This window comes from Rhinopithecus roxellana, chromosome 12, assembly GCF_007565055.1.
Source record: "Rhinopithecus roxellana isolate Shanxi Qingling chromosome 12, ASM756505v1, whole genome shotgun sequence".
Taxonomy (NCBI): Eukaryota; Metazoa; Chordata; class Mammalia; order Primates; family Cercopithecidae; genus Rhinopithecus; species Rhinopithecus roxellana.
Window position 1 is genome coordinate 112,798,923 of NC_044560.1, and position 133,139 is coordinate 112,932,061.

A 133,139-nucleotide genomic window follows, 5' to 3' on the forward strand; every position below is an offset into this window, starting at 1 on the left:
TTCGAGGGGAGGTCCTGGAACCGGCGGAGCCATGGGGGCCACATAGGTGGGGAATTGAGAGGTGACTAGGGCTTCGTGCCCAAGGACGCAGCTAGTATCCCTTGTACAAGTCACACGGCTGTAGGGAAGAAAACCAAACCGTTATCTGTCAGGGCCTGATGGATACAGGAAAAGTGTTGCGTGAAAGAGTACTGTTTCCAAGCCTCTGCTCAGAGATTTTCGGAAAGGCGCTTACAGCGGCTCAGCGTGCAGGGAGCCCGCACCGGGAACTGTCCCAGCCAGAGGGCCCCCAGGGCAGTGTGGCCTCAACACAACTGAGCACCCGCTGGGGCTGCTGACCCCAGCACCTTCCCATAGCCTACGGAGTTCCAGCCCCTGCCCCACCTGGGTATGGGAAGTGGAAGCAAGCATTTCGTGTGCGCGGAGGGCGGGGTAGTTGCACTGTTGGTTTTTTTTTTTTTTTTTTTTTTTTTTTTTTTTTTTTTTTTTTTTTTTTTTTTTTTGAGACAAGGTGTCGCTCTGTCTCCCAGGCTGGAGTACAGTGGTGTGATCACAGCTCACAGTGATCCCACACACCCCACAGTTTCGATCCTGGGCTCAAGCAATCCTCCCACCTCAGCCTCCTAAGTACTTAGGAGTACAGGCGCACACCACCACACAAAATGCTGAGATTACAGGCATGAACCTCCATGCGGGGTCTAGAAGCCAGCATTTGGGAGAGTAAATACCCAGGGAAGCCACGACGTGAAAAATGGTCTACCTTTCTAATGAGAAAGGAAAAGCCAGTTCATATCCCATTTCACGGATTGCATTATCTACTATTTAAAAAGGACAATATTGGCAGGACTGTGGTGAAACAATTGCACATATGCTACTGGTATGAGTGCAAATTGGGATATCCTTTTGGGGAGAGCAGTTTGGTGGTGTCAACACCCGCACAAACGAACACGAACACTTAGAAGCAGTAATACTGCTTCTAAAAATATGTCCAAGGGAAGTTATCCAAAATGCAGACAATAATCCAATCACAACCGTGTCGTATAATCCCAACATCATTTAGGTAATCTACAGAGGTCCCTAACCTTTTTGGCACCAAGGACTAGTTTTGTGGAAGACAATTTTTCCACAGACAGGGATGGGTAGGGTGGGAATGGTTTCAGGATGATTCAAGGACATTATATTTATTGTGCACTTTATTTATATTATTATTACATTGTAATATATAATGAAATAATTATACAACTCACCATACCATAGGAACAGTGGGAGCCCTGAGCTTGTTTTCCTACAACTAGATGGGGGTGATGGGAGACAGTGACAAATCATCAGGCATTAGATTCTCATAAGGAGTGCACAGCCTAGATCCCTCACATGCGCAGTTCACAATAGGCTTCGTGCTCCTGTGAGAAGAGAGGTGAAACCCAGGTGGTAATGCTCCCGCGCCCTCTGCTCACCTCCTGCTGTGTGGCCCAGTTCCTAACAGGCCGTGGTATACCAGTCTGTGGCCCAGGGATTGGGCCCCTGATCTATTCTGTCCTAGGATCTCCAGCCTTCTGAAAAGACGCTCAAAGGGAGCTCTCTGCATTTAAAGGCAGCTGTTGAGCTGAGTGTGATGTAATCCCAGTGCTTTGAGAGGCCAGTATAGGAGGATCACTTAAGGCCAAGAGTTCAAGACCAGCCTGGGCAACATAATGAGATTCCATCTCTACAAAACATTAAAAATTAGCTGCTAATGGTGGCACATGCCTGTAGTCCCAGGTAGTTTGGGAGGCTGAGGTGAGAGGATGCTTGAGCCCAGGAGGTCAAGGCTACAGTGAGCAGTGATGGCATCACTGCACTTCAGCCTAGACGACAGCACGAGATTCATCTCTACAATAAAAAATAAAAAATTAAACTGGTGCGGTGATGGGCACTTGTAGTTCAGCTATTCGGGAGACAGAGGCGGGAGGATTACTTGAAACCAGGAGTCTGAGGTTACAGTTAGCTATAACTGTGCCACCACACTCCGGCCTGGGTGACAGAGCAAGACCCTGTCTCTACAAAAACAGTAAACAAAGGCAGTTTAATAACTGTTCTGGCTGGGCACAGTGGCTCACTCCTATAATCCCAGCACATTGGGAGGCTGGGAAGGGCGGATCACTTGAGCTCAGGAGTTCAAGACCAGCCTGGCCAACATAACGAAACCCTGTCTCTATTAAAATAAAAATACAAAAATTAGCCGGGTGTAGTGGTGCACACCTGTAATCCTAGCTACTTGGGAGGCTGAGGCACAAGAATTGCTTGAACCCAGGAGGCAGAGGTTGCAGTGAGCCAGGATCACACCACTGCACTCCAGTCTAAGCGACAGAGCAATACCCTGCTCCAAAAATAATAATAATAATAATAAAATAGGCCGGGTGCGGTGGCTTACGCCTGTAATCCCAGCACTTTGGGAGGCCGAGGCGGGCGGATCACGAGGTCAGGAGATAGAGACCATCCTGGCTAACACGGTGAAACCTTGTCTCTGCTAAAAATACAAAACATTAGCCGGGCGTGGTGGTGGGCGCCTGTAGTCCCAGCTACTCGGGAGGCTGAGACAGGAGAATGGCATGAACCCGGGAGGCGGAGCTTGCAGTAAGCCGAGATCCCGCCACTGCACTCCAGCCTGGGTGATGAGCAAGACTCCATCTCAAAAATAATAATAATAATAATAATAATAATAAAATAGGTAACTGTTCTTTCCCCACCTGCCCACTTAGAGCTTTCAAGATTTAAACTGTATTCACATCCAGGGTCAGCTAAAACCTGTTACTTGCTCTACTAGTAATAAATGACAACAACAAAACCCAGAAACAACCTAAAATGTTCTATATTCACCATTAGAATAGTTTAAGTACTTCCTTGAAGTGGGAAATATATTAAGCTGTTAGTTATATTCAAAAAATTTAATGAATGACTTGGGAATCAGACTATTGCGATGTTAGGTGAATTTGGAGTAGTCTGCAGAATTGTGGGGTCTCACCTCTATATTACCTAAATGTCCCCCTGACCCCATCTTCTGTCTCTTCACTCCAGGGGTATTGAGTAATCTCAACAGACTGGCTCCTTCTGACTGAGATGCACAGTCTGGGAGAAGGAAGGGGATGGGGCTCTCTCAAGGGATTTAAGGCACTGTTCGTGGACTCAATGTCCAGCCCCCACTGATGCCCCCTCTGTCCTCCCCTGTTGCAGGAATGTTCTTTGTGTTCACCTCTCTCTGGGCATTTTCCTCCTGAGTCCAGTGGTGTGCTGGTAAATGTCTAACCAGTTCTCTGGGGAGGAATTTGTATAAATCAAGAGCCCTGATGTGTAGCATTTACCAATTACCATGGTGTAAATACTCCCAGCATGGCCAATTTCAAGCTATAAATATGGGGCCACTGAACTGAGCTGGAAAGAAATGGGTATAACCAGTTCTTGCAAACTGGGATAAGCCGGCTCTACACACCACTGCCTGAGTCCCACTGTTCCAAAGGAGGGGTTTCACTACGCTGTGACTTCTAGTTTATCATCCTCTCAAGTTAACTGGTCTTCCCTTTGTTTAAGCAGAGACACACTTGGAGGCCGGAACACGACATGTTCAATCTAGTCTTGTACCATGTCCTGAACCACCATCGTCATCATCTTCCCAGAACCCAGGAGCTGACCCTACCTGGACTCTGTCCACACCATGGTGATTTTTTCTTTTCTTTTTTTTTTTTTTTTTTTTTTTTTTTAGACGGAGTTTCGCTCTGTCGCCCAGGCTGGAGTGCAGTGGCCGGATCTCAGCTCACTGCAAGCTCCGCCTCCCGGGTTGACGCCATTCTCCTGCCTCAGCCTCCCGAGTAGCTGGGACTACAGGCGCCCGCCACCTCGCCCGGCTAGTTTTTGTATTTTTAGTAGAGACGGGGTTTCACCGTGTTAGCCAGGATGGTCTCGATCTCCTGACCTCGTGATCTGCCCGTCTCGGCCTCCCAAAGTGCTGGGATTACAGGCTTGAGCCACCGCGCCCGGCTCTTTTTTTTTTTTGAGACAGAGTTTCACTCTTGTTGCCCAGGCTGGAGTGCAATGGCATGATCTCAGCTCACCACTGCAACCTCCACAGGAGGCTACGCAACTACCGCAACCTCTGCCTCCCGGATTCAAGCAATTCTGCCTCAGCCTCCCAAGTAGCTGGAATTACAGGCATCCACCATGACACCTGGCTAACGTGTGTGTGTGTGTGTGTGTGTGTGTGTGTGTACATCTCAGCCTCCCAAGTAGCTGGAATTACAGGTATCCACCACCACGCCTGGCTAACTTGTGTGTGTGTGTATATATATTTTTGTTATTATTGTTGTTGTTTTTTAGTAGAGACAGGGTTTCACCATGTTGGCCAGGCTGATCTCGAACTCCTGACCTCAGGTGATCCACCCACCTCGGCCTCCCAGAGTGCTGGGATTACAGGCGTGAGCCACCCTGCCTGGCTACCGTGGTGGTGGGTTTTTTTTTTTTTTTTTTTTTTTTTTTTTGAGACGGAGTCTCGCTCTGTCGCCCAGGCTGGAGTGCAGTGGCCAGATCTCAGCTCACTGCAAGCTCCGCCTCCCGGGTTTACGCCATTCTCCTGCCTCAGCCTCCCGAGTGGCTGGGACTACAGGCGCCCGCCACCTCGCCCGGCTAGTTTTTTGTATTTTTTAGTAGAGACGGGGTTTCACCGTATTAGCCAGGATGGTCTCGATCTCCTGACCTCATGATCCGCCCGTCTCGGCCTCCCAAAGTGCTGAGATTACAGGCTGGAGCCACCGCGCCCGGCCTCCGTGGTGATTTTTTAAGGAGCCCCCCATGCCCCTCATAATGTAGCTTCCATCAGACCTCCTTAATTGTCTGTACTGTATGGACCCCAGGTATTGACAGAATTCAGGGGTTTTCCCATGGAGTCCTGGGCCACTTGTCAATCAGCTATGACTGGATAACGGGTTATAAGGGAAGGGGGATGGCAGCCAAACTCCACATGAAGTTTCTGGGACCCACACTTCTTTCTCGTTAGCCTATGACAGTTTTTACCCTTGTCTAATTTCCAGCACCAGTCTCTCACCCGAAGCACACACACTTTCCAGCTCAGCTCCTGGGGGCCACTCCTCCCACACACAGCACCAGGTTCAAGGTGCATGTTCTATCCTATCCACTGGGAGGGCTTTTCCATCCCCTCTTCTCTGAGCACCCACCCCGTGTGCTGCTACGCTGAGAGGCAGCTTCCAGGAGCTCTAAGAGTATATAGACACCAACCTCATACTAAAAAATGTAGTATCAGGCTGGGCACCCAAGGGGATTTTTTCATCCCTTCTTCTCTGAGGCCCCACTCTTTCTACCAGATTGAGTCTAACTTCAATCTCTCCTGGTCCTGTTATCCCCTTTAGGCCTCTCTGAGGATGCAAGAAGATTCAAAGCATTGACCACTGAAACCATGGATAGATTGGTTCCCTAATCTAAGAGGGCTAAGACATGATACTTGCAGCTTGCTTCCTTCCTGTTTCCGTGGGGGTTTTTGTTTGTTGTTGTGGTGGTGTGTGTGTGTGTGTGCGTGTGTGTGTCTGTAACATGGTCCCACTCTGTCATCCAGGCTGGAGTGCAGCGATGCAATCATGGCTCAGCTCACTGCAGCTTCGACCTCCTGGTCTCCAGTGAGCCTCCCACCTCAGCCTCCAGGTTAGCTGGGACTACAGGCACATGCCACCATGCCAAACTAATTTTTTTTTTTTTTTTTTTTTGTAGAGGTGAGGTTTCACCATGTTGCCCAAATTCCTGGAATCAAGCAATCCTCCTGCCTTGGCCTCCCCAAGTGCTGGGATTACAGGTGCAAACCACTGAATCCGGCAAAGGCCCTCTTTTCTTGTCTGGAAACCTTACCATGCACGCAGGAATGCGAATTTCTGCCCAAACTTTGTACCATGGTAAAAAACCCCAGCCAATCTACAGCTCAATGGGAAGGACCTATTAGCTTCTGGTATTATTATTTTTTGAAACAGGGTCTCACTCTCTTGGCCAGGCTGCAGTGCTGTGATCATACCTCAGCCTCAACTTCTTGGCTCAAGTGATCCTCCCACCTGAGCCTGTCAAGTAGCTGGGACCACAGACACATGCCACCATGCCTGGCTAACTTTTTATTTTTTGTAGTGATAGGGTCTCCCTATGTTGCCCAGGCTGGTCTTGAACTCCTGGGGTCAGATGATCCTCCTGCCTCAGCCTCCCAAGGTGCTAGGATTACAGGCATGAACCACCATGCCCAACCTGGCATTAGGCTTTTCAGTATGAGGTTGGTGTTTATGACTTCCAAACCTCCTAGAAGCTGCTGCTGTAACCACCTGGGACATCTGCCTCTCAGTGTGGCAGCACACAGGGTGTACGGGTACTCAGATCCCTAACTCACCACCTACTGCTGTCAAAATGACATGAGGAGTTGGGTTTTCATGCACACCAGTCCTTAGTTCATTGTGCTTTCAAAGGTTTCTACCCAGGCTGGCAACAGTGGTAATGTTTTCCACCGAGTGCAGCACTGCACAGGGCAGGGATGCAATTCGTGTTGACAGAATGGCTGAATGACATTGTGTGCACAGTGCCTAAATTTCCTGAGATTGATCTACGAATCAGAGTAAACCATTGAAAGATTCTAAAGTGCAAAAGCTGAGGACCTTCTTAGACGCTGTACGTTCTGGTAAAGCTTTTGTTCAGAATCTTCCCCGATCTGTGAGTCATCACTTGTTGCTAGACTTAAAATTTTTTAAACCGGCATGAGTCAGAGACATTTAGCAAAACTTCCTAAAATGTTACTTTACCAGGAGATAATTGTCTTCAAAACATAGCCAAACTACACAGTGGTGTTGTAGCCCTGTGTTTCAACTGTTGATTTTTTATTTTTTTAGTTTGAGTTCTAAAATTTCTCAAATAAGCTTTTGGGTGGAATGTGTTTTGAATTGGATGCAGGAAAAAGAAAATGTTCCTTCTGTGAGCAGAATGCAAATAATGTGTTCCCAGTGTGAAATAAAAATACGACTCTAAATATATCCTCCCTCAAAACGGTCAGTGGACCTCAGGAATACTGCTGTAAAATGCAAAGAAACGGGACGGCCTCCTTACCTCTGCACATCACAATGACTAGAAACATCTGCTGACATTTTTTCTTCTCTGATCTTTTTGGGTTTTCTTTTGACATTTTTATTGCTTATTTATTTATTCATGTATTTTTTTTTTTTTGAGACAGTCTCACTCTGTCACCCAGGGTGGGGCGCAATGGACACCATCTCAGCTCACTGCAACCTCTGCCTCCCGGGTTCAAGCAACTCGCACGCCTCAGCCTCCCAAGTAGCTGGGATTACAGGTGTGCACCACCACGCCCAGCTAATTTAGATGGGGTTTCACCATGTTGGCCAGGCTGGTCTCCAACTCCTGGCCGTAAGTGTCTATCTGCCTCGGCCTCCCGAAGTGCTGGGATTACAGATATGGGCCACCTCACCTGGCCCACATTTTTGTTTTTTGTATATTACAAAAGGCTGGTAAATGGCTTACATTTGCCCATGTTCCTTGGGCGTAGGCCAAGTCCACATCAGACATGTATGCCACTGATGGACAATTTTCAGGAACATCTATTATCAACCAAATGCTCTCTGGCAGCCTCTGAGTGGGCCATTCATCTAGTGGGAACCACCTGGCTTAGTTCTCTGGAGGCTCAAATGAAAGAGAATCCTTCCTAAGTCACAGCCTAGCAACAAGGATGGGTAAAGCTGACTTCAACAGTGTTGAACCCGGAATCCCACTAGCACTTTCTCTTTCCACCTTATATGTTTAATAACCTTTATTGCCTTTCTGACTTTAATCATAGGACATACTCGATATAAAACTTGGAAAAGTCAAACAAGCACAAAAGGAAAATAGACTGCCTGTGTATGTATATATGTATTTGTGTGTGTATGTATATATTCACTTTTATTTATTTATTTATTTTTTTTTTTTTGAGGCGGAGTCTCGCTCTGTCGCCCAGACTGGAGTGCAGTGGCGCAATCTCGGCTCACTGCAAGCTCCGCCTCCCGGGTTCACGCCATTCTCCTGCCTCAGCCTCCCAAGTAGCTGGGACTACAGGCGCCCGCCACCTCGCCCGGCTAGTTTTTTGTATTTTTTTTTTTTTAGTAGAGACGAGGTTTCACCATGTTAGCCAGGATGGTCTCGATCTCCTGACCTCGTGATCCGCCCGTCTCGGCCTCCCAAAGTGCTGGGATTACAGGCTTGAGCCACCGCGCCCGGCCTATATTCACTTTTATTATGAAAGTTTTCAAAGCTGAATGGTACAATGAAACACACACACACACACACACACACACACACACACACACACACACACACACACACACACACACACAGAGTACCTAGGTTCAATAAATGTTAATTTTGCTGTTTTCCTCTCCATATAGTTTGAGCCAGGTGCAGTGGCTCTCAACTGTAATCCCAGCCCTTTGGGGGAGGCCAAGGAGGGAAGATCGCGTGAGCCCAGGACTTTTGAGACCAGCCTGGGCAACACAGCAAAACCCCCTCTACAAAAAATTGAAAAGATTAGCCAGGCGTGGTGGCATAACACCTGCAGTCCCAGCTACGTGGGAGGCTGAGAGGAAGATCGCATGAGCCCAGGAGTTTGAGGCTGCACTGAGCTATGATTATACCACTCTACTCCAGACTGGGCACCAGAGCGAGTCCATCTCAAAACAAAAAAAAGTTGCTAGTATTGAAGCTTTGCCCATAAAACACTAAAAAGAAGAACATAATTACAGTCACATTACCGTACTGAAGGAAACAATTCTATATTACCTATATTCATTCCATTTTCAAATTTCCAATTGTCACAAGAATTGTTATAATCATTTATTTTGTTGAACTAGGATGCAAAAAAATGATTCGTACATTGTATTGGGTTCTCTCTTAAATGCCTTTTAACCCAGAATACCTACTCCTTCCTTTTTTGAAATGACAATGACTTACTGAAGAGCCCTGGCAGTTGTGGAATATCACACATATTCTGCTCATCTGATTGTTTCTGAATGTCAACTTGTTCCTCTACCCCCTCTCCATTTCCTGTCAGCTGGAGGTCTAGATGCTTGGTTAGATTCCAGTCAACAATTTCTTGGTGAGATACTGCTGTGTTCTTGATACCATCTTAGGAAGCACAGTAACATCAAGCTACCCCATAAGTGATACTAGGTTTGATCACTTGATTATACTGGCAGCAGTCAGATCTGTCCATTGTGAAGATTGGTGTTTTCCAAATTAGCCAGGCGTGGTGGCTCACACTGGTAGTCCCAGCCACTGGGGGGGCGGGTGAGGTGGGAAGATCACTTGAGCCTGAGAAGTCGAGGCTGCAGTGAACTGTGATCACATCACTGCACTCCGGCCTGTGAGATAGAGCAAGACCCCGTCTCTAAAATAAATAAAGACTGATGTTTTCCTTTTGCAAGTGACCTGTGAAGCAACATTTGAGTACTGTGCTAAAATTCTGTTCCTCAGCAGCCTTTTACCTGAAAGGTTTTGGCATCCAGTGATCTTTGCCTGATCAGTTACCTCATTAATGGGTTGGGCTCTATGTTAAAATGTTGGAACCGCTCATGGTTCATGCTGAGTAGCCAGTAGTCTTTAGGACAATGGATTCCCCAGGTAATCTTGTCACCACACTGTTCCCAGTGAGGCTGGAAGATGGTTTGTCAACACCGTATTTCAGGCTGGAGGTGAAAAGAAGCTGTTGAGGAAATTCCCTTTGCAAGCCCTACTCCCAGCTCCCAGTTGGTGAGACAATTTACATGGAAAAACCATGAATACAACACAAGTTCTGAAGTGTCTCCACCCTCTAGGAATCTGGGAGAAACTTGGATAGGCTTTGGTTCACTGTCTAGTTGTACAGGATCCCTGCAACTAGTAGTCAGACCTGCCTTCCTAACAAACCTGCTGAAAAAGGTAGTAATAGTTAATGCAAAGATGAAAACCACTGGTCTGCCAGATTAGAAACACCTCCGCAGAACTAACTGGCACTTATCATGTACTATACATTCAAATGGGAGAGAACAAAAGAACATACACAAAATACCAGAAACACATTGTTGATAATTGTGTCTATAAGGCAGGGTGGGGACAGGGCATGCGGCTCAGGGCCTGTAATCCCAGTACTTGGCAAAGCCAAGGTGGGAGGATCACTTGAGGCCAGGAGTTGGAGACAAGCTGGGCAACATGAGACCCTGTCTCCACAAAAATAGTTTTAAAAATTAGCTGTGCATGGTGGTGAGCTCCTGTAGTTCCAGGGACTTAGGAGGCTGGGGCGGGAGAACTGCTTGAACCCAGGTGGTCAAGGCTGCAGTGACCTGTGACGACGCCATTGCAAAAATAAAGGCAGGCAGGATGATGTGTAAAGAATGGACAGAATTTCAAAATGCTAATCTCTAGAGAGCTTTTCAGAATAGAAAGTTTCAAAAGTGAGATGGCATCCTAAGATATTTCATTTTATATTACATAGTTCTGTTAAGTTTCAAATTATTTTCTGGAGGAAAATTTAAACACCTTCTAAAAACCTAAAGGCAGATGAAGCTCACAGGTGAAGTCACTCCACTCTGGAGCTCCAGAAGGCTGAGTCTTAGTCAACATTATTTTTCTTTTTTCTTTTCAGAGACAGGGTCTCATTCTGTCACCCAGGCTGAAGTACAGTGGCACAATCTTGGCTCACTGCAAAACCCGCCTCCCAGGCTCAAGTGATCCTCCTCCATCAGCCTCCTGAGTAGCTGAGGCTATAGGCAAGTGCCACCACGCTCAGCTAAATTTTGTATTTTTTGTAGAGACGAGGTTTTGCCACATTGCTAGGCTGTCTCCACAAACTCCTGGGCTCAAGCAATCCTCCTGCCTCAGCCTCTCAAAGTGCTAGGCTCATGGGTATGAGCCACCACACCGTGTTCAACATGGCTTTTCTGAAAGCTCTGATTACATGCTGAATTTACAAATGGTGGAAAACAAGGAGTAATGATCAATAAGCTGAATGGTACAGTAAGAATTACACAAAGTAGAACAATATATGAATTAGCAATGTAAAATTTAGTTGAAATATAAAAGAAATATTGCCAGAAACACAAAGCGCAGATGAATACAATAGGGGAAACAGCTTAATGGGTTTCTGTTCTCTGAAAACCCAAGGCACATCTCTGAGTGGTAAGAGTACCCTAAGAGGCAAAGCCCTCTGAGGTCCAGGACCAGAAAGACAGTGCTACTCTACCTACTGCCAGTCTGGCACTATCTGTAGGCTGGAGTTGGGTTGGGGATGATACATTCAAAATGGACTTTGGTAAACTAGGGGACGACACAGACAAACACTGCAGAAAGGAGTAAGGACTCCCTCTCCAGCATCTCAAATCCAAGGCTCCAACTTACCAGGCTTGGGAAAAAGTCACATACTTTCTCAACACAGGCCAACTGCCAACAATCCAAATTTAAAAAATACTGCCATTAGGCCAGGCACAGTGGCTCACGCCCGTAATCCCAGCACTTTGGGAGGCTGAGGCAGGCAGATCACGAGTTCAGGAGTTCGAGACCAGCCTGGCCAACATAGTGAAACCTCATCTCTACTAAAAATACAAAAAATTAGCCGAGCATGGTGGTGGGAGCCTGTAATCCCAGCTACGGGGGAGGCAGAGGTTGAAACCGGGAGGAAGAGGTTGCAGTGAGCCGGGATTGCGTCATTGCACTCCAGCCAGGCGAAAGTGAGAGGCTTCATATCAAAAACAACCCACAGCCAAGGCCGGGCGCGGTGGCTCACACCTGTAATCCCAACACTTTGGGAGGCCAAGGCGGGAGGATCACAAGGTCAGGAGATCGAGACCATCCTGGCTAACATGGTGAAACCCCGTCTCTACTAAAAATACAAAAAAATTAGCTGGGCATGGTGGCGGGCGCCTGTAGTCCCAGCTACTCAGGAGGCTGAGGCAGGAGAATGGCATGAACCTGGGAGGCGGAGCTTGCAGTGAGTCGAGACTGCGCCACTACACTCCAGCCTGGGCCACAGAAGGAGACTCCGTCTCAAAAAAAAAAAAAAAAAAAAAAAAAAAAAATACACCCACTGCCATTAGCAGCTTTCTTTTATTTACTTATTTTTTGGAGACAGGCTCTTGGTATGTTACCCAGGCTGGCCTTGAACTTCTGTGCTCAAGCCATCCTCCTGCCTCAGCCTCCTGAGTAGCTGGAACACCTATGTGCACCACCACCACCACACGCAGGAAGAGATTTATTTTAGAAAGTACTCTTCCTACCTGTGAAGTCTCCAAGAAAAAAGAAAAGAAAGTACTCATCTATGACAAACAGTGATCTGAACCTTTTTTGAGATGGAGTTTTGCTCATCGCCCAGGCTGGAGTGCAATGGCACAATCTTGGTTCACTGTAACCTCTGCCTCCCGGGTTCAAGCAATTCTCCTGCCTCAGCCTCCTGAGTAGCTGGAATTACAGGTGCCTGCCACTACACCCGGCTAATTTTTTTTTAAGTAGAGATGGGGTTTCACCATGTTGGCCAGGTTGGTCTTGAACTACTGACCTCAGGTGATCCACCTGCCTCAGCCTTCCAAAGTGCTGGGATTACAAGCGTGAGCCACTGTGCCCGGCCAAGTTCTTTTTTTAATGGAAAGAATTTGGCATTCCTGCAGTAGATATAAGGCAGCAGAAACAGAAACTGTGCAGGCATGTGTAACAAGAATGCAGATGCCATTTATTTGGTCCATAAGTATAGTCGTTATTTGAGTTTTACAAAACATCGAATATAAATAACCTGAAACTGTAACAATACACAAAAACTGGCTTCTTACACAGACATACCAGGCAGTACAAACTGAAAACTTGAGTAAATTAACATTGTTTTACATTAATATACATAGTGCCATTTAACATTTAAAAACAAGTTTCAATGCATAGCACTTGATACTTCTTTGAATCTGTTTCAATCAGTTAAGAGTATGAAAATGATTAGATCTAGGCTAAAAATAATTCTTCTTCTAGCCAAAAATAAAGGCATAATATTTATAACCAGGTATCAACTTTACTAAACCACAATATTTTGAAACTATTAATGATACCTAAGGGTATTTACATTAAAAAGGCAACATGCATTGTGTTGTTTTATCTCATGACTGGTTATGCATACACTTTGTTCAAAGGGTTTTTAAAACTATATTCCTACTTTCAATACAGCATACTGCAATGTGTCTAACAGTTCTAGCAATGCTTTCAAAGGGAGCAGAGTAATTTTCAAGTCACTGGTGTCAATTTTTTCCCTTTGGAACAAAGGACGTAACAATCTGGTTCTGCCCAGATAAACTAAACAGTAAGAGGGTTCTGTTTAGAGGCATTTCTGTTCAATCTAATGCTATGACATCATCAAGCTCTTCCTTCTGTTCTATACGTGACCTCTTTGCACTGAGATTCTCTTTCTCATCTAATTTCCTCTTGCGGCTTCTCTCTTCTTCACTGACGTCAGCATTATTTGAAGAATCTTCTTCATCCGAATCAACTATGAGAACGTCATCTTGCTCTTGAGCTTATTTCAGAAAAAAGGAAAAAAAAATGGGTAAAAGCGTGGGAGTTACTTGTGCTCACCAGTATTTTCTATAATTGAAAGGTGACTCTTCTAATATACACCAAACTTAAGAATGGCTGCATTTTGACTTTACACATTATGTATTTCCATACTGTTTTAAATCTTTTACATAATAAGCACCTATTTATTTTCTAATCAAAACAAAAAATTGTGACAAGAATTATGTAACTCAAAGGACTCATTACACATCCTTGATTCTACCTCTACTTTCTCCAATAGAAGAGCAGAGGGAACATATTCTAATAATGGTAGTAGTGGCAACAACAATACAGCACTTACAATGTGCCAGGAACTGTTCTGAGCACTGTGCATATGACAACTCATTTAATCATCACAACCCTATAAAGAAGATCACATGATTATCCGCTTTCCAGGAAAGGAAACTCAGTGAATGACTTCCCAAGCTTACACAGTAGCAGAGGATGAAGCCAGGAACCATCCCCAATGCAGAAATGATACTAAAGGTGGTTTTATCTCCTCCTCCAACAAAATCAAAGGCAGAATACCTACCTTACTCATGGCTGTAACCCTGGAAACCTACCCACAGTAGAGAATCAATAAATGTACATTTCAAATTATGATTCTGGAAAATCTACCATATAGTCTCTTCCTCAAAGGAGGATGATGGACCTTTCTAATTTCAGTGAGGGGAAAAAAAACAGGTTATGAACCAATGACCCAGGCCATAATCTGAATGTTCATCTCCAAAAATCTCAAGAGAACATTAGAGCCAAGAGTAAACATATTCCAAAGAATGCCACAGACAGGGTCAAAGAAATGAAAACAAGTAAAAATTTGGTAACCTTTAGTTCCCTAACTAAAGGAAGAGAGGGAGCGGAGTAAATATTCAAATCAGAACACAGTAAAGAATCAGTTATTTGGAAAAATACCAAGCACCAGCACTGGAAATCCAGGGGAAAGGACTATACGCAAGGCATATTGGTGACGAGGAAACTCTAACATGCCTAAATTCCATACTTACCAAGCACCTGTTCACTCAAAATAGTCAGATGCATGGATTTATTGCTCCTAAATAAAACAAGCATACAAAACCCCAACCTGCTACTATATAGGCTGACTGCGCACTAGTAAACTATCATTTCAAACTGTAAAAATCAATTAACAAAAAATAACAAAGTGTTGCTATTTTCTGTAAGAAATTTCCGTAAGAATTTCCCCCAGTCTTAAATGACTGTTTGTTTTGAGATGGAGTCTCACTCTGTAAACCAGGCCGGAGTGCAGTGGCGCAATCCCAGCTCACTGCAACCTCCGCCTCCCGGGTTCCAGTGATTCTCCTGCCTCAGCCTCCCGAGTAGCTGGGGCTACAAGAGTATGCTGCCACGCCTGGCTAATTTTTTGTATTTTTAGTACAGATGGGGTTTCACCGTGTTGCCCAGGTTGGTGTCGAACTCCTGGGCTCAGGCAATCTGCCCGCCTTGGCCTCCCAAAGTGTTGGGATTACAGGCATGAGCCACTGTGCCCCACCTTAAGTGACTTTTTTTTTTTTTTTTTGGAGACACGGTCTTGCTGTTGCCCAGTCTGGAGTGCAGTGGTGCGATCATGGCTCACTGCAGTGTTGAACTCCTGGGTTCAAGTGAACCACTTTAGCCTCCTGAGTAGCTGAGACTACAGGTATGCGCTACCATGCCTGGCTAATTTTTTTTTTTTTTTGTACAGACGAGGGTCTCACTGTGTTGCCCAGGCTGTTCTCCAACTCCTGGCCTCAAGTAATACCCCCATCTTGGCCTCTCAAAGCGCTGGGATTACAGGTGTGAGCCACCACACCCAGCCCTTAAATGTCTTCATGGTTCATAAATTCAGAGCTCCATTACAACAATCAATACCAAACCAATACACACCTCTAGTAGTTTTACAGATTTATGGTCAATGTTCCTAAACAATCAGTTTGCTTTTACTCTTGCTTGGTGGGTGTTTAACAACCTGCTGGCTGGGGCCATACTTACCTGTGGAGGTAGAGGGCTGAGCTCCATCATCACTGCCATTGGTTATGCTTTTGGCAGCATCTTCAGCTTGTTTGGGTCCCACTTTTTCCAGGGCATCACCAACAACCTCAAATTCAACATCCTTTCCTAGGTCTTCACTGTAGGAGAATCACACAGGTCACTGCTATGACTATTTACAAAGCAAAGGAGCATCAGAGAAATCCTGTTGTTCCTCAAAGCATACACTATGTACACACCAAATATGTGGATTCTAATTTTTTTTTTTTAATTTTTATTAAAAAAAAAATTAGAGATAGGGTCTCGTAATGTTGCCCAGGCTGGTCTTGAAATCCTGGGCTCAAGCCATCCTCCTACCTTGGTCTCCTAAAGTGCTGGGATTACAGGCGTGAGCCAACCATACCCACCTTGGATTCTAATTTTCAAAGAGCTAAACTTACAATAAAAAAGATGGTGGCCGGGCGCGGTGGCTCAAGCCTGTAATCCCAGCACTTTGGGAGGCCGAGACGGGCGGATCATGAGGTCAGGAGATCGAGACCATCCTGGCTAATACGGTGAAACCCCGTCTCTACTAAAAAATACAAAAAACTAGCCGGGCGACGAGGCGGGCGCCTGTAGTCCCAGCTACTCGGGAGGCTGAGACAGGAGAATGGCGTGAACCCGGGAGGCGGAGCTTGCAGTGAGCTGAGAGCCGGCCACTGCACTCCAGCCTGGGCAGCAGAGCAAGACTCCGTCTCAAAAAAAAAAAAAAAAAGATGGTACACACCAAATTTCTGTGATAATCTACACGCACTTTCAAATCAGGGCAAGGTTTTGGTTTTTTGTTTCTTTAAAACAGTAAATTAACTTTTATTGCCAAAGCAGAAAACTGAGTCCAAAACTCAGTGGCCTCAAGTAGTAACTCTTAGACATTATTTCTTCAGCCACTATGGAGTGCAGTAGCGTGATCTTGGCTCACTGCAACCTCTGCCTCCCAGGTTCAAGCTATTCTTCTGCCTCAGCCTCCCGAGCAGCTGGGACTATAGGCATGACACCATGCCCGGCTAATTTTTTTTGTATTTTTAGTAGAGACAGGGTTTCACCATATTGGCTAGGCTGGTCTTGACCCCCTGAGCCCATGATCCGCCTCAGACTCCCAAAAGTGCTGGGATTACAGGTGTGAGCTGCCACGCCTGGCCTACAATATGATCTTAACTATAGTAATGTGGTGTTTTTTATGGGCAGAACTACATGATTTCTGGGTCCCCCCATCTTTACAAGCTACATCATGCTTCTGTACATGAACTCTCAAAAACATGTAAGTCAAACAAAAGACATACAGAAGGGGTGGGGTTCTGTTCCCAGAGAGCTAAAAAATATGATTAAAAACCCTAATTATACCTCCTCTTTTAGATACCATGTGGTATTTCCACTTTATTGTACATGTCCTTCCACTGTCTTTTCTTTCACAACTGAAAACAAGCATGCCACTTACATCTAACTAGTGTCCAACTGAAGCAGGACCACTTTGATTCCATTATATAACTGTGAAATACACTACTTACTAGTAACTCTCATTCAGTCCTTCCTGTCATTTTTTTTTTTTTTTTTTTTTTTTGAGACGGAGTCTCGCTCTGTCACCCAGGCTGGAGTGCAATGGCGCAATCTTGGCTCGCTGCAACCTCGGCTCCCAGGTTCAAACGATTCTCCTGCCTCAGCCTCCTGAGTAGCTGGGATTACAGGCACACGCCACCACACCCAGCTAATTTTTGTATTTTTAGTAGAGATGGGGTTTCACCATGTTGTTCAGGATGGTCTCAAACTCCTGACCTCGTGATCCACCACTTCAGCCTCCCAAAGTGCTGGGATCACAGACATGAGCCATCACACCTGGCCCCTTCCTGTCATTTTATGCATTTTATAAACAAAGTATGAAATGCAGTTCTCTCCAAATAGCCACACAAACACTATGCATGTTTGTATACTCATGAAAATACTGACAAAATAACTGGACGCAGGTGGCAGCACCACTAAACCCTTATTTGTTAGATGCTACCCAAAAACCCCAAGTCAGGCACAGTTCCACCACGTCAATGAGCATGAACAAAAATGCAACCTGGTCAACACATGAATATATAAGCAGACATGGTAAGATACCATGTGTATCTTAACTGTGCTATAGACTCAGGAATCTGTACAATTTTTTTTTTTTTCTGAGATGGAGTTTTGCTCTTGTCACCCAGCCTGGAGTGCAATGGCGCAATCTTGGCTCACTGCAACCTCTGCCTCCCAGGTTCAAGTGATTCTCCTGCCTCAGCCTCCTAAGTTTTTGGGATTACAGGCGTGTGCCACCACCAGCCTTTGGGCAGGCTGGTCTCAAACTCCTGACCTCAGGTGACCCGCCCACCTTGACCTCCCAAAGTACTGGGATTACAGGTGTGAGCCACCGTGCCCGGCCAGTACAGACAATTCCCAATATTCTTTTGCTATTGTCACAAAATCACAAACGAAATGATTTATTTTATGGCAGAAATACTTCTTTTTTCTAGAGAACCTTGAAAAACAATTAATAATTTTATTCCAGTTTAATTACTATAATGAATTCGCCTCTGTTTAAACTGTTCAAACACCTGGACTCTAGCTCTTCCTGATCAGCCACCACTGATGACAGTTACTCTTAAACATTTTTTGCTTATTTCTTTTATTTCTGGGTTTTTTTTTTTTTTTTAGTTGGAGTCTCACTCTGTTGCCCAGGTTGGAGTGCAATGGCATAATCCCGGTTCACTGCAACCTCCACCTCCCGGGTTCAAGGGATTCTCCTACCTTAGCCTCCCAAGTAGCTGGGACTACAGGTGCCTGCCACTATGCCTGGTTAATTTTCGCATTTTTAGCAGAGATGGGGTTTCACCACGTTGGCCTCAAACTCCTGACCTCAGGTGATCCACCTGCCTCAGCCTACCAAAGTGCTGGGATTACAGGCGTGAGCCACCACACCCTACCAATTTCTGAATCCCCAAATTTTTCTGTTGGTCAAACATCACGGAACTCAGTGACCAACTCGACCAAATATACGATACAGTTTCAAATGAACAGCAGGGTTTAAGGATAAGAAAACACTTTTCCTCCATTTCCTCTAAAGTTTATATATTCAAATAATTTCTTACAATTAAAATATTAGTAGCTCTTACCTATGAAGGATGTTGATCAATAAAGTATAGTCCTGGAGGAAGTCATCTGCTTGAAGCCGGCTGCCATTTCTAATTCCAAATTCTGACAACTTCTTGTGATTATTAGCTAGGAAATGTGAAAATAACTTAGATACTTCAGTTACATCTTCATAGAGCAGTCAGGTTCATTTTTTAAAAAGCTAAACCTGTTATGGGGCTGAATTGTGTCCCGTCCATCAAAATCCAAAGCTTGAAACACTAATCCCTAGTATCTCAGAATGTGATTGTATTTGGAGATAGGACTTTTTAAAGGAATGATTAAATTTAAATGGGGCCAGTAGGGTGGGCTGTAATCTGATCTGACTGATGTCCTTATAGAAGGAGGAAGGCAGGCACAGTGGCTCACATCTATAATCTCAGCACTTTGGGAGGCCAAAGCAGGATTGATTCCTGAAGCCCAAGAGTTGCAGTGACTGCACCACTGCACTCCAGCCTGCTGGGCAACAGAGCAACAAAATTTTTTTTTTAAGACTCTGTCTCCAATGAATTAATCAATCCCAAAATTTGGACAGAGACATCAGGGATGTGCACCCCTAGAGGAAAGGCTATGTGACACAACAGAAAGGCAGCTATCTGCAAGCAAAGGAGAGAGGCTTTAAAATAAACCAAACCTGCCAGCATCTTCATCTTGGTCTTCCAGCCTCCAGAACTGTGAGAATGTATTGTTTAAGCCACCTGGGCTGTGGTATTTGTTATGAAGGCCCTAGCACCCTAAAACATTAAAATACTGGGAATTCAGTCTTAAAACACTTAACTACCGAAACTACTTCAAGGGGACCAGACTGAGAAATTCTGAAAACTTTTCCCCATTCAAATCAATTTTTTTTAAGACAGGGTCTCACTGTGTTACAGCAAGCTGGAGTGCATCCCAGGCTTGAGAGGTCTTCCTACCTCAGCCTCCAGAGTAGCTGGGACTGCAAGGTGTGCACCACCATGCCTAGCTAATTTTTTTTTTTTTTTTTTTTTGAGACAGAGTCTCGCTCTGTTGCCCAAGCTGGAGTGCAGTGGCACCATCTTGGCTCACTGCAACCTCGACCTCCCAGGTTCAAGTGATTCTCCCACCTTAGCCTCCCGAGTAGCTGGGATTACATGCACCCACCACCATGCCTGGCTAATTTTTGTATTGTTAGTAGAGACGGGGTTTTGCGATATTGGCCAAGCTGGTCTCAAACTCCTGATCTCAGGTGACCCACCCACCTCGGTCTCCCAAAGTGCTGGGATTATAGCCACAACGCCCAGCCTAATTTTTGCATTTTTACAAGAGATGAGGTTTTGCCATGTTGGCCAGGCTGGTCTCAAACTCCTGGCCTCAAGTGATCTGCCCGCTTCAGCCCCTCAAAGTACTAGGATTAGAGGTGTGAGCCACCGCACCAAGCCCAATTTTCTATATAACCTCAATTTTCAATCCCCTTCTTTTTTGTCTGGTTTTTTTTTTTAACATTTATTTCATCATTTATAAGGAAAACACTTAGAAAGGTTTTCCCTACACTGATACCCAGAACATACTAACGGTTTCTCCTAGTTCTTTTCCAGATCTGTTGCTTGCTTTACCATTTTTATCTACCAGGAATGCCCTTGGCATTCTTACCCAGATTTCCACCTCCAAGCCCTTTCAGACATCTCCACTGACTGTAAACCTCTTGGAACCATCACATTCAAAAGGAAAACCAATTAATATGGGTTCTTTCTTTGGTGATTTAGCATCACCTGTGAAGTCTTGTGCTGACCTAACAACACTGATAACATTGTAAGGCTATTCCTCAACTGGGCTGCAAGTTCTGACTTCACGAATCTCAAATCTATTACCTGCCTCTGCCTTAGTAAAAATCCCTCAATCCCCTCCTCCCTAACTAGCTCCCTGCTACTCCCCTGTTTAAACCCTGGTGGCAGGTGGCAGTGAAATATTGCCCCTTCCTCTGGAGGGTAGGGGTCAAGGAAGAGGAGGAAGACACACAGTGCACGTATGACAAGAAAGACTCCAACCTCATCACTGCTGCCAACCCCTCAGCATCCCAGCTTCCAGTGAAACCAAATAATGGGCCACTCCCAAGGCAGTTTAGGTTGTTTCACAAGCTCACACCTTTGCATACAGATGTTCATTCTGTCTAAATGCTCTCTTCTTCGTCCAGTGAGTCCCTACTATTTCTTCAAAAAATGACCCAAATGCCCTCCCTGTCCTATTACTCCCCCTCCCTTTCACAAAGCGGAGTATACTTTCCTTAGATTTGTACTGTGTACACACTCCTTCTACAGTTTTCCTTGGACTATGCTGAATTCAGCTGTTGACAACCTCCCTTCTCCTTCCAGGCTGCAAGGCACTTCAAGCTAAGATCTGTTGTCTTATTCATCCTTGACTTATGAATACCCAAAACGATGCCTGTCATACAGGACTCCACACACATTCTGATAAGTGCTGTCTCACCCTCCAAACCACATGTATTTCTGTACAGAACGGTCACACTGAAGCCACTGAGATTCCTAACCAGTTTCCTTTTTTTTTTTTTTTTTTTTTTTTTTTGAGACGGAGTCTCACTCTGTTGCCCAGGCTGGAGTGCAGTGGCCGGATCTCAGCTCACTGCAAGCTCCACCTCCCAGGTTTATACCATTCTCCTGCCTCAGCCTCCCGAGTAGCTGGGACTACAGGCGCCCGCCACCTCGCCCGGCTAGTTTTTTGTATTTTTTAGTAGACACGGGGTTTCACCGTGTTAGCCAGGATGGTCTCCATCTCCTGACCTCGTGATCCGCCCGTCTCGGCCTCCCAAAGTGCTGGGATTACAGGCTTGAGCCACCGCGCCCAGCCCAGTTTCCATTTTTAAGCTAGTGTTTGAAAGTGCTGGCTACAACTAAGGGACAGCATATAATCACAAACAGACATTTTTTTAAAAGTCAGCTGGCTAGAATGAGGCTTGAATACTCAAGTAGACTCCTAAAATAGAGCACCACACAGCCAAAACATGGCCTCCAATTACACATGACCTAATAGCCCAATTTCTCAACAAGCAACTACAACCAAGAAGAACCCTGATGCTGAACCTGCATTTAAAGAAGCCTTAACATCTGGATCCCAAAGTATGAATAAATGACCAATGGACAAATAGGTATGAATTAACTCAATATACAGGGAAAACACAGGGCCTAGAACCTTTGAAAATAACAGTACACTGGCAAAAACTGGGATATGGAAAAACAAGAACAGCAACTTAACAAATGAGCTGCAAAAGTGACCGAGGAGGTATGGGATCAACGAGTACAGTCTGAAGGAGGAATAACTACAATGCAATTCTTACTATGAAAGCTTCAACAGAATCAAATATATTCTACCTTGTATAGCAAATACATCAGCAAAAGGGATGACCTGCTTGAACTTTTGAAAGGAAGGATCAGAAAGCCAAAACTGGGCACTGAATTTCAATAATCTTTCTGCTATATAGAAGGGACAGGCTACCAAGGCTTGCCCACTCTTGGAGAAAAATCTCCAAATGCCTTAGAACCCTCCCCACTGTGATTTGACAGACACAACAGTCTTCTCATCACAAGGTTAGCTCCCAGGATCCATGATACCAGCAAGGAGGTTCCTTGGAAGTGCACAAGAGCACTGCAGTCACTGAAAATGTCTGAAATGGAGCTCCCAAACATGGAAGTGTGATGACCCCCAGCAATGTCACCTTGAAAGAGCACCTCCATGACCAAACACTGCCACTCTCTGTAATAATGAGTATCATATACAGTAAATGAATCAACTAATGTGCACTCTTTCCTTTAAGCAGTCTCCTCAATGAGAGGAGTGAATAAATGCAATGTATGATACCTTCCGTCTCTCCCTCTTCGGAAGATATTAGGATTGTTCCTTTCCCATCTTCAATTTGGACATCTGGTGCTACCATAGCAAATTTTTCTTTCACTATCTACAAAAAAAAAAGATTCAAAATATTAACGTAGGTAATTAAAGATCATAAGAAATCCTAGACTTCTATAAAGGCTCTTACTTTCCCCTTCGATTTATTGGAAACAGGCCAAGTCACTCTTCAAGATCCCTTAGAGCAAGCAGGAAAGCCGTGATGATTCACCTGAGTTCCATCCCCACATCTGACCACTGATGCAGATCAGATCCAACTTCATCCCAACAGGGGACTAGGAACTCCCTGGCTGGCTATTGCTACTTTGTCTTTCCCTGCAGATTAGGTAGTGAGCTACAAACACTTGACATATTTCATTTCAGTCTCTGTGCCAACCCTGTAATGGCAGGGGTTTGATAGATGGAATCATTTCTCATTAACCTGACTCTCAGATAAGCCTCCCTGTTCCATGCATTTAGAGAAGTGATAATATTCTGTTAAATCCTACCAGCTCCTAAAAAAGGAAAAAAGGAGGAACTCTCTATAGGTCCTATAGGTCTAAGTATCCTACAAATAGAGGAATTACCTTTAAGCTCAAGAATCAGGAGATACCAAAGATAATTATTTTCTAGAAAAGAAACTGGGGCAACCACCCTCTGTTGTACCTGCCACTTCCCTGACCAAAACATAAGCTCAAATCAATCCGTCCTGCATAACCAGTTTCTGGAAGAAAGGCCATTCCCTATCAGGCAGCACTGCTATTTGAGAAGGGCCGCTTCCTGCTCTCTCAAGAGGCATGTAAATATGTAGCATTATGATGGTCACAACCAGAGGACAACAGGAAGTGATCTCAAAGTGGAAAGTGACACTTTTGAGTCATAAAAAAAAGAAAACCTCCCCAATACACAAATATAGCCAATTTAACAGGAACTTAAGGACCAGACCATGTCCTTAATCCCCATTTCTTCCCTCACTTCAGCTCCAGAGGTGAACCCAGGTGTGCAAATGCTCTACGTCCTCAGGGACTAACTTACCACACCAGAATCAGGTCGTATTAGGTAAGTGTGTACCACCACCAAGCCTCAACTCAGACCTCAGAAATAACAAAAGCCCCCTAATTTGCTGGGAGTGGGCACTGTCCAACATGCAGAGAACCCAAAACTCTGCAAATTACTTATACCCTTTAATACAAAGCTGGTAACTTGGGCTTTGCTCTACTGGAAATGCAAACTTTGCACTGCATGCAAATACTTATCTGCTCACTGCGACAGTGAGGACCATTCAAGGATACCTGTTATTTGTCAAAAAATATAGAATTTACCCACTGTCTGGGAAGCAAAGAGCAAAGAAGTCCTCTGCTTGCAGTGATACTGTGCCACCACTGTGCTGTAGATTCCAGTCAAATACTCCCACTCTGTTCTGGAATGTGAGGCACTTATTCTGGAACCACAGAAAGAAAAGCCTGCAGGTATCCAGAAGGCAAAATAACCCAGGAAATCACAGCAACACATCTCTGCAGTCGGACCTTTTCAGAGTCACTAGCTAGTGTCTGCTTGTTATCACAGTAATACTGTAAAAGCAAAAGGAAAAGAGACCCAGGCCTTGCACTGACCTTGTCTTGTAAGGTGAGAACAGTCACTTTATGGACATTCAGCCGCACAGTCACCTCTGGCTTGCTGGCACATACGTAACAATTGGGGTTGGGAGGATCCAGTGCACAAGGCACAAGAAGCTTCTTTCTTGGGTTTGGTTGTTTATTCAAAAAAATCTTTGGAGGAGAAATAACAGGCAGAAATCAGAAACGTGTGCTATAATTTTATACACCATACAATCTAAAATTGCGTTTACCAGATATCCAATAAAAAATGACTTAAAAATTCCCTTCCAGATGGCAAAATGGATCAGGAAAATCATGAGCTTTTTAGGAGTCTGGTTTTTCAACCTGCTTTTCTAATCAGCTAAAGGCTAGCCTTGCTGAAAAGACATCTCCTTGTATTATTACATAACACTCCGTGTTCTTCTGCGACCTAATTTAGCAAGAGTAAGGGCAAAGGCATGCTCATCTGTGGTGCCTTCATTGTATCAGCTGCTGGTGTCCCTCCCTGAGGCTATTCTTATCAACCAAGTAATCTCATGACAAGACCAACACATTCATTTCTCCAGTTAACAATAATGCCTTTCACAGATGTCTAGAATCAATGTCACTGCCTTCCCAAATTTTCTGATTATAATAACATTTATATAATGAGGGAAAAAAATAATGTATTTCTGGCAGTATATGTACCTATTTACCGTTCCTCTAATACTAAACAAAAAAAATAAGAACCAAGGAAGATATAAAAATTACATTGAAATTAAGAAAAGCTCCAAGTTCCTGCTACTACTAAAGTTTGGAAAACACTAGCAAGATCCAACACAAACAACAAATGTCAGAAGACAAGAAGTTGAGACACGAACCTTTATCTTGTGACTACAATGTAGTGTTAAGTCTGCTAAGACGAATGAATTCTAAAGGAGTACTCTATGGATTCCCCCGAGCATACAGAACTAAATCCTTCAAGAGACACTAAAGCCCTCCTCTGTAAAATAGCTTCTCCTACAATGAATACTGTTAGGTGGAAGGGCTATAAGCAAACTGCCCAGGCCAAGCAGGCTACAGAGGCAGAAAGATTTGTTTGATTTTGGGCTTCACTGGGAAGGTAAGTGTGCTAAGGGAAATTGACAATAATAAAAGCAATTGCTGGCCGGGCGCGGTGGCTCAAGCCTGTAATCCCAGCACTTTGGGAGGCCGAGACGGGCGGATCACGAGGTCAGGAGATCGAGACCATCCTGGCTAACACGGTGAAACCCCGTCTCTACTAAAAATACAAAAACTAGCCGGGCGAGGTGGCGGGGCGCCTGTAGTCCCAGCTACTCGGGAGGCTGAGGCAGGAGAACGGCGTAAACCCAGGAGGCAGAGCTTGCAGTGAGCTGAGATCCGGCCACTGCACTCCAGTCCGGGCGACAGAGCGAGACTCTGCCTCAAAAAACAATTGCTACCACGATTAATACCTGGGCTAACATTAATCCATGCTGGAATTCATTTACAAATGTAAACAAATGAAATCCAGATATATTACTATTACTATTTTTTCTTTTTCTTTGAGACAGAGTTTTACTCTTGTTGCCCAGGCTGGAGTGCAATGGTGCGATCTCGGCTCACTGCAACTTCCACCTCCTGAGTTAAAGTGATTCTCCTGCCTCAGCCTCCCGAGGAGCTGGAATTACAAACTTGCGCCACCATGCCCGGCTAATTTTATATATATATAATATGTATTTTTTTTTTTTAGTAGAGACCGGGTTTCTCCACATTAGTCAGGCTGGTCTCGAACTTCCGACCTCAGGTGATCCACCCACCTTGGCCTCCCAAAGAGCTGGGCTTACAGGCGTGAGCCATTGTGCCTGGCCAGATATATTAATATTAATAGTCCAAGAGTGACATGGAGCTAAGCAGGCAAAGAAACCAGAAGGATGTGATGAGAAATAACAGACATTTTTAAAAGTTCAGTAGTTTGTACACGCCTGTAATTCTATCACTTTGGGAGGCCAATGCGGGCAGATCACCCAAGGTCAGGAGTTCGAGACCAGCCTGGCTAACATGGTAAAACCCTGTCTCTCCTAAAACTACAAAAAGTAGCCAGGCATGGTGGCGCCCGCCCGTAGTCCAAGCTACTGGGGAGGCTGAGGCAGGAGAATCGCTTGAACTTGGGAGGTGGAGGTTGCAGTGAGCTGAGACTGCGCCACTGCACTCCAGCCTGGGTGACGGAGCAAGACTCCATCTCAAAAAAAGATACCCAAAAATAAAATTATTAGAAATTAAAAATATATACAATAGCCGGGCGCGGTGGCTCAAGCCTGTAATCCCAGCACTTTGGGAGGCTGAGACGGGCGGATCACGAGGTCAGGAGATCGAGACCATCGTGGCTAACACGGTGAAACCCCGTCTCTACTAAAAATACAAAAAACTAGCCGGGCGAGGTGGCGGGCGCCTGCAGTCCCAGCTACTAGGGAGGCTGAGGCAGGAGAATGGCTAAACCCGGGAGGCAGAGCTTGCAGTGAGCTGAGATTCTGCCACTGCACTCCAGCCTGGGCGACAGAACAAGACTCTGTCTCAAAAAAAAAAAAAAAAAAAAAAAAAAAAATATATATATATATATATATACACACACACACACACAATAAAACTTTAAGTAGAAACGACAGACTGGGCAATTTGTTTCTGTTCCTTCAAACTAAAATTCCATGAAAATAAAATATTTTAAGAGTGCATCGAGGCTGCACGTAGTACCTCACACCTGTAATCCCATCACTTTGGGAGGCTAAGGAGGGTAGATCATTTGAGGCTAGGAGTTTGAGAACAACCTGGGCAACATGCTGAAACACCGTCTCTACTTAAAATACAAAACTTAGCCATGTGCGGTGGCATGTGCCAGTAATCCCAGCTACTCGGGAGGCTGAGGCACCAGAACTGCTGGAACCCAGGAGGTGGAGGTTGCAGTGAGCCAAGATCACACCACTGTACTCCAGCCTGGGTGACAGTGACATTCTGTCTCAAAAAAAAAAAAAAAAAAAAAAAACAACAAAAAAAAAAAACAGGAAGGAAGGAAGGAAGGAAGGAAGGAAGGAAGGAAGGAGGGAAGGAGTGAGGGAGGGAGGGAGGGAGGGAGGGAGGGAGGGAGGGAGGGAGGGAAGGAAGGAAGGAAGGAAGGAAGGAAGGAAGGAAGGAAGGAAGGAAGGAAGGAAGGAAGGAAGGAAGGAAAGAGTGCATCAGGCCAGGTGCAGTGGCTCACACTTGTAATCCCAGCACTTTGGGAGGCCAAGCTGGGAGGACTGCTTGAGCTCAGGAGTTCAGGACCAACCTGGACAACATAGCAAGACCCCATCTCGTAAAAAAAAAAAAAAACAAAACACGGCCAGGCGCAGTGGCTCACGCCTGTATTCCTGTAATCCCAGCCCTTCGGGAGGCCGAGGTGGAAGGATCAGGATGTCAGGAGTTCGAGACCAGCCTGACCAACACGGTGAAACCCCATCTCTACTGAAAATACAAAAATTAGCCAGGCATGGTGGCGTACGTCTGTAATCCCAGCAACTCAGGAGGCTGAGACAGGAGAATCGCTTGAATCCGGGAGGCAGAGGTTGCAGTGAGCTGAGATCGCGCCACTGCATGCCAGCCTGGGCGACAGAGCGAGACTCCATCTCAAAAAAAAAAAAAAAAAAAAAAAAAAAAAAAAAAAAAAAAAAAGTGTGTATCAATGACACTGCAAAATAAGAGTACCACTGCAAACTAGATATTTTTGAAATTTCTGAAGGTAAATGAGTCATTTTATTTCAACAAAAAGAAGAACCTAAACAACAGTAAAAGTATTGGCTAATATTTCCTAGGAAGCCTTCTTGAGCTGGTAAGAAAGTGAAGTGTTTGCAGACACAACATCGAAGGAAGGAATCCAAAGAGAACATCCAAGTAGTGTTAGTCTTAAGAGATACACCTACCCCACCCACCACTAAGGTAGGAACTCTTAAAATAGGAGATCCTTACACAAAGCAAGGACCTGAAAGGAGAGGAGAAAAATACTTTCTCCATAAAAATGATCTTAAACTTGGTGCTTAGTGGAGGGGCAGGAGTATCTTCCCATATAATTCATGACAATAACACAGGGCTCGTTCAGGTTTGTGGTGTGAATACGTAAGTATTGAAAACCCTACAATTAAGAATTGAAAAGTGGTCCTCTATTGGCAGTGCCTCAAGCACCCACATATAATAGCCAGAAATGCTCTTTGAAGAAATACATCTACAATGGGTTCCTAAAGAATTACCAGACACAATTCTAATACACATTCAGTTTTAAAAAAATCATAAACCATACAAGCGAAGCACTATGAGAAATAGTAGAAATGACAGCAGATTCACCCATGAAGATCTCAGACATTAACATGATCAAAAACTATAAAATAAAATTGAAAAGAATGACTCAACAGGATAATGACTGAAGAGGGGACTATAAAATGACCAAGCGGCCAGGCGTGGTGGCTCATGCCTGTAATCCCAGCACTTTGGGAGGCCAAGGCGGGCAGATCATGAGGTCAGGAGATCGAGACCATCCTGGCTAACATGGTGAAACCCGGTCTCTACTAAAAATAAAAAAATCAGCGGGCGTGGTAGCGGGCATGGTGGTGGGCGCCTGTAGTCCCAGCTACTTGGACTGAGGCAGGGGAATGGCATGAACCCGGGAGGTGGAGCTTGCTGTCAGAGGAGATCATCCCACTGCACTCCAGCCTGGGCGACAGAGCGAGACTCCGTCTCGAAAAAATAAAAAAATAAATAAAAATTTTAAAAATAATATGACCAAGCATATTTTAAAACCCAGATAGCACTCTCAGAATTGAAAAACAATTGAAACATCTTCTTTGTATAAGGACCGCACAACGAATTCTTCCAAGAATTCAGCAAAATTGGAAATGTTAGAAGCAAAAGCAACTTTTTTTTTTTTTGAGACAGAGTCTCGCTCTGTCACCCAGGCTGGAGTGCAGTGTCGCCATCTCAGCTCACTGCAAGCTACACCTCCTGGGTTCATGCCATTCTCCTGCCTCAGCCTCCCGAGTAGCTGGGACTACAGGTACCTGCCACCACACCCGGCTAATGCTAATTTTTTTGTATTTTTAGTAGAGATGCGGTTTCACCGTGTTAGCCAGGATGGTCTCGATCTCCTGACCTCGTGATCTGCCCGCCTCAGCCTCCCAAAGTGCTGGGATTACAGGCGTGAGCCACCGCGCCCGGCCGCAACTTCTTAATTTTTCATTTTTGTTGCAATTTCCAGGAAGCTTAAACACACTCACTTGGTAACTAGAAAAATTAATTTTCCAGTGCTTTAAACCAATTTTATTGTTTTCATTTTTTTTTTTTTTTTCTGAGACAGAGTCTCACTCTGTCGCCCAGGCTGGAGTGCAGTGGCTGGATCTCAGCTCACTGCAAGCTCCGCCTCCCGGGTTTACGCCATTCTCCTGCCTCAGCCTCCCGAGTAGCTGGGACTACAGGCGCCCGCCACCTCGCCCGGCTAGTTTTTGTTGTTGTTGTTGTATTTTTAGTAGAGATGGGGTTTCACCGTGTTAGCCAGGATGGTCTTGATCTCCTGACCTCGTGATCCGCCCGTCTCAGCCTCCCAAAGTGCTGGGATTACAGGCTTGAGCCACCACGCCCGGCCTATTGTTTTCATTTTAAAAATTATCTGTTTAATGTACTTTTTATTAATGATTTTTTAAAGGGGGTTGAATATAAATGCAAACAGAAATACTCACTGTTCTGCACTGGTCTATTTTTCCTGATAAAATCTTCAATCCTTCCAATACTATCAACCCAGCAATCACTGCATTAGTAGTAGCAATAGCAGGAATAATGTTCCCTGCCATTGCTGGAAAAAAAAAAAAGGATGAGTATGTTTTGCTGCTTAAAAAAACAACTTCAAGGTTTTAGTGATACAACTTTAGTACAAATAACTTACACTTGATATCAAATCTACTCTTCATATTCATACTGAAAATATGCATCCTGAGGTTTGCAGCAGAGGTGACAAAATCCATTGCAGATGGGTCATCCTGCCAATAATTTAAACAATTTAACAAGTTTCTCCACAAATTTACTATTTTGAAGCATTACTTTCAGAACCAATACTTTCATGTGTTTGTAACACTGTAGACTTTCAACTAGAACAAGAGGGTGCTGATGAGCTAGGACCTCACAGTAGCATGGAGGTGGGCTAAATAGGGGGCGGGGTCTCATCATCAGCTCCTCTGGTTCAATAATGAGTCTGATAAGAACACCAAAAACCATCAGCTTCTAGGAACTCACTCCAGCCTAAACAAAGGCACCGGAGACTCAGGTTGTACACCAGAACCTCAATCTACTCACTGACAATGGCAACCCTTTCCTGGGTCCATTCATTAGTAATGAGAAGGTTGCTGGACACACACAGAATCTGGGCCAAAAGATGGGTCATTTAAGAAAACTGTTTCAGGCTGGGCATGGTGGCTAACACCTGTAGTCTCAAGCAATTTAGTAGGTTGAGGCAAGCAGATTGCCTGAGCTCAGGAATTTGTGACCAGCCCAGGCAACACGGCAAAACACCATCTCCACCAAAAATACAAAAAATTAGCCAGGCATTGTGGCGCACAGCTAAAGTCGTCCCAGGTACTCGGGAGCCTGAGGTGGCGGGATCGCCTGAACCCGGGACACAGAGGCTGCAGTGAGCCAAGATAGTGTCACTGCACTCCAGCCTAGGTGACAGAGTGAGACCCTGTCTCAATTTAAAAAAGCTGTTTCGGCCGGGCGCGGTGGCTCAAGCCTGTAATCCCAGCACTTTGGGAGGCCAAAACGGGCGGATCACGAGGTCAGGAGATCGAGACCATCCTGGCTAACACGGTGAAACCACGTCTCTACTAAAAAATACAAAAACATTAGCTGGGCAAGGTGGCGGGCGCCTGTAGTCCCAGCTACTCGGGAGGCTGAGGCAGGAGAATGGCGTGAACCCGGGAGGCAGAGCTTGCAGTGAGCTGAGATCCGGCCACTGCACTCCAGCCTGGGGGGCAGAGCGAGACTCCCTCTCAAAAAAAAAAAAAAAAAAAAAAGCTGTTTCATTAACACTTCAGAAAAACCTGGATGACTCTTTTTAGCTCCCCTTTGCCAAACTTTCTTCATATGCACCTCTCTCTCATATATGCTGTTTCTTCAGATAAGGCAATACAAGTTTTTCCCGTTAACGATTTATATTTTTTCTGAGACTATATCCTAGTCTCTAGATTTCAGCAAGGCTTCCTGCTTTGAACTGAGAAGATACTACCCTGGTCTAAAATTCAGAGGCATCACAGAACAGAAGAAAAAACACTGATAGCATAGTTCTTTACGTACTTATTGGTTCGCTGTGAATCCTCAGGCAAGTCAAATTCCCTGACTCAAAATCCCTTAATCTATTAAATATGAGAAATTATATCCATATGTCATAAGGTGTGGTGAGGACTAAGAATACTGAATACTCAACACAGTGTCTTCCCTAGGCAGCTGTCTTATCACACCCATTCCATGTGGACTTTACTCAAGAGGATAACAATTCCTATTCCGAGGGCTCTTTATTTAGCCTCTGCGCACTAACGAAAACTTCCCAAATCACTAGCATAACAATAACAATGAAAATATGAAAAGTTACTCTTTAAATATCACAAAACCCAAGAGACTAATGTTTATAAGAATCCCAAGAATCTAAATATACTAGCTTCATTTTAGTGTATTTAGATGTCCGATTCAACCAGTTTCAAAATCTGTACACACAAATTTTTCTCAGGTTTCTAAAATTGGCCTTTATGCCTTAAGACCCATGACTAATCTTTACCATCATAGGAACATACAAACTTTTATGAGATAAAACACTTTTAGCCATAGATAATACTGATCACAAGTAAGATTAGTTCATAATATCAAATCTCAAAATATATAACTGCAGAGTACTATTAAATATGATTTTAACATCTAAGAATAATTACATCTCATTTTTATAGCAAGAGCTCTTTCAGACCTCTGAAACAGTTACAACTATTTCAATTCAAAGACAATCTTACTACTTTCAAGGGCAAATCAGGCCAATGAGATGTTTTCTCCAAATGATTTTATGACTTCTATGAACACATCTACACTACACAAGAAACATTTCACTTTAATATATTCACATTATTTTTCTACTCAACATAATTATAAACCCTGAATACATCACTAGAATCCCAAATGAAGTTTTATGATACTGCTTGAATTCATGTACAGAAAATTCAGCTCCATACAGCAATTAGAGCTGAAAATATCCAAGCCAAATTCAATATATTTCCTCAAAATCTAGTAAATATTCAAAAAATGACTAGCTTGTATTACACCTCAAGAACTAAAACACACTTTTGATATGTAAGTACTTGCCACACATTGTCAAAACGAACCTTATCCCATATGAGCTCAGCTCCATCCCCCTTTTCTGCTAAATGAACTCTCAAAGTCTCAATGCTTTTTGAAAAAAGACGCGCATAGCTCTTTACATCTAGAACCTGCTGGTCTTTCAGGCCTAACTGGGGTTCATTCTGTTGATCTGATGCATTCGTTTCTTCTCCTAAAAAAAAAAAAAAAAATATATATATATATATATATATATATATATATTAGAAATTTCACTGATAAACATCATTCCTCTACTGTGCTCTATTTAACAAGTTCAATCCCCAACCATTAAGAAATCAAATATGAAATAAATTCCATTAAAGTAATTATCATGGGGCCGGGCACAGTGGCTCATGCCTGTAATCCCAGCACTTTGGGAGGCCGAGGCGGGTGGATCATGAGGTCAGGAGATCGAGACCATCCTGGCTAACACAGAAAAACCCCGTCTGTACTAAAAATACTAAAAATTAGTCGGGCGTGGTGGCAGGAGCCTGTAGTCCCAGCTACTCAGGAGGCTGAGGCAAGAGAATGGCGGGAATCTGGGAGGCAGAGCTTGCAGTGAGCCGAGATGGCTCCACTGCACTCCAGCCTGGGCGACAGAGCGAGACTCCTTCTCAAAAACAAAACAAAACAAAAAACAAAACAAAACAAAAAACTGTTAAAGCTGAGATAGGAAAGGTACAAGACCACCTCAGAACCTCATAGGATTACTGGGAGATTCAAAGATATAATGTTGATAAAATGATAAATAAGCATTATGCCCAGCACCCAGTGAGAACTCAGTAAGCGGACACTACTACAGTCATAATTAAATCTGTTTGATAACTATCTCCAGATTGTTGAGAACTGCTCTAAAATGATATCCCAAGTCTCCTGCGATCTTTTAAGTTTCAATGGGTGCTATATTGCTGTGCATAAATTAATCCTAATATAGTTCAGATAAAGGAGAGACAAGAAGTGTTGAAGGTGAGTGGGATAAGAAAGCAGCCACAACAATTGTTCTCCTGCATTTAAAATTTTAAAATGTGCTGGAGCACAGTGGCATACAGTCCCAGCTACTCAGGAGGCTGAAGCAGGAGGATGGCTTGAGCCCAGAGTCCAGGGATGCCTTGCGCTATGACAGCCTGTGAACAGCCATTGCACTCAAATCTGGGCAACACAGCAAGACTACGCCTCAAAAAAAAACTTTTCATTTCTAAAAATTAAAACAAATTTAAATTAAAAATGTGTTTCTAGATTAAATCTTAAAGAGATAATCACAAGGACACAATGGTGTACATAAATAGGCCAGGTGCAGTGGCTCACGCCTGCTATCCCAGCTACTCAGGAGGCTGAGGCAGGAGAATCGGTTGAACCCAGGTTGCAGTGAGCTGAGATCATGCCACTGCACTCCAGCCTGGGCAACAGAGTGAGACTCAGTCTCAAAATGAAACACAAAGATGTACATAAATATACAGTGATCTCAAAACTTTATTTCAGGGAAAATATGAAAACACTACGTGTTAATCAATAACAGACTAGTTAATTATACTGACAAAAGCAAGTCAGAGTTTATCAATAGTATGATTCCATTACGCAGTGTATACACGACTGCCTGTGTCTGTGTGCACAGGGCGGACCACCAGAACACTCCTGAAAATGTTATTAGTGGCTATTTCTCTAACTGTGGGACTTCAGTGACTTTTGTTCTTCATACTTTTTTGCATCGTTTGAATGTATGAAGACATACCATTTTCAACCAACAACAGGGCTATACAAAGACTTTAGGCAAGGACATTTCCAGCTTATGTGTTCCACGACTAAAATGTATTCTTTACCTTGACTTTGTACTTCAGCCCAGTCCAACGGAACTGGAGGTTTCCTTTTCCGCCAGAGTTTGTCCATTGTCAACAGATACCTGATGTCATCTTTAAAAAGCTTAAAAAAGAAAGATAGATCCCATGAACCCTACAATCCCTAACTGGTAAGATACAAGAACATTCCATTGCTGATCTATTATATTACACTATGAAATCTGATTTAAAGATACATGCCATATACCAGCAGCATAACGATTTTCAAAAGAGAAAACATTTGTAAAAGGAAGTTCTAACAGAATCCCTACATTGAAAACAGTGAAATGCAGAAGTGCTCTGAGGAACGCAGAGTAAAGGAGCCCTGAACTGCTGACTGCCCCTGCCTTCCTAAGTCACTTCTCCAAAAGCTCCCCTAAAGCTCCAACGATCAGTCTGAAGCACAATCATACAAATAAATGTACACCAGCTCCGTGGGAACTACAATCACTGAGCCTAGAGATGCCAGTCAGAAATGCCTCCAAGCTCATGGGGACATGCCAATAAAGTATACAGATTTTTAAACTAAAGTGCTTCACAACAGAACTTCTGAACTGCGGTATCTTTAAAATGTGGTCTCCCCTCGAAATATAACCCACAGAAACAAGAGCAAAAATAAAATAAAAAACCCCCACACAATTATTACAAAAACAGAAACACAAGTAGACAGAAAAACCAACCTATGAAAAGATGTGCTAGAACTTCAAGTGATTTTAATATTTTTTTCTTTTTCCTTATCTGCATTTTCTATTGTTAATTTATTCATCACATTTATTGCTGGTACCAGGCAAGAACAGAAATTTCGCTATATTTAAAAACCACAGCCATTTCTATCAAAATATACTTCATCCATCAATACTAACTGAGCATCCTTAATCTTTAGAGAATAAGCCAAATATACAAATAATCAGAATACAATTTAGTGCGAATAGCACAAAGCCCTGGGTAATATAAGGATTTCTGGTCGAGCGTGGTGGCTCACGCCTGTAATCCCAGCACTTTGGGAGGCCAAGGTGGGTGGATCACGAAGTCAAGAAATGGAGACCACCCTGGCCAACATGGTGAAACACCATCTCTACTAAAAATACAAAAATCAGCTGGGCGTGGTGGCACGTGCCTGTAAGCCTAGCTACTAGGGAGGCTGAGGCAGGAGAATTGCTTGAACCCAGGAGGCAGAGATTGCAGTGAGCTGAGATCGCACCACTGCACTCCAGCCTGGCGACAGTGAGACTCCATCTCAGAAAAAAAAAAAAAAAAATTTCTATTTTATCTAAGAAATACGGAAAGAGTCTCTTTGTGACAGCAACATGTGAAATGGGTACAAAGGCAAGGCGATGAATCCACTATGACTTGGGTAACAAATGTGGCTGAAAACATTTTGTAGAGGATCGTGAAGGCTTGAACCAACAGTTTTCTAAGCCTAAGCTCCACCTCTTTCTCTTTTACGCAACTATTACTAAATATTAGGAGTCCCTCAGATTTCTGTACTGAACCATCTTTTCATTCTATCCTCCATGGTATATCTTGTCCACTTCCAGTAGTTAACCACATCTATAAACCTAGGAATCCCAAACATATCCCCAGTTGAAACCTCTCTACTCATCTACAAAAACACTTCTCTAATGTTCCAGAAGAATCTCAAATGAGTTCAAAATTGCTGTATCACCTTCTCCTACCCTCCCCCAACCCCTATACACACATCTGCTTCCCACCTCACTTACATCAGAGAACAGCACCTCTGTTCTTTGACCTGCCCAGGCTGAAGTGCAGTGGTGTGACCATAGCTCACTGAAGTCTCTACCTCTTGGGCTCAAGTGATATTCCTGTCCCAGCCTCCTAAGTAGGTAGGGACCGCAGGCTCAGGCCACCAAGCCTGGCTATTTTTTTTTTTTTTTTTTAGTGATGGGGTCTCACTATACTGCCCAGGCTGGTCTTGTGCTCCTGGCCTCAAGTGATCCTCCCGCCTCGGCCTTCCAAAGTGCTGGGATTACAGGTGTAAGCCACAGTGCCCAGCCAGGTACCATTTTTTGTTCCACTGACCTTCACCATATACATCCAAAATCCTGTTGAGTCTACTCCTCCATGCTCCACTGGGAGTACAGATGGCTGTACTCCAGATTATTCCGGCACTGCACAACTCCAGGGGCACTGTCCCAGATTGGTTATGATCAAATATCAGATCCTAGGGTAGTGTGTGCATCCCTTCTATCCCCTTATAGTGATCCTGTAAGACTACCTTTCAATGGACTGCCACTGTCTTGCTGTAACATCCTTAACAAGGCCTAGAAAGTCTGCCTGATCTGACATCAACTTATCTCTCCAGTCATCTTTTTCCACTCTCCCCCTTAATGGGATTTATGTCAGTTTTCCAACCGAGAGTTTCCTCCCACATACTGTACCATATTCTGACTCTTATTCCTTCAAGCCTCGGGCTTAAATGTTACCTCCTCTAGAAAGCCTCTTCTGAAGCCTCTCCCTAGCAACATCTGAAATGGGTTCGCAGGCCAAGGGATGAGTCCATTAGATGAAACTTTAGTAAGGGCTGCAAAGCCTCTGAATTTAATGTCATTAAGACTTTGAAGCCGAAATTTATTGTTCAATGTTTGACTTCTCGGCCGGGCGCGGTGGCTCAAGCCTGTAATCCCAGCACTTTGGGAGGCCGAGACGGGCAGATCATGAGGTCAGGAGATCGAAACCATCCTGGCTAACACGGTGAAACCCCGTCTCTACTAAAAAATATGAAAAACTAGGAGAAATCGAAACTACGAGGGAAAGGGAGGGCCCACTGAGAACCATCCCACTAACCCGACCACCGCTGGCCTTCGCAGGACACCATGAACCACACGGTCCAAACCATCTTCTCTCCTGTCAATAGCGGCCAGCCTCCCAGCTATGAGATGCTGAAGGAAGAGCACGAGGTGGCTGTGCTGGGGGCTCCCTACAACCCTGCTCCCCCGATGTCCACCGTAATCCACATCCGCAGCGAGACCTCCGTGCCCGACCATGTCGTCTGGTCCCTGTTCAACACCCTCTTCATGAACCCCTGCTGCCTGGGCTTCATAGCATTCGCCTACTCCGTGAAGTCTAGGGACAGGAAGATGGTTGGCGACCTGACTGGGGCCCAGGCCTATGCCTCCACCGCCAAGTGCCTGAACATCTGGGCCCTGATTTTGGGCATCCTCATGACCATTCTGCTCATTGTCATCCCAGTATTGATCTACCAAGCCCATCGATAGATCAGGAGACATCATTCAGGCCAGCAGCTCCGCCCATAACCTGTGTCCCACGTGCTCCACCTTCCTTCCATTCCTCGCCCTGCCCCGGAGCGAGTCCTGTATCAGCCCTTTATCCTCACACTTTTCTACAATGGCATTCAATAAAGTGTACATGTTAAAAAAAAAAAAAAAATATGAAAAACTAGCTGGGTGAGGTGGCGGGCGCCTGTAGTCCCAGCTACTCGGGAGGCTGAGGCAGGAGAACGGCGTGAACCCGGGAGGCGGAGCTTGCAGTGAGCCCAGATCGCGCCACTGCACTCCAGCCTGGGCGACAGAGCGAGACTCTGTCTCTCTGTCTCCAAAAAAAAAAAAAAAAAAAAAAAAAGCAAGGACTCTATCTTCTGTCTTGTTCACAACTAAATCCCCTGTACTTAAAGAAATGTCTGGCACACAGATGTTTAAAATTATCTGCTAAACAACAGATTGGGGATGCACTTCAGATTTTTCTGGCATTCAAGTGTTGCTCAGATTGGAATGGAAATAAGAACACCAGTTTGGAAGATACTGCTGATGCCCATATCAGAGTTTACTGCATCTTAAGTATAATAAAAATAAAAACTATTATGATGCTTAATACTGAGTGTCAACTTGATTGGTTTGAAGGATGCAAAGTACTGGTCCTGGGTGTGTCTGTGAGGGTGTTGCCAAAAGAGATTAACATTTGAGTCAGTGGACTGGAAAAGGCAAACCCACTCTTAATCTGGGTGGGCACCATCTAATCAGCTGCCACTGAGGCTAGAATACACAGAAGGCAGCAAAACATGAAAAGACTAGACTGGCCTAGCCTCCCAGGCTACATCTTTCTCCCATGTTGGATGCTTCCTGCCCTCAAACATTGGACTCCAGTTCTTCACTTTTGAGACTCAGACTGGCTCTCCTTGCTCCTTGGCTTGCAGACGGCCCTATTGTGGGGCCTTGCGATCGTGTGAATTAATACTTAATCAACTCCCCTTTATATATATCTATCCTATTAGCTCTGTCCCTCTAGAGAACTCTAATACAACCATGTTTTAGAAAAGGGCTGTAGTGAGAAAATAAATGCAATAGGGATAAGAAAGTCAATCTGGGTCGGGCGCGGTGGCTCAAGCCTGTAATCCCAGCACTTTGGGAGGCCGAGACGGGTGGATCACGAGGTCAGGAGATCGAGACCATCCTGGCTAACACGGTGAAACCCCGTCTCTACTAAAAAATACAAAAAACTAGCCGGGCGAGGTGGCGGGCGCCTGTAGTCCCAGCTACTCGGAGGCTGAGGCAGGAGAATGGCATAAACCCGGGAGGCGGAGCTTGCACTGAGCTGAGAACCGGCCACTGCACTCCAGCCCGGGCGACAGAGCAAGACTCCGTCTCAAAAAAAAAAAAAAAAAAAAAAAAAAAAAAAAAAAAAAAAAAAAAGAAAGTCAATCTGTGGGCTGGGCACGGTGGCTCACACCTGTAATCCCAGCACTTTGGGAGGTTGAGGCGGGCAGATCACCTGAGGTCAGGAATTTAAGGCCAGTCTGGCCACTATGGCGAAATCCTGTATCTACTAAAAATACAAAAATTAGCCAGGCATGGTGGCGGGCAACTGTAATCCCAGCTACTCAGGAGGCTGAGGCAGGAGAATAGCTTGACCCGGGAGGCAGAGGCTGCAGCAAGCTGAGATCGTGCCACTGCACTCCAGCCTGGGCAACAGAGCAGGATTCTCTCTCTCAAGAAAAAAAAAAAAAGTCAACATGTGACTTTCTTCCTCTGTTACCACTGAGGAAATGAGACGAAATACAAGCTGGGGAGAGCAGTATGTCATTTAAGACAGCAGAACCTGTGCATGCTGGAAAGCAGACAAAAGAAACCAAGAAAAAAAAGATCCAAGACACAAGGTAGATATGAAAATCCTGTCTGAATAATGGTACAAAAGAAAAGTAAAAAGCCACACGCAAGAGTTAGCCTTTACTGAAAGTGGTTTCTCTCCAGTAGAAAGAAAAAGGTTAAGAGTTTTCGGTGATGCAGATCATTCTCTCAACAGGTAAATCATGTACAATGGCTTCAAACCTGTTATTATATCCTTAAGGTCATCTGCTTAGTGAGAGTTGCAAGAATACTGACTCAGTTTGATAAGAGCTGAGAAAGTTTTAAGCTCTGTGATAAGCTTTGCTAGCGGCTAGGCTCAGTGGTTCATGTCTGTAATCCTAGCACTTAGGGAGGCAGAGGCTGGAGGACAGCTTGAACCCAGGAGTTTGAGACCTGAAATCAGGAGTTTGAGATCTGCCTGGGTAACATGGTGAGACCTCATTCTCCACAAAGAGGGAAAAAAGAGTCAAAAAAACCCACACATGTACAACTTGTTAGGGAGTCAAGACAGAACAAAAAACTTTTCAAACATGGACCTGAGGGTCTAGATGAACAATAATTATGTAGACCCAATAAAAACAATCTCATAGATTTCTCCAGAAATATTCAACAGGCAAATAATATATGCTGATGAAGAAGGATTTCACCAAGAACAAGGGGCCTACAGGGTTCAAGGGTAATTTAGGACACGTCAGTCAAATTGCTAATAAAATATATGAGCAGAAAATATAGGTGAATATGAAGCCAGGAGGGGTGGCTCATGCCTATAATCCCAGCACTTTGGGAGGCCAAGGTGGGCAGATCACTTGAGGTCAGGAGTTCATGACCAGCCTTGGCCAACATGGTGAAACTCCGCTTCTACTAAAAATACAAAATTAGCCAGGCATGATGGTGCACACCTGTAATCCCAGCTATCAGGAGGCTAAGGCAGGAGAATTGCTTGAACCCAGGAGGCAGAGGTTACAGTGAGCTGGAATCGTGCCATTGTACTCCAGCCTGGGCAACAAGAGCGAGACTCCGTGTCAAAACAAAAAAAAAACTGAAAATAAGAAGCAGCAGAAAAACGAAGAAGTTCTATAAAAAGTGAGGGAAGGAAAGACAACCAAGAAGGTATACAAGCCGCCTCTAATTTTACCTCCTATTTAGATGTTATACAGATAAATTTAGTGTAGATGGTAACATTTTAAAACTTGCATATCCTGACTGCATCAATCATTTTATCAGGACATCATAAGGCATATACATTATAAGCTTAATTCAATTTTATGGACTATTTTAAAACAAGCAGAACTACAACAATACATCTATGCACAACAATACATCTATCCATGATTATAAAGAAAGTAAATCTAACCTTCGTAAAAAGTTTAACCGGATCATATCCAGTTGATTTAGCCCATTCCTTAGTAGAAATACGTTTAATGTCACCATCTTCATTAGATGCTCTAGCTCTGGCTTCAGCTTCTGTTGGTTCCCCTATAAAACAATCATCATTTTATTTTCAGCTGTAATAAATGTAGAACTGAACTCTTTCACTCACCTTTGGGAATAAAAAGAGTCACTCATGGAAATCCCCAAATGCAACACATTCTGAGTTCAAGGAAAAAGAAAAATAACATATTCATCAGCATCTTTTTGTATCCCAGTTTTCTTTCTTGTTTTTGGAGACAAAGCCTCGCTCTGTCACCCAGGTTGGAGTGCACTATTAAGATCTCGGCTCACTGCAGCTTCTACCTCTTGGACTCAAGCCATCTTCCTGTCTTAGCCTCAGGAATAGTTGAGACTACAGGTGCGCACCATCACACCTGGCTAATTTTTGGATTTTTTGTAGAGATGGGGTTTTGCCATGTTGGCCAGGCTGGTCTCGAACTCCTGACCTCAAGTAATCCACCTGCTTCAGCCTCCCAAAATGCTGGGACTACTGGCATGAGCCACCTTGCCTGGCCTATTGTACCCCAGTTTCTGAAAGCTACACAAATCAGTTAAAAGCACAGACCAGTCACGAGATCTAGGAATAGCTCTATTTACTAGACTTGTGAAATTTCTCTTAACCTTGATTCTCTCATCAGTAAAATGGAATCACATTTTTTTTGTAAAACATTGTTTTGGCCAACGATTGACAGCTTACGCCTATAATCCCAGCACTTTGGGAGGCCGAGGTGGGTGGGTCGCCTGAGGTCAGGAGTTTGAGACCAACCTGGCCAACATGGTGAAACCCTGTCTCTACTAAAAATACAAAAATTAGCTGGGCGCAGTGGCAGGTGCCTGTAATCCCAGCTACTCAGGAGCCTGAGGCAGGAGAATTGCTTGAACCCAAGAGGCGGAGGTTGCAGTGAGCCGAGATTGCACTACTGTACTCCAGCCTGGGCAATAAGAGTGAAACTCCATCTCTGAGAAAAAAAAAAAATTAAATAACACATGTTAAACACACAGTACCTAGCACATATAGCAATTATTTTTTTTTCCCTTAAGCTACCAACATTAAATCAACAAAATAAAGATAATAGTCTCTAATAAAATATATGCCAAATAATTTACTCACAGGCAGCTTCAGGGTCAGCTCTGTCAGGAGATACTTCTTGATCAGCATCTTCTTCCCCAAACAACTGGCTATAATTTAAGAATAGTAAATACTTACGTACAACAAAGTATTCTGAACAAACATGTAATTTATAGTATTTCAAATATTTAGCAGAGATAAAGACTCAACAACCGGTTGGGCGCAGTGGCTCACACCTTTAATCCCAACACTTTGGGAGGCCGAGGCAGACAGATCACAAAGTCAGGAGTTCGAAACCAGCCTGACCAACACGGTAAAATCTCGTCTCTACAAAAAATACAAAAATTAGCCACGCGGCCGGGTGCGGTGGCTCAAGCCTGTAATCCCAGCACTTTGGGAGGCCGAGACGGGTGGATCACGAGGTCAGGAGATCGAGACCATCCTGGCTAACACGGTGAAACCCGTCTCTACTAAAAAAATACAAAAAACTAGCCGGCCGAGGTGGCGGGCACCTGTAGTCCCAGCTACTCCGGAGGCTGGGGCAGGAGAATGGCGTAAACCCGGGAGGCAGAGCTTGCAGTGAGCTGAGATCCGGCCACTGCACTCCAGCCCGGGCGACAGAGCGAGACTCCGTCTCAAAAAAAAAATAAAAAATAAAAAAAAAAATTAGCCACACATGGTAGTGCATGCCTGTAATCCCAGCTACTCGGGAAGCTGAGGCAGGAGAATCACTTGAACCCAGGAGGCAAAGACTGCAGTGAGCCGAGATCCCGCAACTGCACTCAGCCGAGATCCCGCAACTGCACTCCAGCCTGGGCGACAGAGCGAGACTCCATTTCAAAAAAAAAAAAAAAAAAAAAAGAAAGTGTGAACAACTGATAAATGACTATAAACAAAATTTTAACACAATGTGCTTGGACAGCTTGCATCCCAATTTCAACAGCAGTGCAAGCAAGGTTAAATTTAAGCAGATGTACATCCATTCCTATCAGCAAGGCTCTGCGCATTTCAACGTTAAAACCTCTGCTCAAGAAACAGGTGAGTGGTTTTCACTTACAACCTGGATAACATTGTAACACCAGAATAATGTTTGTGAAGTACACTTGCAGCTACCTGTTCAACGAACATTATTATATACTTTCAGGTGCAGATTCCTGATCTAGGGGATAGAAATTCAGCAATGAACAAGATTAACTTTTTTTCATGGTAGAATGGCTCTTTACTGCTGAACAGAGTCTTAACAAACAATTTGAAGGTATTAAGCGGAGATTCTCTTTTATTAATAAAGTTATCCTAAAAACTATTTAATAACTCATGGGTATAAAAGTTTCCAGTAAGGCCGGGTGCGGTGGCTCACGCCTGTAATCCCAGCACTTTGGGAGGCCGAGGCGGGTGAATCACGAAGTCAGGAGATCGAGACCATCCCGGCTGACACGGTGAAACCATCTCTCTACTAAAAATACGAAAAATTAGCCAGGCGTGGTGGCAGGTACCTGTGGTCCCAGCTACTCGGGAGGCTGAGGCAGAAGAATGGCGTGAACCCGGGAGGTGGAGGTTGCAGTGAGATGAGATTGCGCCACTGCACTCCAGCCTGGGTGACAGAGCGAGACTCCATCTCAAAAAAAAAAAAAAAAAAAAAGTTTCCAGTATTTCCTCAAGTATATGACTAATGAAAGTTACCTTACAGAAATCCTTTGTACAACTCCCCCACCCAACTATAATTTCAAAGCTCTAACAGTCACTCCCAACAATGGCATGTTAACACTTCCTAAAATTAATGCTTTGCCAACTAGTGAGTGCAAAAAAAGTAGACAGCCCCTAACTTAAAAAGGTTCCACCTATGATTTTTCAACTTTGCAACAGGTTTATTGAGGTTATATTAAAATGCATTTTTGTCTGGGCGTGGAGGCTCACACATGACCTACACTTTGGGAGGCCGAGGCAGGTGGATCACCCAAAGTCAGGAGTTCGAGACCAGCCTGGCCAACATGGTGAAACCCTGTATCTACTAACATACAAATATTAGCTGGGCGTGGTGGCAGGCGCCTGTAATCCCAGCCATTCGAGAGGCTGAGCAGGAGAATCGCTTGAACCCAGGAGGCAGAGGTTGCAGTTGCACTGCATTCCAGTCTGGGCAACAAGAGTGAAACTCCACCTCAAAAAAAAAAAAAAAAAAAGCATTTTTGACTTAACGGTATTTTTTATTTATGATGAGTTTATCGGGAAGTACACTGAGAAGCACCTGTATCTCACTGTGGCCTTATACTTAATTTTCCAAGTAAGTCTTATGATTAAAACATAACTTAATTTGCTTATTGCCTATTTAGGTTTCCCTTTGAGTGAAAAATGCTGCTCATATTAATTTTGCCAGATTATCTTTTTTTGTGTGTGACAGTCTCACTGTCCCTTAAGGCTGGAGTGCAGTGGTGTGATCACAGCTCACTGCAGCCTCAACCTCCCTAGGCTCAAGTGATCCTCTCACCTCAGCCTCCCAAGTAGCTGGGACCACAGGCATGTGCCACCATGCATGGCTAATTTTTAAATTTTTTGTAGTGATGGGGTCTCACTATGTTGCCCACACTGCTCCCCAACTGCTGGGCTCAAGCAATCCTCCTGCCTTGGCCTCCTAAAGGGCTGGGATTACAGGTGTGTGTGTCACTGCACCCAGCCACATTTTTTTTTTTTTTTTGTCTTTTTCTGAGACACAGTCTCCCTCTGTTCCCCAGGCTGGAGTGCAGTAGCACGATCTCCACTCACTTCAACCTCCACCTCCCAGGTTCAAGTGGCTCTCACGGCTCAGCCTCCCGAGTAGCTGGGACTACACGTGTGTGCCACCACAACCCGCTAAGTTTTGTATTTTTAGTAGAGACAGGGTTTCGCCATGTTGCCCAGGTGGTTCTTGAACTCCTGGCCTCAAGTGATCCACCCACCTCAGCCTCCCAAAGAAAAAAAAGTTTGCTAAATAAATAAAGTTTCCAAGTGTGGTTTTTGTGAACACACATCAAGCTGACACTGTTACGTATACTTTTCTGAGTGCAAAAATTAAAGACAATGTTTGCTGAAAGTTTCTAAAAAATACTTCCCTTTATCAGGTTGAGGACATTCTCATTTTAGTAAGAAGGTTTTACTTCTGTTTTAGTAGAAACTTTCCTCATGAAAGGCTGTTTGCTAAATGTTACCAAATGTTTTTTCTACATCTATGAAAACTATATAGTTTCTCTTTAATTTCCTAATGAGTGAATGACATTTACAGATTTTCTAATTGAAACCATGCTTGTATTCCTGAATAAACACATTTGGTCAAGATATACGTTTTATTTTATATGATCCTAGATCCATATACTTTTTTTTTTTTTTTTGAGATGGAGTCTCACTCTGTTGCCCAGGCTGGAGTGCAGTGGGGTGATCTTGGCTCACTGCAGTCTCCACCTCCCAGCTTCAAGCGATTCAGCCTCCCAAGCAGCTGGGATTACAGGTGCCCACCACCACGCCCAGCTAATTTTGTATTTTTAATAGAGATGGGATTTTGCCATGTTGGCCAAGTTGGTCTTGAACTCCTGACCTCAGGTGATTCAAGTGCTGAGATTACAGGCATAATCCACTGCGCCCATCCCCAGGATATGCTAATATTTTACATAGGGTTTTTGTATCTATTATTTATGTGTGAGACTAACAATTTTTTCTTATGCCATAATAGCCTTGACAGGTTTTGCTATCAAAGACATTGCTAGCCTCATAACATGAGCTAAGTAGTATTCTCTTTTAAAGACTTCTCAAGGAGAGTTTAGCTAATATTGTAATACATTCCTTGCAAGTTTGGTGAAATGAATCTGTAAAAATAACATATGTTTGGCGCATTATTTAGAAGAATTTAAACTACTTATGTTTCTCTAAGGTATAGTGCTAAATTCAGGCATTCTATTTTCTTTTTAGTCAGTTGTTTTCTTTGAAACATCGTCTCACACTGTCCCCCAGGCTGGAGTGCAGTGGCCCAATTTCCACCCACTGGGTTCAAGTGGTTCTCATGGTTCAGTCTCCCAAGTAGCTGGGACTACAGGTGCCCACCACCACGCCTGGCTAATGTTTGTATTTATAGTAGAGACGGGGTTTCGCCATGTTGGCCAGGCTGTTCTTGAACTCCTGGCCTCAAGTGACCCACCTACCTCAGCCTCCCAAAGTGCTGGGATTGCAGGCCTGAGCCACCGCACCGCACACTTAGTACATTTCTAAAAATATATTTACCCAGACCATTTAAATTTTTTATGTACTAGCATGGTCTTATTATCATCCTTTTTTTTTTTCTCGTAACTTACTTAATCTGTGCTATGTTCCCTGTTTAGTTCTCACTTACTCCTCTTCTATGTTGTAATCAAGAATGTGCTCTTACTTCAATTAACATTCTTCCTTCTCATTCCTTTTATCTTTCTTTCTTCATTTTATTTATTTTTTTTTTTTTTGAGACGGAGTCTTGCTCTGTCGCCCAGGCTAGAGTGCAGTGGCGGGATCTCAGCTCACTGCAAGCTCCGCCTCCCGGGTTCACGACATTCTCCTGCCTCAGCCTCCCGAGTAGCTGGGACTACAGGCGCCGCCACCTCGCCCGGCTAGTTTTTGTATTTTTTGTAGAGACGGGGTTTCACCGTGTTCACCAGGATGGTCTCGAACTCCTGACCTCGTGATCCGCCCGTCTCGGCCTCCCAAAGTGCTGGGATTACAGGCTTGAGCCACCGCGCCCGGCCTCTTTCTTCATTTTAAGACAGGATCTCACTATAATCCGGGCTGCAGTGCACTGGCACAATCTTGGCTCACTGCAGCCTAACCTCCCAGGCTCAACTGATCCTCCTACCTCGGCCTCCCACAGTGCTGGGATTAGAGGCATGAGCCACCATGCTCGCACCCTTCTCATTTCTTAAAGTGTATTCTGTGGTTCACTTTCCAACTTAAGATTCTTAGTAAAGATTTACTAATTAACGTTCAGCCTTTCTTCATGTATGTAAATCCGTAACTTTTTGCCAACCACCACATTCAAGTATGTGGGAGTACAGGCATGCTTGGCTCATTTTTCTACCTTTTTGTAAAGACGGGGTTTTGCCATGTTTCCCAGGCTGGTCTCAAACTCCTGGGCTCAAGGGATCCTCCCATCTCAGCTTCCCACAGTGCTGGGATTAGAGGCATGAGCCACCATGCCCGCATCCTTCTCATTTCTTAAAGTGTATTCTGTAGTTCACTTTCCAACTTAAGATTCTTAGTAAAGATATACTAATTAACTCGTTCAGCCTTTCTTCATGTATGTAAATCTGTAACTTTTTGCCAACCACCACATTCAATACATTCTACAAGTTTCAGGTATAGCATTTTCATCATTATCAGTAGAGTATTTTTAACTTCCATTGTGATTTCTTTTATAACCAATGGGTTATTTTTAAGTATGTGTTCACATTTCCAAATACATAGATATTTATCGCTTAGTTACATGGCTGTCTCCAATACAAGACAAGACTAAGCTTCCTGAACAGGCATGGCCAAATTTAGTGTTTTTTTTTTTTTTTGAGACAAATTCTCACTCTGTTGCCAAGCTGGAGTGCAGTGGCGTGATCTCGGCTCATTCCAACCTCTACCTCCCGGGTTCAAGCAAGGTTCCTGCCTCAGCCTCCCGAGCAGCTGGGATTACAGACACCCGCCATCACGTCCAACTAATTTTTGTATTTTTAGTAGAGATGGGGTTTCCCCGTGTTGGTCACACTGGTCTTTATTTATTTATTTATTTATTTATTTATTTTTTTTTGAGACGGAGTCTCGCTCTGCCGCCCAGGCTGGAGTGCAGTGGCCGGATCTCCGCTCACTGCAAGCTCCGCCTCCCGGGTTTACGCCATTCTCCTGCCTCAGCCTCCCGAGTAGCTGGGACTACAGGTGCCCGCCACCTCGGCCGGCTAGTTTTTTGTATTTTTTAGTAGAGACGGGGGTTTCACCGTGTTAGCCAGGATGGTCTCGATCTCCTGACCTCGTGATCCGCCCGTCTCGGCCTCCCAAAGTGCTGGGATTACAGGCTTGAGCCACCGCGCCCGGCCCCACACTGGTCTTTAAATCCTGAGCTCAGGTGATCCGATCACCTCGGTCTCCCAAAGTGTTGGGATTACAGGTGTGAGCCACTGCACCCAGCCAGCTGAATTTTACCTAAGAAATACCGCAAGAAAGCTACTAAAGCATTCCTTCACCATATTTAAACATTGTAAGTTCAATCTCTTCAAGGTAATTAAATAAAAATGACTCCATTTTCCATCCTCAGTACCGAAAAGCATGCCAAGAAATAGATACACTCTTACTTGAACAAGTACTTTGCCCAAACGATGCAATGTATAGGTTCTGAAGGTGTGTTACGAATTGTACAGCCAGGAAAGGTTCTCTGGGTTGGCTTAGGATGACATTCATAACACTCGGTCACACCCTACAAAGTCAGGATATGAGAAAAATCTTTATTCCATGATAGCAGTTTCTCAACATTATAAGGTAATAGAAACACTTCATTCATCTATATTCCAACTAGGTTTTATCTTGTCAAGTAAATTTTGAAATATTAGTGACTCCAAAACCCTTACTTTATGATAAACTAACACAGAAGTTAACTGAATCTATCAGTCACAGCTAAGGCTATGCTTGGACTCCCAACTCCTGGCTCAGTGAACATGACTTACAAGCCAAAATAAAAATTACTACACCTGAGTGTCAAATATGAGTTTACCTTGATCGCACTAAACAGAAAAACTACTGGAAAGACAAACAGCAGCTTTTCAACAAATTGTTTCTTAAAGTTGTAAATGTTATTTCAGTATTATTCACAGCCATTTCCTTTTTTTTTTTTTTTTGAGATGGAGTCTTGCTCTGTCACCCAGGCTGCAGTGCAGTGGCATGATCTAGGCTCACTGCAAGCTCTGCCTTCCAGGTTCACGCCACTCTCCTGCCTCAGCCTCCCCAGCAGCTGGGACAACAGGCGCATGCTGCCACACCCGGCTAATTTTTTTGTATTTTTAGTAGAGACGGGGTTTCACTGTGTTAGTCAGGATGGTCTCAATCTCCTGACCTCGTGTGATCCACCCGCCTCTGCGTCCCAAAGTGCTGGGATTACAGGTGTGAGCCATCGTGCCCAGCAGCCATTTTCCTTATATTTTTCTTTTTTTTTCTTTTTTTGAGCAAAACTAAGTGGGACTGGGGAATATAGCCACATCCTTATCATTTCCTGTAAATTAAGTAAACAAAAGTATTAATTTTGAGATATATCTACCTACATAGAAAAATCTTAGGTATTACTAAACCAAATACTCTTCATTTTATTGATATACATGAGGAGGAGACGGAGTCTCGCTGTCACCCAGGCTGTAGTACAGTGGCGTAATCTAGGCTCACTGCAACCTGCAGCTCCCAGGTTCAAGTGATTCTCCTGCCTTAGGCTCCCAAAGAGCTGGGATTACAGGAATCTATCATCACCCCCAGCTAATTTTCATATTTTTAGTAGAGACGGGGTTTTTCCATATTGGCCAGGTTGGTCTTGAACTCCTGACTTCATGTGATTCGCCCGCCTCAGTCTCCCAAAGTGCTGGGATTACAGGCGTGAACCACTGAGCCCAGCCCATTTTATTGATATACATTCAAGTTTAAAATTACAATTTAAGGAATTTATGCCTTGGAAGAAGTACATGACACCTGAGACAACTATCAAATGAATCATCTTTCATCATCTCAGATATTCCTAACGTCAGTCTTTTCTTTTTTCTTTTTGTTTGAGACGGAGTTTCGCTCTTGTTGCCCAGGCTGGAGTGTAACTGTGTGGTCTTGGCTCACCAAAACCTCCGCCTCCTGGGTTCAAGTGATTCTCGTGCCTCAGCCTCCCGAGTAGCTGGGATTACAGGCGCACACCACCACACCCGGCTAATTTTGTATTTTTAGCAGAGATGAGGTTTCACCATGTTAGCCAGGTTGGCTCGAACTCCTTACCTCAGGTAATCCACCTGTCTTGGCCTCCCAAAGTGCTGGGATTACAGGCGTGAGCCACCACGCCTGGCTAACTTTGTATTTTTAGTAGAGATGGGGTTTCTCTATATTGGTCAGGCTGGTCTCGAACTCCCGACCTTAGGTTATCCGCCTGCCTCTGCCTCCCAAAGTGCTGGGATTACAGGTATGAGCCACCGTCCCCAGCCATCTTCAGTCTTAATACATAGTGGTGTGTGGGAATCACAGTAACAAGGATATAAAAAGCAATGTCTGGCCGGGCGTGGTGGCTCAAACCTGTAATCCCAGCACTTTGGGAGGCCAAGGCAGGAGGATCACCTGAGGTCAGGAGTTTGAGACCAGCCTGGCTAACATGGCAAAACGTTGTCTCTACCAAAAATGCAAAAATTAGCCAGACTAACTGTTCAAGAACCAAAACTCTCAAACCCTGTTTTAATATAAATTGCAGCCGGGTGCGGTGCCTCACGCCTGTAATCCCAGCACTTTGGGAGGCCGAGATGGGCGGATCAGGAGGTCAGGAGATCAAGACCATCCTGGCTAACACGGTGAAACCCCGTCTCCACTAAAAAATAGAAAAAACTAGCCGGGAGAGGTGGCGGGCGCCTGTAGTCCCAGCTACTCGGGAGGCTGAGGCAGGAGAATGGTGTAAACGCAGGAGGCAGAGCGTGCAGTGAGCTGAGATCCGGCCACTGCACTCCAGCCTGGGCGACAGAGAGAGACTCCGTCTCAAATAAATAAATAAATAAATAAATAAATTGCAGCAGATTTAGAGTTTTCTCCGTAACACCATTTCTGATGCCCTGTCTTCCACCATGCTTTCTTGAGGGCAGCCAAATGGCAAGCAGTCATGAGATTCATATTGCAATGCAGAGAACTTCCGTCTTGATCTGTCAACAGACACTGAAGGCCTCCACTTATTCAACAACTTAATACACACTGACATACACAAGTCTTTTGTAGAATGGTATTGAATAAGGTTCCAAGAATGACATTTAACAGTTAAAACAAATAAAGACAATTTCTAACATGAATAAGCTGCCAAAAAATATTAGACACCACTAGCAAATGTTAAGTACATAACTCTCTTTCTATAGTTTCAAAACGTGGAAAACAACTCTTCAAATGTATCTACAGTATTTGATTTCTTAAAAGAACTGGAAGACAAAATATCTGGACAGCAAATGAAGCTGTGTTGAGGTTTTAAAAACTGAGGTATGCACTGGGCACTGCGGCTCACACCTGTAAACCCAGCACTTTGGGAGGCGGAGGTGGGCAGATCACCTGAGGTCGGGAGTTCAAGAGCAGCCTGACCAACATAGAGAAACCCCATCTCTACTAAAAATACAAAATTAGCCGGGCGTGGTGGTGCATGCCTGTAATCCCAGCTACTTGGGAAACTGAAGCAGAAGAATCGCTTGAACCTGGGAGACGGAGGTTGCAGCGAGCCGAGATTGCGCCACTGCACTCCAGCCTAGGCGACAAGAGTGAAACTCCGTCTCAAAACAAACAAACAAAATCAATAAATAAATGAACCAAAACTGAGGTATGAGCACACAGGTATTTTGTTCTACTATTCTCTAGTTGTATTTAAATGTTTGAAATACTTCACAAATACACCACTAAAAAGTTTTCAAAGTTCCCTTCCACTCTATAAGCCCAGACTCTTTTAGACAAGAGAATTTTTTTTTTTTGAGATGCAGTTTCGCTCTTGTTGCCCGGGCTGGAGTGCAATGGCGTGATCACAGCTCACTGCAATCTCCGCCTCCTCAATTCAAGTGATTCTCCTGCCTCAGCCTCCCAAGTAGCTGGGATTACAGGTGCATGCCACCACGCCCGGCCGATTTTTGTAATTTTAGTAGAGACAGGGTTTCACCATGTTAGGCAGGCTGATTTCATCGGGTGATTCGCCCGCCTTGGGTTCCCAAAGTGCTGGGATTACAGGCATGAGCCATTGCGCCTGCCCTTTTTTTTTTTCTTTTTTTGAGACGGAGTCTCACACTCTGTCGCCCAGGCTGGAGTGCAGTGGTGCCATCTTGGCTCACTGTAACCTCCACCTCCCAGGTTCGAGTGATTCTCGTGTTTCATCCTCTCAACTAGCTGGATTAAAGGTGCATGTCTCCACATGCAGCTAATTTTTGTATTTTTTGTAGAGACGTGGTTTCACTACATTGGCCAGGCTGGTCTCAAGCTCCTGACCTCAAGTGATCTGCCCGCCTCAGCCTCCCAAAGGGCGGGGATTACAGGCGTGAGCCACCACACCCAGTCGACAAAAAGAAATTTTTGATGCCTCGTATATCATGCTTATCAGTCTAAGGATTTTATTTTATTATTATTATTATTTTTTTTTTTTTTTTTTTGAGACGGAGTCTCGCTGTCACCCAGGCTGGAGTGCAGTGGCCGGATCTCAGCTCACTGCAAGCTCTGCCTCCCGGGTTCACGCCATTCTCCTGCCTCAGCCTCCCGAGTAGCTGGGACTACAGGCGCCTGCCACCTCACCCGGCTAGTTTTTTGTATTTTTTAGTAGAGACGGGGTTTCACCATGTTAGCCAGGATGGTCTTGATCTCCTGACCTCGTGATCCGCCCGTCTCGGCCTCCCAAAGTGCTGGGATTACAGGCTTGAGCCACCGCGCCCAGCCTCAGTCTAAGGATTTTAATACACAAGTTAAATGAAGCAAACTGGCAGAGCCGAAAGATTTCCTCACCCCTAGTCTTTTGGGCACCTTTATAGCATTTTAAGTTTGTTTTCTGAGACAGAGTCTTGATCTGTAGCCCAGGCTGGAGGGCAGTGGTGCAATCTCAGCTCACTGCAACCTCCGCCTCTCAGTTCAAGTGATTCGCTTGGCTCAGCCTCCCAAGTAGCTGGGATTACAGGCGCCTGCCACCATGTCCCGTTAATTTTTGTGTTTTTAGTAGAGATGGGGTTTTACCATGTTTGCCAGGCTGGTCTCAAACTCCTGACCTCAGGTGATCCACCCACCTTGGCCTCCCAAAGTGCTGGGATTACAGGTGTGAGCCACCGCACCCGGCCGCATCTTAAGTTTTACATGGGCATAAAAGCCCTTACATTTTGGATGTTCACCTGCTCATTTTATATAAATACGAAGTTTATTTTCTACTGCTCCAAGTTCTCAAATAAACATTTGCGAAGTTAAAAAAATAAAACTTTTCTTTACCTTTTTGATAGTAGTTACTTGTCCAAGATACCCAGCAGTTCCACTTTCAATAAGAGGAACATCAGCTGCCAGGCACATTCTATTAACATGGTTTCGGGCAGCTGGAAGTAAAAAAACAGTATGAGTTTTTGGGGAAAAAAAAATTAGTTATCTTTAATTAGGATTATACAGACCCAAAACTATCTTACTGGCTTCATTTTTTGTACAATTTTCTTATAGCTATGGCCAGAAAAATACAACTGTTAATTACAGACATTTAAGAGACATTCACTTAACAAAATATCAAATAGAATTTGTATCACAAATTTTTTCCAGAAGTACCGACAGAAACACATAATTTTAAAAATCCAAACTGCCATCTTTCTCTTCTATCGTTGTACCTTACACAAAATACTGTTTCAAGGTGTTCCTTAACTCACCACTATTCTAATATAATTATCAGATAATAAATGATAGAAACGAAGGCAGAATGTGGAATATCAACTTGGAACTATTAAAGTAGTTTAAGGCTAGGAAAAAAAGATGAGTCAGGTTAAAAGAGTAATTTCAGGCCAGGAGCAGTGGCTCATGCCCATAATCTCAGCATTTTGGGAGGCTGAAGTGGGAGGACTGCTTGAAGCCAGGACTTCAAGGCCAGCCTGGGCAACAAAGCAAGACTTCATCTCTACAAAAATAAACAGAAAAAAATTAGCCAGGTGTGGTGGCACATGCCTGCAGAGTAGCTACTGCAGAGGCTGAGGTAAGAGTATCACTTGAGCCCATTTGAAGGCTTCAGTGAGTTACGATTACACCACTGCACTCTAGCCTGGGCAACAGAGAGACCCCCAAGCCTTAAATAATATATAAACATAATTTTGACTTTTCCTTGTTTTTTATTTAGGTATTTCTGGCCCAATTTGTTGCAAATTCACTTGATAGATACACTTTTACATGTGGAAGTAACTACAGGCAAAGAATATCACCGAAGCATTCCATACCCCACCCTCTAGTCATATTTGTTCTTTCCTTTTTTTTTTTTTGAGACAGGGTTACACTCCGTCACCAAGGCTGGAGTGCAGGGGTGTGATCTAGGCTCACTGCAACCTCTGCCTCCTGGGTTCAAGCGATTCTCCCACCTCAGCCTCTGGAGAAGCTGGGACTACAGGCATATGCCACCACACCAATTTTTGTGTTTTTTGGTAGAGACGGGGTTTCACCATGTTGGCCAGGTTGGTTTCAAACTCCTGACCTCAAGTGATCCTCCTGACTTGATCTCTCAAAGTGCTGGGATTACAGGCGTTAGCTACTGTGCTGAGCCCCAGTCACACTTTTTGAGAGCTTTTCACTTCACTTCTATTTATACCTTTTGGTAGAAATGCAAAGAATATGAAAGCTAAATTCCCACCTGGAATAAGTCATTTCTATATAAAACTGCAATCAATGGGCAAGCTTTAAACTCCATCATTTATCTCTTTTTTTTTTTTTGAGACGGAGTCTCGCTTTGTTGCCCAGACTGGAGTGCAGTGGCCAGATCTCAGCTCACTGCAAGCTCCACCTCCCGGGTTTACACCATTCTCCTGCCTCAGCCTCCCGAGTAGCTGGGGACTACAGGCGCCCGCCACCTCGCCCGGCTAGTTTTTTGTATTTTTAGTAGAGACGGGGTTTCACCATGTTAGCCAGGATGGTTTCGATCTCCTGACCTCGTGATCCGCCCGTCTCGGCCTCCCAAAGTGCTGGGATTACAGGCTTGAGCCACCGCACCCGGCCACCATCATTTATCTTATGTCTTTTAAGTTCTAAATCACAAGTAAATAGTCTAATAAATATTAAATTTGTAAACAAATTTGATATGTGAGAGAAAATACTGAGAAATTAAAAGTATTAAAATAATCTCACCTCTGTTATCTAAAGCATTCATAACCAGTATAAACTGTCGAAAAAATTCCACATTATAGTCAGGGCTACAAAACAAAATAAAAAAAGTCACCAAAATAACTAGCCTTCCACATGATCTTTGCAGTAGAATAAACAGTTCTGAAAAAAACATAGTAAGTGTAAACAAAACTGATATTAGGATTATATGCCATATAGATACTAAGGTTTGACTCTTCCCAAACATAAGCAGATTTTAAAGAAAGTATTTCCCTCAAATTCCTATCCATTTTGGCCAGCTACCTAGGGCACAAGAAAAGGATCTCAAACTGGCAGAAAGATGGCATGACTTCACTAGTCCCACTAGGCCTTCTTTGGGCAGCAAGTGCCTGGGAACACATAAAGAACACATTCCCAGGATCTGCCTGGCCTCTGACTTCACCTCACATGGTCAGGATCAGGCAGGGTTCAGGTCCCTAGGGTCTCTGCTTTTAGCAGCACTGGGAAAGCAACACAGGGTAAGTAAGTTATAGGACTATAGGCAGGTTCACAGAGTAAAAAACTAAAAAACAAGCCAGATACAGGCTGGGTGCAGTGGCTCACGCCTGTAATCGCCGCACTTTGGGAGGTCAAGGTGGGCGGATCACCTGAGGTTGGGAGTCTGAGACCAGCCTGGCCAACATGGTGAAACCCGGCCGACTAAAAATACAAAAAACTGGCTGAGTGTGGTGGCGTGCGCCTGTAATCCCAACTACTCAGGAGATTGAGACAGGAGAATCGCTTGAACCCGGGAGGCGGACGTTACAGTGAGCCGAGATCATGCCAGTATACTCCAGCCTGGGCAGTAAGAGCAAAACTCCGTCACACATATACAAAAAAAATCCGGAGATACAACTGCCCTGAGAAAGTGTTAAGTACCTCAATTCCAGTACCTCAAACAAGGACTATTTTTAATACTATTTGCTTGTGAGCTAAACAACCACAGATAAAGGACAATTTCAGCCCACAGTTCCTTTACTCCAATACCTCCAAAATTATGTTTATCTTTACTGAGATAAATATATTTACGTACTGTCAATATTACTGCCCTACCAGAATTCCAAGTGTTATATTACAGAAGTCACAGTCATAATAAACAGATTTTGGGAGAGAACCTTTTAAACAGAAAAAGGCAAATGTTTTAGAAGAGTCTGAGTCATCATAAATAAGGATATTTCATAGTTTAAAATATCTTCTTACTTAAGGCAAGCATATAAGGTCTTTATAAATTTCCAAGTAACTTACTTATTAAAAGTATTAAAATATCTCACCACTTATCTAAATCATTCAAACCATGTATTTATGAACTGGTAAAAAGAATGCCACTTTGTGAGCGGAAACTACCACTGTTTAATAATTCTAGAAAAATCATTTTTTTAAAAAAAACTGAATGACTTTGAGCTCACGTATTTGGCTTACAAAACCCTTATTCTTTACACAACTCTGCAACGTAATCATTAAAGCATACTTCATGATGCTGTCATGGTAGGCAACGATATTAGCTTTCGGGTAAAACTGTAGCACACTTTCCTTGGCAACCTGGAAAAACAAACAACACCGAATTACTACAGTATTTCTGTTCCTATCTGAAATCTGCTTCTGGAAGCCACAATGCTGTTGTTATCTACTTACATAGTACCTTACTTATATTAAACACCAAAGAAATCCAAAATTGTGAGCAAATTGCATTAGGATTAAGCTACACTTATAAAATTATATTTTTATACTTCTAAAATAACCGGAGAGCCCCCCTCGACCCATGTACCACCAAACACATTTCTACATGAATGACAAGCTTCAGCAAAAATACAACATGACGTAACCAAGTGTCATTCATTCATTCACTTAACAAGTATTTACTGAGCATCTTGCATGTACCAGGAACTATACAATGTACATGTCAAGCAAGAGAGACATTAATCATATAGTAATCCAGATTAAGTTCAACTACAAAATCTGATAAATGCCATGAAAATGACAGGAAAACGCCAGGCATGGTGGCTCATGCCTGTAATCCCATCATTTGGGAGGCCAATGTGGGAGCATCCCTTGAAGTCAGGAATTCTAGGATGCAGCGAGCCACGACCGCATCACTGCACTCCAGCTCGGGGCGACAGAGTGAGACCCTATCTCAAAGAAAAAGAAAAGAAAATGATAGGAAAAGTAAAGGTTGTTATGAGAGAAAAACCAAGCTGACTTAGTCTAAAAGGTTTAGGAAAGTACTCCTGGAGAAGGAAGCCAAAATATGAAAGAAGAAAAAGAGAAACGAGTGGGGGTTTGCCAAACAGGTTGGGAGACAGGCAAAAGGAAGAGATGTTTTAAGACTCTGAATCACCAAGGAACATTAAAAAAAAAAAACTAAACAAAGATCAGGGGGAACTGTCTTGTTTCAACTAGGACAGCAGCATAAGGCTACTCTAGCCCCCAAACACAGCAGTAGTCAACCTCTAGGGGGTGTAGGAATATAAGGTGCATCCTAAGTAAACCATCAGCAACTTAAATATAAAGAGGCCATGAGTGTTACACCATTCACAGGATTATTTCCTTTTTAGAACAAAAAATGAGGGCTTAGGGGGAGGGGGGAGGAGGGAGGGATTGCATTGGGGAGTTATACATGATATAAATGATGAATTGATGGGTGCTGACGAGTTGATGGGTGCAGCACACCAACATGGCATAAGTATACATATGTAACAAACCTGCACGTTATGCACATGTACCCTAGAACTTAAAGTATAATAAAAAAAAAAAAAAAAAAAGAGGGCTTAATCTTTTTTTTTTTTTTTTTTTTTTGAGGCGGAGTCCACCCGGCCGAGGGCTTAATCTTTAGTCCTTTACTTCATATATCTTTATCCTTCACAATCTCTCAGCTGAAATGAGAGCTTCACCCATTTTTTCCCTTCTATAGGACAGGCAGGATTAATCTGGTATCACAAATAGATGTTCCATCAAATAATTATAGAAATGGTATGAGAAATATAGTTACCTGTGCCTTTGATCTTCCAACATGTTTCTTTTGAAACAAAAACTGTCTGTTGAGGTTGCTGACATCAATAGTATCCAGATCAATCTACAAATGCATAAACCTCAGATAAATGACAAATGTTTAAGTATGTTTGAGCTGTATTACTACTCTCTGCATCTATAATCCAGAACTTTTGATATTTGCTACATTAGTGGAGAAAACGTTTTTCGAATCCGCCATACTAAAACTGTTAAACTGATAAAGAATAATTTAATGCATGTAAGAATCTAGATTTAATGTCAGAGATAACCTTCAAAAATACTTTGAAAGAATGGCGGCCGGGCGCGGTGGCTCAAGCCTGTAATCCCAGCACTTTGGGAGGCCGAGACGGGTGGATCACGAGGTCAGGAGATTGAGACCATCCTGGTCTACACGGTGAAACCCCGTCTCTACTAAAAAATACAAAAAACTAGCCGGGCGACGAGGCGGGCGCCTGTAGTCCCAGCTACTCGGGAGGCTGAGGCAGGAGAATGGCGTAAACCCGGGAGGCGGAGCTTGCAGTGAGCCGAGATCGCGCCACTGCACTCCAGCCTGGGCAACTCCGTCTCAAAAAAAAAAAAAAAAAAAAAGAATGGCTTATTTTGTTTGTTTAATCATCCTGGCAAATGTTTCAGGAAATTCCTTGGATGCCATAAAAATATGTGAATTTATTAAAACTATATGTGCTGTTGAGGTAAACACTAAATATATTAATATATTTCTCTATGCCTGGAGTGGTGGCTCACACCTGTAATCCCAACACTTTGGTAGGATGAAGCGAGAGAATCGCTTGAGCCCAGGCGTTCAAGACCAGCCTAAGCAAAATAGTAAGACCCTGGTGGCTACAAGAAATACACGAATTAAAATTATCTGGGCATACCTATAGTCACAGCTACTCCGAGGCTGAGGTAGGAGGATCACTGGAGCCTGGGAGGCGGAGGTTGCAGTAAGCCGAGATCAGGCCACTGCATTCCAGTCTGGGTGACAGGGCGAGACCGTGTCTCAAAAAACAAAAAAAAATTCAAGTATTTCTTTCAATCGAATTACTCTTTCAAATACAAAATATTAAATTTAACCGCGTCCTGTTCTTTTTCTTTTTTGAGACAGGGTCTCGCTCTGTTGCCCAGGCTGGAGTGCAGTGGTGCAAACACAGCTCACTGCAGCCTTGACCTCCCAGGCTCAAGCGATCCTCCTGACACAGCCTCCTAGGGAGCTGGGACCACAGGCGCACACCACCACACCCCGCTAATTTTCTTTTCTTGTAGAGACAGCGTTTCTCTATGTTGCCCAGGTTGTGTTCTTTTTCTTAAATGATACATGGCAAACGTTTATTGAATTTTTGCTCCCTCCCTTGATTCAAGCCTTCATCCATACACAATTTCATTTACTATTAATTAACCTGAGAAATGTGAAAGGAAACTTTTTCACATGGTTAAAAAAGTGTCATAAGTTTTATCTAATTTTTGGTTAAATACATAATATATAAAGGAAAGAAACAATGATTCAGTCGGCCATCTGTACTTTTTTGTTCATTCCATGTTTCTACTAGCCCTTAAGACGCTTTAACACACCCAAGGGCCAGTAACACCTCCAAACTCTAAAAAGTTTGCATTAGTAGAAATAACTTGATTCAAAATAGCACTGGCTTGTCAATGTACACCAATGCAAAGGGCACAATCCTAATGTCTTTAATGAAACAAGCCAGTGTACCGTCTACTGTGAGAGCAATGACAGTCACGCAGCCCGCGGGAGCCCTGCCACTCGCTCCCTGACCCAGGGTAAGTTACTCAACCCCAATGCGTCTCCCTTTCCTCATCTGTTAAAAATAAAGCGGGGTGGAAATAGCGTTTGCACTCCTCGGGTGGTGTGAAGATGGAGCGCGTTCCGTGTGTAAACCTTCTCGTAACCAGCGCTCGGGACGCGTTGGTCGCTATCATCGCCATCCTCCGCCCTGGGTCGTTACTTCGGAGTTAGGAGGGGGACCTCCAAATTAAAGTCACAACATCCGCGAGGGACTCAGTCCTCTCCCGCATCTCCTAACAGCCATGGATTTGTTTTTAAGGGAAGATACGAGGCAGCTTCACGCCCTCGAAGCGCCACACATTGGCGATGCTGGGGAGGCGGGGGCCCGCGGCCTTCTCTGCGTCCGGAGCCGGCCCATCGAGCGGAGGCCTGCCCCGTGCCCAAAGAACAGTCCCCTCCCGCGGGGGGCCACAACCCGGGCCTCTCAGCCTGCCCCCGCCCCGTAACTCCGGTCCTGGACTCCGGGCCCTGAGCCTCTGAGCCCCTCGAGCCCCGGAACCCCCGAACTCCAGCCCCCGCACCACAGCCCGCCATTCACCCGCGCGTGCCCGGCCCTCACCAGGTCGATGTGGGAGAAACCGGTGAGCACTAGGTTCTTGAGGAGCTCGCAGCCGATGCCGCCCGCCCCCACCACCAGCACCCGGCCCCCGGCCACCGCCTCAGCCAGCTCCCGGGGCAGCCCCCGCGACAGTGCCATGGCGGGACAACCACGAGCCGCGGCGGAGGCGGAGGCGGGAGAACCAAGCCGCGGCCGGAAGCGGGTGGGGGAAGGGCGGCCCGCTTTCCGCTCCTGCGCACTACGGCCTCCAGCAGACAGGCGGGGCCCAGCGCGCGGGGATGTGCGGCAGCCCGCGGGGACGGGCCGGCTCTTGCTAAGGGCTGGCGACCTCCCGCTGAGACCGGCAGTGTTATTCCCACACCAGCATAGGCCCGCCATGAGACCTAAAAAGTCCAAGGGTCGCCTTCTAGCCTGGGGTTTCAACTCCCAGCCAAGACTTCCTTACAGGTTAGAAAACTGATGTCACTATATGTAAGGAGCTCTTACAAATTAACAAGTGTCAACCTCCAAAAAACATAGGCAAAGGATGTGAACAGGAAACTCACAAAAAATTGGACAATATGATCAATAAGCGTATTAAAATGTAAACCACAAAAGAATCGCTTGAACCCTGGAGGTGGAGGTTGCAGTGAACCAAGATCTTGCCACTGCACTCCAGCCTGGGTAACAGAGCAAGACTCCGTCTCAAAAAACTAAACAAAAAAAAAATGTAAACCATGCAAAATGGTAAAATTTTCACCCGCCGGGCACGGTGGCTCACGCCTGTAATCCCAGCACTTTGGGAGGCTGAGGCGGGCGGATCACGAGGTCAGGAGTTCGAAGCTGCGAGGTCAGGAGTTCAAAACCAGCCTGACATGGTGAAACCCCAGTCTCTATTAAAAATACAAAAATTAGCCAGGCGTGGTGGTGTGGGCCTGTAATCCCAGTTACTCGGGAGGCTGAGGTAGAGGCAGGTGAATTGTTTGAACCCAGGAGGCGGAGGTTGCAGTGAGCCGAGATTATGCCACTGCACTCCAGCCTGGGCAACAGACTGTCTAAAAAAAAAAAACCAGCTGGGCGTGGTGGCACAAGCCTGTTACTCAGGAGGCTGAGGCAGGAGAATTGCTTGAACCCAGGAGGCGGAGGTCGCACTACTGCACTCCAGCCTGGGCGATAGAGCAAGACTCTGTCTTAAAAAAAAAAAAAAAAAAAAGTTTTTCACCTACTAAACTGGTAGAAAGAAAAAACAAGTAACACTTAACAAGGTATTGAGAAACAAGCACTCCCACACACTCCAGGTAAGGATTCCAAAGCAAAGCTTCTCTAGAAGGTATGGTGGCTTGTACTTGTAATCCCGGTTACTCAGGAGGCTGAGGCAGGAGGATCACTTAAGCCTGAGAGGTTGAGGCTGCAGTGAGCTATGACTTTACCACTGCCCTTCAGCCTGAGACAGAGCAAGACCCTGTCTCGAAGAAAGAAAAAAAAAAAAAAACCCTAAAATTGTGTACAACTTTCGACTCATTCATTCCAATTCTAGAAAACTGTCCTGTAGCAGTTATCATTGATTTAAAAAACAAATAAATAGATTTAGCTATAGGGATGGCCATCATGGGAATAAAATTTGGAAAAAACCAAGTAACTAAGTGACTAAAAATTGTGTAAAGCTTTTGATGTATATTTAAAAAATACAGCAATTATAAATTATGTTGTGGGAAAAATATTAATGGGAAAATGCTCCAAATATAATGTTAAATATAAGAGACAAGCCCACCCCATGATCACCTGGGCCTCATTATCCTTATCTACACAGGCAGAGCATGTCTGAACATGGCTGGGATTGTTTTTATACTGCTGTTACGGGGCTGAAGAAGGGAAGGGGTTGATCATGTTAAAAATAAAGAAAAGGGAGACTGGAAGGCAGCTGGATAAAGGGACAGTCTCCAGAACAGAGTAAAGACCCCTTCCTGGGATGCAGCAGGAGGAGAAGGTGGGAGTGGGTGAGGGCGGGGACCTGGGCTGATGAACATGGGCAGGTCTAAACAGCAAGGTCACAGAGCAAGAACCTCCAGCAGCTAGAGCAGATCAGGTGCCAAAAATAGCATAGGGAGCACTGGAGTGCAGGTGTCAGAGGTGTAAACAAGAGGCAGACCACTGCTCTTGGCTCTTCGCTGCTCTCCCTCCCCGCTAGAATGCCCACCAGGATGGCTGTGCAGGCAACACCAGCCCTCTGGACTAGAGAGGAGCTACCTTCCTAGCTGCCACTGTGACAGCTGGCCCTGGACCCTGGAAGGGCAGACCAACCCACAGTCAGGAGGTCCTGGCCCAGCCCCAGCCCAGGCACCAGCACCCAAAGGCAAAAAGCAACTCAGAAAAACAGAGGTTAATAACTTGTGAGTTAAAATAAGGTACATACACACATATTTGAACATAAAAATTGTTTTAATTTATATTAATAAAAGGAAGTGCTCTACTTAAACAATAATTCATCTGGGTCTTCTTGTATAATACAAAATTCTTCCATGGGGGTCTGATGATTTGGGGGCCAGCAACTCTTCTCACATGTGTAAACTAGAATTGTTCCAAATTCCACAGAAAGACCTGAAAAATACAATGTATTCAGGCTTCCAGCAAAAAGAGTTATGAGACTGATGTTACTAAAAGGAGTGATTTTACCTTACAAGCTGAAAAAATAATTAGGTAAAGCAAAAACAGTGCTTACTGCTTTCAGCTATAACAGAATCACAGTCTATCCTATAATAAGTGAATATTGATAACAAAAAGCAGAATTAATTTAAAGTGGAAGGAAAATGTACTTTAAAAATAAACAAAAATTTCAACAAGTCTTCATTACAACTGTCTAGCTATCTGATGTTGAAAATCTATATTAAAATATATCACAGAGCCTTTGGCTAGGTATGATGGCTCATGCCTGAGTTCCCCGCACTTTGGGAGGCCGACGGGGAAGGACAGCTTGAGCCCAGCCTAGGCAACATAGTGAGACACCTGTCTCTACAAAAAAAAAAAAAAAAGTTAAAGGAAAAAAAAAAATCTCTCTCTCTCTCTCATATAGCCTGGTGGACATAGTGAGACTTTACTAAAAAAAAAAAAATTCACTGGGTGTAATGGTGCACACCTGTAGTCCCAGCCACTTAGGAGACTAAGGCAGGGGATCACTTGAGCCCAGGAGATAAAGGCTGCAATGAACTATGATTGCATCACCGTACTCTGGCCTGGGTGACAGAGTGAGACCCTGTCTTAAAAAAATAAATAAATAAAATAAAATAAAAATAAAAGAGAAATATATATATCATAGAACACACTAGTGCCAAGAAAGGATAAGGATTCAGGAAAAAAAAAAACCCTAAGAGTTTATAGAAAATTATGCCATAAAAAAAAGGATACCAAGAAAACATAAGCAATAAGAACTCCTGATGATATTAGAACAGAAAAGCAGGAGTCAAAAGGATGACGTAGGCAATGATTTGCAGCAGCAAAGGAGAAATACATTGTTTAAAAATGTATGCATTGGCTGGGCACAGCATATTGGCTCATGCCTATAATCCCAGCACATTGGGAGGCTGAGGCAGGAGAATTGCTTGAACCTGGGAGGTGGAGGTTGCAGAGAGGAGAGATGGTGCCACTGCGCAATGGAGCAAGACTCTGTCTCAAAAAACAAAAGAAAAAAAATGAAAAAATGGCAGAGTTTAACTGGTATATGACCTTCCTCTAGGAGCATGTGACTGGTAAGGGAAAAGCGCCTCAAGTGAGCATGTCTACAACTCCAGTAAAAACACTGCGCATGCGGCCTCTCCCAAGGGCTGGCGGGCCACTATGCATATGGACAGCCCATCCCAAGGGAAGAAACAAGAGAAGTAACACAAGACCCAGGAAGTATAAAACCCCAAGTCAAAGATCAAAAATGGACACTTCAATCTCTCAGGTTGCCTGCTTGGCCCCCTCTTCCAACTGTATTTACTTCCTTTCATTGCTGCTCTAAAACTTTTTAATAAGTTTTCACTCCTGCTCTAAAATTTGCTTTGGTCTCTCCTCTGTCTTATGTGCCTCGGTCAAATTCTTTCTTCTAAGGAGGCAAGAACTGAGGTTACTACAGACCCCTACAGATTCACCACTGCTAACAGTATTGTGGCAAAAATGTTAGTTACAAAGGGGGGAAAAATCAGACCACCCTCATACCTCTACAAAGCTACATTCCATGCAAAAGACATTTCTATATAAGTGAAAAATCTCAGAGACTAGAATGCCCATAAGCCCTTCCAGAAAAATATATTTCCCAGTGAGACTGAACCACCAGATGACAGGAGGCACCAGGGCAATGGCTGGCAGGGCTTTCACTGTCAGAAGACAACACAGGGGTCTACAAGGTTCTGAAAAGAGAAAGTGGGATTTAAAAATTTTATACATGGGTTGCCCCTCAAATATGAAGCCACATTACCATGCACAATCTGAAGCAAGGCACTTCTGAGCCCTCCTAAAAGCTATTACTTGAGAAAATCCAGCTACTGAAAAAAGAATCAAAATAAAATAGGAATAAAAAATCTCATTGTAAGAGTGGTGATGAACACGGAATCCATTTACACATAGAATTAAGGCTATCCAAACAGCTGTGATAATTATGATACTGGCTGGGCGCGGTGGCTCATGCCTGTAATCCCAGCACTTTGGGAGGTCAAGGTGGACAGATCACTTGAGGTCAGGAATTCGAGACCAGCCAACATGGCAAAACCCCGTCTCTATTAAAAATACAAAACTAGCAGGGTGTGGTGGTGGGCACCTGTAATCCCAGCTACTCGGGAGGCTGAGGCAGGAGAATCGCTTGAACCTGGGAGGCAGAGGTTGCAGTGAGCCGAGACAGTGCCACTACACTCCAGCCTGGCTGCAGATTGAGGCTCCGTCTCAAAAAAAAAAAAAAGATACTGGGTCCGGGCGTGGTGGCTCATGCCTATAATCCAAGCACTTTGGGATGCCGAGGCAGGTCAGGAGTTTGAGACCAGCCTGGTCAACAATAGTGAAACCTGTTTCTACTAAAAGTACAAAAAATTAGCTGGGTGTGGTGGTGGGCACCTTTAATCCCAGCTCTTCATGAGGCTGAGGCAGGAGAATCACTTGAACCTGGGAGGCAGAGGTTGCAGTGAGCTGAGATTGCGCCACTGCACTCCAACCTGGGCGAAACTCCGTCTCAAACAAAAAAAAAAAAAAAAAAAAAAAAAACTGAAATATTTCAAGGTAGGAATAGGGTATGAATTTCCTTATCTACTATGGTAAGGAGCCAGATGCATATTATCTAAAACTGAAACACAGGAAGAATGTAATTTTCTGTTAACAACAGAAGCACCTTTCAGAAACTTGGGCCTCTTGGGTAAAGAACCTATTACCAAAAGTCCAGGCCAGGCGCGGTGGCTCACGCCTGTAATCCCAGCACTTTGGGAGGCCAAGACGGGCAAATCACGAGATCAGGAGATTGAGACCATCCTGGCTAACACGGTGAAACCCTGTCTCTACTAAAAATACAAAAAAAAAAATTAGCCGGGCGTGGTGGTGGGCACCTGTAGTCCCAGCTCCTAGGGAGGCTAAGGCAGGAGAACGGCGTGAACCCAGTGGGCAGAGCTTGCGGTGAGTGGAGATCATGCCACTGCACTCCAGCCTGGGCAACAGAGCGAGACTCCATCTCAAAAAAAAAAAAAAAAATTCCAGTAACTGCTTCACTTATACTTAACATTCCTTCTGTTAATTTGTACAAAAATTTATTCTAAGACCTTTAATTACCATGTTAGTGAATTTCCCTATTTTAGGAAAATTATTTTCGTCTAGCCATCCATACATTCATCTAACTTGCTGTTTGTCTTTATGTCAAAAATTATTATTGGAATAATGGTTATTAACATTGATAATAGTTGTAATTTCTGGCCAAGCATGGTTCATGCTTGTAATCACTTTGGGAGGTCAAGGCAGGAGGATCACTTGAGTCTAGAGTTTGAGACCAGCCTGGGCAACATGGCGAAACCCTGTCTCTACAAAAAATGCAAATTCCAGCCTGGCCAACACAGTGAAACCCCATCACTACTAAAAATACAAAAACTAGACGGGCCTGGTGGCGGACACCTGTAATCCCAGCTACTGGGGAGGCTGAGGGAGGGGAATTGCTAGACCCCGGGAAGTAGAGACTACAGTGAGCCGAGAACGTACCACTGCCCTCCAGCCCAGGCGACAGGAGAGAGACTCTGTCTCAAAAAATAAATAAATCAGGCCGGGCGCGGTGGCTCAAGCCTGTAATCCCAGCACTTTGGGAGGCTGAGACGGGCGGATCACGAGGTCAGGAGATCGAGACCATCCTGGCTAACACGGTGAAACTCCGTCTCTACTAAAAAATACAAAAAACTAGCCGGGCGAGGTGGCGGGCCCCTGTAGTCCCAGCTACTCGGGAGGCTGAGGCAGGAGAATGGCATAAACCCGGGAGGCGGAGCTTGCAGTGAGCTGAGATCCGGCCATTGCACTCCAGCCTGGACAACAGAGCCAGACTCCGTCTCAAAAAAAAAATCAATCAATCAATCAATATATATGTATAAAAAAAGACTGGCTGGATTACAAATTTCTTTCTTTTTCTGTTTTCTGAGACAGAGTCTCACTCTGTCACCAGGCTGGAGTGCGTTGGCGCGATCTTGGCTCACTGCAACCTCCACCTCCTGGGTTCAAGCGATTCCCCACCTCAACCTCCCAAGCAGCTGGGACTACAGGCACATGCCACCATGCCCAGCTAATTTTTTATATTATAGTAGAGACAGGGTTTCACCACACTGGCCAGGAAGGCCTTGATCTCTTGACCTCGTGATCCACCCACCTGGGCCTCCCAAAGTGCTGGGATTACAGCCATGAGCCACCACTCCTGGCCTAAATTTCTTAAAATAATTTTTTAATTCCCAAATTTTCTATAATTTGCTTACGATATTTTATAAGTAAACAAAAGGTTTTTCATTTATTTAAAAATAATGCCAGAAATCCACAAACTCAAATTAATAAAGGGATTCTCACCTAAATTAGCACTCTTGAGCATGCTGACCAGTGCTGGCATAAGCTGAAACTCAAATATCCTTCGGCCTCCACACTGGCTGCAGGCTGGAAGCTCAGTGACTTCTGATGTAGGGCAGGTCAGAAAGAGTGGCTCTCCACTCCAGGAATACCTAGGACAAGGAAACAAAGAACCCCGAATTAGAGCCTCACAAGTCACATTCTAGCATCTAAGGCCGTGCTTTGCAACTTTTCTTTGTTTCTTGCAGAAATCCTCCAAAGGCCCAAAAACCTAGCACCATGGCTATAAAGCATAGCAAGATATCTGGAAATCTTGTCAGTGTTCGATTCGAAGTCTCAAAGGCACTAAAGTCAACGTTCAATTGAATCTAGGTAAAGCTGCGACGAAGTTCAGACCCAGCTCCACTACAGATTAAATGGAATCAGCCCTCCACACTACTGGCCTTACAGAGGAAGGGGCATGCCTTAGAGCAGAAGTCCCCAACCCCCAGGCCATGGACCCCCAGGTCAGGGACCAGTACTGGTCGGTAGTCTATTAGGAATAGGGCCATGCAGCAGGAGGTGAGCAACAGGCAAGCGAGCATTACCACCTGATCTCCACCTCCTGTCCCATCAGCAGCATGAGATTCTCATAGGAGCGCAAACCCTATTGTGAACTGCACATGCGAGGGATCTAGGCTGCGTGCTCCTTATGAGACTCTAATGCCTGATGATCTGAGGTGAACAGTTTCATCCCAAAACCATGCCCATCGCCCCCCACCTCAGTCTGTGAAAAAATTGCCTTCCACGAACCAGTCCCTGGTGCCAAAAAGGTCAGGGACCACTGCCTTAGAAGGAAGAAATATTCACTTCCATTTTGGGGTTTTGTTTTGTTTTGTTTTTTAGATAGAGCCTTTTTCTGTTGCCCAGGCTAGAGTGCAGTGGCACAATCACAGCTCACTGCAGCCTTGACCCCCTGGGCTCAAGCAGTCCTCTGACCTCAGCCTCCTGAGTAGCTGGGAACAGATGCGCATCACCATACCCAGCTAGTTTTTTAAAAAAATTTTGTAGAGACAGGGTCTTGCTATACTGCCCAGGCTGGTCTCAAACTCCTGGCCTCAAGTGATCCTCCCACCTCAGCCTCCCAAAGTGCTATGATTACAAATGTGAGCCACATATCCAGCTCACTTCAATACTACTGTTCTTCGATATATAATTTCTGGTAATCATTTTAAAAGTTACTAAACATGCAAAGAAGCAGGAAAATTTAACCCATAAAGAAAGTTAAGGCAACGAGACCCATGGACAAGATGATAAATTTATCAGACAAAAACTTTAAAATACCAATAATAAATACGTTAAAAAAAAAAAAAAAAAACCCGGTGGAAAAAGGTAGACCAGGTGCAGTGGCTCACACCTGTAATTCCAGCACTTTGGGAGGCTGAGGCGGGTTAATCACCTGAGGAGAGGAGTTCGAGATCAGCCTGGCCAACATGGTGAAACCCCATCTCTACTAAAACTACAAAAATTAGCCGGGCACAGTGGCAGGTGCCTGTAATCCCAGCTGCGGGGGAGGCTGAGGCTGAGGCTGCAGAATCACTTAAACCTGGAAGGCAGAGGTTGCAGTGAGCTGAGATTGCTCCACTGCAATCCAGCCTGGATGACACAGCGAGACTCCTTCTCAAATAATAATAATAATAATAATAATAATAATAATAATAATAATAATAATAATAATAATAATACAAAAATTAGCCAGACATAGTGGTGCACGCCTGTGGTCCCAGCTACTTTGGAGGGTGTGGCAGAAGGATCACTTGAGCTCAGGAGTCTGAGGCTGCAGTGAGCCATGACTGCACCACTGCACTCCAGCCTACGCAACAGAACAAGACTCAATCTCTAAATAAACAAAACAAAAAAACAAAAAAAAAGCAACATAAAGAGTTAAAAATAAAAGACAAAAAAGGAACAAAATAGCAAACTAAAAATACTCAAGTCACTGACAGGCAGGTTCAATAAAAGGAATACAGAAACAAAAACAAAAAACCCCACCAAATGCAAAGCCAGGTGTGGTGACAAATGCCTATAACCCTAGCAATTTGGGAGCCTGAGGTGAGGGAATTGCTTGAGTCCAGGAGTTCAAGACCAGCCTAGACGACATAGTGAGACGCCCATCTCTTTAAAACAAAAGGAAAGAAAAAAGAAATGGAGGAAGAAACAATAACAGAATAAAATTAACCCAACATGGCAGGGTGCGGTGGCTCATGCCTGTGATCCTAGCATTTTGTGAGGCAGGCGGGTCACCTGAGGTCAAAAGTTTGAGACCAGCCTGGCCAACACGGCAAAACCTGTCTCTACTAAAAATACAAAAAAATTAGCCAGGCATGGTGGTGTGCACCAGTAATCCCAGCTACTCAGGAGGCTGAGGCAGGAGAATTGCTGAACCTGGGAGGCAGAGGTTGCAGTGAGCCGGGATTGTGCCACTGCACTCCAGCCTGGGCAACAGAGCAAGACTCTGTCTCAAAATAAATAAATAAATAAATAAATAAATAAATAACCCAACAATACCAACAATTAAAGATATTGCATATTCCGTGTTAAAAAAAAACCATAACTGTTAAGTTGAACTTGATCAAAATTTAAAGCCATCTGTCAGAATCTGTTTGAGTGCTAAAAAAATTAAATTGAAAAAGGACTTGTACTCTTGACCATATGAAGAATTCCTAAACTCAGTAACACAAACACAAACAATACGGCAAGAGATTTGAATGACTCTTTATCCAAGATGATATACAGAGATGGAAAACAAGCACTTGAAATGATGCTCAACATCATTTGCCATTTGAGGAAATGCAAATTAAAGCCACAATAAAATGCCACTACACACCTTCTTAAATGGCTAAAATTAAAAACTGAACATCCCAAACATTAGCGAAGATATACAGGGAGTAGAGTTCTTAAAAAACAGCTAGTGGGAACAGAAATGGCATAACCACTTTGGAAAATGGTTTGGCCTGTTTCTTAACAAGTTAAACATGCATATACCACATAATACAATCATTCTATTCCTAGGTATCTACTCCCACAAAATCAAAACATGCCTTACAAAGAGATGTAAACAAATGTTCATAGCAGCTTTATTTATAATAGCCAAACACTGGAAATAACCCAAATATCCATCAACTGGTAAATGTATAGTGGCATATCCATACAATGGAATATGACACAGTGGTCAAAAGGAATAAACTATTGATACATGCAATAAGAATGAATCTTGAAGTATGCTAAGTGAATAAAACCAGACCAAAAAAAAAAAAGTATATCCCGTGTGACCTTATATATTTTCACAGGAAATGCACTAAGGTGCGACAGAAAGATGATCAGTGGTTGCCTGGGGATTGGGGGAGCAGCACCGGACCGGGTAGGCAAGAACTTGCGAAGGAGCATGAGGAAACTTCTGGCAGGGAGGAATATGTTTACTGTCTTGATTGTTGTGATTTCAGGGGTGTATACAGATGTCAACTTATCTAAGTGCATACTGTAAAAATATAGGCAGTCTGTTGTATGTCAATTGTACCTCAGTAAAGCTGCTGAAAAATAAATGTAAACAGACACACTTCACTATAGAAGATACATAGATGCCAAATGAGCACATGGGAAGATGCTCAACATCATTTGTTATTAGGAAAATGCAAATTCAAACCACAAGGAAATACCACAACCACCTACTAGAATGGCTACAATGTAAAAGATTGACAATATTTTTAAAACCACCACCAGGCTAGGTTTCTCAATGCCAACCATTCCTATACTCCCTGTATTTCAGTATTTGCATATTTAGTTCTTATTCCATTAAGGAAAAATTCCCAATGTTATCTTTGAATATTGTTTCTGATCCATCCATTAGGTTCTCTATTTTGGAGACCAATTCTCCTCATAGTAAATACAATTATGAATCCTTGCTCAAGTCTTTATACCAGTACTTTGATCTTTAGCCAAGTCTATTATGCTCCCTAATTTTTTTTTTTTTTTTTTTAAGACAGAGCCTCACTCTGTCACCCAGGCTGCAATGCAATGGCGCAGTCTCCGTCCGCTGCAAACTCCGCCTCCTGGGTTCAAGCAATTCTCCTGCCTCCGCCTCCTGAGTAGCTGGGACTACAGGCGCCCGCCACCACGCCCAGCTAGTTTTTCTATTTTTAGTAGAGATGGAGTTTCACCATATTGGCCAGGCTGGTCTGGAATTCCTGACCTTGTGATCCGCCTGCCTTGGCCTCTCAAAGTGCTGGGATTACAGGTGTGAGCCACCACGCCCGGCCTATGTTCCTTATATTCTATATGTATTAGATATGTAATGTCATGGGGCTTGGTTTCTTTAGCAATTCAATTTCCGATTCATACATACTTTATTTTTGCACCGTTGAGCTCTTGTTTTATGGAATCTATTGTCTTATGAATAGACATACATTCATTCTTATACATTTTGAAGCATCTGCTGTGACTGATGTGCTCCTTGGATTATATTTTATTTTATTTTTTGAGACAGAGTCTCACTCTGTCGCCCAGGCTTGAGTGTAGCGGCACTATCTCAGCTCACTGCAACCTCCACCTCCCAGGTTCAAGCGATTCTCCTGCCTTAGCCTCCTGAGTAGCTGGGACTATAGGCGCCCACCACCACGCCCAGCTAATTTTTGTATTTTTAGTAGAGACAGGGTTTCACCAGGTTGGCTAGAATAGTCTCGATCTACTGACCTCATGATCCACCTGCCTTGGCCTCCCAAAGTGTTGGGATTACCGGTGTGAGCCACCGAGCCCAGCTGGATATTTTCTAGCAGACTTGGTTCTTGAGCTTTTTGTATGTTCTCTTCATTTCCTTAGCTATTCTTGCCACAGTATGATTACCTGGGTGGCATGCTATTTTTCATCTAGCTCATGCCTAAAGGGTGCAACTCAGTTTAGACCATCTATTTGCTCTGAAATGTCCGCAGAGGTTCTCATTGATTTCCTGTCCATCTCATATGAGGCCTGTTTTCCCCTCTCTAGGAGTACTGCCCATTTCCTCTGCATTTCTGTAGGTAGTAAAAGAGGGAACTGGGGTGAGGAAATAGTTCTTCTGGGACTGGATGCAATCTTCATTAGAATACCTGGACTTTGCTTTTCCCTCTGAGACAGTGTAAAATACTGTATGTTGAGAAAGATCCCACTCTAGTGGAGGCGAAATTGCCCTTAACTTTCCAATCATTGCTCTGACTCATCATGGAACAAAGGAATGTTGCTTCTGAGAGGCAATCCCCAATTCCTACACCACCTCCCCACCACACCCAGTTCTTCAGCCAACATGGTGGAGGAGGTCCACCATCCTCCACATTAGGACATGCAAATTCTCCTGTGTGCTTCCTTCCAGACATTATTAACTGAAAATTCTTAGGTCAGGTGCGGTGGCTCATGCCTGTCATCCCAGCACTTTGGGAGGCTGAGGTGGGTGGATCACCAGAGGTCAGGAGTTCGAGACCATACTGGCCAACACGGTGAAATCTCATCTCTACTAAAAATACAAAAATTAGCCAGGCATGGTGGCACATGCCTGTAGTCCCAGCTACTCAAAAGGCAGAACTGCTTGAACCCAGAAGATGGAGGTTGCAGTGAGCTGAGATCGTACCACTGCACTCCAGCCTGGGGGACAGAAACAGACTCCGTTTCCAAAAAAAGAAAATTCTTTGTGGACTCAGTATATTTTAGGCAGGTAAGAGAAAAGGCCTGTGGGATTAGAACTTGCACTTAACCATGCCAGAAATTTCTGTACCTTTCTCTGCAAAGACTAAATTAGTTACATAAGTGAATAAATACATGTGAAACACTCAAGAACTTTATTAGACATTTACTGATATTATATCCTGGGCTATCACTTTGAGTTTTATAGTACTAAGCCCTTTTCCTTTTTTCAATGCTGATAAAACGGAATTTCTTTTCAAATATTTATTGATTTGGGCTAATTTTTAGCTTTTAGATTCACTGTGGTACGTATCAGAGAAAAAGGCCATTTGAGCTAATTCTGCCCACTTTGTCTGGACCTGTTTTTCCTATTTTTATAAACTATACCTGCTACTTTTATAAACCATACCTGCTGGGTATGTCATTTCCTCTGAGGCCTTCCTGATAGCCTACCTAAAATAGCTCTATTTTTTCCTCATTTATCACTTATGGAAATCATACAGGTTTTTTTTTTTTTTGAGATGGAGTCTCGCTCTGCTGCCCAGGCTGGAGTGCAGTGGTGCAATCTCGGCTCACTGCAAGCTCCACCTCCTGGGTTCATGCCATTCTCCTGCCTCAGCCTCCTGAGTAGCTGGGACTACAGGCGCCCACCACCTAGCCCACCTAATTTTTTTTTGTATTTTTAGTAGAGACGGGGTTTCAGCATGTTAGCCAGGATGGTCTCGATCTCACCGCAGGATCCACCCTCCTCGGCCTCCCAAAGTGTTGGGATTACAGGCATGAGCCACCACACCCGGCCCATACACGTTTGTTTTTAATCTCCCACACTAGAAAATAAAATATATGGACCGGGGCAGGACAGTGGCTCAAACCTGTAATCCCAGCACTTTGGAAGGCTGAGTCGGGCAGATCATTTGAAGTCAGGAGTTCAATACCAGCCTGACCAACATGGTGAAACTCCATCTCTACTAAAAATACAAAAAGTAGTCGGGTGTGGTGGCTGTAATCCTATACTCAGGAGGCTAAGGCAGGAGACTCTTTTAAACCCAGGAGGCGGAGGTTGCAGTGAGCCAGGATCACACCACCGCACTCCAGTCTAGGTGGCAGAGCGAGACTCTGTCCCAGAAAAATAAAAATAAATTAAAAAATAAAAATAAATATATGAGCCGGGGTTGTGGCTGATGCCGGTAATCCCAGCACTTTGGAAGGCCATGGCAGGAGGATCACTTGAGGCCAGGAGTTTGAGAGCACACTGAGCAACATGATCAGATCCCATCTCTACAAAATACATTTTTAAAAAAATTAGCCACACGTGGTGGCACACACCTGTAGTTCTAGATACTTAGGAGGATCGCTTGAGCCCAAGAGGAAATGGTTATAGTGACAATGCTCACGCCACTGCACTCCAGGGTGGGCAACAGACTGAGACCCTCTCTCTCTAAAAAAAAAAAAAAAAAAAAAAAAAAAAAAAAAAAAAATTAATAATAATAATAGTCCAGGCACAGTGGCTCATGCCTGTAATCCTAGAACAAACTCTGAGAGGCCAAAGCAGGTGGATGGCTTGAGCCCAGAAGTTTGGAACCAGCCTGGCCAACATGGTGAAATACCATTTTTAAAAAAATACACAAAAATTAGCTGGGCGTGGTAGCATGTGCCTGTAGTCCCAGCTACTTGGGAGGCTGAGGTGGGAAGATCGCTTGAGCCCGGGAGGGTGCACTGGGCTATGATTGATCACACCACTGCACTCAAGCCTGAGCAACAGAGCAAGACCCTGTCAAAAAACAACAACAAAAAAAATTAAAGCCAGGTGTGGTGACTCACACTTGTATCTCAGAACTTTGGGAGGCCGAGGCGGGCAGAATACATGAGGCCAGCAGTTCGAGACCAGTCTGGCAACGTGGTGAAACCCCGTCTCTACTAAAATACAAAAAAAAAAAATTAGCCGGGCATGGTGGCGGGCACCTATAATCCCAGCTACTCAGGAGGCTGAGGCAGGAGAATTGCTTAAACCCGAGAGGTGGAGGTTGCAGTGAGCCAAGATCACGCCACTACACTCCAGCGTGGGCGACAGAGCGTGACTCTCTCTCAAAGGAAAAAAAAAATTAAATTAATAATAATAATAAAGGCCATGAGAACACGGACTTTGTGCCATTTCCTGCTATATCTGCAGCACCTACAAATAGCAGCACCTGGCATGCAGAACAGACTCCATAAGTATTTGTTAGACAAATGAGTGCGCTTTACCTTACTGAACCCTTCTACACAACTGAATCCTCCTACACATCCTATAACGTAGGTATTAGGTCCTATAAAGCAGGTATTAGGTTCTCTCTTGATTTGGGGAATACTGTAGGTTTTGCTTTTCTCATATTTTCCTGTGTTTTCCAAACGAACATGTATTACCTTTATAATCAAGGAAAATAATAAAATGAACTGTGCCTTTTTTTACCTCAAAATCTGCTCCTGACAACCAGCAATTCGCTTCATGAATTTGTAAAACGTCTGATCTCCACTTTTAATTACGGTTTTCTCATATTTTTCATCACCATCATTAGAAAGGCTAAAAACAGAAGCAGAAAACACTTGTGAATGTCTATATCCAGAAAATTACAGCATTTGCAAGAGGAAACAAGATAATTTTCTTTTAAAAAAATTTATCGGGCCGGGTGCGGTGGCTCAAGCCTGTAATCCCAGCACTTTGGGAGGCCAAGGCGGGCGGATCACGAGGTCAGGAGATCGAGACCATCCTGGCTAACATGGTGAAACCCCGTCTCTACTAAAAAATACAAAAAACTAGCCGGGCGACATGGTGGGCGCCTGTAGTCCCAGCTACTCGGGAGACTGAGGCAGGAGAATGGCGTAAAACCCGGGAGGCGGAGCTTGCAGTGAGCTGAGATCCGGCCACTGCACTCCAGCCTGGGCGGCAGAGCAAGACTCCGACTCAAAAAAAAAAAAAAAAAAAATTATCAGGCCAGGTGCGGTGGCTAACGCCTGTAATCCCAGCACTTTGGGAGGCCAAGGCAGGCAGATAACAAGGTCAGGAGATCGAGACCATCCTGGCCAACATGGTGGAACCCCATCTCTAGTAAAAAACACAAAAAATTGGCTGGGTGTGGTGGCGCACGCCTGTAGTCCCAGCTACTCAGGAGGCTGAGGCAGAGGAAATCGCTTGAACCCGGGAAGTGGAGGTTGCAGTAATCCATGATTGCGACACTGCACTCCAGCCTGGTGACAGAGTGAGATTCCATATCAAAAAAAAAAAAAAAAAAAAACAGTCATGCCTGTAATCCCAGCACTTTGGGAGGCCAAGGTGAGCGGATCACCTGAGTTCGAAACCAGCCTGGCCAACATCTTGAAACTCTATTTCTGATAAAAATACAAAAAATTAGCCGGGCTTGGTTGCAGGTACCTGTGATCCCAGCTACTTGGGAGGCTGAGGCAGGAGAATCACTTGAACTCAGGAGGTGGAGGTTGCAGTGAGCCAAGACCGTGCCATTGTACTCTAGCCTGGGCAACAACAGTGAAACTCCAAAAAAAAAAAAAATTTTAATTGGTCAGACATGGTGGCGTGCACCCGTACTCCCAGCTACTTGGGAAGCTAAGATAGATTGCCTGAGCCCAGGAGTTCAAGGCTACGTGAGCTGTGATCACAGCAATTAACTCCAGCGTGGGTGACAGAGTGAGACCCTGTCTGTCTCAATCAATCAATAAGCAAAAATGATCATTCTTACTTCTTTAGAGAGCTTTGGTTTATAAAGCCTTTCAAGATCTACTCTCTCGTTTGACTCTCAAAATCATATGATGAAACAGAGAACAGAGATATCACTATCACTCTCACTTTACAGAATTGAGGATCTGAAAGCATCTCCGAGGTCCTGGGCCAGTTCTGGAGCCATAGCCAAGAGTCAATAAACAAACGGCATTTTTCTTTTCCTTTTTCCATTTTTTCACCCCAATCTTATTATCCCAGATCAAATGGCAGTTTTCTAACTTGCCTGTCTCTGCTATAAAGACATATTAGAAATATAAAAGAAAGTTAGAGTCAGTGAATGCATCTTCTATAAATACTTGCCATCTCTAACTTCTGTTTGTTCATCTTTGTTCACTTTCTTAACAGGAATTATAAATAGAGCAGGGTTTTCAAGCTAACTCAAGTTGGCTAATAAGGAAGTAAAGTGAAAAGGTCCTACATACAAGTTCTGCCTGACAGTTTCCCCAGGTCCTGTGGTGAAACTGAAGGGTAACTCCTGTGGCTGCTTCCCAATCCAGTCACCTCTCAACCTCAGGAGCACACATCCTCACCTTTGGGAAAGCAACTGATCCATGGCAATGCCTTCTCTCTGCTGATAGTCCCTCAGAAGGCTGTGGGCATGATCCAGGTTGACAAAGTCCATGTATTCATCCTCGTCTGCAACACAGATGTAGTAGGGCAGGAATAGCGGCAGCCCAGGAGACAAGGCGGTCTGCTCCCCAGGAGGCACAGGATGGGCAGCACCCAGGACAGCATCCTGCAGGCGGAGGTCTTGGAGCCGAGCAGTCCAGTCTACATCTTTGGCACTGCTGGCATCATTCCCAAAATCCAAGGTAAGCTGTGGTGAAGGCGCCTCCTCAGTGTCACTTCCCCAGTCATCAGCACCTTCACACCAGTCCTCAGCTGCAAGGCTGTTTTCCTGTGTCTGGAAAAATATTCAGTGAATGAGGTCCAAGCACATTTGGGAGGTTTATTCTACTACTTCGGTTCCAGCCACCCATCCCTGCGCCTTCCAGAGGGAGCCTTCACACCAGCCCCTTCCCCTCTGGCACACTCCAAACAAACTTTCTAGACTTTATGTACTCAAAAGTATGTTGAAGGAAACTTAAAATACTTGTCTTTCCTTTTCGGGGTGTGGGGAAAAGAAAGAGATCAGCCTGTTACTGTGTCTATATAGAAGGAAGCAGACATAAGAGACTCCATTTTGTTCTGTATTTCAGATGCTGTTAATCTGTGACCCCACCCCCAACTTTGTCCTTGCAAGAGACGCGTGCTGTGGTGACTCAAGGTTTAAAGGATTTTGGACTGTGCAGGATGCGGTTTGTTAAAACAAGTGCCTGAAGGCAGCTTGCTGGTTAAAAGTCATCACCATTCTCTTAATGTAAAGTAAGAGAAAAGCGTTTGTCTCCTCCCCATCCCTGGGCAATGGAACATCTCAGTGTAAAACCCATTGTATGCTCTGTTTACTGAGATAGGAGAAAACCGCCTTATGGCAAAAGGTGGGACTTGTAAGGTGGGACTTGGCTGGCGCAATGCTGCTAAAAGGTTTATGGAGATGTTTGCATATGTGTATCAAGGCATAGCATTTTTCTTTAAACTTATTCATGTCACAGGGATCTTTGTTCATGTCTTACTGCTGATTTTCTCCCTACAGTGATCTATTTGTCCTGCCACTCCCTTATCTTTAAGAATGGTAAAGATAATTATCAATAAATACTAAGGGAACTCAGAGACCAGTGCTGCCGTGGGTCCTCTGTATGCCGAGCGCCGGTCCCCTGGGCCCTTTTTTTCTTTCTCTTTTTTTTTTTTTTTGAGACGGAGTCTCGCTCTGTCGCCCAGGCTGGAGTGCAGTGGCCGGATCTCAGCTCACTGCAAGCTCCGCCTCCCAGGTTTACGCCATTCTCCTGCCTCAGCCTCCCGAGTAGCTGGGACTACAGGCGCCCGCCACCACGCCCGGCTAGTTTTTTGTATTTTTTAGTAGAGACGGGGTTTCACTGTGTTAGCCAGGATGGTCTCGATCTCCTGACCTCGTGATCCGCCTGTCTCGGCCTCCCAAAGTGCTGGGATTACAGGTTTGAGCCACGGCGCCCGGCCTCCCTTTTTTTCTTTCTCTATACTTTGTCTCTGTGTCTCATTTCTTTTCTCAAGTCTCTTGTTCCACCTAACAAGAAACGCCCACAGGTGTGGAGGGGCAGGCCACCCCTTCATGGGGCAAGTGTGACAGATATAGTACATGGTTTATTCAACCATCTGTTCCAACATCTTTTTGTTGTGCTTCATGTATTGCAGGAACTGAAAAGAAAGAACTACATTTCCCAGGCTCCTTAGCAGCTAGGGTTTCGGATATGATTAGGTGTCTGCTAATCAGGTCTACTAGAGAGAGACATGAACTTGAGACTGTTATGCCCAGACCCTTTATTCCCCGAAGAAGTCCACCAGAATCCAGAGTCAAAGCCAAGCAGCAAGGATCTTTAATGCAAGTTCGAACTTGGTCCCTCTGTTTTACAACATACAAGAGGGCCCCGAATGATGCATGTGGCCGCTCTTTATAGCCCGATGCATACAGGATATGCAAGGTTACAGAGGTACAAAGGAATTCTTTTGGTTGCAGCATTACAACTGGTAATTAGTTAATACAATTCACAGTTTTCCATTTGTTCCCGCGCTTTTAGTAAAACTACAAACGGTTGTGATCTTATCAGGGGCTCTCTAGGTGGTGTGTGTGTGGGGGGGGGTGTTGGGCTCAGGAAGTTGGGACAAAATAGAGGATTGTGTTCGTACTGGGCCCAGGACTAAGATATGTGGCAGACACCGGTAATTACAGCAGGACAGAGACTTTCACAACGTTTGTCCTTACAATGTCCGGAGTCTATAGATAACCTAATTAACCTAATCGGTTGGGTCCGGGGGTCGATCTTTAACTAGGCTGAGGGCGCCGGCGCCGCCCGGGCTGCTTGCCTGTGGACTTCATTTCTGTCTTTTAGTTTTTTTCATTTGATCTCTTTCAAGACAGAGTGAAGTAGAAAGAAAGATCACGTAGCAAAAGGCAGTCAGAGTGTAGACATAGACAGAACAAGGTTTTAGAGCCAACAGTTCTGTGGTGAAGACAGCGATTAGTTCACTAGATCACACTTAAGCTTCCTGACAGCAGGAGAGGTGGCATAGCAGCTCCTTCAGGGACAGTTCTCAGGTGTGATTCTGGAGGGCATTCCTGGAGCCTCCTCCTTCAGACTATCCACTTACTAAAAACCTGACTCCTGTGTTAAGTCTGTCTCAGCTTAAAAGCCAGGCATGGTTGCACGTGCCTGTAATCCCAGCTACTCAGGAGGCTGAGGTAGGAGAATAGCTTGAATCCAGGAGGTGGAGTTTTCAATGAGCTGAGATCACGCCACTGCACTACAGCCTGGGAGACAGAGTGAGACTCGTCTCAAAAACAAAAACAAACAAACAAAAAAACCAGTACTTTTCTAATTATCTGCACTTGAACCCTGACAAATATAGGCACTGTCTTCAACTTTTTATTCGAGTACTGCTAGTACTATGCCTAGCAAACATCAAGAACTGGGTGCAGGCCGGGCCCAGTGTCTCACGCCTGTAATTCCAACATTTTGGGAGGCTGAGGTGGGTGGACTGTTTGAGTCCAGGAGTTCAAGACCAACCTGGGCAACATGACAAAACCCCATCTCTACAAAAAATAAAAAAGTTAGCTGGGCATGGTGGCACGTGCCTATAATCCCATCTACTCAGGAGGCTGAGGTGGGAGAATGGCTTGAGCCCAAGAGGCAAAGATCATGCCACTGCACTCCAGCCTGGGTGACCCCATCTCAAAAAAAAAAAACCCATCTCAAAAAAAAAAAAAAAAAGGAAAAGAAAAAAGAACTGTGTATATATAAAGACACATTTACTGTCAAAGGAGGCTAAATTTTGTTCTGCAGCTACCAACTTGCCTACCTTTTCAATAAATTCAGATTTCATCTTATGAAATGTGTTAAAACATATATATATATCTCATAAAGTATATTTACTATAAAGACATACATGTTATCACATACAACCACATACATGTACATCCCCATATATATTCCCAAACAGGAAAATCAGTAAACTGTGTCTCAAGACCTTCAGTGTAAGTTTGAAAAAACTACTATATATACAATGGAATATTCTTCACCCTTAAAAAAAAAAAAAAAAAGAAAGTTCTGTCATTTGTGACAACATGGATAGAACTGGAGAACATTTTGCTAAGTGAAATAAGCAGAGCGAAACTCCATCTCAAAAAAAAAAAAAAAAAATCTGGAGTGAGCGGGGCATGGTGGCTCATGCCTGTAATCTCAGCACTTTGGGAGGCCGACGCGGGTGGGTCACCTGAGGTCAGGAGTTCGAGACCAGCCTGGCCAACATGGTAAAACCCCATCTCTACTAAAAATACAAAAATTAGCTAGGCGTGGTGGCAAGTGCCTGTAATCCCAGCTACTCAGGAGGCTGAGGCAGGAGAATCCCTTGAATCCAGGAGGTGAGGTGGAGGTTGCAGTGAGCCGAGATTGTGCCACCGTACTCCAGCCTGGGCAACAAGAGTGAAACTTGGTCTCAAAAAAAAAAAAAGAAAGAAACCTGGAAAGAAAACTGGAAAGAAACTGGAAAGAATAAGGAGATGATGATCAAAGAATACAAAACCTCAGTTATTCAGGAGGAATGCGGGTTTTTTTAAGTTCTACTGCACAGCTTGAATATAGCTAATAATACAGTATTGTGGCTGGGCACGGGAGTTCAAGCCTGTAATCCCAGCACTTTGGGAGGCCGAGGTGGGTAGATGACGAGGTCAGGAGATGGAGACCATCCTGACTAACATGGTGAAACCCTGTCTCTACTAAAAATTCAAAAAAAAAAAAAAAAAAAAAAAACCAATTAGCTGGCCGTGGTGGCGGGCGCCCGTAATCCCAGCTACTAGGAGGCTGAGGTAGGAGAATTGCTTGAAACCCAGAAGACGGAGCTTGCAGTGAGCAGAGATGGCACCACTGCACTCCAGCCTGGGCAACAGAGCAAGACTCCGTCTCAAAAAAAATAAAAATAAAGTATTTTGTATTTCCAAATTGCGAGAGGAAATTTCAAATGTTCTCACAAGATGTTAAGTATCTGAGGTGATGAATGCATTAACTGGCTTCATTTAATTATTCCACATGATATTCATGAATCATAACCATCACTTTATACCTCATAAATTTATACATTATTATAAACTATCAATTTACAGTTTAAAAAAAATGTTGAAGACATCCAGGAGGAAGTCTCCATCTCGCTCTCTTTTTTTTGGGAGGGGAGAGGGTCTGGCTTTGCCATCCAGGCTGAAGTGCAGTGGCACAAATGTAGGTCACTGCAGCCTCAACCTCCTGGACTCAAGCAATCCTCCCACCTCAGCCGCCTGAGCAGCTGGCACTACAGTTGCGCGGCCATCATGCCCGGCTAATGTTTTTTACTTTTTATAGAGAGGACGTTTTGCTATGTTGCCCAGACTGCTCTCCCAACGTTTTTTTTTTTATACGGAGTCTGTCATTCAGGCTGGATTGCAGTGGCATGATCTCAGTTCACTGCAATCTCCGTCTCCCGGGTTCAAGCGATTCTCCTGCCTCAACCTCCCTTGTAGCTGGGATTACAGGTGCCTGCCACCATGCCCGGCTAATTTTTTGTTTTTGTTTTTAATAGAGACGGGGTTTCCCCATGTTGGCCAGGCTGGTCTCGAACTTCTCACCTCTAATGATCCGCCGCCTGGGCCTCCCAAAGTTCTGGGATTACAGGCGTGAGCCACTGCGCCCGGCCTGGTCTCCAACTTCTGAACTCAAGCAATCCTCCCACCTCAGCCTCTCAAAAAATGGTGGGATCACAGGCGTAAGCCACCATGCGAGGCCGCCATCTCCTTTTAACAAAGGAGTTAGAAAATAAAAATAAAGTAAAATAGAAGAAAAAAAAAACCCTCACAAAACCTTAAGAAAATAGCATTCTATGGTTCTGCAGAAAAGCAAAAAACACTCCAATGCACTTCAAAGAACATGGCTTTAAAGTCTGTCCCAAACTATACTCTGGATAACATCCTCAAATGACAAAAAAAAATAACATGACAATCACAACCTTTACCTGAGCGTCCTGCGCCTCTCTCTCTGGAACCTGCAGGCACTGGGAGCGGAACACCTTCCAGCTTCGGAGTGAAGACAAAGGGCCGTGAGGGCTGCACCCCTACTCCAGCCCGCCGGCCCACCCCAGCCCGCTGGAAAGGACACCCCAGGAGCAGCTCTGGGACTTCCTCGCCTACCTGCGCGAACCGCCGGTGCTGCAGCCGGGGCAGGCGCACGCGAATACGTGCAGCAGACGGTGAAACGGAGAGCCTTCCAGCGGGCAGTACACCTGCACGACCAGGGCGAGCGGCTGCCCGCAGCGCTGACACACGGGCCTGGGCGCAGCCACGGTAGGCAGAGCATCCTGAGGAGACAGAGGAAGCGCTCAGACTCCAACTCCCCCCGGGACCTTGCCAACTCTCTCCGCACCCTTCGCCACCACCCATCGACCCCAGCTCCGGCACCCGCCCTCACCGGAATGCCGCCCAGCTTGCTAGCATTCCAGGCGCCCGGCCCTGAGGGGCTGCCGTGCACCGGCGCATCTCGAAGTCCCAGCAGCACCGGCTTCAGAACGGCCGCCATGGCTGCCTGGTGACCAGGTGAAAACGCGAACTACGGCAGCCGAGCGGCGCGCGTGTCCGCGCACGCGCAACGCATACACTGAAATGATAGCCCCACCCCCTTACTAGGATCCGATGCGGAGGCGTGGCTTTAAGGCGCGTGCACTCAGGTCCAAGAGCGACAGAGGCGCCGCTGGCATTATGTGCCCCTTAATACGCTGTAATAGGAAGTACACACCATCTACTAGGAAGTAGTTTTGCCAAAAAGCTAACTTTTTTTTTTCATTTTTTTCTTGAGACGAGGACTTGCTATATTGCCCACACTGGTCTTGAACTCCTGGCTCCTGGATTCAAGTGATCCTCCCGCCTCAGCCTCCCAAAGTGTTGTGATTACAGGTGTGAGCCACCCGGCCCAGGCTCCAAAAAGCCTTACCGGGAAATAAAAATTTTAGGTGGGATAATGGTATTATCAATCATTAACAAGAAGAACAATGAAGTTTTTAATTTTTAGAGAAACACACCAAAATGCTTATACATGAAATATCTGGGATTTGCTACTACATAATTAAGGTGGGATATAGATACAGTAAGATTGGCCATGAGTTGATAATTGTTGAAATTTGGTGCCAGGCACATGGAGATTTATTCTCTTTGGGTTTTATATGTTTGAGATTTTTCGGAGTTTTTATTTTTGTTTTGTTTTTGAGACAGTCTCGCTGGGTCGCCCAGGCTGGAGTGCAGTGGCGCCATCTCACTGCAACCTCTGCCTCCCAGGTTCAAGCGATTCTCCTGCCTCAGCCCCCGGAGTAGCTGGATTAGGATTACAGGTGCCCACCACAATGCCTGACGCCCAGCTTTTTTTTTTTTGAGAGGGAGTTTCTCTCTTGTCGCCCAGGCTGGAGTGCAGTGGCATGATCCCAGTTCACCACAACCTCTGCCTCCCAGGTTCAAGCCCTTCTTCTGCCTTAGCCTCCCAAGTAGCTGAGATTACAGGCATGTGCCACCACGCCCAGCTAACTTTGTATTTTTAATAGAGACAGGGTTTCTCCATGTTGGTCAGGCTGTCTTCGAACTCCCAACCTCAGGTGATCCGCCCAACTTGGCCTCCCAAAGTATTAGTAGTACAGGTGTGAGCCACCGCGCCCAGCCACACAATACAGTTTTTTAAATTCCTGCAGCACAACGTGGGTGAATTTCAAAAGCATCATGGGAAGAAGCCAGACACAAAAGGTGCCGTTCTGGTCAAAGCAGAACTTAGGGGAAAAAAAATCAGTTCAATGGTAGTCAGGAATTGGGATGAGGGAGTAGGACTGGACCACAAGAGCGTCAGGAACTTTTGAGGGTGAGGAAAATGCTGTATATCTTGTCTGTAATGGTTATAAGACTGTATATACACTTGTGAAAACAGAACTGTATAGCAAAGAAAGGTGAATCTTACTATATGTAAATTACACCCCAATAAACCTAACTTGTTAAAAATGCAGGCTGCAAAAACATTATTTTAGGATTCATAACATGGTATGCAAAGGAAACGTATGTTTTCAAGGATCTACACCTCAAAGGAGGAAGCACTAGCCTTTGTGATGTTCGGCTTTAGCCCAGCAAGGACCTGGAGACGAAACCTGTTTACTCCTGTTTTATCACACTTCAACCTGACAGCTGTAAAAGGCCCTGTGATGCTGGGCACGGTGGCTTGCACCTGTAATCCCAACACTTTGGGAGGCCAAGGCAGGAGGATCACTTGAGCCCAGGAGTTCAAGATAAGCCTGGGCAACACAGTGGTGTTACCAGGGGAGGGTCTTGACTACAAGTTGTCCAGGTTCTTGGAATGCTGAACAAAGAGGCAGACAAAACACACAAACAAAGCAACAAAAGAAGGAACAAAAGCAGATTTATTGAAACAAAAGTACACTCCACAAAGCAGGAGGAGGCTTAAGCAAGTGCCCTGTTTAGAAAATCTGGGGTTTAAGTACCCTTTGGAGGTTTCCTATTTGGTTACACCCTATGTAAATAAAGACTTGGCCTGCCACCAATCAGAGGCTGAAGTGAATGCTCCCTTGTCTCTAGACCCTATTCTCCTGCCTCAGTGGGACCCTATCACTACAAAAATTTATTTTCTATTTTTCTTACTTTTTTTTCTAACAACAGTACACTGATATACAAAAATTTAAAAATGAGCTGGGTGTACTGGCTGTCTCACGTGTCCGTGTGAAGAGACCCCCAAACAGGCTTTGTGTGAGCAACATGGCTGTTTATTTCACCTAGGTGCAGGCAGGCTGAGTCCATAAAGAGTCAGCAAAGGGTGGTGGATTATCATTAGTTCTTATAGGTTTGGGGATAGGCAGTGGAGGTAGGAGCAACGCTTGCGGGCAGGGGGTGGAGCTCACAAAGTACATTCTCAAGGTGGAGGGAGAATTACAAAGAACCTTCTTAAGGGTGGGGGAGAATACAAAATACATTGATCGGTTACGGTGGGGCAGAAACAAATCACAATGGTGGGATGTCATCAGTTAAGGCTATTTTCACTTCTTTTGTGGATCTTCAGTTGCTTCAGGCCATCTGGTCACAAGGGATATGATGACTTAGCTTGGGCTCAGAGGCCTGACACTGGCATGCATCTGCGGACCCAGCTACTTGGAAGGCTGAGGTGAGATCACCTTAGCCTGGGAATTTGAGGCTTCAGTCAGCTATGACTGCATCACTGCAGTCCAGCCTGGGCAATGAAGACCATGTCTCTAAGAAAAAAAATTCTGGCCGGGCACAGTGGCTCAAGCCTGTAATCCCAACACTTTGGGAGGCCGAGACGGGCGGATCACGAGGTCAGGAGATCGAGACCATCCTGGCTAACACGGTGAAACCCCGTCTCTACTAAAAATACAAAAACTAGCCAGGCGAGGTGGCGGGCGCCTGTAGTCCCAGCTACTCGGGAGGCTGAGGCAGGAGAATGGCGTAAACCCGGGAGGCGGAGCTTGCAGTGAGCTGAGATCTGGCCACTGCACTCCAGTCCGGGCGACAGAGCGAGACTCCACCTCAAAAAAAAAAAAAAAAAAAGAAAAGAAAAAAAATTCTGAATAGGCTGGGTGTAGTGGCTCACGCCTGTAATCCCAGCACTGTGGGAGGCTGAGGTGGGAGGTTCTCGAGCCCTGAAATTCAAGACCCGTCTCTACAAAAAATGAAAAAACTAGCAGGGTATAGTGGCACAACCTGTAGTCTCAACTACTTGGGCGGCTGAGGCAAGAGGACTGCCTGAGCCCGAGTGGTTGGGGTTGCAGTGAGCTGTGATGACACCACTGCACTCCAGCCTGGGCAATGGAGCAAGACCCTGTCTAAAAAAATAAGTTGTTAAAAAAAAATTGTGCCAGGTGTGGTGGTTCACACCTGTAATCCCAGCACTTTGGGAGGCTGAGGTGGGCGGATCACCTGCGGTCAGGAGTTCAAGACCAGCCTGCCCAACATGGTAAAACCCCTTCACCACTAAAAATACAAAAATTAGCTCGGCGTGGTGGTGTGTGCCTGTAATCCCAGCTACTCAGGAGGCTGAGGCAGGAGAATAGCTTGAACCCGCCCGGGAGGCGGAGGTTGCAGTGAGCCGAGATTGCACCACTGCACTCCAGTCTGGGCAACAGAGCAACACTCAAAAAAAAAAAAAAAAAATCCTATTTCCAATATCTATCTGCCTTTTAAAGCGAAAGACCTACCTGAGCATCTTGCCAGGAGATGGCAGTCACCCTTGGTCTTGTCCAGGAATTCACCCCAAACAAACATAATCTCAATGCACTCAATGCATAGAGTGAACAGAGTATCCAATTTCTCCAGTCACAGAGGTGAGGAGTGGAAAACAGTCTTAGGATTTGGTGACACAGGCCAAGTTGCCCTCTTGACTGATTGTGCTCCCACCCCACTACTGTCTTCTCAAGGCACCTTGCTCCACTCTACACCTGCTCACCACTTAGTATTCAGTGTCCATGGAGGCACAGGCTGCGTCCTACTGAGCACTCCTGCCTTCTGCTACATAAAGCACCATCGCAGGAAAAAAATCAGAGGCTGAGCCTACAACCTCCTCTGTGGCATCTTTATTTTTCTACATGGGATGTGAACGTGAACATGGGTCAGAAAAGTCAGCTGCACAAAAACACTTCAGCCAATTTAACAGAGGGAGCGAAGACATGGAGGGGCTGGGGGTAGCAATTTGAGATCAGCCCTCCCTGCTAAGGGCTCCTGGTCCAAGCCCACAACCAGAGGGCGCTCTGGGTGGTGTCCAGGACCATGCAGTGCCGGCTCTGGGGAGCAGGGACCAGAAGAGAAAGAGGAATCACAGAGGAGGCTGCGGCTGAGCATGAGTTTATTGGACTCTGGCCTCGCGCTGCTGCTTGATGAAGTTGATAAGCCCGTTGGTGGAAGCATCGTGAGAGGTCACTTGAGCACTGCCATCAAGCTCAGGCTCAATTTTCTTAGCCAGCTGCTTTCCCAGCTCCACTCTGCCAAGAAAGGAAGGGAAGAGTGGTATGGGGAAGGCTCTAACGTTGCTACTGAAATCCCTGAGCCGACCCAAAGGCATTCCTGGCCCTCCCCTAAGTGAGCAACTCACCCCCACTGGTCAAAGCTGTTGATGTCCCAGATGATGCCCTGAACGAAGATCTTGTGCTCATACATGGCTGCAGAGGGGACAGACAGGGCACGTCAGGGCTCCGCAAGCCCATTCCAACTACCCCAAGCCAGGACCTTTCCCCTACTCACTCACCGACCAAGGCTCCAAGCATAAATGGTGTGAGCTTGGTGAACACAATAGAGTTGGTTGGGCGATTTCCTTCAAAGACCTGCAGAAAACACCAAGGAATGTCTCCAAGTGAGTCCTGATCCCTCAGCCCCCTGAAGGGAAGCACGCCCTGCCCTAGAGGCTGAGACGTACAGGTCTGTGAGGACAGGCCCTCCCACTCTGTAGGACAAGCCAGGCACGCCCCAAGCCCCTGCCTAGTGCCACAGCTTCACACCTCCAACTCCAGCATGCACCCCAAAGCCGAATGCAGAAGTGCTGACCTTATGTGGCAGCAGCCTCTCAAGGTCCTCTGGACTCTTGCCTGCAGCCTGGAGCTCCTTTCGGGCCTCCTCCGTTGATTTCCCCCTCATCAGGGCTTCCGTCTGGGCCAGGAAGTTGGCCAGGAGGATCTGATGAGCGAGACATCAGTTATGCTTGAGAGCACTGTCTGAGCTTCCGGCAGAGGGACAAGACCGCCTGGCACTTCTCAGCAGGGGTCAGTCCCCACCTGGGTCACTCACTGTATAGCTCAGTTGGAGCGAAGGGAACACATCCAATGACACCACAAGGCAGGGAATGGTGATAACTGCTCTTTTAGAACTACACACCAGTGGCCAGGCGTGGTGTCTGGAATCCCAGCACTTTGGGAGGCCGAGGTGGGTGGATCACGGGGTCAGGAGCTCGAGACCAGCCTGACCAACATGGTGAAACCCCGTCTCTACTAAAAATACCAAAAAAATTAGCTGGGCATGGTGGCGCATGCCTGTAATCAGGCAGGAGCCTGAGGCGGGAGAATCACTTGAACCTGGGAGGCAGAAGGTGCAGTGAGCTGAGATCACGCCATTGCACTCCAGCACTCCAGCCTGGGCAACAGAGCTAAAAAAAAAAGAAAAAAAGAAAAAAAAGAAAAAAAGAACGAACTACGCACCACTTGCCGGGTTCCTGCTAACAATTTTACCAACATCTATCTTTTAATATCCTAAGAAAGTAGCCGGGCATGGTGGTGTGCACCTGTAATCCCAGCTACTCAGGAGGCTTAAGCACGAGAATCGCTTGAACCCAGGAAGCTGAGGTTGCAGTGAGCCAAGGTAGCACTACTGCACTCCAGCCTGGGCAACAAAGTGAAAAAGTGTCTCGAAAAAATAATAATAATAATAATACTAAGATCCTAAGGAGGAAAGGCATCATTGCCCTGTTCTAGTAGAGCCTTGGGTTCTACAAGTCCACAGTGCTGGATCACAGAACTATAGACAGAAAGAATCAGAATTCAACCCAGCTCACTGACTCCAAAGCTTGTGCTACTGTAACCCTATGCTGCTCTGCACACCTAAGACAAGGCACAATAAATTCTGTGAAGGAGTTTGAGGGCAGCTTGGGCAACAAAGTGAGACTCCATCTCTACAAAAAATAAAAATAAAAAAATCAGCTGGGTGTGGTGCGTTTGCCTGTTCCCAGCTACTCAGGAGGCTGAGGTAGGAGGATTGCTTGAGCCCAGGAGGGTGAGGCTGCAGAGAGCCTGATTGTGCCACTGCACTCCAGCCTGGGCAACAGAACAAGACTCTGTCTCTTTAAAAAAAAAATAGCTAGGCATGGTGCACATCTGTGGTCCCACCTACTCAGGAGGCTGAGATAAAAGGATTGCTTTAGTCCAGGAGTTCAAGGCTGTAGTGAGCTATGACTGGGCCACTGCACTCCAGCCTCAGCAGAGTGACATGCTATCTCTAAAATTAAAAAATAAAAATAAAATAAACAAAAGGGGAGATTTTCCTGGATTATCTAGTAGGCCCAATCTAATCACACTGGCCCTTAAAAGTAAAAGAGGGCCAGGTGTGGTGGCTCACACCTGTAATCCCAAAACTCTGGGAGGTCGAGGCAGGAGAATCACTTGAGCCCAGGAGCTGGAGACCAGCCTAGGCAACATAGTGAAACCCCGTCTCTAATAAAAGTTTAAAAGTTAGCCAGGCATCGTGATGTGTGCCTATAAGTCTCAGCTACTTGAAGGGCTGAGGCAGGAAGATTGCTTGAGCCTGGGACGTCGAAAATGCAGTGAACTGTGATCATGCCACTGAAGTCCAGCCTAGACAACATAGCACGACGCTGTTACTTAGGGAATAAAAGAAAAATGTAGAGGAGGAAGGTAAACGAGTCAGTCCGAGAGACGCAACAGAAGTGGCAAGACAGAATCAAAGCTTCAGAAGGATTTAACCTGCCATTGCTGGTTCTGCAGTGAAGAGGCCCACAAGCTAGGGAATGCAGGTGACCTTGAGAATCTGAGAAGGAGCTTCAGCCCACAGCAAGGAAGCTGGACTTCAGTTCCACAAACATACAGAAATGAATTCTGCCAACCACCTGGCAAGCACAGAAAAGGCTTTCCCCCTAAAGTCTCTAGAAAGAAACACAGACCTGATGACACCTTGATTTCAGCCTGCAAGACTCTAAGCAGAGATACAGCAGGGTCTGCTGGACAACTGAGCTTCAGAAACTCTTGAGATAGGCCAGGTGTGTTGGCTCATGCCTATAATCCCAGCACTTAGAGAGGCTGAGGCAGGTGGATCACGTGAGGTCATGAGTTCAAGACCAGCCTGGCCAACACAGTGAAACCCTCTACCAAAAATATAAAAATTAGCAGGCCGTGGTGGTGAGTGCCTATAGTCCCAGCTACTTGGGAGGCTGAGACGTAAGAATCACCTGAAGTGAGGGGGAAGGGGGAGGGGGAAGGTTGCAGTGAGCCAAGATCGCGCCACTGCACTCCAGCCTGGGTGACACAGCAAGACTCTGTCCCCACTCCCCACCCTCAAAAAAAGAGTGTTGTTTTAAGCCTCCATGTTTGTTGTCATTTGTTATGGCTGGAATAGAAAACTAACATGATTGTCAACCAATGCATCAGGTTTCCAGAGGTCTGGGTGCAATGTGAGCCAGACCCTCCAGATGGGGCCAGATGGGGGCTCTTACCTTGTGATGCAAACCCTTCCGTATGGGGTGCTGGGTCTGGACCGGGATGAGGAAGTCACAGGGTATCATCTTGGTGCCTGTGAAGGGCACTGTGGTCACCCACATGACCCCAGCCCATGGGAGCTAGCCATACAGCCTAGAGGAGGGCACTGACCTAAGTGAGATATCTCTTCTGGAAGATCCTTTCCCTCCCCAACGCCACCCTGCCCAGGCCACACAGGCCTACCTTGGTGAATGAGCTGGTAAAAAGCATGCTGGCCATTGGTCCCAGGCTCCCCCCACACAATGGGGCCTGTCTGGTGGTCCACACGGGTGCCAGATTTGGTGATGTATTTCCCATTGGACTCCATGTCGCCCTGGAAAAGGAACAGAAACCCAGCCCTTGGCAAAATGAAAGAACATTTAAAAAGAAAGAAAGAGGCCGGGCGCAGTGGCTCAAGCCTGTAATTCCAGCACTTTGGGAGGCCGAGGCAGGCGGATCACCTGAAGTTGGGAGTTTGAGACCAGCCTGACCAACATGGAGAAACCCTGTCTCTACTAAAAATACAAAATTAGCCAGGTGTGATGGCGCATGCCTATAATCCCAGCTACTTGGGAGGCTTAGGCAGGACAATCACTTGAACACGGGAGGCAGAGGTTGTGGTGAGCCGAGATCTCGCCACTGCACTCCAGCCTGGGCAACATGAGCAAAACTCCATCTCAAAAAAAAAAAAAAAAAGAAACAGAAAAAGAAAAGAAAAAAAAAAAAAAACCCCCAACCCTCTACCTGCAAATCTTGATCCTTCACACACTGTACCCAAATCCTGCTCCTTCCTGCACCACGCCCAAGTTCTGCCCAGATGCTCCAGACAGACCCACCCTGCCCTGGCCCCGTGAGGTGGACCTGCACCCATGTCTGCAGGCACGATCCCCTTCCTCCCCACACCCGTGAGGACACAGCCTCCCAACCTTTCCAGCTTAGGCCACGGTGCAAGAAGGACTCATGCCCAGGAAAAGGTGGGTCTGGAGGTCAGGCAAGGACCTCCCTAAAGACAAAATCGGTCACAAAATCAACTCATTTCTTAAGGGAGAGCAGGCTGGGGTCCAGAGGGCACAGCCTTTTTTTCCCCCCAAGAGACAGAGTCTCACTCTGTCACACAGGCTGGAGGAGAGTGGTAGAATCATAGCTCACTGAAGCGTCGACCTCTTGGGCTCAAGCAAACCTCTTGCCTCAGCCTCCCAAGTAGCTGGGACTACAGGTGCCACACCACCATGCCCAGCTATTGTTAGTTTTTGTGGGTTTTTTTGTAGAGACTGGGTCTCGCTATGTTGCCCAGGCTGGTCTTGAACTCCTGGCCTCAAGCAATCGCCCCCAGCCTCCCAAGGTGCTGGGATTGCAGGCATCAGCCACCATGCCCGGCTAAGAGTACAGCCTTTGAGGGCTGTCATCTCAACTAGATGCTAGGCTTTGGGTACCCACCTGGGCCCTGGTCATGACAACCCTCACCAAGGCAGCTAGGATTTGGGGAACCTTGGCCTCTCCTTCAATCACAGGATTTGCTTCCAGGTGTTGGTGAAGCCTTCTGTACCTGCCCAAAGCAACTCAAGAGCTGCTGGACAGGGACTGGCTTTGTACTAAACAAAAGCAAGGACAGGATTGGGCATGGTGGCTCATGCCTATAATCCCAGCACTTCGGGAGGCCAAGGCAGGTGGATCGCTTGAGGCCAGGAGTTCGAAACCAGCCTGGGCAACATAGTGAAACCCCATCTCCACTAAAAACACAAAAATTAGCCAGCGCATGGTGGTGCATGCCTGTAATCCCAGCTACTTGGGAGGCTGAGGCACAGGAATCGCTTGAACTCAGGAAGCGGAGGTTGCAGTGAGCCAAGATCGCGCCACTGCACTCCTGCCTAGGCGACAGAATGAGAATCTGTTCAAAACGAAAAAAGCAGGGACAGGTGTGGAAAAGCTTTCTGGGACATAATGTGACTAGGAAAGGGCCTGCTAAGCCTCTCGGGGGCTCTGGAGATCCCCAGGGAGAAGAGGACCATGTAGTCCAAAGAGGCTACCACAGACTAGATACAGACTTGCTTTTCTGGAGACATAAAGGCACTATGGGGCTACAAGGGATTCCAGCTTGCGGCCCCACCCTATGGCCAAATCCCACCTCCTCTAACATGGACAGACCCAGATCCTCATAACTGTACTAGATCCTGCCTCCTCAGATATTAACGGACCTAGGACCTCATACCAGGGATAGATCCTACGTTCTCAGACACTATGCTGGGCATGCATAGTGATATGCAAGAAAGAAGTGACCCCAGCTGAGCCAGGACCTCCCTAGCCAGGGCGACATGATCACCAGTCATGCCCCTCCCATGGTGGTCAAACTCAGATGACACTCAAATGGAACCAACTTCAGTTACAAAGATTCATCCTAAGACAAGGAGCACAGGTGGACCTTGGCCAGGCCCAAGGGCAATGGGGCAAAGAGCTCCTGGAGGAGCTGAAACCCAGGTTCCTGGACCTCCCAGACCCCCCACAGGCCCTGCTGACTCCAAGGCCTGGTTTGGCAGCTGGTACCTGCTGGAAGTACGCAGCAAAGCGGTGCAGGTACTGGTCATAGGGCAGCATGGCATGCGTCTCACACCCAAAGCAGTTGATGTACCAGATACCCAGCAGGGCCAGCAGGACGGGGGCGTTCTTCTCCAGGGGCGTCGTGCGGAAGTGCTGGTCCTGAAACAGGAGCAGGGTGAGTGGAAGCTGAGCAGCTATACGGGGAGGGGGAGGGACAGGACAGTGGGAGAGAAAGGGGAGGGACCAGGATCAACACACACGCCTCTGGCCAGCACTTGGCAGAGAACCAGCCTCAGCACTCACCATCCAGTAAGCCCCCGAGAGCAGCTGCTCGAAGTTGTCAAAACCTGTGACACAAAAGTAGAGTAAACAGAAGTGGCCACACCCAGCGTCCTGTGGGGAGTGGGCACAGCTCCTTCTGCAACCAAGGAAGGCTGCATGGAGAGCCAGAAGACATGACATGGGAGGACTGAGGCCTATACAAAGCCCCTCCAGTGAGAGGTGGCCCTGAGTGCAGGGATCTGACTCTGCCTAGGATAGGAGAGAAACAGGACTGCAGTTGTGAGGGGCAGAGACGGGGGCCAACCCGCACACCCAAAAAAACCCAGACCTTCCTTATGGACATGAAATAAATATCCTAGCCAGCTGCAGAGAGGCCAGCAGCCTGTGAGGACAGCATGATATTCAGGGACACGAGCCCCCTACCCTGTCTCCCATGGGGGCTACAAGACACAGAAACACGCACACTCACCCACGTGCAGGGCAATGGAGAGTCCAATGGCCGACCACAGTGAGTAGCGTCCTCCCACCCACTAGGAGAGACAGGACAAGGTGCTGAGGGAGGGCCGGCACACCCCGCCCCCCACCTCCTGCCGGAAACCCTGTCCCTGGTCTTGCGCAGGGGCATCTTGGAGGGCCCTGGCCCAACCCACCTCCAGGAAGCAAGGCAGCAGGCAGGCGCTGGCAACACACGGGAAGACCAACAGGGCAGACTACACGTGGAACTGACCACAGCCACAAGACAAACTGAAGAGCTTACCGTGGTCTTCCCTGAGATGTTGGGCCCTGTCTCTGCAGACACCAGCAGACCCAGGGCCTCATACCTGTGCCAGGGCCCACCTCCTCAGACACGGACAGACCCCGGGCCTCATACCTGTGCCAGGGCCCACCTCCTCAGACACAGACAGACCCAGGGCCTCATACCTGTGACAGGTCCCACCTCCTCAGACATGAAGAGACCCAGATCCTCATACCTGCAGCAGACTACTATCTCTTCAGATAGTGACAGACCCAGAACCTCATACCAGTACCAGATCCTACCTCCTCAGACATGGAGAGACTCAGATCCTCATACCAGTACCAGATCCTACCTCCTCAGATATGGACGCACCTAGGGCCTCATACCTGTACCCAGCCTCACTTCCTTAGACACTGGTAGAACCAAGGCCTCATGCCTGCACACAGCTCCAACTCTTTAGACACAGACAGACCCAGGTGCTCACACCTGTGCCATATCCTACCTCCTCAGATATTGAAAGACTCAGATCCTCATACCTGTATGAGATCCTACCTCCTCAGATATTGAGAGACCCAGATCCTCATACCAGGGCCAGATCCTACCTCCTCAGATACAGAAAGACCCAGATCCTCATACCAGGGCCAGATCCTACCTCCTCAGATACTGACATACCCAGATACTCATACCAGGGCCAGATCCTACCTTCCGTAACACTGACAGACCAAGATCCTTATATGTGCACCAGATCCTACCTTCTCAGACATGGAGAGACCCAGATCCTCATACCAGGGCCAGGTCCTACCTCCTCAGACACTGACAGACCCAGATCCCCATGCCTGTAACAGATTCCTATGTCCTCAGAAATGAAGAGACCCAATACTCATACCTGTACCAAATTCCTACCTCCTCGGACACTGAAAGATGTCTGGACAGACCCATAATGACTACATGAACAGACCCAGATCCTTGTAGCTGTACCAGATTCCTACCTTCTCACACATGGGGAGACCCAGATCCTCCTACCTGTACCAGATCCTAATACCAAGACCAGATCCTACCTTCTGAAACATGGGAAGACCCAGATCCTCACGTCTGTGCCAGATCCTCCCTCCGCAGACATGAACAGACCCAGATCCTCATACTCATGCCATATCCTACCTCCTTAGACATGGAGAGACCCAAAACCTACTTCCTCAGACTTGGAGAGACCAAGAACCTCATACCAGGGCTAGGTCCTACCTCCTCACACATGAACAGACCCAGATCCTTGTACCAGGGCCAGATCCTACCTCCTCAGACATGAAGAGACCCAGATCCTCGTACCTATACCAGATTCCTACCTCCTCAGATATTGAAAGACCCAGATCCTCAAACTAGGGCCAGATCCTACCTTCTCAGACATTGAAAAACCTAGATCCTTATATCTATGCCAGATCCTACCTCCTCAGACATGGACAGACCCAGATCCTCTCACCTGTACCAGAGCCTACCTCCTAAGACATTGACAGACTCAGATCCTCATACCAGGGCCAGATCCTACCTCTTCAGATACTGACAGATCCAGATCCTTATACTGGCACCCAGATACCACCTCTTCAGACACTGACAGTCCCAGATCCTCAAAATCCTAATGGGCCAGATCCTACCTTCTCAGGCATGAACAGACCCCGATCCTTATACCTGCTACAGATCCTACCTCCACAGACATGAACAGACCCAGATCCTAACTACCTCCTCAGACACGGACAGACACGGACAGACTCAGATCCTACCTCCTCAGATATGGAGAGATCCACATCCTCATACCACAGCCAGGTCCTACCTCCTCAGACAGTGAAAGACGCAGATCCTCATATATGTACCAGATTCCTACTGCCTCCAACACTGATAGACCCAGATCCTTATACCAGGGCCAGATCTTATCTCCTCACACATTGACAGACCCAGATCCTCATGCCTGTAACAGATTCCTATCTCCACAGACATACAGAGACCCAGATCTTCATACCTGTACCAGATTCCTACCTCCTCAGATATTGAAAGACCCAGATCCTCATACCAGGGCCAGATCCTACCTTTTCAGACATTGATAGACCCAGATCCTTCTATTTGTGCCACATCCTACCTCCTCAGACATGGACAGACCCAGATCCTAATACCCACACCAAATCCTACCTCCTCAGACACGATCCTACCTAAACAGACCCAGATCCTTGTATCTGTACCAGATTCCTACCTTCTCACATATGGAGAGACCCAGATCCTCATACTTGTACCAGATCCTACCTCCTCAGAGATGGACAGACCCAGATCCTTACATCTGTATCAGATCCTACCTCCAGACACGGAGAGACCCAAATCCTAACACCTGTACCAGATCCTACCTCCTCAGACATTGACAGACACAGATCCCCATAATCTTAATGGGCCAGATCCTACCTTCTCAGACATGAACAGACCCAGATCCTCATACCTGTACCAGATCCAACCTCCTCAGACACGGAAAGACCCAGATCTTCATACCAATACCAGATTCCTACCTTCTCAGATACTGAAAGACCCAGATCCTCATACCAGAGCCAGATCATACCTTCTCAGACACTGAAAGACCCAGATCCTTATACCTGCTCCAGATCCGACCTCCGCAGACATGGACAGATTGTCATACCAGGGAGAGATCTTACCTCCTCACACATTGACAGACATAGATTCTCATGCCTGTAACAGACTCCTACCTCCCCAGTCATGAGGAGACCCAGATCTTCATACCTGTACCAGATTCCTACCTCCTCAGATATTGAAAGACCCAGATCCCCATACTAGGGCCAGATGCTACATTCTCAGACATTGATAGACCCAGATCCCTATAATTGCGCATCCTACCTCCTGAGACATGAACAGACCCAGATCCTTATATCTGTGCCAGATCTTACCTCCTCAGACATGGACAGACCCAGATCCTCATACCTGTACCAGATCATACCTCCTCAGAAATTGACAGACTCAGATCCTCATATCAGGGCCAGATCCCACCTCCTCAGATACTGACAGATACAGATTCTTATACCTGCACCCAGATACTACCTCTTCAGATACTGACAGACCCAGATCCTCAAAATCGTAATGGGCCAGATCCTACCATCTCAGACATGAACAGACCCAGATCCTCATAACAGGGCCAGATCCTAACTGCTCAGACACTGACTGACCCAAATCCTCACACTAGGGCCAAATCCTACCTCCTCAGACACTGACAGACCCAGATCCTCATGCCTGTACCACAGTCAATCTTCTCAGACATGGAGAGACCCAGATCCTCATACCTGTACTAGATTCGTACCTCCTTAGATATTAACAGACCCAGATCCTCACACCAAGGCCAGAGCCTACCTTCGCAGACATTAAAAGACCCAGATGCTTATATCTGCACCAAATCCTACCTCCGCAGACATGGACAGAGCCAGATCCTCATACTCAGGCCAGATCCTACCTCCTCAGACATGGGCAGACCAAGATCCTAATACGTGTACCAAATCCTACCTCCTCAGACATGAACAGACCCAGATCCTCACACCTGTACCAGATCCTACCTCCTCAGACATTTACAGACTCAGATCCTCATACCAGGGCCAAATCCTACCTCCTCAGATACTGAGAGATCCAGATCCTTATACCCACACCCAGATCCTACCTCATTGGATACTGAGAGACCCAGATGCTTGTAATCCTCATATCACAGTCAGATCCTACCTTCTCAGACATGAACAGACCCCAATCCTCATACTGGGGCCAGATCCTACCTCCTTAGACAATGACAGACCCAGATTCTCTTATCTGTACCCGCACCCAGATCCTGCCTCCTCAGATACTGACAGACCCAAATCCTCATAAGCCTCATGCCAGGGCCGGATCCTACCTTCTCAGACATGGACAGACGCAGATCCTCATACCAAGGACAGATCCTACCTCCTCAGATATAGACAGACCCAGATCTTCACACCTGTACCAGATCCTACCTCCTCAGAGACAGACCCAGATCCTCATACCTGTACCAGATGCTACCTCCTCAGAGATGGAGAGACCCAGATCCCCATACCTGTACTAGATTCGTACCTACTCAGATATTGACAGACCCATATCCTCGTACCAAGGCCAGATCCTACCTTCTCAGACACCGAAAGACCCAGATCCTTATATCTGCACCAGATCCTACCTCCACAGACATGGACAGACCCAGATCCTACCTTCTCAAACATGAAGAGACCCAGATCCGCATACCAGGGCCAGGTCCTACCTCCTCAGACATTGACAGACCCAGATCCTCATGCCTGTAAGTTTCCTACCTCCTCAGACATGAAGAGACCCAGACCCGTATACCAGGGCCAGTTCCTACCTCCTCAGACATTGACAGACCCAGATCCTCATACCTGTACCAGATTCCTACTTCCTCAGATACTGAAAGACCCAGATCCTCAAACAAGGGCCAGATCCTACCTTCTCAGGCATTAAAATACCTAGATCCTGATATCCCGTGCCAGATCTGACCTCCTCAGACATGGACAGAACCAGATCCTAATACATGCACCAAATCCTACCTCCTCAGACATGAACACACCCAGATGCTCCTATCTGTACCAGATTCCTAACTCCTCAGACATGGACACACCCAGATCCTCATACCTGTACCAGATGCTACTTCCGGAGACATGGAGAGACCCAGATCTTCACACCTGTACCAGATCCTACCTCCTCAGACATGGACAGACTCAGATCCTCATACGTGGGCCAGATCCTACCTCCTTAGACACTGACAGATGCAGATCCTTATACCCACACCCAGATCCTACCTCCGCAGATACTGACCGTACCAGATTTTTATACCTGCACCCAGATCCTACCTCCTCAGATACTGACAGACCCAGATCCTCATAATCCTAATGGCCCAGATCCTACCTTCTCAGACATGGACAGACCCAGATACCCATATCAGGGCCAGATCCTACCTCCTCAGACACTGACAGACCCAGATTCTCATACCTGTACCAGATTCAACCCCCTCAGAGATGGAGAGACCCACATCCTCATACCAGGGCCAGATTCCTACCTCCTCAGATACTGACAGACCCAGATCCTCATACTAGGGCCAGATCCTACCTTCTCAGACATTGAAAGACCCAGATCCTTATACCTACTCCAGATCATACCTCCACAGACATGGACATACCCAGATCCTCATACTCATGCCAGATCCTACCTCCTCAGACGTGGGGAGACACAGATCATCACACCAGGGCCAGACAGTACCTCTTCACACACTGACAGACCCAGATCCTCATGCCTGTAATAGATTCCTCCCTCCTCAGACATGGAGAGACCCAGATCCTCATACCTGTTACTAGATTCCTACCTCTTCAAATATTGAAAGACTCAGATCCTCATACCAGGGCCAGATCCTACCTTCTCAGACATTAAAAGACCCAGATCCTTATACCTGCTCCAGATCCTACCTCCTCAGACATGGACAGATCCAGATCCTCATGCCTGTAACAGATTCCTACCTCCTTAGACATGAAGAGACCCAGATCCTCACACCTGTACCAGATCCTACCTCCTGAGACACTGACAGACCCAGATCCTCATACCTGTACCCGTACCCAGATCCTATCTCCTCAGATACTGACAGACCCAAAACCTCATAAGCCTCATACCAGGGCCAGATCCTACCTCCTTAGACATGGATAGACCCAGATCCTCATACCTGTACCAGATTCCTACCTCCTCAGACATAGACAGACCCAGATCCTCACACTTGTACCAGATCCTACCTCTAGACATGGAGAGACCCAGATCTTCATACCTGTACCAGATTCGTACCTCCTCTGATATTGAAAGACCCAGATCCTCATATCAAGGCCAGATCCTACCTCCTCAGATACTGACAGTTCCAGATTCTTATACCCGCACCCAGATCCTACCTCCTCAGATATTGACAGTCTCAGATCCTCATCCTCCTATCAGGGCCAGATCCTACCTTCTCAGACATTGAAATACCCAGATCCTCATATTTATGCCAGATCCTACCTCCTCAGACATGGACAGACCCAGATCCTACCTCTGCAGACATGAAGAGACTCAGTTCCGTATACCAGGGCCAGGTCCTACCTCCTCAGACTTGACAGACCCAGATCCTCATACCTGTACCAGATTCCTACCTCGTCAGATACTGAAAGACCTAGATCGTCAAATGAGGGCCAGATCCTACCTTTTCAGACATTAAAAGACCTAGATCCTTATATCTGTGCCAGATCCTACCTCCTCAGACATGGACAGACCCAGATCCTAATACGTGCACCAAATCCTACCTCCTCAGACACGAACACACCCAGATCCTCCTATCTGTACCAGATTCTTACCTCAGACACTGACAGATCCAGATCCTTATACTCCCACCCAGATCCTACCTCCTCAGATACTGACAGACCCAGATCCTCATAATCCTAATGGCCCAGATCCTACCTTCTCAGACATGGACAGACCCAGACACCCATACCAGGGTCAGATCTTACCTCCTCAGACACTGACAGACCCATATCCTCAAAACTGTACCAGATTCAACCCCCTCAGAGATGGAGAGACCCACATCCTCATACGAGGGCCAGATTCCTACCTCCTCAGATATTGACAGACCCAGATCCTCATACCAGGGCCAGATCCTACCTTCTCAGACATTGAAAGACCCAGATCCTTATACCTGCTCCAGATCCTACCTCCTCAGACATGGACAGATCCAGATCCTCATACTCATGCCAGATCCTACCTCCTCAGACACGGGCAGACCCAGATCCTACCTTCTCAGACATGGATAGACCCAGATCCTCACACTTGTACCAGATCCTACCTGCTCAGACATAGAGAGACCCAGATCCTCACACATATACCAGATCCTACCTCCTCAGACACTGACAGACCCAGATCCTCATACCAGCGCCAGATCCTACCTCCTCAGAGACTGACAGATCCAGATCCTTATACCAGCACCCAGATCCTACCTCCTCATATACTGACAGTCCCAGCCCTCATACCTGTACCAGATTCAACCCCTCAGAGACGGAGAGACCCATCCTCATACCAGGGCCAGATTCCCACCTCCTCAGATATTGACAGACCAAGATCCTCATACCAGGGCTAGAACCTACCTTCTCAGACATGGACAGACCCAGATCCTCATACCTGCTCCAGATCCGACCTCCGCAGACAAGGTTAGACCCAGATGCTACCTCCTCAGACATGGGGAGACATAAATCTTCATACCAGGGCCAGATCTTACCTCTTCACACATTGACAGACCCAGATCTTCATGCCTATAACAGATTCCTACCTTCTCAGACATGGAGAGACCCAGATCCTCATACCTGTACTAGATTCCTACCTGTGCCAGATCTTACCTCCTCAGACATGGACAGACCCAGATCCTCACACTTGTACCAGATCCTACCTGCTCAGACATAGAGAGACCCAGATCCTCATACCTGTACCAGATCCTACCTCCTCGGACATTGACAGACTCAGATCCTCATACCAGCACCAGATCCTACCTCCTCAGATACTGACAGATCCAGATCCTTATACCGGCACCCAGATCCTACCTCCTCAGACACTGACAGTCCCAGATCCTCATAATCCTCCTATCAGGGCCAGATCCTACTATCTCAGACATGAGCAACCCAGAGCCTTATAAGGGGGCCAGATCCTACTTTCTCAGACACTGACAAACCAGATCCTCTTACCTGTATCTACACCCAGATCCTATCTCCTCAGATACTGACAGACCCAAATCCTCTTTTAAGCCTCATACGAGGGCCAGATCCTACCTTCTCAGACATGGACAGACCCAGATACCCATACCAGGGCCAGATCCTACTTCCTCAGACACTGACAGACCCAGATCCTCATACCTGTACCAAATTCCCACCTCCTCAGATATAGACCGACCCAGATCTTCACACCTGTACCAGATCCTACCTCTTTGGACATAGATAGACCCAGATCCTCATACCTGTACCAGATCCTACTTCCTCAGACATGGAGAGACCCAGATCCTTATACCTGCGCCGGATCCTACCTCTGCAGACATGGATACACCCAGATCCTCATACTCATGCCAGATCCTACCTCCTCAGACATGGGCAGATCCAGATCCTACCTTCTCAGACATGGGGAGACACAGATCCTCATACCAAGGCCAAATCTTACCTCTTTACACATTGACAGACCCAGATCTTCATGCCTGTGACAGATTCCTACCTCTTCAGACATGGAGAACCCAGATCCTCATACCTGTACTAGATTCCTACCTCCTCAGATATTGAAAGACTCAGATCCTCATACCAGGGCCAGACCCTACCTTCTCAGACACTGAAAGATCTAGGTCCTTATATCTGTGCCAGATCCTACCTCCTCAGACATGGACAGACCCAGCTCCTCATACTCATGCCAGATCCTACCTGCTCAGAGATAGAGAGACCCAGATCCTCACACCTGTACCAGATCCTACCCTCCTGAGACACTGACAGACCCAGATCTTCACACCTGTACCAGATCCTACCTCTTCAGACATTGACAGACCCAGATCCTCACATCAGCACCAGATCCTACCTCTCCAGATACTGACAGATTCAGATCCTTATACGGGCACCCAGATCCTACCTCCTCAGATACTGACAGACCTAGACCCTCATAATCCTCCTATCAGGGCCAGATCCTACCTTCTCAGACATGGGCAACCCAGAGCCTCATACCAGGGCCAGATCCTACCTCCTCAGACACTGATAGACCCAGATCCTACCTCCTCAGATACTGACAGACCATAAGCCTCATACCAGGGCCAGATCCTACCTTCTCAGACATGGACAGACCCAGATCCTCATACCAGGGCCAGATCCTACCTCCTCAGATATTGACAAACCCAGATCCTCATACCTGTACCAGATCCTACTTCCTCAGACATGGAGAGACCCAGATCCTTATACCTGTGCCAGATCCTACCTCTGCAGACATGGAGAGACCCAGATCCTCATACTGATGTGAGATCCTACCTCCTCAAACACAGACAGACCCAGATCCTACCTCCTCAGACATGGAGAAACCTTGACCTTCCTCAGACACGGACAGACCCAGATCCTCACACCAAGGCCAGAACCTACCTTCTCAGACACTGAAAGACCCAGATTCTTATACCTGCGCCAGATCCTAACTCCGCAGACATGGACAGATCCAGGTCCTTATGCTCATGCCAGATCCTACCTCCTTAGACATGGACAGACCCAGACCCTACCTCCTCAGACATGGAAAGACCCAGTTCCTCATACCTGTATGATTCCTACCTCCTCATATATTGACAGACCGAGATCCTCATACCAAGGCCAGATCCTACCTCCTCAGACACTGAAAGACCCAGATCCTTATACTTGTGCCAGATCCTAACTCCCCAGACATGGACAGACCCAGATCGTCATACTCATGCCAGATCCTACCTCCTCAGACATGGATAGACCCAGATCCTACCTCCTTAGACATGGATAGACCCAGATCCTACCTCCTCAGACATGGAGAGATCCAGATCCTGCCTCGTGAGACATGGAAAGACCCAGATCCTCATACTTGTACGATTCCTACCTCCTCAGACACTGACAGACCCAGATCCTCATACCAGGGCCAAGTCCTACCTCCTCAGACATTGACAGATGCAGATCCTCATACCTGTAACAGATTCCTACCTCTTCAAATATTGACAGACCCAGATCCTCATACTAGGGCCAGATCCTACCTCCTAGGACACTGGAAGACACAGATCATCATACCAGGGCCAGATCACAACTCCTCAGATATTAACCGACCCAGATCATTATACCTGCACCAGATCCTACCTCCTCAGGCATTGACAGATCCAGATCCTTATACTTGTGCCAGATCCTACCTCCTTAAGACACTGACCGACCCAGATCCTTATATGTGCATCAGATCCTACCTCCTCAGACATGGACAGTCCCAAATCCTCAATACTGTACCAGATCTTACCTCCTCATACCCTGACAAACCCAGATCCTTATACTTGTGCCAGTTCCCACCTCCTCAGAAACTGACAGACCCAGATCTTCTTACCAGAGCGAGAGCCTACCTCCTCAGAAACTGACAGACCCAGATCCTCTTACCAGTGCCAGATCCTTCCTCCCCTGACACGAACAGACCCAGATCCTCACACTTGTACCAGATCCTACCTTCTCAGACAATGAAAGACCCAGATCCTTATACCTGCACCAGATCCTACCTCCTCAGACATGAACAGAACCAAATCCTCATACTCATGCCAGATCTTACCTCCAGACATAGTAGACCCAGATCCTCACACCTGTACTAGATCCTACCTCCTCAGACATTGACAGACCCAGATCCTCCTGCTTATGCCAGATCCTACCTCCTCAGTCACTGACAGAACCAGATTCTCACACTGAATACCAGATCTCACCTCCTCAGACACTAGAAGATCCAGATTCTCATACCTGTGCCAAATGCCACCTCCTCAGACACCTGAAGACCCAGATCCTCACACCTGTACCAGATCCTACCTCCTCAGATACTGACAGACCCAGATCCTCATACATGTACCAAATTCCCACCTCCTCGGAAACTGACAGACCCAAATCCTCATACCAGGGCCAGATCCTACCTGCTCAGACATAGACAGACCCGGATTCTCATACCAGGGCCAGATCCTACCTCCTCAGACATTGAAAGACCCAGATCCTCATACCTGTACAAGATCCTACCTCCTCAGTCACTGGAAGACCCAGGTCCTCATTCCTGTACCAGATGGTAACTCCTCAGACTTTGACAGATGCAGATCCTTATACCTGTACCAGATTCCTACCTCCTCCAACATTGACAGACCCAGATCCTCATTCCGGTACCAGATGGTAACTCCTCAGACATGGACAGTCCTAGATCCTCATACCAGGGCCAGATCCCACCTCCTCAGATACTGATGGACCCAGATCCTCATACCTGTACCCAGCCTCACCTCCCCAGACACTAGAAAACTCAGAGCTTCATACCTGTGCCAGATGCTATCTCCTCAGGCAATGGAAGCCCAAGGGCCTGACACCTGAGTCCAACCTCACCTCCTCAAACACTGGAAGACCCAGATCATCATACCTGTGCCAGGTGCTACCTCCTCAGACAGGGGAAGACCCAGATCCTCATACCTGTGCCAGGTGCTACCTCCTTAAACACTGGAAGACCCAGATTCTCATACCTGTGCCAGATGCTACCTCCTCACACGTGGAAGACCCATATCCTCACACCTGTGCCAGGTGCTACCTTCTCAAACATTGGAAGACCAGATCCTCATACCTGTGTTAGGTGCTACCTCCTCAGACATGGGAAGACCCAGATCTCATACCTGTACCAGATGTTACCTCCTCCGACATCAGCAGACCCAGGGCCTCATAACTGTAACCTGCTGTTACCTCCTCAGACACCGTCAGATCTAGGGCCTCATACTTGTGCCCAGGTATGTTTCCTTGGACAATGAGAGACCCAGCAGCTGTCTGCTGCTCTTGGCTGGGTCTCCTCAGATATTAAAAACCCACAACTACATTTCTGTTCCCCAGCCCACCTGCTTGAATAATGGCCCAGTGCCTCATACTTGTGCCAGGCCCCACATCCTCTGATACTGACACCCCAGATCCTCATACCTGTGCCAGAAATTCTCTGTTGAACAATGAAGACTCATCACTTTGTACCTGTGCCCATTCCCAACTCCTCAGGCGGTACTGACAGATCCAGAACCTCAGACCTGTGCCTTACCCTACCTCCTGGACACTGACAGGCCCAATGGGTCATACCTGCTGGGCTCGACCGATCTTCTCAGCCCATCACCTAGGCCTATCATTCACACTGCACCTTCTCAAGCCACACCCACAGGCTCCACTTGGTGCCATCAGAATCCTCAGAACTTCACAGACGTCTCCCTGACAGCTAGTTATGGAGCACCTTCCACATTTCTAGCACAAGCACTGGACGCAGAGTGTAGGAGACGTACATCAAATAATCATGCCAATAAATGTGAAACTGAGAAACAAGTGCTCAGGAGAAATGGAACATGGTGCTGAGGCCACTTATAAAAGGAACCTGAGGGGTACTTGAACCTTGATCTCAAGAATGAGCAGGCATGACCCAGAGAAGCACTGAGGGAGCATTCCAGCAGCCATAAGAGCACATGCAAAGGTCCTGTGGCCAAAGCAGCTTTTCTCAAGGGTGACAGAATTAAGGCCCACAGAAAATGATTTGAGTGACTTCTCAGTTCTCCCAAGGATGATCCAAGACTAGTAACCTTCTAGACACGAAGGAGAGGTGCCCACTTATTACATCCAGTAGATGCCTTGGGCTGTGAGGGCTTAATTCTCTCCTGGAAGCCCACTGAGGCAGGGGGAAGCATAGCACCGTCCAGAGGATCAAGGAAGGGGTGAGGACCGCAGGGTGGAAGCTGAGAGGCACGGTGGGAGGACTGCAAACAGTCTGTGGCTAATGTAAGGACAGAAGCAAACAAGCCACTTCGAAGCCCCAGAGATGGACTGGGGAGTGCAGAGGACTGATTCTGGGAGCTCTCCAGTGTGGCTGAGAGGTTTCTGGTTTTTTTTAGACACAGGGTCTTGCTCTGTTGCCCAGGTGGAGTGCAGTGGCATGATCACAGCTCAATGCAGCCTCAAACTCCTGGGCTCAAGTGATCCTCCCATCTCAGCCTCCCCAGTAGCTGGGACTACAGGCACACACCACCATGCTTGGCTATTTTTTAAATTTTGTGTAGAGATGGGGTCTTGCTCTGTTGTCCAGGCAGGTTTTGAACACCTGGCCTCAGCCTCCCATCTCAGCCTTCTGAAGCTCAGGGATTACAGCCATGAGCCACCACACCCAGCCCAGACTCAGCTCTAGAAACTAAACTTCAGTATAGCCAGCCCTCTGGCTGACAGAGTCCAGGCTGCTCACCGTGGCCGAGAACAGGTTCTGAGATCCCAGTTTTGCAAGAGCCCAAGCAATGCCAAACAGTGTATGACCTGAGCCTCCGAACCCTCAATCTGCAGATATGGGTCTCTAGACCTCACCTTGAAGTACAGTGGCCTCTGAGACCACACATTATAGATGCAGCTCCTCAGTGAGTTCAACGTTCTGGGCCTCACCTGCCCCAGTGTCCCAGATCTCACCTTATCTAACCATCATGTACTTTTTCCTCACTTTACTCACCTTTTTTTTTTTTTGAGACAGGGTCTCTCACTCTGTCGCCCAGGCCTGAGAGCGGTGGCACGATCTCAGCTCACTGGACTCAGTTTCTTTTTTTTTTTTTGAGACAGGGTCTCTCACTCTGTTGCCCAGGACCAAGTGCGGTGGCATGATCTCAGCTCACTGCAACCTCTGTCTGCCAGGTTCAAGCAATTTTCCTGCCTCAGCCTCCTGAGTAACTGGGATGACAGACATGTGCTACCATGCATGGCTAATTTTTGTATTTTTAGGAGATGGGGTTTCACTGTGTTGGCCAGACTGGTCTCAAACTCCTGACCTCAAGTGATCCACCCACCTCGGCCTTCCAAAGTGCTGGGATGACAGGCGTGAGCCACCGCACCTGGCAACTTTCCTCACTTTTAACTCAGACCCTATGTCAACTGGAGCACAATGCCACCTTGGATGCAGGCCAACACCATGGACTGGTTACAGATCCTCAGGCCTCTGTAGTACCCTGAGCTCTGTCTATCATACCTGACCAGGGTGCTGAGAACAGATAGCTGACCCACCTGATCCTTAGAGTTCCCCAGACATCACCAGGCAGACCCAGGTACAAACACCTACAATGACTATGGCTTTCCCTTGATATAAGAGCCCACACTACTCACCTAATTGTGCCTGACCCTACCACCGAAGGTCCTACCTGTGTCTGACCCACCTTCCCCAGGCCTGGCTAGCCTCATCAATTATGCATTCCTGGGCTAGACCCCACCCACTTCACCTAACAAGCCCAGCAGTACCTTTGTGTTTGAACCCAGGTGTCAAGAACCCACCTAAGACCATGTTTATACAACTTCTGTGAAACTGAGCCTGGATGCACAGACTCACTGCCAATGTCAGGTCAACATACCAGCACTGAGCCTGAATCCACAGACTCACTGCCAATGCTAGGTCAACATATCAGCACTGGCCCTGGATCCACAGACTCACTGACAACACCAGGTCAACATACCAGCACTGAGCTTGGATCCATGGACTCAATGCCAATGTCAGCTAAACATACCAGCACTGAGCCTGGATCCACAGACTCACTGACAACACCAGGTCAACATGCCAGCACTGAGCCTGAATCCACAGACTCACTGACAATGCCAGGTCAACATAGCAGCACTGAGCCTGGATCCATGGACTCACTGCCAATGTCAGGTAAACACACCAGCACTGAGCCTGGATCCACAGACTCACTGACAACACCAGGTCAACATGCCAGCACTGAGCCTAGACCCACAGACTCACTGATAATGCCAGGTCAACATACCAGCAGTGAGCCTGGATCCACAGACTCACTGACAACAACCAGGTAAACATATTAGCACTGAGCCTGGATTCACAGACTCACTGACATAATCAGGTAAGCATATCAGCACTGAGCCTGGATCCACAGACTCACTGACATAATCAGGTAAACATATCAGCACTGAGCCTGGAGTCACAGACTCACTGACATAATCAGGTAAACATAACAGCACTGAGCCTGGAGCCAGACTCACTGACACCACCAGATAAATATACCAGCACTGAGCATCGATGCAATGGCTTCACCTGGGAGACCTAGTTCTGCCTGTTTGTGTCCAACTCCAGTGCCTCAGGCTACAGAGTTACACACCTGTCGAAGATGGGTTCCAGACATCTCAGCTGACAGACCAAGATTCACATAACCTGACCCCTCATACCCTGACTGACAGACCCAGGTTCCTTTGCCTGAGCCAAACTCAGATTCCTTACAGCCTACCAGGGTCCAGCTTTATTTACGTGAGCCTGGCCTCGGCAGTCCACATCCCGTGTCTGGCATGGCTTTTCATGTCTCACAGACAGAGCCAATGCTGCCAATCTCTGCTTAACGTCAGCACCAATGAGCTCACTGAGGAGCCTCAGACCTCATCAAATGGAACATCTCTGCCTACCTGTGCTCCCCAGCTGAGATGTGTAGTTCTATCAACTTGTGACTAACCCATTGTCCAAAGGCCTAAGACTGAGTCAGCACAACTGAGCCAGAACCACGCACCAATGACTCCACCTGCAAGACCCCAGGTGTACGTCCCTCTAGCTACAAAGTCCTTGCTTGAGAGAGATACATCTACCTACTCACGTCTAACTTAGGGGCCACAGACCTTGTAGGAAACCCGCAATGTTCTGCCTGCCTGTGGAGACCCCCATGCTATGGGCTTGACCTGAGAGGCCATTCTGTACACCTAGGATCAACTCTGGTTCTTCAGGCTTCACCTCAAACACCCAGGGGCACATTCCTGTGCCTGAATCCAACTCCTGAAAGAGCCAACTCTATCTACCTGCATTCAATCCTAACTCCTCAGCTCTCCTTCAAGAGACTACTGGCAGACCAGTTTTGTCTACCTGCCTGACCCTGGCTTCTCAGACCACACATGGTGGGCCAGCTCTGCCTACCTGTGCTTGACTCTGGCTCCTCAGACCACACCTGAAAGGCTATCTCTACCTACCTGAGCTTGACCCTGGGTTCTGACTACACCTAGTGACCCAGAATACCTACCTGTACTTGATCTTGGCTCTTCAGACCATACCTGGCAGGCAGCTCTACCTACCTGAGCCTGACCCTGGCTCCTCAGACCATACCTGGTGGGCCAGCTTTGCCTACCTGTGCTTACCCTGGCTCCTCAAACCACACCCAGTGGGCCAGCTCTACCTACCTGTACTTGACCTTGGCTCCTTAAACCACACCTAAAAGACTACCTCTACCTACCTGTGTTTGACTCTGGCTCTTCGGAGTATACCTGGCATGCTAGATCTACCTACCTGAGCCTGATGTTGGCTCTTCAGATCATACCTGGTGATCTGCCTACCTGTGCTCGATGCTGGCTCCTGGGCTTGTACCTGGTGGACCAGCACCCCCTACCTGCATGTGGTGAGGGTCCCTGAGCTTGTACCTTGTGGGCCAGCTCTGCCTACCTCTACTTCACACCTCAGCTGCTCTTATCTCATCCTACACACTTTTTAGGTCTCATGAACACACCCAGCTTTGTGAAGCTGCCCTGATTCTGGCTCCAAAGACCTTACCTGCCAAACCCTGCTCTACACACCTGTGTTTAACTCCTGTTCTTCAGACCTGATGGACCCGAAGAGATGTACCTGGACCAGGCTCCAAAAACCTCACCCAAGAAACTCAATTCCACATGCCCACTTACCTGTGGCTGACCACAGCTCCTCAGTCTCACCCAGGAGATGAACTTCTACCCACCCATCTTTTTCCTTTTTTTTTTTTGAGATGAAATTTCACTCTCACTGCCCAAGTTGCAGTGTAGTGGCATGATCTCGGCTCACTGCAAACTCTGCCTCCCAGGTTCAAGCGATTCTCCTGCCTCAGCCTCCTGAGTAGCTAGGATTACAGGCACGTGCCACCACACCCAGCTAATTTTTGTATTTTTTAGTAGAAATGGGGTTTCACCCGTCACCATGTTGGCCAGACTGGTCTTGAACTCCTGATCTCAGATGATCCACCCACCTTGGCCTCCCAAAGTGATGGAATTACAGGCGTGAGCCACCACACCCGACCCGACCTCTGTTTGTTTTTGTTTTTTTTTTTTTTTGAGATAGAGTCTCACTGTCATCCAGGCTGGAGTGCAGTAGCACTATCTTGGCTCACTCTCCCTCCCCAGTTCAAGCAATTCTGGTGCCTCAGCCTCCCAAGCAGCTAGGACTGTAGGCATGCACCACCACGCCTGGCTAATTTTTGTATTTTTAGTAGAAATGGGGTTTCGCTGTGCTGGCCAGGCTGGTCTCGAGCTCTTGACTTCAAGTGATCTGCCTGCCTTGGCCTCCCAAAGTGCTGGGATTACCGGCATGAGCCACTGTGTCTGGCCTTCCCACCTGTCTTGACACCACCTAGGAAATCCAGACCTGCTCACTGTGCCAGATCCCAGCACCTCAGACCCTCCTGAGACCTGGCTCTATCCACCTGCCTTCACTTCATATCCTCAGAGGTTGTCTACCACATCCAGGTCTTTGTAGATGAGCCTAACCCCGACTCCTTGGGCCTCACGTGATAGATCATTCTCTCCACCTGTGCCTGACCTCAACTGCAGGATAGTTTAATTAGCTTGACTATGGCTGCTCTGGTCAACCTACCTATGTGTGCCCCTGGTTTCACAGATGTCACCTGACAAACTCTACCCATCATGCTTCTCAGACTTGGGATACAAACCAGGGCCTGACCTCAGTGGCTCACACCTTACCTGTGAGACCCAAAAATACATACCCATGTCTCACCTTAACCCCTGAAACCTCGCCTGCTGGAACTGCTCTACGTACTTCGACCAGACCCAGGCTTCATTCACCTTTCAGATGGATGCAGTTCGTCGTCCCTTTGTCTGACTCCAGCTTTTTGGTCTCTTCCCAGGCTCACCCACCAGAGCTGCTCAGACATCGCCTGAGGACACAGCTCCAACCTGGACCCAATCATGGATCTCCAGCCTCACTTGTCAGACCCAGCTCAACCTGTCTGCCTATCTTTAGCTCCAACGTCCTTACCGGACTGGTCCAGTTCTGCCTACCTGAGTAGAGTCTTGGCTCCTCAGGCCTCCCCTAGAAACCCAGCCATACAAACCTGTCTGATTCCAGCTCCTGGGACCTCAGACAGACGCAGCTCTGAAAGGCTGCACTATACACACCTAACCTGAACAGACACTTTCCTCACACATGACAGATCACTGGCTGCTGACCTCAGCCTGAGGGAGCCTGGTGAGAGCCCAGTGGTAACAAACACTGTCTGACTGGCTCAGCCTTGACGTCTGCCCTGCAGACTCAGGTCTCTGGACCTTTACTCACCCTGAGCCACTCAGACCACACCCACCCAGCACAGCTCCTCATGCCACCTGCCTGCCTCACCTGCCCCAGCTCCCCTGTCCTTGCCTCCTATCACCAGGTACATTCCTACCTCTCCCGCATCTGGGCTCTGCAGACCCTGACGCCACAGACTTGGACTTCAGTCACGAATTCTCAGAGGCCTCTGACGCCCTGAGCTCTGCCCATCACACCCAGTCAGGATGCTGAGAAGCAGGTGCTGACCCGTGTGTCCCTAATCCTGGGTTCTAAACACCCCACTCGAGCAATCAGCCACCCACTACCTGATCCTCACTTTCCAGAACCGGCCAGAGATCCCAGCGTGCACACCTGTCCCATGCCATAGGTCTACACCACCTCCCACAGAGCCCGGCTGACATACGCACATACATAGCTTTGGCTCCTCAGACTCCACCTGACAGAACCATCTCTAAATACCTGCCTCTCCTCCAGAATTCACAGACCCATGGGTCCCTCTCTCTGCCCTGGCTCCTCCTCAGAACTCACCTGGATCTGCTCTGGCTCCGCTTCGGGCCTCCCCAGCCAAAACTGGCCCTGTGCTGACTCTGACTGAGCCCTGAGAGACCCCGCGGTTTCCCACCACCCCCCTGCATGATCCTGACACCCAAGGCTGCCCCACAACTGGCCCTGGCGGACCAAGAATTACCACTACCAGACAAGACTCTTCTGATCTCACCTGAGAGCCGGGACTGCATCCCTAGGCCTGAGCTGATGGCTGTAGCTCACCCGAGACCCTACCTCCAGGAACTTCACCTGCTCCTATCCCTGGGTTCTTCAGATAATCACCTTCTGGATTCAGCAGGATACTCTAGTAACTCAGGCAGATCCCTCCTCCATCCCCTGTGGTCTGTCTAGCCTGGCCCAGGAAGCCTCCGCTTAGGAATCACCAGCCAGCCCTGGCCCCATGTTCCTGTGCCTAAATATCATTCCTAGGCCTTACCTGGGAGGCCAGACCCATCCTCTCCTTAAGCCACAACCTAACTCATCTCTGTACGCTGGGTGGTGACGAGCAAGGACACCCCCGATCTGCTTGGCTCCTTGGCCGGCAGCAGCACCCACACATCTCTGCCCACCACCTGCTCAGGCTCCAGATCCCAAGGAGGAGGTGGAAGGTGCCTGCCCTCCAGTATCAGGCATGCAACATTTATTAGAAGCCGCACAGTCTCTCTTGACCCGGGTTCCGCATCTGAGCCACAGGATGCAGAAAATGACTTGAGTGACTCTTGTCAATTCTTCCAAGGATGGTATGTAACTAGTCTCATTCTAGAAAGAAGTTAACTCATTATACACAGTGGATGGCTTAAGGCATTAGGGCTTCATTCTCTCCCAGACCCCGGTAGCAAAAGGCCCCTAGAGCTTTCAAAGGAACAAGGTTATGTCTGTGGATGCCATCACCAAGCAAAGGGCCTCCAGTCCAAACGCCTGGAAACAGCCCCAGGTGGGAAAACCACCAAATGGGCAATGCCCTCTCTGCTGCGCCTGCCACAGTGTTAGACCCTGCACCTAAGCCTGGCCATGCCCACAGCATTCACAGCGCCCACACCACACCCTGCACTGCACCCCTGCACCCCAGGCTTCACAGCCAGAGCCCTCCTCACACCACTGCTGAGCTCAGCTAAGTGCACAAGGAAAGCTGCAGCTCACTGTTCGGCTCCAGCAGAGGTGGTCCCATGGACCACCTGTTGCTACAGAGGGGTCTGCAGCCCTGTCACTCAAGGCAGGGTTTGCTCTACAAGCTGCCCCAGCCTGGCGCCTCCTTACGCCACCCCCAGCTCCTCCTGCAGCTCCTGTTGCTCTGTTCCAGGCCTACCCGGTCATACCTCATGCCTCACCCTGCCCCTTGGCCTTTACAGATGGTGGCTGCAGTTCAGAGAAAGGTCATCACTGAGAATAACTCACAACCTCAACTCTGTGAGGGGGGCAAGGGGGACTCGGGTTACCCCACAGTGGGTGTTGCAGGCAGGCACCCAAGGGAGTGTCATCTGGCAATGCAAGCTTAGCCCACCCTCAGGTGGAAGTGGAGCCCTCATCCTGCCTGGGTTGCTCTTGTCCTCCAAGCCTCTCTGAGGGCCTACCTTTCCCCAAGCTAGGTATGCAGCAGGTACTCAATAAACACTGACCTGACCTCATGGGCCCCTCAACGGCCATGATTTGGCAAAGGACACTTAATTCACCCAGTGCAGAAGTGCTTGTACTTACATCCCAGAACTCGAACATGTTTTGAGGGTCAATTCCAAACTCCTTCACTTTGGTCTACAAAAAAAAAAAAAAAAACAAACAAACAAACAAAGGGAGAGAAATGAAAGGAAGCATTTGCTAGTAGGATGGAAACAGGAGCTCCAGGAGGCAGGGAGCTATGCTCTGTGAGCTGAGCCTCACCTTCCCCAGAGCCAGGGATGGGGCAGGGCTGGAGCAGTCAGTGAGTCGAGGGCAGGGCCCAGGATCTGCCCACCCCAAGATAGACACCAGGTCAGTCCATGACCGGCACACCAGTGACGCTGCACCTGTAAAGCCCCCTGCTGAGGGCAGCTATAACCCCGTGTGAGGAACTGGCTCACACACTGCTCTGCAACAGCTCTCACCCAGGCCTGTCTGGGACACCAGAGCATGACGCCTCAGGGCATCTAGGAACCGAACCTAGGACTGGGACCCGAGCATGGGCAGGGGCCACCTACCAGGCCAGGCAACCACACATAGGCTGGACAGTCACCCAGCCCTTCCCATGTGTGGGAGGGTGACTGCACCAAGAAGCTCTGAGGACCCATCAGGTATTCTGGTCCCCAAGGCAGACAGGGCCAGCAACCCCTTACCTATTCCCCACAGGAGGAGAAGCCCTGCTGACCAGTCAGTGGGAGGCAGAGATGTAGGGGTAATGGTGGAGGGGGTGGGAGGGAGTGATGTGGGTGTGGTCCCCAGCTCTGACACAGCACAGTGCCCACTGGCTGACTGCTGCTGTCACTCCTGGAACATCCTTTACTCTGCCATGCCCTGCTGAGCCTGCACAACCTTGGGGCCAGGCAGACTGTGAGAACTGGGGGGCAGGTGACCGAGGTTCTAATTCTGGCATCACCTACTCATACAATCGCTGAGTGGGCCGGGTACGGTGGCTTATGCCTGTAATCCCAACACTTTGGGAGGCCGAGGTGGGCAGATCACTTGAGGTCAGGAATTCGAGACTAGCCTGGCCACCATGGCGAAACCCTGTCTCTACCAAAAATACAAAAATTAGTTGGATGTGGTAGTGGGTGCCTGTAATCCCAGCTAGTCAGGAGGCTGAGGCATGAAAATTGCTTGAACCCAGGAGGCAAAGCTTGCAATGAGCCAAGATCGCACCACAAGATCACATTCCAGCCTGGGTGACAGAGCGAGACCTTGTCTCAAAAAATAGGCTGGGCACAGTAGCACACACTTGTAATCCCAGCACTTTGGGAGGCCGAGGTGGGCGGATCACTTGAGGTCAGGAATTAGAGACCAGCCTGGCCAACATGGTGAAACCCCATCTCCACTAAAAATATAAAAATTAGCCGGGCATGGTGGCGTGCACCTGTAATCCCAGCTATTCAGGAGGCTAAGGCATGAGAATCACTTGAACCTGGAAGGCAGAGGTTGCAAGGAGCCAAGATCTCGCCACTGAACTCCAGCCTGGGCAACAAAGCGGACTGTCTCAAAAAAAAAAAAAAAAAAAAAAAAAAAAAAAAAACACCACACACACAAAACAACAATCACTAAGTAGGGGGCAAAGTGTCACCTCCCTTCATTGGGGCTTTATGTACTTATGTGAAAAATGGAATGCATCCTCCACCCCTACCCAGCATGTCCCATTTGGGGAGATGCTGCACACAGAGGCCTAGGAAGGTCATGTGTATGGAGGGTTCTGGGTATCACTCAGGCCTGGGAGATGGAAAAAGGGGTTATCGTGATCCCGCTGACTCCAAGCCTCTCTCCTCAAGGCTGCAGAGGTTGAATGGGTAAATGTGGAAAAGGCAAGGAAGGCTTGCAGCTTACAGGCAGCCAACCCTTCCATACCATCAGCCAAGCCAAGATCCACCAGACCTATGAACCACGTCTCTGAGAGGCCATGACCTAGACATGCTGGGCCCTCCCAGGAAGGCAGTACAGGGGATCACAGGGGCACCTACCGTGTTAGTAGACAGGGCAACAAAGTGCTTCGCCACTGCAGAAGGCTACAAAAGACAGAGCCAAGTTACCAAATCCAGCCCAGGGAGACAAGGGGCAGTCACTCCCCATCACTAGAGGAACCAAGGCCCTGCATGGGACTGAGATTCCCAGTCCCTGGTTCTGAGACTGTTGAAGGAGGCCCACATTGAGGTCAAGGTCAAGAAAGCAGATGGGTCACAGGCTGCCTGCTCATCCCATCTTACAAGCATGCGGGGCTCAGGGACATCCCTCCCCTATAAAATAGGTGTGGCCAAGAGTCCCTGCTGCACCAAAGAACCTTAGAGAAAGGGCAACACAAGGGCTGTCAGCCCGCGAGAGCAGGTTCTGTCATATCTGCAAGGCTGGGTCTGGCAAAGCCAAGATGAACAATCATCTCATCTAGCAAAGGCAGGCACTGGCAAGGCCACCTTCCGCTTCCAACTTCAGGAGAGACAGGGCCAGACTTGGTCACTCAGGGGTCCACCCTGCTTTTCCCAGTCCAGAGGCTGACCACGAGGGAGGCCCTATAGCCCACTCACATCCTTGGCCGCCTGGAGAAACCACTCCTTTGCCGTCTCCGCATTCGTGATGGTCTCCTGGGTAGTAAAGGTCTGCAACCGAAGAGAATAGCAGTGGGCGCCCGAGCTCAGGGGTGGGTGCAGCCTCGAGCCAGGGCTCAGCAGCAGAGGCCAAGGCAATGCCCAGTTGTCACATGGAGCAGTATTTGCAGGTCAGTGACAGTGACGCCACATAACCTCCTGAGATTCCAACTCTTTAAAACCAGAGGAGGGAGGCTGGTAAACACACACCCCCGACCCTAAGCCTGCAGGTCAAAGGCCACAGCTTCTCCCCTGGAGGGCTGCAGTCAGCCTGAGGCTCTCTTCGGCCCAGGCTGGAAGGTATCTCAGAATTCAGACGGAATTCTTTTTTTTTTTTTTTTTTTTGAGACGGAGTCTCGCTCTGTCACCCAGGCTGGAATGCAGTGGCACGATCTCGGCTCACTGCAAGCTCCGCCTCCCGGGTTCCCGCCATTCTCCCGCCTCAGCCTCCGAGTAGCTGGGACTACAGGCGCCCGCCACCCCGCCTGGCTAGTTTTTTGTATTTTTAGTAGAGACAGGGTTTCACCGTGTTAGCCAGGAGGGTCTCGATCTCCTGACCTCGTGATCCACCCGCCTCGGCCTCCCAAAGTGCTGGGATTACAGGCTTGAGCCACCGCGCCCGGCCCAGATGGAATTCTTCATATTTTATGTACATTCATGTGAGTAAATAGAGCATAAACAACAGCAAACAAAACCCCTCTATTATCAGGGCATGGCTCTGAGATCAGAAAGGAGCAAGCGTGGCTGGACATGCTTTGGAAGCACTTTGGGAGGCCGAGGGGGGGCGCATCACCTGAGGTCAGGAGTTCAAGGTCAGCATGACCAACATGGCGAAACCCCATCTATATTAAAAAATAACAAATAAATAAATAAATAAATAATAAAATTAGCCAGGTGTGGTGGTGTGCTGGGAGCTACTTGGGAGGCTGAGAAAGGAGAATTGCTTGAAACCCAGGAGACAGAGATTGCAGTGAGCCGAGATTGCGCCACTACACTCAAGCCTGGGTGACAGAGCCAGACTCTGTCTCAAAAACAAAACAAAAAACAGGAGCAGGCATAAAGAACAGGTCTGTAAGAAAGTGGTGAGCAGTCCCAGACTGAGCAGAGATGCCGCAAGGTGAGTGGGTGTGGTCAAGACACAAAGCTTCAGACTGATGTGTTCAGGCTTTCATCAGTCAACCTTATTTGCTGCCAGGCATGGAAACAGTCTAGGGCAGCTGTACTGACCTGAACCACAAACCATGGTTCACTCGGAACCCACCAAGAGGGACCAATGGCCAGGGGAACAGCAAAACAGCCGTCCCTCCCTGCCCCAACACACACACGGCCAGGGGCCGGGAAGTTTTTGGCGCTCATACCTTGGAAGCGATGATGAACAGGGAGGACTCGGGGTTCAGCTGGGCCAGGGTTTTGGCAATGTGAGTTCCATCAATGTTGGAGACATACCAGACACGGGGACCTTCTGAAGAGTATGGTTTAAGGGCTTCAGTCACCATGAGGGGTCCCTGGCAGGAGACACAGCATCAGAGAATAAGAATTCAGAGTCCACAAAAAGTGGAGACAGCCAGGTCCCATCCCGGAGAAAGTAAGGACCTGGGTGGGAACAACAGCCCAGACTCCCACCCTACCCCAAGGCAGTTTTCTCCTCACCAGGTCGGAGCCGCCAATGCCAATGTTGATGACGTCCGTGATGGTCTTGCCTGTGTACCCCTTCCAGTCACCGCTCCGGACACGCTGGCACAGGGGGGAAGATGCCGTCAGCCCAAACCCCCAGACATAAGCTGCTGTTCAAAAACATCATTACTGCCATGTCCTGGTTCCTCAGTCCCAGCTTTCAGGCCCTCGCAGGTGCCTCTATTTTTTTAATTTACAATTATTATTTTTTTTTTTTGAGACGGAGTCTTGCTCTGTTGCCCAGGCTGGAGTGCAGTGGCACGATCTCGGCTCACCGCAACGTCTGCCTCCCGGGTTCATGCCATTCTCCTGCCTGACTCCTGAGTAGCTGGGACTATACAGGTGCCCGCCACCATGCCCAGCTAATTTTTTTTTAATTTTTAGTAGAGATGGGGTTTCACTGTGTTAGCAGGATGGTCTCGTACTCCTGACCTCGTGATCCACCCGCCTCGGCCTCCCAAAGTGCTGGGTTTACAGGCTTGAGCAACCATGCCTGGCTTATTTATTTTTAATTTTTTTTTTTTTTTGAGACAGAGACTCTACTTTCTGGGTTCTAACAATACTCATGCCTTAGTCTCCTGAGTAGCTGGGACTACAGGCCTGTGCCACCACCATGCCTAGCTAATTATTTTGTATTTTTAGTAGGGACGGGGTTTTGCCATGTTGGCCAGGCTGGTCTCGAATTACTGGCCTCAAGTGATCTGCCCAGCTCAGCCTCCCAAAGTGCTGGAATTACAGGTGTGAGCCACCGTGCCCCGCTATTTATTTATTTTTAAAACTGTGCCTTAGGGGCCAGGAAGGGTGGCTCAAGGCTGAGACAGGAGAATTGCTTAAGCCCAGGAAGTTGAGGCTGCAGCAAGCTAAGATTGCCAACACTGTACTCCAGCCTAGGTGACAGAGGAAGATCCTGACTCCAAAAACAGAACAAAATGCTCTGCCTTAGCCATTTTTTTTTCCCTAAGACAGAGTCTTACTCTGTCGCCTAGGCTGGAGTGCAACAGCACGATCTCAGCTCACTGCAGCCTCCACCTCCAGGCTCCAGGGTTCAAGCGATTCTCCTGCCTCAGCCTCCCAAGTAGCTGGGATTACAGGCACCTGCCACCACACCCAGCTAATTTTTACTATTTTTAGTAGAGACGGGGTTTCGCCGTGTTGGCCAGGCTGGTCTCAAACTCCTGACCTCAGGTGATCCGCCTGCCTCAGCCTCCCAAAGTGCTTGGATTACAGGTGTGAGCCACCACACACAGCCTATTTTATTTCTTGTAGAGACGGTGTCTTGCTATGTTGCCCAGCCTGGTCTCTAACTCCTGGCCTCAAATAATCCTCCCATCTTGACCTCCCAAAGCGTTGGGATTACAGGTGTGAGCCACTATGCAAGGCCTAGGAGTCTCTGGAGACCATAGTGGCCCCTGCCACACTCACCACCAACTAGACTATTTCCTGGTTACAACAGTGAGACATCCCTACCTTACAGCAACACTGTCAGAATTTGCAAAACCAGGGATAACTCAGCAGAATCTACTATGCCAGAGACCAAGAGATGTGAAATGCTGAAAACTGTGACTGGGCTATGCCGGGGAAAGGAGTATCAGACCTGCAGCCAGTCTCCAATCAGACGCCAGTGATCCCTGCTTCCTGGAACTCATGCCCCTGCATAGCTTCCACCTGTGCTGGGAGGGGTGACCTATGCACCCACCAGGAGACTGCAAAAGGGGTGAAATGTGACTTCAGAGAACCTGCAGTTTCTGCTTTGCTCTCTTGGATGACTAGCTTTTGGGGAAGCCGTCTATGATGCTGTGAAGACACTCAAAAGAGTTCCATAAAGAAGCCCACGCAGCAGAGAACTGAGGCCTTTTTCCAACAGTCACTGCCAACTCGCTTCCTGTTTATAGGACACCTTAGAGGGAGTCCTCCAAACCCATCAAACCTTCCAGTAACCAGGGCGCTGGCCAACATCTTGACTAAAGCCTCATGAGAGATCTCCAAACCAAGACTAACCAGGTAAGCCACTCCCAAACTTCTGACCCACGGACACTGTGAGGTAATAAAAGTACTGCTAAGCCCGGCATGGTGGCTCACACCTGTAATCCCAGCACTTTAGGAGGCTGAGGCAGGTGGATCACAAGGTCAGGAGTTCAAGACCAGCCTGGCCAACATGGTGAACCCCCATCTCTACTAAAAGAAAAAATACAAAAATTATCCAGGTATGACGGCGTGACCCTGTAATCCCATCTACTGGGGAGGCTGAGACAGGAGAACTGCTGAAACCCGGGAGGCAGAAGTTGCAGTGAGCTGAGATTGTGCCATTGCACTCTAGCCTGGGCAACAGAGCAAGATTGTCTCAAAAAAAAAGTTTATTGCTGTTTTAAGCCAAGTTTTCATGTCATTTGTTAAACAATGACAGATAACTAATACAGATTCTGGTACCAAAAGTACAGTGTTGTCATAATAAAAACCTAAATATACATGACTCAGTGACTCATGCCTATAATCTCAGCACTTACTGGGAAACTGAGGCAGGAGGATCACTTGAGCCCAAGAGTTTAAAAACTAGCCTGGGCAACATAGCATGACCTCATCTCTACAAAAAATAAAAAAGTAACAAGGCATGGTGGCATGTGCCTGTAGTCCCAGAAGGCTGAGGTGGGGGATTGCTTGAGCCCAGGAGTTCGAGGCTGCAGTGAGTGGTGATTGCACGCACCACTGCACTACAGCCTGGGCGACAGAGTGAGACCCTATCTCAAAAAATAAAAAAGAAAGAAAAGAAAAAAAAATTATCCCATACATACTAGTCATCCTATGCCCACCTCGCCATTGTATGTTGGGTGTCTGAGGGGTAGATAATTTGTCTCTTTAAATTCACATGTCTTCAGATTGAAAGGAACTACACTCAAGTTGTACTAAAGGAAATGCAGGTACTACCACACCTGTACTTGACAAGATGAGGTTCTAGACTTCTGATACTGTAACAGAATATGGACTTAGGAGAAAGTTAAGTGGGGTGTTTGTGTGTGGAAGGAACACAAATCAACCACTAGGTGCCAGAAGCAGGACTATGACAGCCACCCACCTTCTGAGATGGTGACCAGTGGTCCTTGCTTCCTGGCATTAACCCGCTGGTGCAGTCCCTTCCCACAGTGACCAGAGCTGATCTGTAACACCAACACGGTATTATAGAAATGAAAGAGTGTAGCTGGGCGTGGTGGCTCACCCTGTAATCCCAGCATTTTGGGAGGGCGAAGCAGGCAGATCACTTGAGATCAGAAGTTCGAGACCAGCCTGGCCAAAATGGTGAAACCCCATCTCTACTAAAAAAATAAATGTAAAAAAAAAAAAGGGCGGTCATGGTGGCAGGTACCTGTAATCCCAGTTACTCAGGAGGCTAAGGCAGGAGAATCGCTTGAGCCCAGGACTGGAGGTTGCGGTGAGCCGAGATCACGCCATTGTACTCTGGCCTGGGCAACAAGAGTGAAACTCCATCTCAAAAAAAAAAAAAAAAAAAAAAAAAAAAAAAAAAAAAAGAGCGTGAATCCTGACGTGAGGTCACAAAAGACCTCCAGGCATCTGCCTTGCTCTCTATTGGATCACTCACTCTGGGAGAAATAAGCTGCGTTGTCATGAGGACACTTGAATTGTCTGCCTCCCAAAGCCAGCAGTGCTAGTGAGCCATCTTCAAAGCAGACCCTCCAGCCCCCATCAAGCCTTCAAATGACCACATCTTTAGCCAACATCTTGATTGCAACCTTAGAAGATCAGAGCCACTACTCCAAACACAGCCACTGCAAATTCCCCACCTAAAGAGATGGTGATTGTTGCTTCTAGTTGCTAAATTTTGGAATAATTTATCACACATCAATAAAAAATTAGTACACACTAATAAGATCCAGCAATTTTTTCTTTTAAATTTTTTTTTTTTTTTTTTTTTCCAGAATCTTGCTCTGTCACCCAGGCTAGAGTACAGTGGTGCGATCTCAGCTTACGGCAACCTCCACCTCCCAGGTTCAAGCAATTCTCCTGCCTCAGCTTCCCAAGTAACTGGAACTACCGGCGTACAACACCATGCCCAGCTATAAATAATAATAATAATAATTTTTTTTTTTTTGAGACGGAGTCTCGCTCTGTCACCCAGGTTGGAGTGCAGTGGCACTATCTCGGCTCTCAGTAACCTCCACCTCCTAGGTTCAAATGATACTGCTGCCTCAGTCTCCCGAGCAGTTGGAATTACGGGTGCCTGCCACACCCCCAGCTAATTTTGTTTGTATTTTTAGTAGAGACGGGTTTTGCCATGTGGGCCAGGCTGGTCTCAAACTCCTGACCTGAAGTGATCCGCCCACCTCAGCCTCCCAAAGTGCTAGGATTACAGGTGTGAGCCACAGCATCCAGACTATAAATTATTATTTTTAAATTAAAACAAAAATAGTCTGGGCACAGTGGCTCACGCCTGTAATCCCAGCACTTTGGGAGGCCAAAGTGGTCAGATTATGAGGTCAGGAGTTCGAGACCAGCCTGGCCAACATGGTGAAACTTCATCTCTACTAAAAATACAAAAATTAGCTGGGTGTGGTGGCAGGCACCTGTAATCCCAGCTACTCTGGAGGCTAAGGCAGGAGAACTGTTTGAACCCAGGAGGCAGAGGGTGCAATGAACCAAGATCAGGCCATTGCACTCCAGCCTGGACGAAAGAGAGAAACTCTGTCTAAAAAAAAAAAAAAAATGGCTAGGCACGGTGGCTCACACCTATAATCCCAGCACTTTGGGAGGCCAAGGCAGCCAGATCACGAGGTCAGGAGATGGAAACCATCTTGGCTAACATGGTGAAACCCAGTCTCTACTAAAAATACAAAAACTTAGCCGGGCGCGGTGGCGGGCACCTGTAGTTCCAGCTACTCAGGAGGCTGAGGCAGGAGAAAGACGTGAACCCAGGAGGCGGAGCTTGCAATGAGCCGAGATCGCGCCACTGCACTTCAGCCTGGGTAACAGAGCGAGACTCCGTCTCAAAAAAAAAGAAAAAAGAGACAGGGTCTATGTTGCCCAAACTAGTCTCGAACTCCTGGCCTGCAGTGATCTGATTCACCCTTCCAAAATACTGGGATTACACACGAGCCACTGCACTTTGCTGGATTTAGGTTTTAAAGACACGGTCGTGCTCTGTTGCTCGGCCTGGAATGCAGGAGTATGATGATAGCTCACTGCAGCTTCAAACTCCTGGGCTCAAGCAATTCTCCTGCCTCAGCCTCCTAAGTAGCCAAGACTATAGGTGCATACCACCACAGCTGGCTAACTTTTAACTTTTTTTTTAAAAGGCAAGGTCTTGTTATGTTGCCCAGGCTGGTATTATACTCCTGGCCTCAAGCAATCCTCTTGCCTCTGTCTCCCAAAGGGCTGGGATTACAGAGGTGAGCAACTGTGCCTGGCCCTACTTTTTCTTTAAATAAACCATGGAAAAATTTCCATCAGTACAGAAAGAAATAAAATAAGTTGTTCAACTTCTCAACTCTCCCTCACGGGTGTATAACAAAAGAGGTTAGAAAAAGCAAGTCTCAGCTGGGCGTGGTGGCTCATACCTGTAATCCCAGGACTCTGGGAGGCCAAAGCGGGTGGATCACTTGAGATCAGGAGTTCAAGACCAGCCTGACCAACATGGTGAAACCCCGTCTCTACTAAAAATACAAAAATTAGCCAGGCGTAGTGGCATGTGACTGTAATCCCAGCTACTGGGAAGGCCGACACAGGAGAATCACTTGAACCTGGGAGGCACAGGTTGAGTGAGCCGAGACCATGCCATTGCACTCCAGTCCGGGTGACAGAGCGAGACTCTGCCTCAAAAAAAAAAAAAAACAAATCTCCTTCCGTGACTGTCAAAGGTTTGTTATAATGAAGCATCCCAGAGGAAAAATGTGTCTTTTTTTTTTTTTTTTTTTTAAGTTTTGAGACAAAGTCTCACTCTGTTGCCCAAGCTGCAGTACAGTAGCGTGATTTTGGCTCACCGCAATCTCCCCTTCCTGGGTTCAAGTGATTCTCCCACCTCAGCCTCCCGAGTAGCTGGGACTACAGGCACGCGCCGCCATGCCTGGCTAACTTTTTTGTATTTTTTTTTTTTCAGCAGAGACGGAGTTTCACTATGTTAGCCAGTCTTGTCTTGAACTCCTGACCTCGTGGTCCACCCACCTTGGCCTCCTAAGGTGCTGGGATTACAGGTGTGAGCCACCACACTCAGCCAAATGTGTCTATCTTTATTACAATTACATCCAGCTTTCATTTGACCAAATGAGGCTTTACCATACCCACCAATTCTGCAACTTCCTTTTTCAACTTCCCAGTCCATCCTGAACAGCATGGCAAGTCAGTCCAACTGTAGCTCCCTGATTCCTAACGGTGCCCCGGATGACAGTATATGAATATATGCTGACTCTACTTGATAAGTCCCCTGATAAATGAGTACAGCTTGGTTTCAGGTTTTGCCACTACAATCAAGGTCACAGTGAACGTCTTCACCCAATCTTGGCAAACTTTGGAGAGTACAGCCATGAGGAATGTTCCTCACCGGGGGATTGCTGCCGTTCAGCAACTTTTTGTGAACTATAAATACCCTATCAGCCTGAGTCACGTACTCCAGTGGCCAGCTTTAAAGGAAGGCTTTCCTGGAAACAGCACCCCAAACGGTGCAGTGACACCCTCGCCATGTGGCATGGCTGAGCGCACCCAACCCGATCACACAGCAATAGGCTTTTAATGCACTTTGGCTCTGCCACTCACAGCAGATGGCTGGAAAGGCCCTGCCGCAGGCCCAAAGCCCGTCACATGGACTGACCACCCTAAATGACATTCTGGAAATCCAGATTCCCATCAGGACCCCACAACTTCCTTGCCCTGGGAAGCGTCTCACTCTGTCACTCGAGCTGCCTCAACCTCCCAGGCTCAAGCAATCCTCCCACCTCAGCCTCCCAAGTAGCTGGGACACATCAGCATGCCTGGCTAATTTATTTATTTTTTGCAGAGATGGGTTTTTTTTTTTTTTTTTTTTTTTGAGGCAGAGTTTCACTCCGTCACCTAGGCTGGAGTGCAGTAGTGTGATCTTGGCTCACTGCAACCTCCGCCTCCCAGGCTCAAGAGATTCTCCTGCCTCAGACTCCCCAGTAGCTGATATTACAGGTGCTCGCCACCATGCCCAGGTAACTTTTTGTACTTTTAGTAGAGACGGCGTTTCACCATGTTGATTGATCTCAAAACTCCTGACCTCAAATGATCCAACTGCCCAGCCTCCCAGAGTGCTAGGATTACAGGCATAAACCACCGTGCCCAGCCCATTTTCAGGTCTGAAAGTGGCTCTTGGCCAAAGTAACCAGACGTTGACCAGCCACATGTGGAGGCCACTGCTCCTAGGACAAGCAGCAAATGATCACAGCTGACAAGAGCTTGGATGATCACCCTTGGCGCATGCATAGCCCACACAGACACACCCACATCACCCTCATTCTCCAGGCTTGAGGACGTCTGCCAACCCACCCCTGCAGAATCAGCCCTAGGATAGACACTGAGGCAAGTGCTTGATGTGGGGAAACTTAGCTGGTCTCTGAGGCAACCCCTACCACCCTACACACAAGGAAAAGGAGGCATGTTACATGCACTGTCACTGACACACGGACACCGCTTACATACTTCCAGGTGGAAATAAGCTGCAGAAGAGCAGGCAGAAAACCAAACCGCATGCATGTGCACGTGTGTACATGTTTCGAAAAGGAGGTGACAGATGTGTACGTGCACAGGAACTTCCTGGAAGACTTCACAAGAAAACTTTTCTATTTTTTAAATTTATTTCTTGAGACAGGATCTTGCTCCGTTGTCCAGACTGGAGTGCAGTGGTGTCACCATGGCTCACTGCAGCCTCAACTTCCCAGGCTCAAGCCATCCTCCCACCTCAGCCTCCTGAATAGCTGGGACTAGAAGTATGAGCTGCTGCGCCTGGCTACGGGAAACTACAAAGGCTGCTTCTGGAGGGTTAGCTGGGAATGGGGATGAGGAATTTTTTTTTTTTTTTTTGAGACAGAGTCTCTCTCTGTCGCCCAGGCTGGGGTGCAGTGACCGGATCTCAGCTCACTGCAAGCTCTGCCTCCCAGGTTTAGGCCATTCTCCTGCCTCAGCCTCCCGAGTAGTTGGGACTACAGGCACCCGCCACCTCGCCCGGCTAGTTTTTTGTATTTCTTTTTTAGTAGAGACGGGGTTTCACCGCGTTAGCCAGGATGGTCTCGATCTCCTGACCTCGTGATCCGCCCGTCTCGGCCTCCCAAAGTGCTGGGATTACAGGCTTGAGCCACCGTGCCCAGCCGGAGATTTTTTTTTTTGACAGAGTCTCCCTCTGTCATCCAGGCTGGAGTGCAATGGCACACTCACAGCTGACTGCAACCTCTGCTTCCCAGGTTCAAGCGATTCTCCTGCCTCAGCCTCCCAAGTAGCTGGGATTACAGGCGTGTGTCACCATACCTGGCTAATTTTTATATTTTTAGTGGAGATGAGGTTTCACCATGATGGCCAGGCTGGTCTCAACAAGTGATCTGCTCGCCTCAGCCTCCCAAAGTTCTGGGATCAGAGGCATGAGCCACCCACCACGCCCAGCCAGGGTTGAGGAAATTTTACAACGTTTTATCTATTTCTAGACTAGGCGATCAGGGCATATGACAAAAGAGGTTAGAAAAAGTTCCTTCCAGCCAAGCGCAGTGGCTCACGCCTGTAATTCTAGCACTTTGGGAGGCTGAGGCGGGCAGATCACCTGAGGTCAGGGGTTTGAGACCAGCCTGGCCAACATGGTGAAACCCCATCTCTACTAAAAATATAAAAATTATCTGGGCGGGGTGGCACATAATTGTAATCCCAGCTACTCAGGAGGCTGAGGCAGAAGAATCGCTTGAATCCGGGACGCAGAGGTTGCAGTGAGCTGAGATCGCATCAATGCACTCCAGTCTGGGTGACAGAGTGAGACTCCATCTCAAAAAAAAAAGAAAGAAAGAAAAAAGAAAAAGCTCCTTCTTTCCCTGACTGTCCCGTCTCTCAGGTGCCCCATTTCTTTCTTTTTTTTTTTTTTGAGACAGTCTCGCTCTGTTGCCCAGGCTGGAGTGCAGCGGCACAATCTCTGCCCACTGCAAGCTCCGTCTCCCGGGTTCATGCCATTCTCCTGCCTCAGCCTTCTGAGTAGCTGGAACCACAGGGACCCGCCACCATGCCCGGCTGATTTTTTTGTATTTTTAGTAGAGACAGGGTTTCACCATGTTAGCCTGGATGGTCTTGATCTCCTGACCTCGTGATCTGCCTGCCTCGGCCTCCCAAAGTGCTGGGATTATAGGCGTGAGCCACTGCGCCCGGGCCCTTGGGGCCCCACTTTTCATTTCGAGCCTCTGTCATTTGCCACCATGGGCCCACAGGTGTCTGTAATTCAGGAAAGAGACTGCCCCCACTTCTGCCAGCAGTAGGTTCCTTCAGAGCAGAGCCAGGAGAAATTCAGGCCTCAGCAAAGACCCCCAGGGTCAGCGATCACACAGGCAACCCCTCCCTTAAGCTGCAATGAGAGCCTGAGTCCTGCCTCCAAGAATAGAGGAAAAGTTGCCCCTCAGGGATCCCAGATTCCCATATACTCACACATGGCCAAGGACGAGTCCGGCCCAGTAGCCACTTACCTGGCAGAAAGACTTCATCTTGTCTAGAACCTTGTTGACCTCTGGCATCACATCCTTGCCATCTACCAGGATGGGTGTGTTTGACCGGTTCCGAAGAGCCACGTGCAGCACAGCTCGACCCTGGGGATGAGGGTCAGGGTGTAAAGACTGTCCCCTCAACCCCAGGCAGCTATGCTCCCAGCTAGGCATGGTGCCATAGCTCGACCCTCTATCCACTAGACAGGCAGGCCCTGAGGTCTCTGTTAGCACCATGATCTTGTTCCAAGAACCCACTGTATGCTTACAGGAGTAGGAGCTCCCCAAGGACTTATGTGCTGCTGACAGTCAGGAGGAGATGGGGGTGGAGACCCATATATGCCTAGAACAGGCCCAAAGGGCCTGCCATAGGTGTTCAGGGCATGAACAGTGAGAGAAAAGAGCAACAGTGGGCAAAGGCAGAGAATGGTGACAACACATGTCAGAAACAAGCAATAAATGCTTTCAGAAGCTGGGCGCCATGGCTCAAGCCTGTAATTCCAGAACTCTGGGAGGCCAAGGCGGGTGGATAACTTGAGGTCAGGAATTCGAGACCACCCGGCCAACATGGTGACATCCTGTCTCTACTAAAAATACAAAAATTAGCCAGGTGGGGTGGCACACACCTGTAGTTCCAGCTACTCGGGAAGCTGAGGCAGAGAATCGCCTGAACCCATTAGAGAGAGGTTGCAGTGAGCCGAGATCGCACCACTGCACTCCAGCCTGGGCGACAGAGCGAGACTCCATCTCAAAATAAATAAATAAATAAATAAATGAATGAATAAATAAATAAATAAATGCTTTCCAAAGATGAGTGCTCACTAAGCCTGAAGTAACCTCATCCTCCCAATGCGTGTCCACGGTGTTTGCTGGCACCTTTTAGGCAGTGTCCTCAGCTCCTTGGATTTGCAGCAAGGTATGCAACTCAAGCTTCCCTCACCAAGCAGCCCGACAACTACCAACTGCCAGGAACCAAACCAGACTTGAAGTCTGTGACCGGTGCCAGGCGGTTGGCCCGGCCACGTGAGTGAAACGGCCTGAAGCCAACAGAGGAGTCCTTGAGGGAAGGTCTAAAGACCCTAGGTGGGCAGGAAAAGGATCATCTTGGGATTCCAACCCAGTGAGAGGCTTGCTAAGGTGGAAGGTTTCACGCCACCCCACCCTCACCCTCACCCTGCCAGACCCCATTTCTGCCCCACATTTTATAGGTGAATGCGCTCCTCCAGAAAGCCTTCCTTGATTGCATCCTCTCTCAGCTTAGACCCACAATGCAAGACAGATTGAGTGTGAATCTCCATTTTGCCTCTTACAGCTATGATATCTTAGATAAGGGATGTGACCTCTGAACCTCAGACTCCTCACATGTAAGAGGAGGATAATGACATCATGAGGACAGAGTCTGGGTGCTCAGTGTCCATTATACCTCCAGGCTTGGCTCCCATACTGAGTCAGGAACAGAGGTCCCCAGGCCTGGCCTCACCACTGCTTCCTATTGACTCCTATTGCTTGAGTAGGCTGAAGTCTTGAGTGACTTAAGATCCTTCTTGTCGCTACTAAAACTTGCAGCGAGGATATGTTCGAGTTAACTTCTCTAGGAAAATGTCAGCCTTGAGAAACTCTCCCTCTGGGTATGAGATGTCCTCCTCCCAGGCAGACACTGGGAACCATTCCAAGGAGCTCACCAAACCTAGACGGCCAATCTTGTGGAAGACACACCCTAAAGCCCTGCTACAAGCAGGAGGAAAAAGGCCTTTAGGCCCCTCATTAAGCAAAAGCATTGCCCAAGAGAAGGGGTGAAGACACAGGGTAATGTGGCTAACAGTCAGATAAACCCCAAAGGGAAGGAAGGAGGCCCCAGAGGATATGTGGGGCCTGCTCACCTCGGTGTAGTTGATCTTCTCACCATTGAACATCCGCTCCCGGGCGGCCTCCACGCCCCTGGACTTGGCCTAGGAAGAGATGATACTGAGGCCTGGTCCCACCCAAACTGACCACCCCAAGTGTCAGCCCCCAAACACAAGGCTTGGTGCTGTCCCCAATGAGACAGACAGATGGCTGCTGCCTGGTTCTCTCTCCCACTGTCTGGGAAGGGTCTACTCAGATATCAGACACTGGGGTCCCTGGGATGCTGCTTAGAACCTAAGCCAGGGCAGGTGCCTCACCTGCACAGAGGAGGTCACCGAGGTCTAATGAGAGGAAAGACTCAAGATACTTAAGGTCCTGGGGACACCCAGGAGTCCAGCTCGCCCATCACTCTGTCGGTTACCAGTTACACCTCCCCAAGCAGAACATTACCAGGTCCACCAGCATCCGCATCACATCCTCCGTCACCAGGTTCTTGGAGTAATCCAGCAGGATATGCCCATGGTTGGTGTTGAGGGTCAGGCTGCAGAAAGATGGAGATGCTGCTGACCACACCCTGGTCTCCCTAGTGGGAGACCTGTCCTGAGCAGGAGCTGTTCCCAGAAGAAACATCCTCCCCGACCCACACCCCACAAGGGCCACGGCCACCCAGCACAGTGGTGATGTCTGTCACCTGCTGGCCCACCAGGATGATCTGCAACAGCAGCACAGAGAAAGAAGCCATCCTCACAGACCTTAGATGCAGGCAGACCCTGTGTGAGGAGCCTGGACTGAAGGCGGGGACCACCCCCTCCCAGGGCTTCCACTCTCTGCCGTAAGTTACTCAGGCACCCATCCAGATGACAGGGATGGCCACTGGGACGTCTAGTCCAGAGCCACAGTCGCTCTCCGCCCCTCCTGCACCAGCATCAGTGATCAGAGCTCGCTCGGCCACACCCCGGCCCATGATTTCCTCCAATGCTCCTTCCCACTTCCCGGTCGTGCACAGGTCTCCTCTGCAGGAATCACGCCCGACGTCTCCACCCTTCCACCCAGCTCCCTCAAACCCCACGCCCGGGCTGCCCGCCCGGCAAACGGTCCCAAGCCCATGTGGCCAGGAGCGGATGGAAAGGGACAGCCCTTTCCCGCTTGCTGCGTCAGCCAGGGCCTCTCCTCACAACTGCGAAAGGAGCCTCTGCTCAAATGGCCGGAGCTGCACGGGGTGGGGGAGGGGAAACGCCCCCATGTAGAGGCCCGTTTTTCCTCGTGACGAAGCAGACCCGGCGCCGAGACCCCCGGAGAGGCCGCAAGACCCCAGGAACGCACTCCAAGGGGACTCCAAGGACGAAGTGCAGCCTCTGCCTGGGCCCCAGTCCATGGCCTGGAGGTGGGGAGCGGGGGTCCCCGGGCACCACTGCCCCCGCCTCCAGACCCCATCCCCGCGTGCCCGGCTCCGGGCGCCGCGCGTGGCAGCCCCCCGCCTCCGGCCCGCCCGCACCTGAAGTGGTTGAAGCGCTCCTTGTTGGCATCGAAGAGGCGGCGCAGGTTCAGCTCGGAGCCGTGCTCGCGATACCATTGCTGCAGCTTCTGGAACTGGGGGTCCCGGGTGAGAGCGGCCATGGCGGGACTAGAAGGTACGCGGACTGGAACGCGCGCCGAGGAGGAAGGAGGGCTGGCAGCGCGCAGCGAGCAAGGCGCGGGGGCGCGCGACGGCCTTTATGGCGCAGGCGCCCGTTCCGGCCCCACCCCTGAGCTCCGGCCCCGCCCCCGACCCGCGCCCCAATACCCAGGCCGGGTGCCCGCTAAGCGACCTTGCCTGCGGCCGCTGATCTGGGGCCTCAGCTCTTCTCTCCCTACCGCTTGCGCCGCCGCTTTGCTGGCTTCTGCCCGGAAGTGGCTGTGGAGAAGGGTGGGCAGAGCCCGGGGATCACTGGAGCCCAGGAGTTGGAGGCTGCAGAGAGCTACCATCGCACCACTGCACTCCCTGTGCACTGGTCGGCTTCATTCATTCATTCGACAAAACTCTACAGATAGAACACCTTCCACGTTACAGGCAGTGTTCCAGGCGCTGTGGATACATATGTGCCAAATAAGCAAGTACA

At 47.1% G+C, this 133,139-nt stretch overlaps 3 protein-coding genes and 1 pseudogene across 4 annotated transcripts; 1 reads left to right on the forward strand and 3 right to left on the reverse strand.

The window, feature by feature from the left end:
• Nucleotides 1-12,724: 12,724 nt before the first annotated feature.
• UBA2 (ubiquitin like modifier activating enzyme 2) lies at nucleotides 12,725-60,707 on the reverse strand. The gene is made up of 17 exons (XM_010359628.2): nucleotides 60,502-60,707; nucleotides 58,122-58,205; nucleotides 56,604-56,674; nucleotides 55,121-55,185; nucleotides 53,246-53,346; nucleotides 48,391-48,512; nucleotides 42,113-42,180; nucleotides 40,925-41,046; nucleotides 34,454-34,553; nucleotides 32,642-32,808; nucleotides 30,169-30,262; nucleotides 29,966-30,078; nucleotides 24,246-24,401; nucleotides 22,606-22,702; nucleotides 18,759-18,864; nucleotides 15,595-15,731; nucleotides 12,725-13,570 (listed from the first exon to the last, which is right to left on the reverse strand). Exons 1-17 carry the CDS (start codon nucleotides 60,637-60,639, stop codon nucleotides 13,389-13,391), a joined length of 1,923 nt encoding a protein of 640 aa, XP_010357930.1. The 5' UTR covers nucleotides 60,640-60,707; the 3' UTR covers nucleotides 12,725-13,388.
• LOC104659568 lies at nucleotides 37,225-37,860 on the forward strand (annotated as a pseudogene). Its single transcript, XR_747609.2, has one exon. The product of XR_747609.2 is annotated as an interferon-induced transmembrane protein 3 pseudogene (transcript).
• Nucleotides 60,708-62,899: 2,192 nt separating the features above from the next.
• On the reverse strand, nucleotides 62,900-83,691 carry PDCD2L (programmed cell death 2 like). The gene is made up of 7 exons (XM_010359627.2): nucleotides 83,545-83,691; nucleotides 83,268-83,434; nucleotides 83,093-83,153; nucleotides 77,515-77,888; nucleotides 75,662-75,772; nucleotides 67,528-67,676; nucleotides 62,900-63,078 (listed from the first exon to the last, which is right to left on the reverse strand). Exons 1-7 carry the CDS (start codon nucleotides 83,650-83,652, stop codon nucleotides 62,948-62,950), a joined length of 1,101 nt encoding a protein of 366 aa, XP_010357929.1. The 5' UTR covers nucleotides 83,653-83,691; the 3' UTR covers nucleotides 62,900-62,947.
• A 3,984-nt stretch (nucleotides 83,692-87,675) lies between these two features.
• GPI (glucose-6-phosphate isomerase) lies at nucleotides 87,676-132,883 on the reverse strand. Its single transcript, XM_030942207.1, has 18 exons — nucleotides 132,536-132,883; nucleotides 131,491-131,581; nucleotides 131,076-131,144; nucleotides 129,181-129,300; nucleotides 119,489-119,572; nucleotides 119,197-119,343; nucleotides 117,779-117,850; nucleotides 117,221-117,265; nucleotides 115,281-115,334; nucleotides 94,647-94,707; nucleotides 94,199-94,242; nucleotides 93,902-94,054; nucleotides 91,565-91,694; nucleotides 91,339-91,415; nucleotides 88,668-88,796; nucleotides 88,372-88,447; nucleotides 88,219-88,285; nucleotides 87,676-88,108 (listed from the first exon to the last, which is right to left on the reverse strand). The coding sequence occupies exons 1-18, from the start codon at nucleotides 132,655-132,657 to the stop codon at nucleotides 87,973-87,975; spliced, it is 1,677 nt and encodes a 558-aa protein (XP_030798067.1). The 5' UTR covers nucleotides 132,658-132,883; the 3' UTR covers nucleotides 87,676-87,972.
• Between the last annotated feature and the right edge of the window lie 256 nt (nucleotides 132,884-133,139).

What these genes read in the sequence shown, in the direction of transcription:
- UBA2 (XM_010359628.2), bottom strand. Translation starts at nt 60,639, where the DNA reads ATGGCACTGTCGCGGGGGCTGCCCCGGGAGCTGGCTGAGGCGGTGGCC. An exon ending in TACCATGACAGCATCATGAA is followed by an intron (nt 55,186 to 56,603) that starts GTATGCTTTAAT and finishes TTTGTTTTGTAG; the next exon opens with CCCTGACTATAATGTGGAAT. An exon ending in CGAAGAGGGAGAGACGGAAG is followed by an intron (nt 18,865 to 22,605) that starts GTATCATACATT and finishes CACATTTCCTAG; the next exon opens with CTAATAATCACAAGAAGTTG.
- PDCD2L (XM_010359627.2), bottom strand. Translation starts at nt 83,652, where the DNA reads ATGGCGGCCGTTCTGAAGCCGGTGCTGCTGGGACTTCGAGATGCGCCG. An exon ending in GCAAGCTGGGCGGCATTCCG is followed by an intron (nt 83,435 to 83,544) that starts GTGAGGGCGGGT and finishes CTGTCTCCTCAG; the next exon opens with GATGCTCTGCCTACCGTGGC. An exon ending in TGTCAGGAGCAGATTTTGAG is followed by an intron (nt 67,677 to 75,661) that starts GTAAAAAAAGGC and finishes TCCTTGTCCTAG; the next exon opens with GTATTCCTGGAGTGGAGAGC.
- GPI (XM_030942207.1), bottom strand. Translation starts at nt 132,657, where the DNA reads ATGGCCGCTCTCACCCGGGACCCCCAGTTCCAGAAGCTGCAGCAATGG. An exon ending in ACATGTTCGAGTTCTGGGAT is followed by an intron (nt 94,708 to 115,280) that starts GTAAGTACAAGC and finishes TGTCTCTCCTAG; the next exon opens with TGGGTGGGAGGACGCTACTC. An exon ending in AACAGCTTTGACCAGTGGGG is followed by an intron (nt 88,109 to 88,218) that starts GTGAGTTGCTCA and finishes CTTTCTTGGCAG; the next exon opens with AGTGGAGCTGGGAAAGCAGC.